General features: G+C 46.2%; 5 protein-coding genes across 8 annotated transcripts in view; 4 read left to right on the top strand and 1 right to left on the bottom strand.

The window, feature by feature from the left end:
- Positions 1-8,771, top strand: part of PIRT (phosphoinositide interacting regulator of transient receptor potential channels) — an 8,910-nt gene extending 139 nt beyond the window's left edge. The window contains exons 1-2 of the mRNA XM_061391094.1: positions 1-17; positions 8,187-8,771. The exon at positions 1-17 is cut by the window's left edge and continues 139 nt beyond it. Coding sequence (XP_061247078.1) covers positions 8,302-8,709 — 408 coding nt within the window. The 5' untranslated portion in view covers positions 1-17; positions 8,187-8,301 and the 3' untranslated portion in view covers positions 8,710-8,771. The remainder of the gene's footprint in view (positions 18-8,186) is intronic.
- Positions 8,772-25,031: 16,260 nt separating this feature from the next.
- Positions 25,032-31,400, top strand: TMEM238L (transmembrane protein 238 like). Its single transcript, XM_061391093.1, has 2 exons — positions 25,032-25,516; positions 30,433-31,400. Exon 1 carries the CDS (start codon positions 25,089-25,091, stop codon positions 25,431-25,433), a length of 345 nt encoding a protein of 114 aa, XP_061247077.1. The 5' UTR covers positions 25,032-25,088; the 3' UTR covers positions 25,434-25,516; positions 30,433-31,400.
- Positions 31,401-88,831: 57,431 nt separating this feature from the next.
- TMEM220 (transmembrane protein 220) lies at positions 88,832-104,577 on the top strand. 4 transcript variants are annotated; one of them, XM_061391092.1, is made up of 6 exons: positions 88,908-89,014; positions 89,700-89,729; positions 94,030-94,090; positions 96,159-96,282; positions 98,134-98,193; positions 104,377-104,577. In XM_061391092.1, exons 1-6 carry the CDS (start codon positions 88,922-88,924, stop codon positions 104,510-104,512), a joined length of 504 nt encoding a protein of 167 aa, XP_061247076.1. In that variant the 5' UTR covers positions 88,908-88,921; the 3' UTR covers positions 104,513-104,577. The 4 variants fall into 4 exon arrangements, with proteins under 4 accessions (XP_061247073.1, XP_061247074.1, XP_061247075.1 ...); XM_061391089.1 differs by lacking the exon at positions 89,700-89,729 and having other exon boundaries at positions 88,832-89,014; XM_061391090.1 differs by lacking the exon at positions 98,134-98,193 and having other exon boundaries at positions 88,832-89,014.
- On the bottom strand, positions 101,086-114,457 carry ADPRM (ADP-ribose/CDP-alcohol diphosphatase, manganese dependent). The gene is made up of 4 exons (XM_061391088.1): positions 114,361-114,457; positions 111,718-112,335; positions 110,743-110,859; positions 101,086-107,750 (listed from the first exon to the last, which is right to left on the bottom strand). Exons 2-4 carry the CDS (start codon positions 112,316-112,318, stop codon positions 107,455-107,457), a joined length of 1,014 nt encoding a protein of 337 aa, XP_061247072.1. The 5' UTR covers positions 112,319-112,335; positions 114,361-114,457; the 3' UTR covers positions 101,086-107,454.
- A 14-nt stretch (positions 114,458-114,471) lies between these two features.
- LOC133232098 (protein SCO1 homolog, mitochondrial) lies at positions 114,472-134,722 on the top strand. The gene is made up of 6 exons (XM_061391086.1): positions 114,472-114,806; positions 116,269-116,359; positions 118,994-119,191; positions 119,869-119,961; positions 124,614-124,729; positions 131,726-134,722. The coding sequence occupies exons 1-6, from the start codon at positions 114,522-114,524 to the stop codon at positions 131,858-131,860; spliced, it is 918 nt and encodes a 305-aa protein (XP_061247070.1). The 5' UTR covers positions 114,472-114,521; the 3' UTR covers positions 131,861-134,722.
- The last annotated feature ends 8,579 nt before the right edge of the window (positions 134,723-143,301 follow it).

The following is a 143,301-nucleotide window of genomic DNA, read 5'->3' as shown; positions in this document are numbered from 1 at the left end:
GGGGGACGTTGAGCACAGTAAGTAAGGAGGCCACTGGCCCTCTGCCCCTCCTTCCACTTCCCTGGAGGAAGGAGCCAGTTTTAACTTCGCTTTAGAGCGCCTTGAGTCTGTGAGCCGGAGGTGGGAGGTAGATGCGCACAGCCGGCTAAGGGGAGGAGGGCTGGCTGGGCTGAGGAGAGAGGTGATGGGGTGGGCTGCCCCGCCCCGCGCTGCACCTGGAGAAGGAGATGCTGGGTGCAGGCGGCTGCCTCTGCCCTGTAGTAGGGCAACCAGCCTTCACCCTCCACAGCTGTGGGCGGGGACCACCCTCCCGAGCTGACACAGACGAGCCAAACAGCCTGACTTTGAAGTGCTAGGCACCCTCGGGTCCCGGAGGCCACAGAGGGACCTCAGAACTAGACCTAGGCATCCCCATCAGACCTCAGTGTCTGCCAGTCCATCCTCCCAGCTGCAGGTGTGGCAGGCGCCCAGGGCAGGTGCGGGCAGGGGCTGGGCACGCTCCGTGTCGGGAAGGGGAAAGCAGGCTGGCCCATATAAACACGGACAAAACGTGCAAGGGAGACGTGCGCCTTGGGGACCACACACCCAGGGAAAAGCAGACGTTACCACCTGAGCTGTTTTTCCACCTTGTTACTGGGCAGGACCTGGGCTCCGGCTGCGTGAAGAGTGAGGTGAGTGGCCCTGTCTAGATGGAGCTGAAGAACTTCCCTTCCTAGAAGCCCTGGGAGCAGGTGACAGACGGGTGGCCCTGCCCCGGGGACAGCAGCAGCGGATTCAGAAACCTTATCAGTTCAAGCACGAGGGCACCACTCACCTCATCGGGGACAGGGTCGCCAATGGAATGTCTGGTTGGGGGGTGGCCAGCGGCCGGCAGTGACAGCTGGGTGGGGGTGCTGTCGGGACCCTGGGGGGAGAGGCTAGACCCTCCACGTCTCGGGAATTCCAAACAGAAACTCACGCTTGCGTCTTTCTCAGGAATCCTCTTATCTCTGTCACTTGTGTTTTGCAACCTGCCCTCCCCTCTTGTCCCACAAGAGGACCCTTCCCTCTGGGCCACCTCCTGGCTGGGAGACATGAGCCGTGTCTCCCCTGCTGTCAGTCCCTGCAATTCCCAGAATAGTCCAGCTCCTGTCAGGGATGAGAAGCTTGAAAAAGGACTGATAACTCCAGCCCCAAGCACAATGGGGCCTCCTATCATATCAGGGTTGCAGATATATTAACAAGGATGCCAGCTACTTTTGAATTTCTCACAAACAACAAATGCATTTCGGTGTAAGGATGTCCCAGGTCACCTTTGGAACATTCTTATAAGTAAAAGCATCCGTCGCTTATCTGAAATGCAAATTTAACTGGGCATTTTGACATTTTATTGGCCAAATCAGGCAATCTATTAATATTGACAGTGTTAAGTGAAGGGGAAAGGCAGGCTTCTTCCTTGAGCAAACACAGTCAAGTATAAGGACCATGACTTGGGTTTAAGCAGCTCTGAGCCTCGGTTTCCTTATCTGTAAAATGGGAATAATAATAACAGTACCACCATCATAGAGCTGGGGCTTCCCTGGCGACTCAGTGGTAAAGAACCCACGTGCCAATGCAGGAGACTTGGGTTCAGTCCCTGGGTCGGGAAGATCCTCTGGAGAAGGAAATGGCAACCCACTCCAGTATTCTTGCCTGGAGAGTTCCACGAACAGAGGAGCTTGTTGGGCTACAGTCCATGGGGTCGCAAAGAGTCAGACAAGACTGAGTGACTACACGTTCACTTTCACTTTCGCTTGGGAAATTCCATGGACAGGGGAGCCTGGTATGCTGCAGTCCATGGGGTCACAAAAGAGTCGGGCCTGACTTAGCGACTAAACAACAACAGTAACCTCGTGGAGCTATTAAGAGATGCTGCAGGTGAAGAAAGTGGCAGGTTCCAGGCGTTTTGTGCTCTACTGGGATGATGGCAGTGGCGGGGAGTGGGGTGCTTTGTGGCCGCTGTCACAGGCCTCTTGCTGCTCTGCTACTGGCAGCTCAAGGCCCCACGCTCCAGCCTGCACATCCTCAGCAGTCTCACCCAGCAATGTCAGCCTGATGCCTCACCTGAAGCAGCCACCCTGCAATTCTGTTCATGGCCCAGGCCCCCATTGCGCTCCTCACTCACCACTCCCCTCGTTTAAAAAGAAAACCAAAAGCTCAAAACCTTCCCAACAGGGAGCAGGATAGACTCGAACCCAGGCTCTGCAGCCAAACAGGTTCCACGACTCCCATTTCTAGCCTGGTTCTCTATGCATCTGCTGAGTAACTTTGGGCAAATCACCTAACCTCTCTGGTCCTCAGTTTCCTCACCTGCAAAATGGGATAATAATTGTCCCAATCTCAGTGACTTGTAAGGAGAGGGAAATGACGCATTGCCGAAAAGGCACTCAGCCGGGTCCTCAGCCCCTAGTGAGAGTTGGAGAAATGAGTTATTGTTATCGTATGAAGTGTCGACCCTCCCCTGATGCACCAGGTGCCGCTTCTGTTTGGAGAAGCCACTGGGGCACCCTGCAGACTTCAGGAAGGCCAGCCAGCAGAAAGCACCCAGCCTTGATGAGAGGTCTGTCCATCAGAGACCAGGGAGGGAGGGGGGCAGTCAGAGGGTCCCCCTGCTCCTCACAGCTGCCTCTCCTGCCCCCAAGTTAGCCAGTCCCATCCTTCCACCCCCTGTAAGAGCAAAGGGGACAGGTGATGGATGGGGAGGAACGGCAATGGAGACTTGACCCTGCGATGCTCAATCTTCCCGTCGCAGTTCTGCTGCTTAGTGAGTCATTTAACACAGGACTGGTGATCCCCAAGCCCCAGCCAGGTGCTGAGCTACCTGCTGGAGGGCACAGGAGGCCGAGGAAGCCCCAGGCCCAGCCCTACAAGGACTCGGGGAGCAACTGGAGAACGTCCAGCCCTGTAAGAACAGACATGCCTCTGGTCACCTCCAGGGCAGTGACCCGCTTATTTCACTTTCAACTGCCATCCGTTAAGTGGCGCATTTCTGACACCCAAGAATCTACCGGAGGGAAAACTATATGGTCCTTACTGTCCTAGACACTCCGTGTTGCTCACCAGCTTTCACGATCCATGCCACCCACCCAACTGCCCTTGGCGAATGAACCTATGAGTGTGTGAGAAAGAGCCAGAAAGTTCCTGCTTCTCTCCCCTCTCATTTGAGACATCACTTTACCTCGTTCATCAGAGATGCTGCTGAGCCAGGAAATGTGGACGCCCAGAGCTCCTCTTCAGAGAGGGACATGTGTCTGTGGCTCCACGTCTAGAGTTTGGTGTGGTGTCAGGGAGCACTATGGAGCAACCTGGGGAACACAAGGTCAAAGGGCAAACATTGAAGGATATTCGTAGGCAGGGTCTCCAAATACCTGGCCCATTATAAATATGCCACAGATAAGGAGACGTGCTCTAACAAGATTAGAGACAGTCCCTTCTGGACACTAGTTCTGCCAACCAAACCCTGTCTTTGCTCTGTCCAGGGCCTCCTGGCTCTGTGAAAGAGTTTTCCTTCAAGAAAGAAAGTGAAAGTGAAGTTGCTCAGTCGTGTCCGACTCTTTGCGGCCCCGTGGACTGTAGCTCGCCAGGCTCCTCCGTCCACGGGATTTTCCAGGCAAGAATACTGGAGTGGGTTGCCACTTCCTTCTCCAGAGGATCTTCCCTTCCCAGGGACCGAACTCGGGTCTCCTGCATTACAGGCAGACGCTTTACCGTCTGAACATATCTTTCCAGAGATGAGGCGAAAACAGTAAAATTCTTGTTCTCTCTCTCCCTCTATCTCTCAACTCCACCTCTGCCTCCATCATCCTCTCTCATCTCTGCCTCCATCTCTGTCATCTCCATCTCTTATCTCCACCTCCATCTCCACTCCCATCTCCATCTCCACCTCCATCTTCTGTCCCCAAATCCCAGTCTCTCAAAGATGTACCTTCTCTTTCTCTCAGGATCTCCTCTTTCTCAGAATCAGCACAGAGGGTTCCTGTAACAGGTGACATTCTCACCTCATAGATTTCCTTCTCTGTCCTATTCTGGGGTCACTTTGCCCCTGCCCGCACCCCCACTTTCCTTTTCTGGGGTAACGTGCTTCCTGCCCACACCTCTACTCTGGATCCCGTCTTCCATCATAGGACTTCAACCATTATCAACACTCCGATGTTCTTGGTTTAACTACACTTTCACCTGCTCCCCAGACTGACCCACTCGATTATTCTTACTACGACTTTAACAGTTCTTTTTCACCGGGTATAATTTATACACATTGCAATGCACAAATCTTAGTGTACCACATTGACAAATGGATCCTTTATGTAACCTACACTGACATAAAGAGATGGAACATTTCCATTGGCCCCAGAAAGTCCCAGTTATTTCCTCCCCACCCCTACAAACACTGTTTTGAGATCTGTCACCTTAGATTAGTCATTAGAAAGTTCTAGAAGATCATATAAGTGGAAACATATACTATATGTGTTCATTCATATCTGATTTCTTTCACACCACATCTATGAGACTCATCCAAGTTGTGTGTGTATCCAAAGTTGGTTCTTTTTTATTGTTGAATAGTATTTTGTGTATTTGTGAACATATAACGTGTATTCATCTTTTCTCCTGTTTGTGGATATTGGGGTTGTTTTCTGGATTAGAGCTACTATGGACAAAGCTGCGATGAATATTCTTAAACAAGCCTTGATGCACATCAGATCAGATCAGATCAGTCTCTCAGTCATATCCAACTCTTTGCAACCCCATGAATCGCAGCACGCCAGGCCTCCCTGTCCATCACCAACTCCCGGAGTTCACTGAGACTCACGTCCATCGAGTCAGTGATGCCATCCAGCCATTTCATCCTCTGTTGTCCCCTTCTCCTCCTGCCCCCAATCCCTCCCAGCATCAGAGTCTTTTCCAATGAGTCAACTCTTCACATGAGGTGGCCAAAGTACTGGAGTTTCAGCTTTAGCATCATTCCTTCCAAAGAAATCCCGGGGCTGATCTCCTTCAGAATGGACTGGTTGGATCTCCTTGCAGTCCAAGGGACTCTCAAGAGTCTTCTCCAACACCACAGTTCAAAAGCATCAATTCTTCGGCGCTCAGCTTTCTTCACAGTCCAGCTCTCACATCCATACATGACCACAGGAAAAACCATAGCCTTGACTAGATGAACCTTTGTTGGCAAAGTAATGTCTCTGCTTTTGAATATGCTATCTAGGTTGGTCATAACTTGGTGCACATAGGTTTCCATTTATCTTGGAGTGGAATTGCTGGCTCAAAGGGAAGGTGGATGCTTCACTTTGCAAGAAACTATTCGACCTGGTTCCAAAGTGGCTGTGCCATTTTACATTCCCACCAGCAGCGCATAAGAGTTCTGTTTGTTCCCCACGCTCACCAGCATTTGTGTGGTGAGATGTTTAAAGTTTAGCCATTCTAGTGAGAGAATGTATCTCCTTGTGGTTTTAATTTGCATTTCATCTTTCATTTAATTTGCATGTCAATCTCGAGGGTTTTTTTTTTCACGGGTTTCTTCATCTGTCTTCCTCTGTAATGGATCTGTTCAAATCTTTTGCCCATTTTTCAAATTGTGCTGTTTGTGTTGATATTAATCCCATGTGGTAGTTCTTTACATATTCCAGATGCAAATCTTTTGACAATACATATTTTGCTAAAATTTTCTCCCAGTCCATAGCTTGCTATTCATTTTCTTCTGGTAGCTTTCAATGAGCAGGAGTTTTAAAAATTATGATGAAATCTAATCTATTGATTTTTTTTTTCTTCCTTGGTTATTGCCATCTCTGTCCTAAGAAATTTGCCAACTTCCAGGTCACAAAGATATCCTCCTATTTTTTTCTCCTAAGAGCTTTCTGGTTTTCACTTTTATGTTCAGGTTTTGCCCATGATCCATCGCAAATTCATTTTTTGTTGATGGTATGAGGTGGGGACAAGTTTCATTTTTTTCCATATGAATATTCAGTTATTCCAGTACCACTGGTTGCGATGACTTCCCTTTCCCCCGTGGAATAGTTTTGGTGTATTTGTCAAAAGTAGTTGTCTGCAGTTACTGGTAGGCTTGTGGGGCTGGTTACTAGGAATAGTGGTGTGACTTCCTGAAAGTCTGACTTCCAGAGAGAGGGTTGGCTTCCTGGGCTGGTGGTTTCTCAGGCTGGTTTCTCAGGCTGGTTGCTGCAAGTTGTGGGTCAGAGTTCTGCTTTGATACATGTCTGGCTGTTGTCTGTTTGTATTCTCAGTGTCTCATCTATTACAGACATTTGCAAACATGTTTCTAGTAGGATAAACAACTTAGGTAAGATAGTAAGATAATCAACTTCCATACATCCATCCTCCATAAAAAGATTTTATAACCTTTAACAGTTTGTCGTATCTGATCTGGAGGTTCATGTTTTCATGTATATCATGCCATCGAGACATTTCATCCCCGTATGTGTTTTCAAGATATAACTCTATACTCATTAAGACGCTTTCTTCTGTGTCCACAGTATAGTCATTATAGTGAATACAAAAATTTTTTTTAAATACACCGCAGGGCTTGTGGGATCTTAGTTCCCCAACCAGGGATCGAACCCAGGCCCACAGCAGTGAGAGTCCTATCCACTGAAGTGACAGGGAAGCCCCCAAATACACATTTTAAATCCTCAGTGGCATTTAACATCCAAACCAAAGCCAAACTTCCCTAAAACTATCCTAAAATGTACCGGTTGGTCTCATCTAGTCAGAATCCCAAAAAGGAATATATTGTATGTAGTTATATTTTTTTATTTTCCTTACTGAAATATTTTACTGATCTTTTCTTTTTTTATTTATCCCTCTCCCCCTTTTCCCTTTGGTAACCATAAGTTTGTTTTCTATGTCTATGGGTCAGTGTCTGTTTTGTATTTAAGTTCATTTCTATCATTTTTTTAGATTCCACAAATAAACAATATGACATTTTCTCTCTCTGTCTAGCTTACTTCACTTGGTATGATCCTCTCTAGGTCCATGCCATTTTACTGATCTTTATCACACACACATGAGAGTAGTCATGTCACAGTAAACAGCCCATGTAACCGGCTATGGCCAGATAGAGAGTTGGACCATGATGGCACTCCAGAAGTTTCCATCTAGTCCCCTTTCCGGTCACCACCCCAACTGAAGGTAACCACTATGCGGCACTGATCGTCTTACACGTTTTTGAATCTTATGTAAATGGAAGATAGCATCTGGCTTCTCTTGCTCAAGTTTGGGGTCCTGGATGGACAGGTGTGGTGTTCATTCTCTCCTCCTCATGCTCTGGAGCCCCAGGCCGGTGTTCCCTCCTGGCGCCAGCCTGCAGCCTGACCTTCCCTAGTTCTGTGCAACAGATATTGATACATCTCCACGCACTACACCTGCCTCCTGACACCCAGAAGTGGCCTCCAAGGGAAAAGGACCTCCATCTACCTTCTCAAATTGCTCCCCCTGGGGCTGAGCCAACATGCAAACCCATGGATAGTCCGAGAAGCCCACACCCCAGGCCTTTCTTCCACTGACTCCTCCCAGCCCAGCCCCTCAGGGCCTTCAGTCCTCATCCAACACAGCCCACCTTCCCAGTAAATTTACTGCTGTGTACCGAAATCTCTCCCATACTGTTCACAAAAAGGGATATTAGTAAATGCGGTTTGAGAGGGGGCCTGAGGTGCCCCAACAGGAAATACAAAGGGAGAGGAAGACTGTGAGGCACCAGGAGGGGGACTGGGAGGGACGCCGAGGACCAGGGCCGTAACGCACTCTAGATCACACAGCTGGAAAGCGGCTGCGTCTGAAAATAAGATGCCATTTCGTAAATTATAGCTTTTGTTTGTTCTTTTAAAGGACATCATTGTTCCCTGATTAAATAATAAGAAGACTTGGTTAAAGTCTTAGTTGCTCAGTCGTGTCTGAGTCTTTGCAACCCCATGGACTGTAGCCCACCAGGCTCCTCTGTCCATGGAATTCTCCAGGCAGGAATACTGGAGTGGGTTGCCATTTCCTTCTCCAGGGGATCTTCCCGACCCAGGGATTGAATCCAGGTCTCCTGCATTGCAGAGAGATTCTTTACCATCTGAGCCACCAGGGAATTATCTCTCACATGGGGGAAAAAAAAAAACCAGCTTGAGAGGCTTCTTATTTTTGTAGATCTCATCTGCTTTTCCTTTTGACTTCAGCACTGAGAGCCAGGCTGGAGACGGATGCTGAGAACAGGAAGGGTGTGTGAAGAGTCTTTGCCCTTGCTTCTAACCGTTGCCGGTACCAGGAGCCCAGGCTCTAGAAGCGGTGACCATGGAGGCCCTCCCCAAGGCCCTGGAGGTTGAAGAGAAGTCTCCAGAGTCCAAGGACCTTCTGCCCAGCCAGACAGCCAGCTCCCTGTGCATCAGCTCCAGAAGTGAGTCCGTCTGGACCGCCACTCCCCGGAGTAACTGGGAAATCTACCGCAAACCCGTCATTATCATGTCTGTGGGTGGTGCCATCCTCCTCTTCGGTGTGGTCATCACCTGCTTGGCCTACACCCTGAACCTGGGCGATATGAGCCTCAAGGTCCTGAAGATGGTGGGGCCTGCCTTCCTGTCTCTGGGACTCATGATGCTGGTATGTGGGCTGGTCTGGGTGCCCATCATTAAGAAGAAACAGAAGCAGAAACAAAAGTCAGTGTTCTTCCAGAACCTCAAGTCCTTCTTCCTGAACCGCTGATGACAACCTTGCCCTCTGTCCGCCCTACCACCCCAACACCTTGTCCAGGAGAAAGTGTGATGGCCATAGTCCAACACCTCTGGTCCCTTGGGTGGTGGAGTCTGCCATAAAACTGATGCAGGCAAACCCTCTTCTGGGCCCCATGGGAAAAAGCAAGCTCAGGGCTGCGCCCTCCGTGTGGCTGGGAGGCACCGGGATGATCTCATTTAGTCTCTGTTGTGTCCTATGCTCCCCTGCCCAGATCCTGGCCGCGGCCATCGCCTTCCATGGCTTCACCTCGGCCTGTGCATCCGGGTGTCACTCATCTAATGAATGTGCTCTGCCAAGCGCTATGCATGTTGGGAAATTCCTTGAGATGGACTATCCCTCCTGCTTACACTTCTGAGTGCCTGAACTGGATTCTGCATTTGCTCCCTTCCAGAACCCAGAATGACCAGCAGAGGCCCTTTGCAGAGAGGAGGGAAGTCCTGACCATTGGGCTTACCCACCCCAGCTCTCTCTGTGGGCGAGTTGCTAGCTTGCATTTCAAGAGATCAGATAAGTCACAAGCACCAAACATTCCAAAGAGAACTGAAGTGTGACTGGGAAGAAACACTTTCCAAGAAGGCACATTCTCCCCTAGAAATGGCTCTGGGAGTTAGTCAGAGAAGCAATTTAACCTTCAGTTACACGGTATTTACACCAGAGGTGGTGGCATGCACTGGGAGGTATCACAGTCTCCCCTTGACCTTCTAACTCGTCTGTGACTACTCTTCCATCTGAACTGGACACTTGGCCAAGAACAAGCGCATGTTGCCCTAACTTTCTTCTCCCTCGACCCCAGATTCTGGAACAGCTGGGTGGAGAGCCGCTGCGGAGGGCTTCTGTAAGCTTTTGCTCTGCTTCATCCCCATCGAGAATCACAACCCAGAGATTCCACTCCACAGCTGAGTGTCTGGAGGTTTCCAGAGACCGCTCTTACTTCAGAAAGTCCCGACTTCTGCTCTCCCAGCCCCCACCCACCCACCCACATTCAGCGAGGGCTCAGCTCGGGGCCAGGCCCTGAGACAGAGCAAGCTAGACAGCCAGTCCCTGCATTCATCTTCCACATGAAGAGAAAGACACAGCCAGGCCAACAGGCGGTCAGACACCGGGTGCTGAGTCCTTTCTGGGGCTGTGAGGGTGGGGGCAGGAACATGGCGGCGGGAGGGGGAGCAGCAGTCTGGTCTAGCTGGAGGCTGTGTAGCCAACAGAAACAACACAACCGGAGGAAAGAGGAGAACTGGCAGGCAGGAAGGGAAAGCATTTGGCGGGAACAGTGTGTGCAGAGCTGGGGGAGGGGAGCAGGATATGATTAGAAAACCGTGGAGCAAGTTCCCTGATCTGGAATGGTCACCTGAGCCCCTCCCTTGGCCTGCTCCTCGCCCCGCCACCTGCTTCCCCAAGTGCCTTACTGCAGCTTCTCCTCGAAGCCCTCCTGGGTCTGAGGCAGAGACTGGGTGGGGGTTCCCCAGGGATAACCACACAGAAATCCCCCATGAGGTAAGTGCTCCCCAAAACAGAGGCTTTCTGCAGCATACAGAGGTGGCCAGACCAGGAGGGTACCTGTGAGGAAGCCAGGCTCCCATAGGCCTGTGGCCCATTGGACAGCATCTGATCACCAGGGGAGTGTCACCTCAGCCTTCTGTCCCCGCCTCCGCCCCTGCCCTGGACTGCATCACTCTGGCAACCTCTCTCTCTCTAATAGGCCTCCAGGTGTCTCCATCTTTATCAAGGTGGTTCCATATGCAGAGTCAGGACACCACCTTGTTCGCTCTGCATCATGGGAAATTCTGTGGAGGCAGGTACCTGTGACATGGGGACACCCCCTGCCCCGCCCACCCAAGGAGCCAGAGTTCAGGGAGTTTCAGCCAGAATGACCATGTTTCTCATTCAAACAGCACGGTCACCTGGCCCCTGCACACAGGCAGTCAGGGCCCGTCATGGGGTGTCGTCAGTCACTATGTCACTCACTATGGTTCCAGCGCCTCATGTGGCTTATGGATGGTTTCTGACATGAAAGCAGATTCCATAACAGCCCGACCCTATCATTCTCAGAGTCCTCTATGCTTTCCCACCTGGGAGCAAGCAAGGAGGACTCCTGGCTGGTTCGATGGTCATCTACATGTCCCAAGTCTCATTTCCTCCCCCCACAAGCTTGTCGTCTGGGCATTGCCGTGGAACGGGGGCCAGGTGATGCTGCTACCACATGTTGTCTTGGCGGAGGGCAGTTTAAGGACCACAAGACTCTAGAAGGCATCCAAGGTCTGGACTGACCTTGAAGGCTTCCACAGTCTCTCCCACATCCCCTGCTCCTTAAGCTAGTTTCTCAGCAAGAAGAATGAGGAGATTCCAAGCAGTTCACCAACCCCCTCCGCTGGGCTTCTCCATATGACTGTGGACCAAGAAGTATGCCTGGGTCAGGCTGAGGGGCTTTAGCCAAAGACCGTTGCCACACGGAAGTCTAAGGAATGCATGTGCCTGGTCAGATGCCATGTTTCTGGCAAAAAAAAAAAAAAAAAACCACCATGCCTCCCTCCATGCCATGGAGGCATCCATGTGTCTGGTTACTGGATTATATTATCTCACCCATGGCTGTTCTGTCTGGGAGAATTCCATTTAATCTAAGTGCTGAAAGAACTGATGGGATGTTAAATTGTATCCTGTTTGACAGTGTCCACTGTGTTTTCATTCTGTTCCATCAGGAATTGCAGACTCGTCCACTAATTCATTCCTCTAAAATGCCCCCCACCCTACCCCATCACCACACGCCCTTCCCAGCAATGTGCTATCTGGGAGAAACGGGACTGTGTGGGTTTCACGCCTGGTTTCTCGGGGGCCCCGTGGGAGTGGATGACCCTACTCTGAGATGCTGACAGAGCAGAAAGAACAGAAGCTCCTGCTTTCCTCCCCACAAGCCTGGTCTTGAGAGATGGAAAAAGAGCCTTCCTGAATGAATCAATGGTCCAGGGGAAGAGACTGGACTGCCTGGCACCATGTCTTATAGGAAATACAAATAACATCTCATTTAAGCCACTGTTTTTGGGGTCCATTACTTGCAGCCAAATAAAATTCCTATTCACACACAGGTGACAAGTCTGGGGACAGAGTTCTTTTCTTCCTCTAAGCCTCTGCATTCTTTTCTTCCACTACTTGATGAGACCTGGAACTGATGTATTTAGAACAAGGACTTTCACAAATAAGCTCCAAATCAGTGCAGTGTATCTTTCCTCCAAATCCTTCCAGGATTCACTACGTCTCTAAGGAGAGAGACATGGGAGGGGAAAGCCAGAGCAGGAAGACCACGACAGGGCCAGACTTCCTGTCCCCCTGTCTCTGGGGAACAGGGACCTCCCTCAGCCTGGGCATGGAAGAGTGGGGTTCACACAGGGCACTTGGCAGCCTCTGTGACCAGTTGGGCTGCCCCACCTACTCTAAGAGCTGAGGCAGGGGTGGGTGGGAGAGGGTGGTCGGTTTATAGAGGGTTCTATAACCTAGAATCATTAATGGGAGGAGACCTAGACACTCAGTTCTCTTTCTCCCAGTTTTCAACCTCCGCATTTGTCAAAATTAAAGTGACCCAAGTTTACAAACATAGAGGATTCTGTATTGGTCAGGAGCACAGATTCTAGAGACAGCCCACCTGGGCACATGTCCCATCTGGTCTTGCCAGGTCTTTGACCCTGGACAGCTTACTTCATTTCTGCAAACCTCCATTTTAGCGTGTGTGTGTGTGTATGTGTGAGCTCTTTTTTTTTTTTTTTTTTAATTTTAATTTTTCTGTTGAGGTAATATTTATTTAGGAGCTTCCCAGGTGGCTCAGCAGTAAAGAATCTGCCTGCCAATGCAGGAGACACAGGAGATGTGGGTTCAGTCCATGGGTCAAGAAGATCCTCTGGAGGAGGAAATGACAACCCACTCCAGTATTCTTGCCTGGAGAATCCCATGGACAGAGGAGCCTGGCAGGTACAGTCCATGGGATTGCAAAGAGTCGGACACGACTTAGTAACTGCACAACAACAAGTATTCCATTGTACATATACCACATTTTCTTTATCCATTCATCCACTGATCAGCACTCAGGCTGTCTCCGTATCTTGGCTATTGTAAAGAATGTCAGGGTGAATATGGAGGTGTAGATATCTTTTGGGATTCATGTTTATTTTCATCCATACCCCCATCTTCACAACTGCAAATGGGATTAATAAAAGTGCCTGCATCTTCCTAAAAATTAATTGAGATAATCTACGTAAGGCTTTTATGTATTAAACCCTAAATATCAGTCATTATTAATGTTAATGGACTACACCAGGCAGTATATGCTCCTGAATGGTTTTACGTAAGGAAAGAATGCAGGTTTATACGACTAAGTATGAGCTGATTGGAAAAAGAGAATTGGGAGATTGAGGAGTTCACCGCGCACTGTGCTATCTGGTGAATGGGGGCCTGATGCCACCAGCCAACAGTTTCATTCCGACCTTTTTGACTCCTGCCTCCCCTCTGCTTCAATCCATCCCAATCAACCGTGCATTCATGCTAAGTCACTTCAGTTAGGGGCGACTCTTTGTGACCCCATGGACAGTAGCCCACCAGACTCCTCTGTCCATGGGGATTCTCCAGACAAGAATACTGGAGTGGGTTGCTATGCCCTCCTCCAGGGGATCTTCCCAACTCAGGGATCTGGCCCATGTCCCTTAAGTCTTCTGCACTGGCAGATGGTTCTTTACCACTAGAGCCACTTCAGTTCAGTCACTCAGTCGTATCCGACTTTTGCAACCCTATGGACTGCAGGCTTCCCTGTCCGTCAACAATTCCCAGAGCTTGCTTAAATTCACGTCCAGCAAGTCAGTGATACCATCCAACCATCTCATCCTCTGTCATCCCCTTCTCCTCCCACCTTCAATCTTTCCCAGCATCAGGGTCTTTTCAAATGAGTCAGTTATTTGCATCAGGTGGCCAAAGGATTGGAATTTCAGCTTCAACATCAGTCCTTCCAATGAATATTCAGGACTGATTTCCTTTCGGATGGACTGGTTGGATCTCCTTGCAGTCCAAGGGACTCTCAAGAGTCTTCTCCAACACCACAATTCAAAAGCATCAATTCTTCAGTGCTCAGCTCTCTTTATGGTCCAACTCTCACATCCACACATGACTACTGAAAAAACCATAGCTTTGATGGGATGGACCTTTGTTGACAAAGTAATGTCTCTGCTTTTCAATATGCTATCTAGGTTGGTCATAGCTTTTCTTCCAAGGAGAAAGCATCTTTTAATTTCATGGCTCAAGTCACCATCTGCAGTGATTTTGGAGCCCAAGAAAATAGTCACTGTTTCTATTATTTCCCCATCTATTTGCCATGAAGTGATGGGACTGGATGCCATGACATCACCTTAGCACCACTTAGGAAGCCCTAATCAAAGCCTACAATTTCTGTCTCTCAAGGATGGCCATTTGTTTAAGGCCTAGGCAGCTCACTCACTGTCCATAAAAATCCATGTTTCCCCCTCAGAGTGAGGGGTGAAGCAGCTGGCCCATCAGGTCCACACATCCGGGGACCCTTGAGGTCTGGGTGTGACCACAGGATAGGCTCACGGGAGCAGAATCGGCATTGACTCTGCTGGGCCGGACCTAATAGGAAGTGAGCCTATTCTCCCAGCTCTGCAGGGAGGAGCCACTATATGCCAGGAGCCGGGATCCAAGTAACCAAGGGAAATGGTACAGACTGCGTCTTTGTGTCTCTCTGAAATGTATATGTTGAGGTCCTGGCCCTCCAGGGGATGGTATATTGAGGTAGGGCTTTTGGCAGGTAATGGGGTTCTGATGAGGTTGTGAGGGTGACGCCCTCAGGATGGATGAATGACATCATAAAAACAGGAAGAAACAGGACAGCTCTCTCTCTACACCCACACGCCCAGGAAAGGCCACATGAACACATGGTAGGAAGGTGATCATCTGCAAACCAGGAACTCATCTGCCCTGGATCTTGCACTTCTCAGCCTCCACAACCATAAGAAACACACATCTTTTTAATAAACCACCCAGTCAATGATATTTTGTAAGAAAGGCCTGAGCTGGTTATGACCTTAAGGAAAGTGCCATGAAGATCAGAAACACCACATTGAAACTCCCTGCAGGCAGTCGCTACATTTTCCTTGCTCACTTCTAGCTGATTTTGCGTGGAAAGGAGCCTCAACAACTCCAGAGAGCTGAGCTCAGCCCCAGCTTAGCCCATGGTGGAGAGGCTGCTAGACATGGAGCCTGTGGATAGAGGCACCCAAGCAGAGGCCAGGGGCTTGGCTTTGGGCCTGACTGGGAGAGGAAGAGGGTCACAGACATCTGAGCCGTGTGCAGCTTCACCCTGGCACTTGCAAACAGGCTTTGCAGGTAACTGCTCCTGAGGCAGGCGAGAAAAATGGTGACAGAAGATTCTAGCACCAAACCCAGCGGATATCCTGGAGTGATGCCTTCAGATTTGCTGAAATCCAAAATGTCATACTGTGGTGCTGGAGAAGACTCTTCAGAGTCCCTTGGACTGTAAGGAGATCAAACCAGTCAATCCTAAAGGAGGAAACCTTGAATATTCATTGGAAGGAATGATGCTGAAGCTGAAGCTCCAATATTTTGGCCACCTGATTCGAAGAGCCAACTTTTTGGAAAAGACCCTGACTCTGGGAAAGATTGAAGGCAGGAAGAGAAGGGAACGACAGAGGATGAGATGGCTGGATGACATTACCGACTCAATGGACATGAGTTTGAACAAACTCTGGGAGAGAGTTAAAGAGAAGGAAGCCTGGCATGCTGCAGTTCATTGGGTCGCAAAGGATCAGACATGACTGAGTAACTGAGCAAAAAATGTCATGAGGCCTTAGGCAACGACCTTTCTTAAGCATGGCTGGTGTGGCCTGAACTCCAGAGGGCTCTCCTTAAAGGGTGTACTCTGCAGAAAGCTGCTGGGGACTTTGCAAGCCCTGATGACAACAGAGTCTAGTATTTACTGATACTGGATTTTCTATCAGCTTTGCAAGATCAAAGTTGTACTTAATATTCAAGGTTGGTTTAATTTGATTTTAAACATTAAGCAATGTGACATTTTTCTGTAGACTTGGGTTTGTGAAAGCGCTTTCATGTCCACTAAAATTTATTCCTTTTTTTTTTTTTTTTTGGACCAACACCATAGTTTATAGTGTAAGCATAATATACTTCCTAGAGAAGGAAATGGCAACCCACTCCAGTACTCTTGCCTGGAGAATCCCATGGACAGAGGAGCATGGAGGGCTACAGTCCATGGGTGGCAAAGAGACAGACATGACTGAAGTGACTGAGCAAGCATAATATACTTACTAGATGGAAAACCTAAAGGGCATGGAAAAGAAAAACTAGCAGCCCAGTAGACCATTTCTGCCGTGTGATAAAACTTTAGGGTGTCCTCTGGAAGTGTTTTGCTTCCGAAGGAGCTGTGGGAGCACTAATTCCTCAGAAACAGGGATGAAGCAGGAGATGAAAGCTGCAGAGGGACAATGAAGGGATCTGTGCAGAGCTGGGGGAACTCTGGTGAGTCACTCTCAGCTTTCCCAGTAGCTGGGGGCGCCCAGGGGTTACAAAATGAATCTAGTCATAAACAGTGAGTGCTGGGTTACAAGAAGGCAGAGCTGCTCCCCAACTGAAAGGGATGCCCAGCCTACCGGGAGAGATGGAAAACTCAACAAATTACCTCCATAAATGTACCAGGTGCTATAAAAGTAACCATCCAGTTAAACAGGCATCTGTTTCTTATCCACTAGGATTGCTGTAATCAAAAGAACAGAAAGCAGCAAGTGTGGGTGAAGACGTGGAGAGACTGGAACCCTCATGAATTGCTGGTGGGAATGGAAAACAGTGCTGTTTCTATTGAAAGCGGAAAGGAAGTGTCTCAAAAGAAAAAGTGACGCCTCTATGATCCACCAACTTCACCTTTAGGTATACACTGAAAAGAATTGAAAGCAGGGACTCATACAGATATGTGTGCATCCTTGTTCAAACAGTGTTATTCACAATAGCTGGAGGGCGAAAGCAACGCGAGTGTCCATCAACAGATGAGCAGATAAACCAAATGTGGTCCATAATACAGTGGAGTATCATTCTGCCTTAAAAAGGAAGAAGACCCTGACGCATGCCACACTGTGGGGGAAACTTGAAGCCATTATACTAAGTGAAATACATCACTTACTTAAAGATACGTATAATGTGATCCCTCTCATGTGAGTTTCCTAGAGCAGTCAGATCCACAGAGACAGAAAGCAGAGCAGTAGCTGTCAGGGTCTGGGGAGAGCGGAATGAGGAGTTATTGTTTCACGGGGACAGAGTTTGATTTGAAAAAGGGGAAAAGGTTCTGGAGAGGGATGGCAGTGATGGTTGCACAACAATGCCACCAAACTGTGCAGGTACCAATAGTTAAAATGATAACTTCATGTTGTGCATATTTCACTACCATTAAACAACTTCAAAAATAATTTTTTAGGGACTTCCCTGGTGGCCCAGTGGTTCAGCCTTCACCTTCCCATGCAGGGGGTATGGGTTCTATCACCAGTTGGGGAAATAAAGATCCCACACACCTGGAGGTCAAAAAACCAGAACATAAAACAGAAGCAATACTGTATCAAATTCAATAAAGACTTTTAAAAAATGGTCCATGTCACACTACACATTTAAAATAATTTTTAATTAAATGGGATTAAGAAAGGAACTAGTCTTCCCTGGTGGCCCAGACAGTGAAGAATCTGCCTTCAGTGCAGTAAACTCAGGTTCGATACCTGGGTTGAGAAGATCCCCTGGAGAAGAAAATGGCAACCCACTCTAGTATTCTTGCCTGAAGAATTCCACGGACAGAGGAGACTGGCGGGCTATATTCCATGGGGTTGCAAAGAGTCAGACATGACTGAGCACACACACACACACACACACAAACATAAGAGTAGGTGCCCAATATGCTATTGGACAAGAGCAGAAACGGAGCCAAAGTGAAAACAAACCCAGTTGTGGATGTGACAGGTGATGTAATATTGCATAGGAACTGGAATGTTAGGTCCATGAATCAAGGAAAATTGGAAGTGGTCAAACAGGAGATGGCAAGAGTGAACATCGACATTTTAGGAATCAGTGAACTAAAATAGACTGGAATGGGTGAATTTAACTCAGATAACCATTATATCATATCTACTTGTGTGGGGAAGGATCCCTTAAAAGAAATGGAGTAGCCCTCATAGTCAACAAAAGAGTCCAAAATGCAGTACTTGGATGCAATCTCAAAAATGACAGAATGATCTCTGTTCATTTCCAAGGCAAACCACTGAGTTCAGTTCAGTTCAGTCACTCAGTTGTGACCGACTCTTTGTAATTCCATGGACTGCAGCACACCAGGCCTCCCTGTGTCCATCACCAACTCCCGGAGTTTACTCAAACTCATGTCATCACATCGGTGATGCCATCCAACCATCTCATCCTCTGTCATCCCCTTCTCTTCCAGCCTTCAATCTTTCCCAGCATCAGGGTCTTTTCCAGGGAGTCAGTTCATCGCATCAGGTGGCCAAAGTATTAGAGCTTCAGCTTCAGCATCAGTTCTTCCAAAGAATATTCAGGACTGATTTCCTTTAGGATGGTCTGGTTGGATCTCCTTGCAGTCCAAGGGACTCTCAAGAGCCTTCTCCAACACCACAGTTCAAAAGCATCAATTCTTTGAAAAAAAAAAAAAAAAGCATCAATTCTTTGGCACTCAGCTTTCTTTATAGTCCAACTCTCATCCATACATGACTACTGGAAAACCCATAGCTTTGACTAGACAGATCTTTGTTGGCAAAGTAATGTTTCTGCTTTTTAATATACTGTCTAGGTTGGTATAACTTTTCTTCGAAGGAGTAAGCATCTTTTAATTTCATGACTGCAGTCACCATGTAAAGTGATTTTTGAGCCCCCCAAAATAAAGTCTGTCACAGTTTCCACTGTTTCCCCATCTATTTCCCATGAAGTGACAGGACCAGATGCCATTATCTTAGTTTTCTGAATGTTGAGCTATAAGAAAACTTTTTCACTCTCTTCTTTCACTTTCTTCAAGAGGTTTTTTAGTTCCTCTTCACTTTCTGCCATAAGGGTGGTGTCATCTGCATATCTAAGGTTATTGATATTTTTTCCAGCAATCTTGATTCCAGCTTGTGCTTCATCCAGCCTGTCATTTCACATGATGTACTCTGCATATAAGTTAAATAAGCAGGGTGACAATATACCATCTTGATGTATTCCTTTCCCAGTTTGGAACCATGTCCAGTCTGTTGTTCCATGTCCAGTTCTAACTGTTGCTTCTTAACCTGCATACAGATTTCTCAGGAGGCAGGTCAGGTGGTCTGGTATTCCCATCTCTTTCAGAATTTTCCACAGTTTGTTGTGATCCACACAGTCAAAGGCTTTGGCATAGTCAATAAAGCAGAAATAGATGTTTTTCTGGAGCTCTCTTGCTTTTTCAATGATCCAACAGATGTTGGCAATTTGATCTCTGGTTCCTCTGCCTTTTCTAAATCCAGCTTGAACATCTGGAAGTTCACGGTTCACATACTGTTGAACAATTCAATATCGTAATCCAAGTCTATGCCCCAATCAGTAACGCTGAAGAAGCTGAAGTTGAACGGTTCTATGAAGACCTACAAGACCTTCTAGAACTAACACCCCAAAAAAAGATGTCCTCTTCATTATAGGGGACTGGAATGCAAAAGTAGGAAGTCAAGAGCTACCTGGAGTAACAGGCAAATTTGGCCTTTGAGTACAGAATGAAGCAGGGCAAAGATGAATAGAGTTTTGCCAAGAGAACACACTGGTCATAGCAAACACTCTCTTCCAAAAACACAAGAGAAGACTCTACACATGGACATTACTGGATGGTCAATACTGAAATCAGATTGATTATATTCCTTGCAGTCAAAGATGGAGAAGCTCTATACAGTCAGACCAGGAGCTGACTGCAGCTCAGATGATGAACTCCATATTACCAAATTCAGACTTAAATTGCAGAAAGTAGGGAAAACCAGTAGACCATTCAGGTATGACCTAAATCAAATTCCTTATGATTATACAGTGGAAGTGACAAATAGATTCGAGGGATTAGATCTGATAGAGTATCTGAAGAACTATGGACGGAGGTTTGTGACATTGTACAGGAGGCAGTGATCAAGACCATCCCCAAGAAATAGAAATGCAAAAAGGCAAAATGGTTGTCTGACAAGGCCTTACAAATAGCTGAGAAAAGAAGAGAGGTAAAGGCAAAAGAGAAAGGGAAAGATATATCCATTTGAATGCAGAGTTCCAAAGAATAGCAAGGAGAGATAAGAAAGCCTTCCTCAGCGATCAATGTAAAGAAATAGAGGAAAACAACAGAATGGGAAAGGCTAGAGATCTCTTCAAGAAAATTAGAGATACCAAGAGAACATTTCATGCAAAGATGAACACAATAAAGGACAGAAATGATATGGACCTAATAGAAGCAGAAGATATTAAGAAGAAGTGGCAGGAATACACAGAAGAACTATACAAAAAGATCTTCATGACCAGATAACCACAGTGGTGTTATCACTCACCTAGAGCCAGACATCCTGGAATGTGAAGTCAAGTGTGCCTTAGGAAGTATCACTACAAACAAAGCTAGTGGACGTGATGGAATTCCAGTTGAGCTATTTCAAATCCTAAAAGATGATGCTATGAAATTGCTGCACTTAATAGGCCAGAAAATCTGGAAAACTGGAAAGGTCATAGGACTGGAAAGGTCAGTTTTCATTCCAATCCTAAACAAAGGCAATGCCAAAGAATGTTCAAACTACCACACAATTGCACTCATCTCACATGCTAGCAAAGTCATGCTCAAAATTCTCCAAGCCAGGCTTCAATAGTATGTGAACTGTGAACTTCCAGATGTTCAAGCTGGATTTAGAAAAGGCAGAGGAACCAGAGATCAAATTGCCAACATCCGCTGGATCATTGAAAAAGCAAGAGAGCTCCAGAAAAACATCTATTTCTGCTTTATTGACTATGCCAAAGCCTTTGACTGTGTGGATCACAACAAACTGTGGAAAATTCTGAAAGAAATGCGAATACCAGACCACCTGACCTGCCTCCTGAGAAATCTGTATGCAGGTTAAGAAGCAACAGTTAGAACTGGACATGGAACAACAGACTGGTTCCAAACTGGGAAAGGAATACATCAAGACGGTATATTGTCACCCTGCATATTTAACTTATATGCAGAGTACATCATGTGAAATGACAGGCTGGATGAAGCACAAGCTGGAATCAAGATTGCTGGAAGAAATATCAATAACCTTAGATATGCAGATTATACCACCTTTATGGCAGAACTGAAGAGCCTCTTGATGAAAATGAAAGAGGAGAGTGAAAAAGCTGGCTTAAAACTCAACATTCACAAAAGTAAGATCATGGCATCTGGTCCCATTACTTCATGGCAAATAGATGGGGAAACAATGGCAACAGTGAGAGACTTTTTGAGGGGCTCCAAAATCACTGCAGATGGTGACTGCAGCCATGAAATTAAAAGACACTTGTTCCTTGGAAGAAAAGCTATGACCAACCTAGAGAGCATATTAAAAAGCAGACACACTACTCTGCCAACAAAGGTCTGTCTAGTCAAAGCTATGGTTTTTCCAGTAGTCACATATGGATGTGAGAGTTGGACTATAAAGAAAGCTGAGTGTGAAAGAATTGATGCTTTTGAACTGTGGTGTTGGAGAAGACTCTTGAGAGTCCCTTGGGCTGCAAGGAGATCCAACCAGTCCATCCTAAAGGAAATCAGTTCTGAATATTCACTGGAAGGACTGATGTTGAAGCTGAAATTCCAATACTTTGGCCACCTGCTGTGAAGAACGGACTCACTGGGAAAGACCCTGATGCTGGGAAAGAGTGAAGGCGGGAGGAGAAGGGGATGACAGAGGATGAGATGTTTGCATGGCACCACCAACTCGATGGACATTAGTTTGAGTAGGCTCTGGGAATTGGTGATGGACAGGGAAGCCCACGTGCTGCAGTCCATGAGTTCGCAAAGAGCTGGACATGACTGAGCGACTGAACTGAACTGAAGAGTAGGGCAAGTGGAGAGATTTGAGACTGATGATGATAAAGAGCAGCTGCAGTAGAGATGAGAGACTCGGGACTGGGAAAGCATTTCACGAGGCCAATAGCTTCATCAAGGATGAATCTGTAGCTATCACAAATGGAGGCAGGGTATTCCCTGGTGGTCCCGTGGCTAAAAATTTGCCTGCCAACACAGGGGACACAGGTTCAATCCCTGGTCCGGGAAGATTCCACGTGCCCCAGGGCAACTCGGCCCATGCACCACAACTACTGAGCCTGAGAACCCTAGAGCCTGTGCTCAGCAACAAGAGAAGGCACCGCAATGAGGAGCCGTTGCTCCACAGCTAGAGAGTAGCCCCTGCTCGCTGCAACTAGACAGCAACAAAGACCCAGAACAACCATAAGTAAGTAAATAATAATAAAAAGGATGGAGGGAGGGCTCAGCATGGACCTAGTGGGGTGGGGTGTGGGGGCAGGGGGACAGGGAGCTGCCCCAGGTGAAGCCAAGACTGATAAAGGGGAGAGGATGATGGTGCAAGAGAGTCGGTGGCAGGTCCCTCCCAACCTGTGGTTTTCCCTATAGAAGCACTGTGGCAGAAAGGATGTAATAAAACACACCAGTGACAAGCATACGGTAACACTTGTCTGTGTCCCAGCATGCAGCTTCCAAGCACTTTACACCTATGAACTCACTTAATCGTCACAGTAATCCTGTGAAATAAGGGATTATCTTACAACGAGGAAATCGAGGCCCAGAGAAGGCACTTCTGAAGTGACTTCTCCAAGGTCACACAGCTGAGGAGTGGCACAGGCTTGTGTGGCCAGACCTGCTCAGCATCCGAGCCCTGCCACTCAGGCGGTGACTGAGCCTTTGTCATTCAAAGAGTCAGCCCTGGAACTGTGGCTCTGGGTCAGCTCAGCACCTGGCTGGCCTGTCCCTGTCTCTGTCTCTGCCTGACCTGTAGGATCCAGGTCATGAAGAGGTGTGACGTCACAGGCATGACAGACCGTGGTGACTCTGCCAAGGGAGTGACCAGGTCCCCATTGCCAAGAGGAGGCAGGACTGTGTGGTGACAGCAGAAACAGAGATCTCTCTGAGCTGTCGGGCGGCTGCAGCTCCAAGGATTCCCAGAAGTGGAGGGGTGGGAGAGCGCCCTAAGGGACCAGCCCTCAGAATCACTAGCTGGGGTTCGGGCATCTAGCTGCACCCTACACACCATGCTCATGGTTCAGAAAGCATAACAGATGCCTGCTGTCTTTCATTTCCCCATTTTTGTAGTTTTTGCCACCATATTTTATCACTCAAACAAAGAATTGATGCTTTCGAACAGTGGTTGCTGGAGAAGACTCTTGAGAGTTCCTTGGACAGCAAGGAGATCAAACCAGTCAATCCTAAAGGAAATCAAGTCTAAATATTCACTGGACAGAGGAGCCTGGTGGGTTTCAGTCCCTGGAGTCGAAGAGTCAGACACAACTGAGCAACTAACACTGAACACCAGTGTGCTTCGGTTAACCCAAGCTCCGAATTTACTCTTCCTCAACCCCCAACCCCACCCTCCCCATACCAGCTTCCCTTTGACCCCACATGTCAGACAGAAGAATGGTGACTAACCATTCGGGCGGCCCGGGGCTCAGAGACCTCCTGGCATCCAGAAATTTTCACACTAAAGTTGTTGTTCACACACACGTACACCAGATGCTGCTCAGGAGCCTGGAGACCTGTGGACAGGCAGGCGGGGACACACCAGCCTGGTGCTGCCCACCCCCACCCTAGAGGCCCTGCTCCTGCCCCTAAAAAGGGCAGGGTTGTCCCTCAACTATTCTTCCTAAGAGACTCTCTCTAGTCAAAGCTGGCGACAACAGACGGGAAGAGCCGAGGCTTCTCCTGCCCTGGGAGGTGTTCTTGTGTACCTAGTCCCTTCTGAGGACAGGCTGGGGAGACAATGTGGATACGGGGTGGGGGCTTGGCTTTGGCGATTTCTCGAGATGCTGATGCTCCGGACTGGCTCCCTGGCTTTGGACAAGTCTTGTGTTTCAGATCCTAAAATCTATAACTTAAAAAACACTCTCTCCCTCGGCGATGCTTTTCACCTGAAAGTTTCTCCCTCATCCTGCTTAGTCTACTCCTAGGAAACTAAATTTGAACCCCCTGTGTTTATTTTCATTCACGTGTGTGCGTGCACTCAGTCACTTCAGTCGTGTCCGACTCTTTGTGACCCCATGGACTGTAGCCCGCCAGGTTCCTCTGTCCGTGGGATTCTCTAGGCAGGAACATTGGAGGGGATCGCCATGCCCTCCTCAAGGGGATCTTCCCAGCCCAGAGATCGAACCCATGTCTCTTGAATCTCCTGCATTGCAGGCAGATTCTTTATCTTCCCAGAGCCACCTGCTAAGCCATTTTCATCCACAGGAGAAGGCCAAAGAAAAAGTAGAGACAATTTCAGTACAGCGTGTTTCTCAGCTGACATTCACTTCTCCACCACACCCTGGGAGGGGCTGGGTGATAAGACACCCCTGTTTCACACATAACCCCTCAGGATCAACTGCAGCGGCCCTGACACAGAAAGCAAACGGGGAGTCAGTCAGTCTGGAAAGTCACACTGCCAGAGAACCAGGTAAACATTTCTTGACTTTGGCCTGGAGTTGCCTTCTGGTCCACACCCAGCCCACCCAGACTGACGCCACGCATCCCCTCCCTCCTTGGTGTCCCTGCCCCGTCCTCCCCATCTTTTCCATTGCCACCGCTCCCCAGGATCTGCCTTCAGGCCAGAGGGCACAGCCCACCTCCAGGCAGCTCGGGCCTGGGGGCTTCAGAGTGGAGAATCTACAAGACACACAGGCTTTTCCTGCTGCTGACATAGACTGCTTCTTACAGCACTATTTCAAGATCTGTTTACATGGACAAACCCTCTTCTCTAAATTTTACACAAAGCCTCCCGTCCCCACCCAGAAGAGTAGGGCAGAAGGTGGGACAGGGGTGGGAAGAAGTCCCTAGCACATCTCAGGAGCCCTGGAGGACCCACCCAGGACCAGAGAGGCCAGCGGCCAGGACAGCCCCTCCTCCAGACCCCTCCCCTGCCACGCCATTTGTTTGGCCCCCAGGGGACGACAATGTCAGGCTGCTTGCATCAGGGTCATACCTGAGCTATGAAACAGTTAAGAAATATCTTGCCCCACTGGCTGCGCGCTCATAAAGGGACATCCACCTGTACTTCCGTGTGGCTCCAGAAAGGGCGGCTCTCTCTCTCTCTTGCTTGCTCATGCCCGGCGGGGAGAGAAGGGAGCGGCTGGCAGCACCACCCCCTGCCCGTGCAGGCCGGCCTGGGGAGCGCAGCCCGGCCCCTCCTGCCTCTGCCTTCCAGGCGATGCTCCCGGGGAAGCTGTGGGGAACGTGCCGCCTCGGACGCTGTGCTCTCTTCTTCGGCCTGGCCCTCCTGCTCGACGTCGTGGGCCTGGTCCTTCTGCTCGTGGGCATCTTTGCCTCCCTTGACTTCTGGGACTTCTTGATCTACACGGGGTCCCTGATCCTGGCTTTCAGCCTGCTCTTCTGGATCGCCTGGTACACCCTCAACATGGAGGTGCCTCTTGAGAAACTGGACTTGTAGTCTGGCCCTGGGCAGAGGACGAGGGACGTGGGCTTCCTGGCAGGTGGAGGAGCGCAGGGCTATGCTGCCCAGCCAGGGACCAGGTGAGTGCCCCTGATCGGCCTGCAGGGCTGGCGGGAGGCTGGACCAAACAGGGGGGAGACTGAAGGGGCAGATGGCCCGAGGACCACTCCCCAGCTAGGGACTCTGTCCACCTAGGTTCCAGCGGCAGGTGCTTCCCTACCTGGGGACCCCTTTTCCCATGGAAACTGGAAAGGGGGTCTCCACAGACACTATTGCTTCAGATCTACCATAAGGGTCCTGCCGTGAGGAACAGGAAGTTATCCCTTCAGCTTAGAAAGTGGAGCGAGGAGCCCACCCGGGCTCTCTGTTCAGGAGAATGCTCTCTGGGGAGAACTTTGAGCGCTGCAAGAGGATGGAAAGTTCCCTGGTGGCCATTTATGCCCTCACCTTGTGGGCTGCCTGCTGCAGGAGGAAGCGGAGCAGAACCTTCCAGAATGGCCCTTCTCATTTCCTTCCTCCTGCATCTGCCCAGATGGGACATGCAGAAGGGGTCAGGACCTGCCTCCATGTCCCCTCTCAGCACACCTGCCTCCTCTCTCAGTGGTGCCCCTACCCACCACTCCCAGGCAGCCCGCACCCCACCTGCCCACCCCCAGCCAGCCTGAGAGACCAGGGAGCCGGGGGACCATGACTGACCATTTCATCCCAGCTGGGCCAGCTCTGGGTTGACCGTGTGTAACCAGGGAGGCGGATAATTGTAAGCTGTTTCACATGAACATGGAATGCAAAAGACAGAGCTGGTCTGGCCCCCACAACCCTGAACTAGAAGTGGGACTGAAGCTGGGGTCCTGGTCAGTTTGGTCATCATCCCCTCCTCCAGGTGGGCTGGACCCTACCCCCAGGCACAGCTTGGCACTCCCTTTTGATAGCTGCATGGGAAAGCAAAAGTCATCTTCGGGTTGGAAGGAAGCAATAATAACTGTGTCTTTTCTGGGGGGTTCCACCTGACCCTTGGAAGGGGGAGAGGGAAGAGCAGTTTGGAGAGGTTTCAGAAGGGGAGGATGAACTGTCCCCAGCAGGTGAAAGGACAGAGATGAGAAGTCAGAGCACCTGGGCCCTGCTCGCAGCAGTACCACTTGTTTGCTCAGGAGGCATCACGCCTCAGTATTCCCTATTTACAATTCCATCTATAAACGGGATAATGACCTGCCCCTGTTGCAACACAAGGATGCGTCAGGCACTGTGAATGCCTGTGCTGGGATGCTGTGAAGAGTAAAACACACGAGCTCTTTATTCTCAGGGAATTCTCATCAGGTGAGAGAGAGACATGAGTCAGCCTCACCAACGAGGCATCAACACAATAATAGTCTGGTGAAGATTAGGAAGAAAAGGGATATTGCTCCTTGGGAATGTTCAGTAGAGAAACTGACCCAGAAGGTGGAGTCTTACAGAGGGAGGAGGTGGCTTGAGCAAAGATCCTGGGGTAGCAGGAAAGAGAAGACAGCAGAGTAATTGAAGGACAGGCGGCAAGTGCAAGGGAGGTTCAGGGCCCCGTGGCAGGGGAAGGCCAGACCAGGCAGGGCCTAAAATCCTTTTAGTCGTGATTTCAAGAACAAGAAGGAGTCATTAAAGAGATGTAGGAAGGGGTAGGCGCTTGACATAATTTGATATGTTTCCAAAAGACCACCTTGGCCAAAGGCCCAGATGACAATGATGGTGACCCATGGAAGCCCATCTGGGGAGTTTAGTCGCTTGCCTAAACAAGGGGTCCCCAGTTCAGTCTCCTTGTCCTGCACATCCTCCCTTCATTGAATTGAAAGTAGTTCAATAACCCGGTGATGAAGACCACGGGTCAAGACTCAGACTGTCTAGTTTGAATCCAGTCTTGTTTCTCACTAGCTACAAGACCTGGGGCAAGTTACAGACTAATTATAAACTAGTTATGACTCCATCTGGAAAATGGAGAGGGTGCTAATAATAGCCTCTATTTCAGAGATGATGCTAATGATATCCCCACCCTCATAAGGGTGCTGTAGAGATTAAGTTCACATGTGTAGAGCACCATACAAGTGACAGTTGATGAAACAAGGGGCCTTCAAATAAACCTGTGTGCTGATGTGGGTAGCCAGCCCATTACAGTGGGGTAGGACCTTCCTCGGAGACAGATATCCCTGAAGCCTTCCCGACCAGTTCCTCATGCGGCAGCATATGGTGTTAAGATTCCCCAGTGGATATGAGTGAAGGTTGCCCCAGAACTCCAGACTTCTGTCTGGGCTCAAAGGGACGTCAAAAGTTGTGGGTCCACTTACTGATCACAGTCAAGCAAATATCTCCTTCACTGGTTCAGTCCCCACACTCCGAGTTCTACAGGACCCAAGAGTCAGCTGGCCCTTCCACACAGCTCAGCTTGGACCGTGCATCCCTGATGGTATCTGGGGCCGCCCAGAGTGACAGGTTACAGCCGGGACCCACCGTGCAGGGGCCCCTCACCACCCCCAGGCGACCTCGGGCAAGTCATGCGACGTCCCTCTTGGAGTAGAAGGTTTGGTCCCCAGGAGAGGTTTCAGATTGTTTTCTGCAGAGGCCTCTGGGGGCTGGGGCAGCAGCGGGCAGGCAAAATGCCCACAGCCCATTGTCCCACCACACACACACCAGAGCCGCGGGGTTTCCAGTATGAAGGTTTATACCAAACTTTCACATAAGACTTCATGAATTAGAACCCAAGTTTTGATGCTAAAAGATATTTCTGAAACGCCTTGACCCACCCACTTCCTTTCTGTGACCTGTGTCCCTGAAGTTCTCTCCGACCATATTCACGATTTATGGGCAGTTTATAACTGGCCCAGCCAGTTCCGCAGTCCTTGGAGTGGAGCAAAGGGAAGAGTGAATGCCCCAGAGGCTTGGTGGGGTGATTGCTAGGACACCCCCACCCCACCCACCCGGAGACCAGCAAGCAGGTCGCCCCCCAGGCAGCAGTCAGGACAGGGCAGGGCCACCAGGTCTCTAAAACCTCTAAGACATTCCAGGAATTTTGGGATGAGTGGCTCATTTTTAATCCCTCAACTATGTACCAAGCGGTTTTATAATTCAGTCGCTCTATTTTCCAAAGCTTTGCTTGCTCCATGCTCTCCTGGTTGGGCATCTTTTGTAGATAAAGTTCCTGCAAAGGCAGGGGAGGACACATCCTTTCACAAGAAGGGGTGAGTTTACACTCCCTCCAAAATGTACACACACACCCCACACACATGTACTCACATCCCCATCCTCTGCACACTTTCCCAATATACACCCGCCCTGAGTCCCCTCATAAACATACCCACAGGCACACACACTCTACGGGCACACCAACCTCTCCCATCACACACACCCAACTCGCACACAATCCATCCCCGATACACTCTCCCCACACACCCACACACACCCACATTCCTCACCTACACCTCCATACACATCAACACCCCATGCACGCACACGTGTCACATGTCCCTCACCTGCTGCACACACACACATTCACACACACATAAAAACCTCACAATCACAAGGCTTCCACATCCCATCTGCCCTGTTCACACACAAACAGGCCCTCACACCTGCCGCGCACATGCCAGAAAGACACCCCTACAGCAAGCACTTCCACCCCCAGCAACCAACGCAGAAAAGTGTGGAAAGGCACCCAGCCCTGAGCCCTGGGAAGATCGCTTCTTCCCACTCACAGGCTCTCCTCTCTGCCTCGGAGGGGCCTGTGAGGCTGCCAGGTTGGCTCGGAGCACAGCCGGCTGGAAAGGCCTGCCTACCTGCGTGGTGCGCGCTCTGGAGCTGCAGGAAGAGCTAAATTTTCTCCAAGTCCTGGAGAAACTGTTAATCTAGGAGAGAGCAAGCAAGTACACAGGGCCTCAAAAATGTACACGGAAGAAGCACAGTCTCACAGGGGCCTGAAAGCTCAAATGAGGAAGAGGGCTGGGGGAGAAGGGGGGTGACGTGTGGCCTCAGCTTCTGGGTCTCGAACAACAGATAAGAGCGTGCCGGGCAGAGCCGGCACCTGGGAAGGCCCAGAGGGAAAGGAAGGGAAGAATGAGATGGTGGCCCAGAAAGCGTACGCAGATGCTGGGGACTGGGGTTCGGGGTCCTCACTGCTGAACTTGGAGGACGTTGAAAGCCAGATGAGGAACCTGGCACTTGGAAAGCAAGAAGGGACTGTCGATGACTCCGTGGTCTAGAGGGTGACTTGGCTAGGCTCTGATTGAGAAAGAAGTACCTGGCGTCACTTGCAGCAGGGGCTGGGGAGGAGAGTCATGGAGACTGCAGGGGTGGGGTTGGGGGGGCATTTGAAAGCAGGGGCAATAACAAGAAACTGAACCAAAGTGATGGCTTCAGGGAGGAGGGGAGAGGGACAGAGATCATGTGGGTGCACAACAGACGCCCAGGAGACATCCCAGTCTCCTTCAAGGGGGAGGGGGAGTGGTCGTGTCACAGGCTTCAGAAAACACTTCCACTGTGGAATCAGGAGAGGTCAGGGGAAGGCACGGGCTTGCTCAAAATTGGGTGTTTTCCTCTGCATATGCAGAGCTGGGGGTGCAGGGGATACTGATCAGCAGAACTGCCCAACAGGCCTAGAATGTGCAGAATTTACACTCAGAAAGGGGCTCATACATGGAGTTGGAGGCAGGGGCTGAAGACAGGACTGTGGACGGGATTGAAGCAGGTGGGATGGTGGAGGAAAGAAGGTGGGTCAGTATTCACTGGGCTCGTCACTTACTTTCAAGACTTCATTTGATGCTTACAACTCTGTGGGTTTGGGGTTCAGGTCCCCATTTTACAGCTGAGGAAACTGAGTCTCAAGGTAGTTTCAGGACTAGCTCTGAAACTGTCAAAGGCCAGCATTAGAATTCACACCCGAGTCCAGCAGACTCTGAGAACCACGCTTGTTTCACCCTGTCCAGGCTTGAGTTGACAGGTTCAAGTCTCAGACTGATCTATTTCATCTTCATTTATTCAGCCCAGGTGCCATCTGATGGAGAAGTAGCAAACAGACGTCCTGTCTCTGCAGCACCTCCTGTAACAGAACCCACAGGAGCCAGGGGCTTTCAAAACACCCGCCAGGATGTCCAGGGATGGTTATGAGGGCCAGGCTCCATCAAGACACCCGAACCCCTGCCCCTGGCCACTGGCTGACTGCTGCTGGCGCCCCAACTGTCTGTGAGGGTCTGGAGAGCCCCTAACATTCACACAGTGGGGTTTTATGGCAATAACTCCCCTGTGGGCTTGGGCAGTCAATGAGAAGTCCCGTCCTCCAAGGCTCCTCTCATTAATGTCCCTTAAAAAAAAATTATTGGAACCAACTATAGAAGTCCAAATGAGATTTCTTCGAGCATGCATCACGTGGAATTACTGCTCCTTCAGCTCTTCAGACAGACTGTGTGAGCCCCTGGATGGTCTACCTCACTCATCCTTCCATGTCGTCCAGTCAGCACATGGTGCATATTTCAACTTGCCAGCTGACAAGGCAGATGCAGAGCCAGTGTTGAGGGCAAGGGCCCCCTTCCTTGGTTCTGGACACCGGGAACCACCAATGCTGCCCCCGACTTGCACAGCTGGACCATGGTGGGGTGGGGAGCTCACGTCAAGCTTTTGGTCAAATGAAAGCCTCTGGGGTTTTTCTGACAAGCAAGCTGGGCTCCGCTGCACTGTCCTTGAGTCACTCATTTCTTGATCCTAAGAGCAGTATTCTATTTTTATCTTGATTCAACTGCATCTAATTCAGTGCAACCCAACTAGAGTACTTGGATCGGGGCGGGGTCGGGGGCAGGGGGGGTCAACCTTCACAAGCTCGTCATCACTAATTTATATTTTCCATGGTCTAATTTTGTACTTGTTATTTATTTGTCACCCAAACCGTGTATGTGTTTCTTAGAAGCTGCCTCAGATCTTTTTCCGTGTGAGGTAGTTACCTAAATAAAAGAGTCAACTGGCCTCTTGTTTTAACTCGACATTAACTGTTTCTGGAGCTTTCCGGGTGGCTCTAGTGGTAAAGAACCTGCCTGCCAATACAGGCAACATAAGAGACATGGGTTTGATCTCTGGGTAGGGAAGATGCCCTGGAGGAGGCCATGGCAACCCACTCCAAAATTCTTGCCTGGAGAATCCCTCGGACAGGGGAGCCTAAATGGCTACAGTCTATAGGATCGCAGAGTCAGACATGACTGAAGCAACTTAGCATGCACACATACACACACAACCTGTTTCTGAGTCTATGTGGTTCCATAACAATACCCAAACTCCCAGCTTTAGGGCAACTTCTCATTTGTTTCACCTGCCTCTGTGCAAATCCTGGAATCATATGTTCAGCTCAGCAGCTCTTGGGAAGAAATGCACAGAACCAGGTGGATGGAGACAGTACATGCGTTATTCTAACACCATGGAAGCTTCTGGAAGCTCTGTGCTTGGCCACCAGCCTGGCTTCTCAGAATTAGGCTGGACTCGGGAACCTGAGGGCTTCCCCTCAGATGGTGGCCCAGAAGGTAAACAATCTGCCTGCAATGGTAAGAGAACCCAGATTCGATCCCTGGGTCAGGAAGATCCCTTGGAGAAAGGCATGGCAATCCACTCCAGTATTCTTCCCTGGGAGATCCCATGGACAGAGGAGCCTGACGGGCTACAGTCCATAAAGTCACAGAGAGTCGGACACAACCGAAGCGACTTAGCAAGCATACACGCACCTGGGGACCCAGGTTAAGAGCCAGAAGTGAGAAGGCACTCTTAGGCAATGTGTGTGCAATGTCGGGGCGTTCCCACAGGGGCAAGGCTTGGTCTGCAGCTGAGCATCTGCCAGGGCAGGACCGTATCTCAGGGATCCCTGATGGCACAGAAGTAGAGGCCACAAGCGCCACACTCCATCTCAGAGATGATGGGAGCAGCACCCTGCCAACGGGATGCGGACCCCCCAGGAGTCTCACTGAAAGAAGACTCCAATTCAGGGAGGGCTTCCATTTCTTACAGGCGCCAGGAAGTATTACTGCTGCATTTGGTGTCCTTAAGACACTGTCCATTTAGAGAAGGGGACTCTGAAGCCTCAGGTGACCTGAGTTTACCAAGTTCAAGCAGCTCAAGAGCAGCAGGGCCAGGACTGGGGCCCAGGTCTGCAGGCTGCCTGTCGAGCCCTCTCTGACCACCCTCCCCACCCCACCTTAAGCTGCTAACAGACTCTCCCGAGCCCTGCGGAGCACCAGGCAGCTGGAGCAAGCTGGGCAGCAGCCAGGGCAGGTGAGCACCTCATGCTGCAGGTGAGTCATGAACCAGCATGTCTCGCGCTTCACCCTGGCTGTGCTGCGCACCAGGAATGTGACCCTGACCAGGCTTCCATGCTGCTCTGTGTCACTGTAGATGACAGGGCCATGAGCCCATGAGCACCTACCACCCAGGGCAAGCAGGGCAAGAGCAAGGAGGACAAAGAGGGGCTGCGTTTCCACCAGACAGGGCCACACAGAGCTGGGTCAGGTCTGATCGGGGCTCATCCTCCCAGTCGGCTGGGCATGGGACACCTCCTACTGCCCTCATGGCCCCTCTTCCTATCTCTTCCCTTAAGAGACAACTGGTCTTTTTCAGTGACCTGACTCAGTCCACTCTGCCACTTACAAGCTGAGTGACCTTACAGGTGATCCCGGCCTGTTAGGGGGTAATATTATAACAATAATGACATCACAGTCACAGGATCATGTGTCATTCAGTGCTGGCTTTCTAAGACTCACAGCCTTCTGAATGTAAACATGTCACAGAGTATCGTTTCCCCTTTTGTAGAAGTCAAAACAGAGCTATGAAGTTTAGGTCACCTTCTCAGATGCCTAATGACTCCAGGACTGCAGGACTGGTCACCTGTAAAGTTTTTACAGTCAAGACTGCCACTAACAATCAAGTCTACACTTCACACAACCTTGTTTCCACGCTTTACTGCAGACAGGATCCACAGGGACCCACAAAGCCAGGGCAGATGGCAGATGACTAGGGGGCAGGGTTGGTCCACCTCAGCTCGGCAGCCCACCCCCAATCAATAGCCTTAAAGCCCCTCTGAGTCAACTCATCTCTCAGTAAAATTACAGTGTCGTGGAGGAGGTAGATCAGAAGCTGAGCCCCTCAGTGTAGAGGCCGGTTCCAAAATGTATTTAGGTGAAGGACCAAAGAACTTTCTGAGTAAAGACCTGATGGCTCAGACGGTAAAGAATCTGCCTGTAAGGCAGGAGACCCAGGTTCGATCACTGGGTTGGAAAGATCCCTGAAGGAGGAAATGGCACCCCACTGCAGTATTCTTGCCTGGAGAATCCCATGGACAGAGGAACCCGGTGGGCTACAGTCCATGGGGTCACAAAGAGATAAGACTGAGCAATTAACACTAATACTAAGTAAGGGAAAAGAGAGTCAGGCAGACAAGTGTGCTTCAGCAACTACTTCACACAGGCATGCCCAGTGTCCTGCATTTCCCCACACCCCTGCTTGTTCTCAGGGCAGAAGGGCTGTAAGAAGGATTAGGCAAAGCTTGGGGTAAAGACCTGTATAAGATACCAAGGCCCATACATTGTCACTTGGGCACATCCAGCACAGACCTGGGTTGTGTTGGTTCCTGGTAAACACAATGATATCTGGCAGAAAAGTGACACACAGAGGTGCTAATGTTGTTTATTGTTCAGTCGTTCAGTTGTGTCTGACTCTTTGTGACTCCATGGACTACAACATGCCAGGCCTCCCTGTCCTCCACCATCTCCCAGAGTTTGCTCAGATTCACGTCCATTGAGTTGGTGATGCTATCCAACCATCTCATCCTCAGTCGCCCCCTTCTCCTTTTGCCCTTCTGTAGAGTCCAGGCTACTGCAGCCATTCTAGCCTCTGCTGTCGCCTGGAGCAATGAAGGGTGACTCTCAAGGTGCGGTTCTGGGACAGCAAGTCAGCCTCACTGGGAATTTCTAAGAAGGGTGAGGGCTCCAGCCCTGGTTGGGTGACCAGCTCATCCCAGTTTTCCTGCACTGGGGATTCCATCCCAGACCTGAACTGAGAGGCCTCGGGGACAGGGCACTGCAGCCAGACTTTCCAAGCCCTGGGGATTCCAGTGCACACTCAAGTCCTGGATCCTCTATGGGGAAGGAGCTCTGAAGCCCAGCTTGTGCTTGGAGGCTGCCCCCCAGCTGACCCCATCTCCTCCACTGCTGCCTCGTCCACTGTTGCATGGAGTCCTGGCCAGGCTGGACCAGCCCCGGGTGGCTCTGTCAGGTCTGAGGGACCTCACATCCTGGCCAGCCCATGCTGTCCTGAGTCAGCTGCCACTCATGTCCCTTGCCAGCCAGGGGGTGGTTTTGCTTTCTTCTTGCTTCTTCTGCATTTCAGTTTTTAAGACAATTAAGTTTCCTGTTGTTTCAGAAGAAAGTCAAGAGGGGGAAGCTGCTGGAGTAGAGGGACAAAAAAGGAGGGAAGAGGCAGGAGAAAAGTCCAGAGGGAAAGGGTAGAAGGCACTTAGGGAGTGTGAGCAAGTGGGAAATAAGAGTGCTTCTCACGTGTGTTTCCTGGACCGGCAGCAGCAGCCTGGCCTGGGACCATATCCTACATGGAAATTCTTGATCCCGCCCCAGACCTTTGCAACCAGGAACTCTGGGAGTTGGGCCCACTTGTCTGTTTTTAAAAGTCTTCCCACCCTTTGCTGTCCACCTGAAACTATCACAGCATCGTCAATTGGCTATATGTGCTCAGTCATGTCCGACTCTTTGCCACCCCATGGACTGTAGCCCGCCAGGCTCCTCTGTCCATGAGATTTTTCCAGGCAAGAACACTGGAGTGGGTTGCCATTTCCTCCTCCAGGGGATCTTCCCAACCCAGAGATAAAACCTGAGTTTCCTGAGTCTTCCTCCATTGCAGGTAGATTCTTTACCACTGAGCCACCAGGGAAGCCCTAATCAGCTATACTCCAATATAAAATTTTTTTTAAACTTTTTTATAAAAGGAAGAGAAGGAAAAATAAAAAGTCTTCCTAGTAACTGTGATGCACATTACAGCTTGAGAACCACTGGGCTGAATAGCTCTACTGGGTTGGTCAAACAGTTCATTCAGGTTTTCCATAAGATGGTAGAGTAAAATCTGAACAAACTTTCTGGCCAACCTAGTACATAAGCAGGCAGACTTCACCTTGATCTTGAGTTTCAGTGTTTTTTTTTTTTTAAATTTCTGCTTGGGGTATGGTGACTCAGTCCTGACATGCTTCTCATACATACCACCTCTTGGCCTAATAACCTCCTGATTTTGCAGAGTTGGAAAGAAATGGCTGTAACATGCCTTACTCTTCCCTCACTCCCCCAGACCACTGGTACCACCAGCCTTGGGCAGTTCTAGACCATGCAGCCTTTTTCTAGAAGGGTTTTGAGCCTGGAAAGAACCCTAAAGAGCCTCTGATCCTATGTTACTTTCTGACCAATTCAATACTGAGACCCTGCTTTATTATTTTTCTCCCATTTCTCCCATATTGTCTGGATAAGGGCTGTTTGCTGAAGAGACTAATCATTAAGGAATAATTAATTCATTTCCCCATTATTTATTAATCAAATGCATCCATAACTGGGTCTGCAAAAAGCAGAAAACAGATGTATTATGGTTTCCATTAGAGTTTTTGAAACATTTAAAACAATCCATTACAACCACCATGAACCCCTAGGGACCTGGGAAAGAAGAGATGAAATGAGAGATCCCAGACCTCGGCTGCCGGAGTGAACAGAGGCAGGAGGAGGAAACAGTGAGGCAATCAGCAACAGTCTGCAGGCTCCTGCTTCAGTCACTCAGGACTTTGCCCGCCCCAGGAGCTTCCCCCCACCCCACCCCTGTTTCTGGGTTTCTCCAAAGGGCATCTCACAGATTCATGAACAAGCCAGCCCTAATCCAGGGAGGCTTTTGGCCAGTGGCTATTGTCTCTGCTCCCTCCTGCCCCACCCCCCATAGCAGACCCCAGACCCTCCTCCTCCTGCAAACGATGGAGTCATCTTCAGTCTCCACCGTTAAACACACTGGAGCCCCTACAAGACACCAGGCTAAGGGGACAGCTGTGGCCGAGTTGTGGAATAACCCCCTATTCCCCTCGGTCAGGTGATCTTTGAGCCCAGTTGCATTTCTAGGTGGTAAAGAAATGACTTCTCCCATTTCTGCCTATAGAGCCCCTGTTCAGACATGAATTCATGGGAGCCTGGAGATGAAGGCAGGTGATGGATCCCTCTTCCCCATTGATGACTAAGGTTGTCCTACTGCCTCGGGCTGGATGGGCCTGTCTCTCATTGTCTGGGACACTGGTCAACTGAAGCATCTCAGGGCAGAGGTGAACACGCTGAGGTCCAGAATGCTAAGTGACTCGGCCAAGGCCATGCCACCAGCAACTGACAGAGCCTGGACCCACAAACCACTTTGAAAACTCACATAAGCCATGCATTAGGCAGAGTACTCAGAAGGCTTTTGCCTCAGTAGTGGAGCACATTATTTCTAGACTAAATGCTACTCTGATCTTGCATAACAAATTCACAAGCAAAACTCAATATGATCAAATTACTTTACCTGCTTGTAAAATACATGACAAAAATTGTATAAAGGCCAGGAGGAGACAAATTAAAGTATAATCATACTATACATGAAGTGGTAGGTACTACTTAAAAATAGATTTTTATAACAGACTTTATAGCTAATAGCTGGAAAAGACACTGATGCTGGGAAATATTGAGGGCAGGAGGAGAAGGGGATGACAGAGGATGAGACGGTTAGATGGCATCACTGACTGGAATCATGGACAGGAGTTTGAGCAGGCTCTGGGAGTTGGTGATAGACAAGGAAGCCTGGCGTGCTGCAGTCCATGGGGTCGCAAAGAGTCAGACATGACTGAGCGACTGAACTAACTATAGCTAATAAACCATCAAAGAAAAGGTAAGTGGATAATAAAGTTATTCAATTTTCTGAAAAGAAGACAGAAAAAATAAAGCTGAAGAAGACAAATAGCAGATGGGTCAAACAGAAAACAAATCATAAGATGATAAACTTTACCATATCAACAATTAAATGAAACATAAGTGGTTGAAACACCCCCAAGGCAGAGATTGTCAGATTTGATTAAAAAAAAAAAAAAGACCAAAATATGCCACCTAAAAGAAATGTACTTTAAATATAAGGACACAAATTGTTAAGAGCAAAAAGGTTGGAAAAGATATTCCATGTTAACACTATTCAAAAGAAGATTGAAGTGGCTACAGTATGTCAGACAGAATAGACTTTAGAGCAAAGAATATGGCCAGAGATAAAGAAGGTCATTTCATAGTGATAAATGGATGGATTCATCACATATCAATCCTAAACACATAGGTACCTGATAACAAAGTTTCAACATGTAGCAGACAAACACTAATAGAACTGCAATGAGAAATAGACAACTCCATAGTGATAGTTGCAAATCTCAACACCCATAATAGTTGATTAAAAAAAGGTAGAGAGAAAAAATCAGCAGGGAGATACAATACTGGAACATTACCAACCAGCTTGACCAACTGGCATTTATAAAACAATCCACCTAACAATAGTACGTTCACCAAGACAAACCATATTCTGGGCCGTAAAACAAGTTTCAATAAATTTTAAATGACTGAAATTATACAAAGCATATTATCTCACCACAATAGTATTAAATTAGAAACCATTTACATAAAGATATCTAGAAAATCTTCCAAATATTTGGAAACTAAGTAACACACTTATAGAGAGTCCATAACTCAAAGGGAAAATCCGAACATTTTTGAATCGAATAAAAAGCACATACAACTTAAAATTTGTAAGATACAGCTCAAGCAGAGCTCAGAGGGAATTTATAGTTTTAAATTCTTGTATTAGAAAAGAAAGTCTCGGATTAGTAACCTAAACTTTGTTTTTAAAATATTGATTTAAATATCCCTACGCACATATTCAGAGAACTAGAATTTAAAAGACTGACCTCACCAATCATTGGCCAGGATATAGAGTGACTGCAAGTCTCGTGCATTGCTGACAGGAATATGAAATGGTACAACCACTTTGGAAAACAGTTTGCTGCTTCTTCAGTAAAACAACCCCCTATCATGTAATCCAGTCATTGTAGTCCTAGATATTTACTCAAGGGAAAAGAAAATCTGCATCTGTAAAAGGCGTGTACACAGATGACTATAGCAGCTTTATTTGTAATAGCCAAAACTGGAATAGTCATCAATCTCTCAACAGGTCAACAGAGATACAAATTGTTGCATATCGTACAACGGAATAGTACTACTCAGCAATAATGAATTACTGATACAGCCAGCAATGAGGATGAATCTCCAGATTATAATAGGGAGTGAAAGAAACCTGATGAACTTATAAAAGAGCACATTTTGTATGATTTCCTCTGTATAAAACTCAAGAAAACTAAGCCACGGGAACAGAAAACAGATCACTGGAGGCAGGGCAGGAGGGACGGGAGTTAGGGAGAGAGGGATTTCAAATTTTTAGCACAGGGATTAAGAGAGTAATTACCTCCTTTATTCCCCATTCCAGAGCGCACAGCAGATATTGTCAATTGATCACAATGCTTTCCTGCAATTTACAGATATGTACAACACCCACTACCTTCATCCCAAGTCCTTCTCCTTGGTCCACCATCAGATCACTGATCACTTGGGTTTGTCTGTGCTTTTGACACTAGTTTCTTCATCCTCTCTGCCCAAAGTGTCAGTCCATCCCAAGTCCAGCTTGGGGTGTTCTGAGAAATATACCACTTCCCCATCTTGCCCACCTCCCCTTGCTATAGATACCATGGTATCCATGGTATAGATGGTATAGATGCTATGGTGCCGGCCTCCTGGAACAAGGAGGCTGCAATGGGGATGTGCTGGCAACAACTGACTACAGGAGTAACAAAATTGATGGGGGGGTTGGTGCAAGGCAGATTGTGGGGGCTCTTTCTGGGGAGGTGCAATACAATTCCTTTGGTAAGCACCCTGATAGCAGGGATCTTTGTCTCTTTGACTCTTTGATATATTCCAAACACCTAGAACAATATTTGGCATACAGTAGATACTCAGTCTGGAGAAGGCAATGGCACCCCACTCCAGTACTCTTGCCTGGAAAATCCCATGGATGGAGGAGCCTGGTAGGCTGCAGTCCATGGGGTCGTGAAGAGTCGGACACGATTGAGCGACTTCACTTTCACTCTTCACCTTCGTGCATTGGAGAAGGAAATGGCAACCCACTCCAGTGGTCTTGCCTGGAGAATCCCAGGGACGGGGGAGCCTGGTGGGCTGCCGTCTATGGGGTTGCACAGAGTCGGACACGACTGAAATGACTTAGCAGCAGCAGCAGGAGCAGCAGATACTCAGTAGACCCCAGTTTGATTCCTGGGTAAGCGAGTTCCCCTGGAGAAGGGATAGGCTACCCACTCCAGCAATCTTGGGCTTCCCTGGTGGCTCAAACAGAAGAATCCGCCTGCAATGTGGGAGACCTAGGTTCAATCCCACGTCAGGAAGATCCCCTGGAGGAGGGCATGGCAACCCACTCTAGTATTCTTGCCTGGAGAATCCCCAAGGATAGAGAAGCCTGGAGGGCTACAGTCCATGGGTTAACAAAGAGTCAGGCACACCACAGCACAGCACAGATACTCAGCAAGTACTCATGGATGGAATGAATGATAAACATTCTAAATAATTCTTCTTTCTCTTTTTTCCCATCAAAAGACCATTTGTTTTTCCATTGTTTATTAGCTGTTTTTCCACTGAGAGCAGAGTCAATCTATGTCATGTGTTCACAGCCTACTATTGTATTGCAAATGATTTCAAATCAGGTAAACTGGAAGCCACTGGAGGTATCTTACCTACAACATTAGGTCATGGCAGTATGGAGTCTAGGGGAGACAGGAGGGGTTTAAACAGAAAGGACCAGACCTCTGGGTCCCAGGCAGGTCCAGGGACCCTGTGCACTGGCTTTTGGGGAGAAAGGTCTGTAGAGTAGTGTGTTTTTGTGATTATGAGTATGTCATGAAAATTAAACTGTATTAATATTGTTTATAGATTTTGGAGAACAAAGGCAGGGAGAAAAAATTATGAAAATTCAGTTTAGCTGAATGGTGTTAATTACCTTCTTACATGAGCTACTTACCGTTAATGCGGGATTACTCAGCACATGAGAAACTGCACATGCATTGCACTTGTGTCAGCTGGATCCTGAGGCTTTATTTGATTACCACGCACTGTGAAGGATTTGGTCTCCTAAATGGCTTAAACATTTGCCCATGACTTTAAGAGGCTTTGCTGCATGCATTTCAAATCTCAGCTGACATTAAAATCGCTTGGGGAGGATTTTTTTTTTTTTAAGCCAGCGAAAAATAACATGATATTGGGGATTTGTTTAAAATGATCCAACACAAAAAATGGGGTAGGGGCAGAAAAGATGAAACAAGATGGATGAAATGCTGATAATTACCAGAACTGGGTTATCTCTATTTTGTGTATGTTTGAAAATGATGCTGACAGAAAGCTATGTGGGGAATTTCTTTGCACAGCCATGAGAGGACAAAATACTCTGAAGCAGACGTGGGGGATACAGACATTTCGGTTACTGGGTGCTTTTATCTCCGTTTGCATGTTTGCATTCTCTGCCACCAAAATAATTCTTACTTGAACAATTCTTGGTGATTTTATCTACCTACCTATCTACCTATCACCTCCTAGACCAATTGAATCAACCTCTGATGGGGGGTAGGGGAGAGGGCGGCATGTTCACACATATTCTAAAGTATCCAGACGACTCTAATGTGTAGCCAGCGTTGAGAACTACCAGGAAGGGAAAGCTTCTGAGGGTAAACCTCAGGTGAGTTGTTTTTTAAAAAATAAAGCCAGCTGCTTTGACATGTCTCTGAAGGCCCAGACTACACAGAGGGAGGCCTGGGTGACATGAGCATAGATGCAAATATCCTCAATAAAATGTAAGCAAATTGATTTCAGCAATACAGAAGAACAACATACCACAACTAAGTGGTGTTTATCCCAGGAATGTGAGGCCGGTTAGGCAAAAAAAAAATCCTTAGACATGGCACCAAAACAATGATCTATTCTTAAAAATTGATAAATTGGACCTCATCAAAATTATAATCCTTTCTTCTGCCTAAGACACCATTAAACAAATGAAAAGAGAAGCTAGAGACTGGGAACAAAAGATTCTCAAATCACATATCCAACAAAACATTTGCATCCAGAATATATAAAGAATTCTCAAAATTCAGTAATAAGAAAACAACCTGTCAACTTAAAAAAAAAATTCACAACTTGAGCGTCGCAAGTTAAGTTTTATTTGGGGTAAAATGAGGGCTAGGAGACAGCATTTCATACAGCTCTGAGAAACTGCTCCAGAGAGGCAGGGGGGAAGGTCAGTATACAGGTGATTTGGGGGAAGGGAGAGTGCATGCAATCAAGCACGTATTTCTTGCATAAGGTTGCTGTGAGTCATGAGGAGCAGTTGTCACCATGAAGGCTTTTTAATGCTTTTCAAGATATGAGGAGATACAAGAATTGAGCTCACAAAATAGGCTCCTGAAAACATCTATCTGAAGACCTGTTTTGCCAGTCTTTCCCCCAGCACATTTTTGCTCTTCACCCTGAACTCCTGTCAGGAGCTGCAGCAGCATCTGATTTAATCCTTGTGGAGGCAGATGGCAAGCACCATGGCACTTGTACTTGACAAACCCAATTTGAAAATGGGCAAGGAGTTAGCAGACACTTCACCAAAGCTCGCCATATGATAGTAAACATGTTCAACATCAATAGGCCTAAGGAAAGTGTAAATTAAATCCACTTCAAGACATTACTACACACTTATTATTATGTGCTTAGTCAGTCGTATCTGACTCTTTGCAACCAGGTGGACTGTAGCCCACCAGGCTCCTCTGTCCATGGGATTTTTCAGACCAAAAAAAAAAAAAAAAACTGGAGTGGTTGCCATTTCCTTCTCAGGGGATCTTCTTGACCCAGGGATCAAACCCACATCTCCCTCATCTCCTGCACTGCAGGTGAATTCTCTACTGTTGAGCCACCGGGGAAATCCATTTTATATATAGTAGTGTCTATATGTTAATCCTATAATCCTAATTTATCCTCCCCACTCCGTTTCCCCTTTGGTAATCATAAGTTGTTTTCCACATTTGACAACCTCTTATAAAATTAAACACACACTTTCCAGATGACCTGTGAAACCTACTCCTGAATATTTACCCTACAAAAATGGAAAGTTATGTTCACACAAAACCACAAATATTTATAACAGCTCTACTCATAATCGTCCCAAACTGGTAACCACTCAAATGTCCTTTAAGGAGTGATTCAATAAGCAAACTATAGGACAGCCATACAGTGAAATACTACTCAGTAAAAAAAGAAACATGTTATAGATACAACCTGGCTAAATCTTAGAGGCACTGTGATGAGTGAAAAAGGCCAGTCTCAAAGGTTACAGGCTGTGTGATTGTAGATAAGCATGAAAAGACAAACCCACTGCGATGGAGAAGAGATAGGTACTTATCAGGGTTAGGGTTGAGATGAGGGTGTGATTTCATAGGAATTTCAAGGGAGGGTTTCAGTGATAGAACTGCTCTGTATCCTGATTGTCGTTGTTGCTGCTTGCGTGCTCAGTTGTGTTGGATTCTTCTTGACCTCACAGACTACCAGGCTCCTCTGTCCATGGGATTATCCAGGCAAGAATACTGAAGTGATTTGTCATTTCCTCCTCCAGGGGATCTTCTCAACCCAGGGACTGAACCCATGTCTCCTGCATCTACTGCATTGGCAGGCAGATTCTTTACCACTGAAGGGAAGGGAAAGTGTTAGTCGCTCTGCTGCTGCTGCTAAGTCGCTTCAGTCGTGTCCGACTCTGTGCGACCCCATAGACGGCAGCCCACCAGGCTCCCCCGTCCCTGGGATTCTCCAGGCAAGAACACTAGAGTGGGTTGCCATTTCCTTCTCCAATGCATGAAAGTGAAAAGTGAAAGTGAAGTCGCTCGGTCGTGTCTGACTCTTAGCGACCCCATGGACTGCAGCCTACCAGGCTCTTCCGTCCATGGGATTTCCTCAGTCGTGTCCCATTCTTTGCAACCCCAAATTTTCCAGGCAAGAATACTGGAGTGGGTTGCCATTCCCTTCTCTGGGCGATCTTCCCAAACCAGGGGTTGAACCTGAGTTTCCTGCATTGCAGGCAGATTCTTTACCATCTGAGTCACTAGGGAAGCCCCTTTATCACTGAGCCAGTTGGAAACCCCCCTGATTGTGGTGGTGGCTAACAAACCTATTCATGGGTTAAAAGTCATAGAACTGTACTCCAAAACTCCCTCTGCAGGTGCCAAGGGGGAGCAGGGGAAGTGAGCTTCCCCTCAGTCTTCAGCATTGGCAGTAGACATGTCCAATGTCAAGTACAGTTTCATTTTCCCCATTTCCAATCATTCTGGAACCCCTAAGCTCTTCCCATATGGAAATAATGGAGCAGGCTATTACCCCCATGGTCTTCCCTGGTGGCTCAGTGGTAAAGAATCCACCTACCTGTGCAGGAGATGTGGGTTCAATCCCTGGACCAGGAAGATCCCCTGGAGAAGGAAATGGCAACCTGCTTCAATATTCTTGCCTGGGAAATCCCATGGACAGAGGAATCTGGTGAGCTAAAGTCCATGGGATTGCAAGAGTCATACGTGACTTAGTGACTAAACAACAACAAACTGCCCTCAGACCTCCCTTCCCTCCCTTTGTTTCCCAATCGGCCTTACAAAATGCAAAAGAAACCTTCTAGTAAGGGAGGACCTGCAATGTGGGTAAAGTGGGGAGAAAACGGGCTAGGCTGGCATCGTCCTGGGGTGATCAGCAGAAGGTAAAGTTTGGAAACCCACTTTAAAGTAACCATGAATGTGAAAGTGAAAGGCTTAGTCGTTCGGCCATGTCTGACTCTTTTCAATCCCATGGACTGTAGCCCACCAGGCTCCTTCGTCCATGGAATTCTTCAGGCTTGAATACTGGAATGGGTTGCCATTTCCTCCTCCAGGGGGTCCTCCTGATCCAGGGAATTGAACCCAGCTCTCCTGCCTTGCAGGCAGATTCTTTACCCTCTGAGCCTCCAAGGAAGCCCCATACATACATCCAAATACATTATTTGAAACGGCCAAGTTGGGAAGCTCTAGACTTGATATTATCATGCCACCGCCATGGTCCAAAACATTTCCAGAATTTTTTTTAATAGCCTCCAAGCCAGTATGGGCTGCACAAGGACTCCAACACTAACAATGAAGATTTGAGCCCTTTCTATGTGTTAATGTATAATTTAATCCTCATAACAACTCTGTGAGGTAGGATCCCATTTTACAGATGAGAAAAAGTAAGGCACAAAGTTTAAGCAACCTGATCAAGTTTGCGGGGCTAGCAGTAGCTGTGGCAGAGGCTGGCTTTGAACCCAAATGATAAAGATCACAACCCATGTTCTTAACCATGAAGCTAGGGCATCTACTGGTACTTTCAATTTCTTTCTTTTGTACAAATTATTAGATTATTTTTTAACCTCAAGTTGTATTGATCCATTTTATTCCAATTGGATTTTAGTGATTCCTAAAAAAAGTAAGCTCTCCTCCAAAGAAAATCACCAACACAGAATAAACTCAGAAGAACTTGCTGCAGACTCTGGAAGTAACTCCCAAGAAAGTTACCCAATCGCTTGGGTAACAGCAGTCTTCTGGGATGCCGTGTTCTACCCGAGGCCCCAGAGATTGGAGCTGGTATGTTGATTAGCAATCGCCTACCTCACTCCTTTGGAGTCACACCTCAAAGCAAACAGACACCTGGGTGGCAGGTGACGGGTGCAGCTTCCAGAATCCTGCATCCCCTTCCTTCTCAAGGATGCTCAGTGAGCGTGAGAGGGCAAGTCAAATCCCTGACTCAGACACAGAAGATTAACAACTTCTCCCCTGCCCATTTACCCCAAACAAGGAATATTTCTGCCCGATGTGTTTGGCGAGCTCCAGGATTTGGAGTGGGAGTAAGAAAGTGAGTGAAGAACAGCTCGGCTATCAGCACTCTCCTCACACTCCTAGTCTCCAGCTGTGCTCACCTGGAAGCCTTGCCCACTCCCAGCCCCACCCCCATCACTTGTTTCCAGGCAAAAGAAATGCCTTTCAGATCCAAGGCAACCCTAAAGAGACCCTCCCCCAGGACAGGGAACATTCAGGGTAGCTGGGATGAGGTGGGAAATGGCAACAGAGGCAAGGTGGGGAAACAGCCAGGAAACCTGGGACTCCAGACAGAAAAACGTGAGTCCCCTGGGGAGCTGTGAAATTACACAGACGCCCAGATCCCACCTTGGACGTTATGGAATCCAAGCACTAAAACGTATGAAAAGTCTCCAAGGTGATTTTAACGTGCAGTCAGGGCTAAGAAGCTTCTCTAGGTCAGGGGTCAGCAAGCTTTTTCCATAAAAGGCCAGATATGAAACATTTTAGGCTTTGCAGGCTATATAGAATCTCATTTCCCCCTCCCCACTAACCCCTTCCTCCCCTCCGTCTCCTCCTCCTATTTCTCTTATTCTCCTCCTCCTCTGACAACCCTCTAAAGGTGTAGAAACTACCCCAGCCATGCGCAGCACAAAAGCAGGCAGCTGGCTGGATTTAGCCCACTGGCTGCGGTTGGCTGACACTATTCTAGGTCAACGATTCTCAAACATTAGTCCTTGGACCGGAGAGGAGGAAGGTCAGTGACGTGCTGGTAAGCCGGCTCTCATAAACCAAAACCCTCACTGGCAGCCTTTGCCAATTCCACGGTGTAAATGCTCACACCACGTCCAGTCTCAGACCACCAACATGATGTCACTGAGCCAGAGTCCTGAGGAAATGTGCTCACCAGAGTCAGCGCTCACCAGGCGGGACCAGGCGGCTCCAGCCCATCACTTGATGGGCATTATCTGGGGAGCTACTAAGCAAAGCACCCCTGGAAATTCTGGTGCCGCCAAGTGTGGGGAACGCTGTCCTTGGGTCTCTGAGGAAATGACCTACTGACCCATTCATTCAACAAGGTTTAAACAAGGCCCTGAGCTAGACTTTGGGAAAGTCCCCCCCTCAAGAAGGCCAGAGTCTAGAGGAGCCTTCCCAAGCCGGTTTTACGATATGACAGTGGCCTGTGATAAGTGGGTCCAGGCGCTGGGACAACACACGGAGGGGCAGCTGACCTGGACTGGTGCAGCAGGGACTTACGTGTTTGGGGAAATTATCCATGACTTGGAATTTAAAGCAATGCTGGTACGTGTTAGTCGCACAGTTGTGTCTGACTCTTTGCGACCCCATGGATTGTACCCCCGACCAGGCTCCTCTGTCCATGGGATTTCCCAGGCAAGAATACTGGAGTGGGTCACCATTTCCTTCTCCCAGGGATCTTCCCAACCCACGGATTGAACCCACACCTCCAGCATTGCAGGCAGATTGTTTAGCATTGGAGCATTCTCCAAAAAGTCTGCTGGAGAGTCATCTGACCCTCTAAGAGAATGTGTTTTTGACAAATTCTTGATTAGAACTCATGCATAAAATTAGAAGTTACCTTTTATAAAACAGAGACACAAATTTTTTTTTTTTTTTTTTTTTTTTATTCTTCCAATTTTATTTTATTTTTAAACTTTACATAATTGTATTAGTTTTGCCAAATATCAAAATGAATCCTCCACAGGTATACATGTGTTCCCCATCCCGAACCCTCCTCCCTCCTCCCTCCCCATACCATCCCTCTGGGCCGTCCCAGTGCACCAGCCCCAAGCATGCAGCATCATGCATCGAACCTGGACTGGCAACTCGTTTCCTACATGATATTTTACATGTTTCATTGCCATTCTCCCACATCTTCCCACCCTCTCCCTCTCCCACAGAGTCCATAAGACTGTTCTATACATCAGTGTCTCTTTTGCTGTCTCGAACACCGGGTTATTGTTACCATCTTTCTAAATTCCATATATATGCGTTAGTATACTGTATTTATGTTTTTCCTTCTGGCTTACTTCACTCTGTATAATAGGCTCCAGTTTCATCCACCTCATTAGAACTGATTCAAATGTATTCTTTTTAATGGCTGAGTAATACTCCATTGTGTATATGTACCACAGCTTTCTTATCCATTCATCTGCTGATGGACATCTAGGTTGCTTCCACGTCTTGGCTATTATAAACAGTGCTGCGATGAACATTGGGGTACACGTGTCTCTTTCCCTTCTGGTTTCCTCAGTGTGTATGCCCAGCAGTGGGGTTGCTGGATCATAAGGCAGTTCTATTTCCAGTTTTTTAAGGAATCTCCACACTGTTCTCCATAGTGGCTGTACTAGTTTGCATTCCCACCAACAGTGTAAGAGGGTTCCCTTTTCTCCACACCCTCTCCAGCATTTATTATTTGTAGACTTTTGGATCGCAGCCATTCTGACTGGTGTGAAATGGTACCTCATAGTGGTTTTGATTTGCATTTCTCTGATAATGAGTGATGTTGAGCATCTTTTCATGTGTTTGTTAGCCATCTGTATGTCTTTTTTGGAGAAATGTCTATTTAGTTCTTTGGCCCATTTTTTGATTGGGTCGTTTATTTTTCTGGAATTGAGCTGTAGGAGTTGCTTGTATATTTTTGAGATTAGTTGTTTGTCAGTTGCTTCATTTGCTATTATTTTCTCCCATTCTGAAGGCTGTCTTTTCACCTTGCTAATAGTTTCCTTTGATGTGCAGAAGCTTTTAAGGTTAATTAGGTCCCATTTGTTTATTTTTGCTTTTATTTCCAATATTCTGGGAGGTGGGTCATAGAGGATCCTGCTGTGATGTATGTCGGAGAGTGTTTTGCCAAGTAAAACTCTCACTATTTGCAGATGACATGATCCTCTACATAGAAAACCCTAAAGACTCCACCAGAAAATTACTAGAAATAATCAATGACTACAGTAAAGTTGCAGGATATAAAATCAACACACAGAAATCCCTTGCATTCCTATACACTAATAGTGAGAAAACAGAAAGAGAAATTAAGGAAACAATTCCATTCACCATTGCAACGGAAAGAATAAAATACTTAGGAATATATCTACCTAAAGAAACTAAAGACTTATATATAGAAAACTATAAAACACTGGTGAAAGAAATCAAAGAGGACACTAATAGATGGAGAAATATACCATGTTCATGGATTGGAAGAATCAATATAGTGAAAATGAGTATACTACCCAAAGCAATTTATAGATTCAACGCAATCCCTATCAAGCTACCAACAGTATTCTTCACAGAGCTAGAACAAATAATTTCACAATTTGTATGGAAATACAAAAAACCTCGAATAGCCAAAGCGATCCTGAGAAAGAAGAATGGAACTGGAGGAATCAACTTACCTGACTTCAGGCTCTACTACAAAGCCACAGTTATCAAGACAGTATGGTACTGGCACAAAGACAGAAATATTGATCAATGGAATAAAATAGAAAGCCCAGAGATAAATCCACGCACATATGGACACCTTATCTTCGACAAAGGAGGCAAGAATATACAATGGATTAAAGACAATCTCTTTAACAAGTGGTGCTGGGAAATCTGGTCAACCACTTGTAAAAGAATGAAACTGGACCACTTTCTAACACCATACACAAAAATAAACTCAAAATGGATTAAAGATCTAAACGTAAGACCAGAAACTATAAAACTCCTAGAGGAGAACATAGGCAAAATTTTTTTTTTTTGTCCAGTAAATATGTGCTGGGCTTAGTCACTCAGTCATGCCCAACTCTTTGTAACCCCATGGACTGTAGCCAGGTTCCTCTGGATTAGGGATTCTCCAGGCAAGAATACTGGAGAGGGTTGCCATTTCCTTCTCCAAGGGATCCTCCCAACCCAGGGATTCAACCAAGGTCTCCATCACTGCAGGCGGAGTATTTACCATCTGAGCCACCAGGGAAGTCACAAGTGTGGAAATAAAAATCACTTATACTTTCTAATTCCAATGTAATCAAGCTCTTTATATACCACAGCTAGGAAGAAAATGAAAAGAACAGGGTCACCTTGCCTACCTCTGGTTGCCTATACTGTAAAACCTTGTCTATTTCCCATAGACCTGCAACACCTCCCTAACAATTTCCATTTACCCTTGATTTTTTTGCTATCCTGATATCTTATGCCCTGACCTCTGGGATTATGATAATGATCAGAGAAAGCTGATGTTTTTCATCATGAAAAGGCTAATTTAAACTTGATAACCTTGGTGATTTTACAGAGGTTTTTTTTTTTCCTTTAAGGGCTCATTATGTTTGATATTTGGCAAGTCAGCCCTTCTGAAGTCTCTCTCCCTGACATCTTTGATGGTAAACTTTTTCTTTCATTTCCTAAACACTATCATCTCTAGTCTCTGATGGAAGATAATGGGTGATGTTTTTATTGCCTGGTTGAATATTAACCAGTTTTACACTGAATTGCAAAAAGTGAATTGGTACTTTTCTTTTAGCAGTTTTTTCCCCACTGACTGTATAAATCCCAATTTCTCGTATCTTTTAGTGAACCAGCTATTTTTCTTTCTGTTAATCCCCTCATGTATCAGGTAGCTTCAACTGTGCAACAAAACTCCAAATTGAATGCTTCAAACAAGAGCCGTTTATTTCACTCATCATTCTGCATGTTGGCTGGGCAGTTCCTCTGATCTGGGATGGATGAGTGGTCTCTGCTGCTGCTGCTAAGTCGCTTCAGTCGTGTCCAACTCTGTGTGACCCCATAGACGGCGGCCCGCCAGGCTCCCCCATCCCTGGGATTCTCCAGGCAAGAACACTGGAGTGGGTTGCCATTTCCTTCTCCAATGCATGAAAGTGAAAAGTGAAAATGAAGTCATTCAGTTGTGTCCAACTCCTAGCAACCCCATGGACTGCAGCCTACCAGGCTCCTCCATGGGATTTTCCAGGCAAGAGTACTGGAGTAGGGTGCCATCACCTTCTCCCGAGTGGTCTCTACTGGATGTGATTACGTGCTTGCAGTTAGCTGGCAGAACACCCTACAGTGTTCTGAGTATGAGGCAGACGTGATAACCACTACACTACGGAAATGGGACCCGGCCCCTGAGTGATCTAAAATGTCCTGGCTTCCCTGACAGGTGATTGGCCGGCTGCTGACCGGAGCAAGAGGGACAACCATAACTGTGTCTCCAATCACCCAGCAGACTAACCCCAGCTTTTCATACAGTAGTTGCTGGACTCCAAGAGCAGCAAGTGAGGGCAAGCACTGCTAGGCACATATTTTTCCAGTCTCTGCTAGTATTTCCGTGTCATTGGTATGTGGCAGGGTGGGAAGTACAGATACGGGGAGGTGTGGATGAACTGGAGACCTTGTTGGAATGACTTACCACACCTCATTCATGAGTTGAATGAAAGTTTGGCACAGGCTAAGAAATAACGCTGTCAGAGTATGATGCTTCTATGGGATGAAGACATGCCAGGATACCCAAAGGGATCCCTGTAAAAAGACAGGGGTCAGAAAAGTGAAGAGGAAGTGAAGGGAAGTGTGCTTCAGGCAGAGGGGAAAGTGCATGCCAAGTCCTGGAGTTGCAGCTGCAGAGCCTGCTGCAGAGAGATGCCCGCTGTGGCTAGAACAAAAGGCAAAGTAGTGAACCTTGACTCTTTTGTTGTTCCATCACCAAGTTGTGTCCAACTCTTGGTGACCCCCATGGACTTCAGCACACTGGGCTGCCTTCTATTTTATTCATATGTGCTGCTGCTAAGTCGCTTCAGTCATGTCTGACTCTGTGCGACCCGACTGATGGCAGCCCACCGGGCTCCCCCATCCCTGGGATCCTCCAGGCAAGAACACTGGAGTGGGTTGCCATTTCCTTCTCCAGTGCATGAAACTGAAAGGTGAAAGTGAAGTCGCTGAGTCATGTCCAACTCTTCACGACCCCATGGACTGCAGCCTACCAGGCTCCTCCATCCATGGGATTTTCCAGGCAAGAGTACTAGAGTGGGGTGCCATTGCCTTCTCTGTATTCATATGTACTTCTGTTTAAATACATTAAGTACTTCTGTTAAGTACATGGGAAAAGACCCTGATGCTGGCAAAGGTTGAAGGCAAAAGGAGAAGAGGGCCGCAGAGGATGAGATGGTTGGATGGATTCATCGACTCAATGGGATATGAACTTGGACAAACTCTGAGAGATAGTGAAGGAGAGGGAGGCCTGGGGTGCTGCAGTCCACGGGGTCTCCAAGAGTTGGACACGACTTAGCGACTGAACAATGGCACTTCGTATTTAAACACGAAGAGGTTTCAATCACCAGTTTATCAATGGCCAGATCACTGTAAGATGAAACTTTAATGCTTTTTTGCTTTGGCTCCTTATCTCTGCCTTCTGAGAAGACCTACAGTCCAGAGACCGGATCTTTCCTTGACTAAGGATCAGGTCTGATGGGCCATTGCAGTCTACAGTGAAAAGACTTGCCTTTTTGGAGACTTTGAAGGATTCCTCACAGACTTTGAAGGAGGTTTGAGGAAGAAGGGAAGAGAGGCAGATGTAAAGAGGGGATTGGCAGGAAGCTGGGTGAGATCCTGGGGAATTTGACCAAGACAGAGACTGCATGCACTTGGGAAGAGCTGGGGGCAGGGAGAGAACCTGGCAAAGACTGTTGTGAAAGGTTTCGTGGAGTCCAGAGGTTGCACAGGCTCCCTGCCTCCACCCGGGCTGTTCCTCTCACAGGTGCCAGTGAGGAATTCACTTTGACCACACCCAGCAGTTTCCCAGTGACCTCTCACCTCGGTCCCTATCTGAGTTTCTCATCTGGAAAAAACACGCTCTGTGCCTCCAAGCTCCCATAAGCCTAAGAGAAGGGTGTCAGGGGACCTGGGCTGGGAGTGAGACAGTAGACTAAGGGGCATTCTCTTCCTTCTGTTTCTATTTTTTTAGGGTCTGAAGGAGTGAAGTAAGACTGCACTGAATCAGCCAAAGAACCCCCAAGCCTCCCTGTCATGGGAGATTTCACGAGAGACCACAGACTAGCTTGAACACATAGTCCCCTCCCCAGAGGCAGTCACTGTGAAAGTGCAAAGTGAAAGTGTTAGTTGCTCAGTTGTGTCCGGCTCTTTGTGACCCCATGGACTCCTCTGGCTCCTGGAGCCAGGCTCCTCTGTCCAAGGGATTTTCCAGTCAAGAGTACTGGAGTGGGTAGCCATTCCTTTCTCCAGGGGATCTTCCTGACCCAGAGATTGAACGCGGGTCTCCCAATTCTTTACTGTCTGAGCCACGAGGGAAGCCTCAAGTGTGCTGTTCCAAAACTTTTGTGTGTTTTTACCCATGCCGAGCTATGTGTAACATCCACAAATGTGGATTTCAGATGTGTTTTCAAACTGTTAAAGAAAGAGTTGGGGGGAGCCCAAACAACCTAGGTTCCTATAAGAAAGCGAGATAGAAGTCACTGGGTTGGCTGTCTGAAAGAACTGAGTGATTTTATGCAAAGTAACTGGTACCCAGAGGTCAGGCTTAAAGACAGCAGGGAGAATGAGAGATGTAGCTTCATTTCCAAAGCCATTCTTCCTTAACTTCAGGAAGAAGTGTCAGTCAGCTTCTACAATTACCGACTTGATACCTCCATCCTGCTCTCCTGATCACAGAGAGGAAAGGAAGCTAAAGCAACTTGCAAGGAACGGGCCCCTGGGAGAAGAAATGAGATTCTGCCCCCTTGAATGCCAGCGGGGAGGGAGGAGCAGAGAAGGCCAGATTGACAGGGGAGCAGCTCAAGAGCTAATTAAGTCTGTACAGGAGCCAAGAGGGCCTCTCCCTGGGACGCTGCCAGCAAGCGAAGATTTTTGATGTAGCTCTGAAGTCTGGGCGGGCAGGCAGAGCCAACTCCAGCTGGAATGAGGGCTGGTGTTGCAGCTGCCAGAAGTTTCAGGAGAGGAGGAAACGAAGAGGTGCCTCTGGGCAGACTGAAGACCACCACCTGATTGTACAATGACAGTGTGAGAAGGGCATTCAAGCCCTTCTCCTGGTATGATTATGTCAGTAAATGTTGTAATCAAAGGGGGCAAAACCCAGCCCCAAATGACACCCTCCCGGTTCACGGCATGGATCAGGCACCACCTAGTGTCAGCTCCTGGAATTACAAGCACAGATGTTAACAGGATTTGACTACTTGCAAGGCTTCCCGTGTGTGTGTGTGTGTGTGTGTGTGTGTGTGTGTTAGCAGGTCAGTTGTGTCTGACTCTTTGAGACACGGCCCGCCCCTCCATTTAACTGTAGCCTGCCAGACTCCTCTGTCCATGGAATTCTCCAGGCAAGAATACTGGAGTGGATTGTCATTCCCTTCTCCAGGGCATCTTCCTGACCCAGGGATCAAACCTAAGTCTCCTTCATTGCAGGCGGATTCTTTACCATCTGAGACACCAGGGAGCCAAATCCAAGCCTCAATGGTGAAGCATCCGCCTGCCAGTGCAGAAGTCTCAGATACAATCCCTGGCTTAGGAAGATCCCCTGGAGAAGAAAATGGCAACCCCTCCAGTATTCTTGCCTGGGAAATCCCGAGGACAGAGGAGCCTGGTGGGCTATAGTCCATGGGGCTGCAAAAGAGTCAGACATGACTTAGCAACTAAACAACAACGGCAAAGCTAAATCACAGAGCAACCAGGGTGCGTGCCCACAGCTTCCCTTTCACTACGATCTCACTGTAATTGCCCACCCACCTCTGGCCTCACTCTTCGGTCTCTACAAAGGGCTAACACAAATAATGCTAACAATGTTTCCTTGTATTTGGGTGACCTTTCAGAACCTCAAAGCCCGTTCACATAAATGACCTCAAACCACAGAGAGGAGGCAGGCAGGAAGCTGTAATGATCCCTGTCTTACCACGAAGGAAAAACTAAGGACCAAAAAGACAAAATAGCCTTGATGGTTCCATGAGGAACCAGCTCTGAAAGGCACCGCCCCCCTCCCCGTCCCGGCTCCAAGTTCAAAGCTGTGTCCCCCTGTCTCACTGAAGCCTCCTGACACACAGCTCCCCTGCTTTCCTAGCAGGGGAGCCCAGGCCTGGCTGCAACTGGAGTGACCTGCAGAGTTTCAGGCACACAGCAGGGCCTAGGTCCTGAGTCCGGAAAGTCTGATTTAACCAGTGTGATACCCAGGGAATCGGTATTTTATACAGCTCTCCAGGTGAGGTGAGGTAATGTGCAGCCGGGATTGAGAACCACAGTGTTAGAGAAATGACACAGCAGGAGAGAAAGCCATGAGGCTTCAGTCTCAGAGAGTTTATGGCCACTAGAACACCAGACACACCAAAGACCTCTGAACATCACAGAGGCCAGAGTCGGCCCTCTGAGGCCCTTCTCCTCAGCACATACAGGTACTTGCAGACAGACACACACTCAGGGATTCAGAGAGACATACGCCCAGACACACACAGGCACGGACCACACGTATGACGACTTGACACGATATAAGGGATGTATTCTTGGGCAAACTCCAGGAGATTGTGAAGGACAGGGAAGCCTAGCGTGCTGCAGTCCACGGGGCTGCAAAGAGTCAGACATGACTTGGCGATTGAACAACAAAGGGACACATTAGTACCTGCCCTCTTTTCCAACTAACTCATACCCAAACCTAAACAGGAGATTTCCAGCCCCTTCAGGATTATGGAACTCCTCTGCATTTACTGAAATCATTGCAAAATCAGAACTCAGGAAACCCCCCAGACCCCAGCCCACTTCCTGCTCTCTGCTCAGAGAACTGTGGCATCCAGAAAGGTCTCGGGTCAAGCCATTCACAGCACAAGGGAAGAGGTTGCCCCAGAGGCGTCCATACAGAAAGCTGAAACAACTGGATTTCTTGAACTTCAAGTGTCACCTGGTAAGTCACACAACATTTTCTGTGCTTGGTGGAGACTGGGTAAGAGTCAAGTCTACAGTCGGATACCGCCCATCTCCCTCACCTGTCTGGCATCTTGCACACCTGTGTTGAAGCCAGTGATGTTGGGACTGGGGTAGCTGTCCATTCAAACTCAGCCTCTACTCCCCTACCCAGGGTTAGGAGACAGCACCCTACAATGGGATTCCTGCAGAAAAGGAGGCTGGTACCACCTGGGCATGTAGCTTTCTCCCTGGCCTTCTCTAGGTTCAGCCAGGAGAGCTCCTGCCTCACTCATCCCTGCCATGGCCAGGCCTGCACCACGCCCAAGGCACAGCCCGCCCAGACGCAGCATCCCTGGGCAAGGAAACCTCTGTCCTGGAAGGTCACCCTGGCAGTCCTGCAGCTGAGCCAGGGGGAGCGGAGGAAGCTAACAGGATTGGGTTAGTGAGGTCGTGGCCAGGGTGTCCTGCCTGTGTCTTAGATGGTTGCATTTTCCAGCTGGTGATTAAGAGGCAGGCTCTGCAGGATTCAGGCTCATTACCATGTAATTGAATCTCCTCCCAGACGCCAGCTGAGGCATGGAGCATTTAAGTACATTTTCCGAGACCGCGAAGCCAGGCAGGCCGCCATCAGAGCTCCGCGGGGACATTCCGGGGTGCTGGGAAGCGTCAGGCTCTCTGGGGACAGCGCTTGAACAGAGGACTCTTTCTGTCAACTGGTGGCAGCCCGGGCACCTGCTCTGAGCAAGCACTTTGGATGAAACGCCACCCCCTTCTTCTTAGCAACCACCCCATACTCAGCACTGCCCCCGGGCCTCAGGCTAAAAGCTCAGGGCTCCAGAGGAGTCATGGGAAGAACCCTGGAGGTGGGGTAGCTGGACTGGGGTCCTTCAGCCCAGCAACTGCGGGGTGGGGGCTGCGAGGGGTGGGGAGGCAGTGTGACTAAGTGATTATGTGGTCTTGTCTAGTCACTAAGTCTTGTCCGACTCTTTTGCAACCCCAAGGACTGTAGCCCACCAGGCTCCTTTGTCGATGGGATTTCCTAGGCAAGAATACTAGAGTGGGTTGCCATTCCCTTCTCCAGGGGATCTTTCCAACCCAGGGATGGATCCCGCATCTCCTGCATTGGCAAGCAGATTCTTTACCATTGATTATGGGCAAGCAGAGTTGACTCATTGGAAAAGACTCTGATGCTGGGAGGGATTGGGGGCAAGAGGAGAAGGGGACGACAGAGGATGAGATGGCTGGATGGCATCACTGACTCGATGGACATGAGTCTGAGTGAACTCCGGGAGTTGGTGATGGACAGGGAGGCCTGGCGTGCTGCGATTCATGGGGTTACAAAGAGTCGGACATGACTGAGCAACTGATCTGATCTGATCTGATCTGATAAAAACCCAACTCCACCATTCACTAGTTCATTGACCAGTTCAGTTTCTCAGTGGTGTCTGACTCTTTGCAACCCCGTGGACTGCAGCATGCCAGGCTTCCCCGTCCATCAACTCCCGGAGCTTGCTCAAACTCATGTCCATGGAGTCGGTAATACCATCCAACCATCTCATTCTCTGTCATCCCCTTCTCCTCCCACCTTCAATCTTTCCCAGCATCAGGGTCTTTTCCAATGAGTCAGTTCTTTGCATCAGGTGGCCAAAGTATTGGAGTTTCAGCTTCAGGATCAGTCCTTCCAATGAATATTCAGGACTGATTTCCTTTAGGATTGACTGGTTGGATCTCCTTGCAGTCCAAAGGACTCTCAAGAGTCTTCTCCAACACCACAGTTCAAAAGCATCAATTCTTCAGCACTCAGCTTTCTTTATAGTCCAACTCTCACATCCACACATGACTACTGGAAAAACCATAGCTCTGACTAGACAGACATTTGTCGGCAAAGTAATGTCTCTGCTTTTTAATATGCTGTCTAGGTTGGTCATAGCTTTTCTTCCAAGGAGCAAGTGTCTTTTAATTTCATGGCTGCAGTCACCATCTGCAGTGATTTTTGAACCCAAGAAAATAAAGTCTGTAACTGTTTCCATTGTTTCCCCATCTAAGGACTCAGTGACCTTAGCCAGGGTACTAACCTCTGTGTGCCTCGGTTTCCTTATCTGGAAAAGGGTAATAATGAAATGACATGTCTCATAGTTTACAGCAAAGATGTAAAAAATAACACTCCGTGCAAGTGCTTGTAACTTGTCCCCTTTGGCTTCTGGGCTCCCAGGGGCTGTGCCAGAGCACCAGCCTACAGGCTTCTTTTCTTGCCTTTCTCAGAACCAAGCACAAAGAGATCAGCAGCATTAGTTGCCCATGGCTGGGACTCCATGGGGAGGTATAATAGGCATTCACTATATTCCAGATGGGGCTTCCCTGGAGGCTCAATGGTAAAGAATCCGCCTGCCAATGCAGGAGATGTGGATTTGGTACCTGGGTCAGGAAGTTTCCCTGGAGAAGGAAATGGCAACCCACTCCAGTATTCTTGCCTGGGAAGTCCCATGGACAGAGGGGCCTGGCGGGCCCACAGTCTGTGGGGTCACAAGAGTCAGATATGACTTAACGACTAAATACATGCATACACATATTCTAGATACTGAGCCAGGTGTCTACTTATGAAGTTGAAAGCACACTTCATGGCATCCCAGGTTATGTTTTATGAAAACAGGCTCAGAGGCTCAGTGAAAAAAGGATCTTGCCCACCCACGGCCAGCAAGTGAGGGGGTTGGGGTTTTGAACCCAGGTCTTCATGAAGAGCATCTACACAAAGGTGAAGAATGCATCTTTAACTGATGGAGGCTGTGAGTTCCTAGAGAGAACCAACAGGAGGGTAGTTGAAGAGGCTCTGTTCCTCCTTGTCAGGGGAACACAGGGGTCTCAAGACAGGAAAACCAACACTACACACTGCTGATGTGTTACTCGTGACTGCATTGCTTTTTTTTCTCCTTTTCTCAGTGTTGACCGAGACATCTACATCCTTCATAGCACTGTCTACATCACTCTTCTGTAGGTAGAGAGTAAATCTACAGAGGCATTCCAGAGGGATCTTCACAGAGACCGTAAGGCAGGTTGTTGCTAACAAATAACACTGCTTTGCAATGGAGTAAGTACAAAAAGCAAAAGCAAAATAATTCTGCTGTTATTTAACATGAGGTTTTCCAGCCTCAGCACTATTGACATTTCTGGGCCAGTAATTTTTTTGTTGTGGGGGAATGTCCTGTGCACTGTAGTAAGCTTGACAGCATCCCTGGTTACCAGTTATTAGATGCCGGTAGCACACACTTTCCTCCCCACCACAAGTTGTGACAACCAAAAATGTCTCTACACGTGGCCAAGTGTCCCCTGAGGAGGTAACACTGCTCAAGGTTGAGAACCACCACACCAAGTCATAATTCTGCAGCTACAATATATATAATGCAATGCAATTTATATAGTAGAAGTCTAGGAAGTCCTAGTCATTGCAATAAGATAAGAAAATTAACAGTGAGTTAGTTACAGAAGGAAGTTAGTTCACTTCCTTATATAATGTAACAAATTAAATTTCAAACAGACTAAAGAATTCAGATTTTTTAAAAGTCAAAGAATTAAAACATATAGAAGAATGTTTATCTGATCCTATGGTCTAAAAATTAACACCTTTAAATTTAAAAAACAGCATAAATAAAAGGTAAAATTCAATGTGACATATTATATATGTATATTAATATATTAAGAGTCTACAGTCTATGTGACATATGAAGGTTAATATATTCCTACATTACAAATAGATGTTATAAATAGAAAATAAAAGACCACTGCCTCAGTAGAGGAAAAATAAAAGGCAAAGAATATGAGCTGGATATGCACAAAAGAAGGAAAATAAGTTAGTTAACAAACTTTAAAATGTCTGATATTTTCCGTAACTCAAAAAATGTAAATTAAAACAACTGCAATGTACTTTTGCATATACAATTGACAGAAATTGGCTTTAAGCAGTAACATCTAGTTGTGGGGAGAATGTGCAGAACCTGGTTTTGCATATGGGAACTTATGTGGTTTTATCTTCCCAAGGGAGTTTTGGTATCAAAATTGGCATATTTTTGACCCAAACATTTCACTTTCAGAAATGTATCCAGGAAAAAAAAAATCATGATTGTGTATAAAATGCATCATCAAGATTGCTTTTCACAGTAGGAGGCAGCTGGTTGCATCAATGATGCTATATCCATAAAAGTGAATCCCTTGAAGTCTGTTAAAAGAATATGCGGACTGTGTTTTCCAAACTGGTCTTTCCCAATTCCAAGGTTCCTTGGGCTGTTTCAGCAGTTGCCTCTGGTTGGCGGGGGTTGTGTTGGGGGGACTATCAGCCAGGAAGGGGCAAGGGGACAGGAACAGGTAAGACTGAGAGCTTCCCACTCCTATTCAGTATCAGATCAGATCGGTCGCTCAGTCGTTTCTGACTCTTTGCGACCCCATGAATCGCAGCACGCCAGGCCTCCCTGTCCATCACCAACTCCCAGAGTTCACTCAGACTCACGTCCATCCAGTCAGTGATGCCATCCATCCATCTCATCCTCTGTCGTCCCCTTCTCCTCTTGCCCCCAATCCCTCCCAGCATCAGAGTCTTTTCCAATGAGTCAACTCTTCACATGAGGTGGCCAAAGTATGGAGTTTCAGCTTTAGCATCATTCCTTCCAAAGAAATCCCAGGGCTGATCTCCTTCAGAATGGACTGGTTGGATCTCCTTGCAGTCCAAGGAACTCTCAAGAGTCTTCTCCAACACCACAATTCAAAAGCATCAATTCTTTGGCGCTCAGCCTTCTTCACAGTCCAACTCTCACATCCATACATGACCACAGGAAAAACCATAGCCTTGACTAGACGGACCTTTGTTGGCAAAGTAATGTCTCTGCTTTTGAATATGCTATCTAGTTTGGTCATAACTTTCCTTCCAAGGAGTAAGCGTCTTTTAATTTCATGGCTGCAGTCACCATCTGCAGTGATTTTGGAGCCCAGAAAAATAAAGTATGACACTATTTCCACTGTTTCCCCATCTATTTCCCATGAAGTGATGGGACCAGATGCCATGATCTTCGTTTTCTGAATGTTGAGCTTTAAGCCAACTTTTCCACTCTCCACTTTCACTTTCATCAAGAGGCTTTTGAGTTCCTCTTCACTTTCTGCCATAAGGGTGGTGTCATCTGCATATCTGAGGTTATTGATATTTCTCCCAGCAATCTTGATTCCAGCTTGTGTTTCTTCCAGTCCAGTGTTTCTCATGATGTACTCTGCATAGAAGTTAAATAAACAGGGTGACAATATACAGCCTTGATGAACTCCTTTTCCTATTTGGAACCAGTCTGTTGTTCCATGTCCAGTTCTAACTGTTGCTTTCTTGTTTTACATATTAGGCTTACAGAAGAAGTCCTTTAAAGAATGCATTGCAGGGTTAAAGAAGTTTGCATAACATTGTTGTAGAATAGCATAACGGCAGAAATGACATGAGTTTGGGAATCAAACAGATCTAGTTATAGTCCTTGTTCTGCCACTAAACTAGTCTTATGACCTTGGCCAAGATGCTGGATCCTTCTGTGCTTTGGTTTCCTCATCTGTAAATGCTGGAGAGGGTGTGGAGAAAAGGGAACCCTCTTACACTGTTGGTGGGAATGCAAACTAGTACAGCCACTATGGAGAACAGTGTGGAGATTCCTTAAAAAACTGGAAATAGAACGGCCTTATGATCCAGCAATCCCACTGCTGGGCATAAACACTGAGAAAACCAGAAGGGAAAGAGACACGTGTACCCCAATGTTCATCGCAGCACTGTTTATAATAGCCAGGACATGGAAGCAACCTAGATGTCCATCAGCAGATGAATGGATAAGAAAGCTATGGTATATATACACAATGGAGTATTACTCAGCCATTAAAAATAATACATTTGAATCAGTTCTAATGAGGTGGATGAAACTGGAGCCTATTATACAGAGTGAAGTAAGCCAGAAGGAAAAACACCAATACAGTATACTAACGCATATATATGGAATTTAGAAAGATGATAACAATAACCCTGTGTATGAGACAGCAAAAGAGACACTGATGTATAGAACAGTCTTATGGACTCTGTGGGAGGGGGAGAGGGTGGGAAGATTTGGGAGAATGGCATTGAAACATGTAAAATATCATGTATGAAACGAGATGCCAGTCCAGGTTCGATGCATGATACTGGATGCTTGGGGCTGGTGCACTGGGACGACCCAGAGGGATGGTATGGGGAGGGAGGAGGGAGGAGGGTTCAGGATGGGGAACACATGTATACCTGTGGTGGATTCATTTTGATATTTGGCAAAACTAATACAATTATGTAAGGTTTAAAAATAAAATAAAATTAAAAAAAAAAAAGAAAAGTAAAAACAATAATGATGCCTAACTTACAATCACTATTGTGAAAACTGATAATACATGACTGATAATACATGTCAAGTGCACAGACCTCAGCACATAACAAGCAGCAATCAAGGGTAGCTACCACTATACTATATGTTATATATCTAATAAGATGCAAAAATGTCCACAAGTACACTTAACAAAGATTGTCCACAGCAAAATAATACATGTCAATATATAATGGATCACGTGAGAGAAAATGTATATATAACACCAGTGCTAATGTTTGCTGGGAGGTAGAATTCCAGGTGGTTTAGAGTTATACCTTTTTGCTTCCTCTCCCAGAAAGTGCTTTTGTAGACTCCCAAGACCCTGTATCTCTTTATGTGTAGGAGGGTCATGTGATATGATTCACATTCCTTTTCACAATGTCCTGACAGTCCAGACAGAGTTAGACTTCACCTTTAGCCTGTTTGATAGGTAGGATTTGTGTCATCTTCAGCATTCATCTTGTCTGCTAAATCTGGGCCTTTAGGAGATGAAACATTGGTGTCAATATGTGGAGAACATTAAATCCAACTGAGAATTGTCTCATGGGAGCTGGTGGAAGGATGCTGTAGATCACAGCAAGCCAGCATCTCATAAGCTCTGAGGACAAGTATCTGTGAAATGGGGCAGCGTTGAGAGCCAGCCATTTCTCCTGCCTCTTTTTATATAAATGCTGCTGCTTATTATGGGATATCCTGGGTACTGCAATAAGAGGGCAGAACAGAAAAGGGATTTTAGAATGTGAGAAAGGGCATGGCCTACATCAAACTATCTCAAATTTATCTCTTATTTGAGTTGTAAAGTTGAACAGTTCTATGAAGACCTACAAGACCTTCTAGAACTAACATTCAAAAAAAGATGTCCTTTTCATTATAGGGGGCTGGAATGCAAAAGTAAGAAGTCAAGAAACACCTGGCTGCTTCTTCTGCTAAGTCGTTTCAGTCGTGTCTGACTCCGTGTGACCCCATACACAGAAGCCCACCAGGCTCCCCCGTCCCTGGGATTCTCCAGGCAAGAACACTGGAGTGGGTTGCCATTTCCTTCTCCAATGTATGAAAGTGAAAAGTGAAAGTGAAGCCGCTCAGTTGTGTCTAACTCTTCGAAACCCCATGGACTGCAGCCTACCAGGCTCCTCCGTCCATGGGATTTTCCAGGCAAGAGTACTGGAGTGGGGTGCCATTGCCTTCTCCAGAAACACCTGGAGTAACCGGCAAATTTGGCCTTGGAGTACAGAATGAAGCAGGGCAAAGGGTAATAGAGTTCTGCCAAGAGAATGCAGTGGTCAGAGCAAACACCCTCTTCCAACAACACAAGAGAAGACTCTACACATGGACATGACCAGATGGTAGACATTGAAATCAGACTGATTATATTCTTTGCAGCCAAAGATGGAGAAGCTCTATACAATCAGCAAAAACAAGACCAGGAGCTGACTGTGGCTCGCATCATGAACTCCTTATTGCCAAATTCAGACTGAAATTGAAGAAAGTGGAGAAAACCACTAGACCATTCAGGTATGACCTAAATCAAATCCCTTATGCTATACAGTGGAAGTGAGAAATAGATTTAAGGGACTAGATCTGATAGACAGAGTGCCTGATGAATTATGGATGGAGATTTGTGACACTGTACAGGAGACAGGAATCAAGACCATCCCCAAGAAAAAGAAATGCAAAATAGCAAAAGGGCTGTCTGGGAGGCCTTACAAATAGCTGTGAAAAGAAGGGAAGCCAAAAGCAAAGGAGAAAAGGAAAGATATAAACATCTGAATGCAGAGTTCCAAAGAATAGCAAGGAGAGATAAGAAAGACTTCCTCAGCGATCAGTGCAAAGAAATAGAGGAAAACAATAGACTGGGAAAGACTAGAGATCTCTTCAAGAAAACTAGAGATACCAAGGGAACATTTCATGCAAAGATGGGCACAATAAAGGACAGAAATGGTAGGGACCTAACAGAAGCAGAAGATATTAAGAAGAGGTGGCAAGAATACACAGAAGAACTGTACAAAAAAGATCTTCACGACCCAGATAATCACGATGGTGTGATCACTCACCTAGAGCCAGATATCCTGGAATGTGAAGTCAAGTGGGCCTGAGGAAGCATCACTATGAACAAAGCTAGTGGAGGTGATGGAATACCAGTTGAACTATTTCAAATCCTGAAATATGATGCTGTGAAAGTGCTACACTCAATATGCCAGCAAATTTGGGAAACTCAGCAGTGGCCACAGGACTGAAAAAGGTCAGTTTTCATTCCAATCCCAAAGAAAGGCAATGCTAAAGAATGCTCAAACTACTGCACAATTGCACTCATCTCACACGCTAGTCAAGTAATGCTTAAAATTCTCCAAGCCAGGCTTCAGCAATATGTGAACCGTGAACTTCCAGACGTTCAAGCTGGTTTTAGAAAAGGCAGAGGAACCAGAGATCAAATTGCCAACATCCGCTGGATCATGGAAAAAGCAAGAGAATTCCAGAAAAACATCTATTTCTGCTTTACTGACTATGCCAAAGCCTTTGACTGTGTGGATCACAATAAGCTGTGGAAAATTCTCAAAGAGTTGGGAATACCAGACCACCTGACCGGCCTCTTGAGAAACCTATATGAAGCTCAGGAAGCAACAGTTAGAACTGGACATGGAACAACAGACTGGTTCCAACTAGGAAAAGGAGTACATCAAGGCTGTATATTGTCACCTGCTTATTTAACTTATATGCAGAGTACATCATGAGAAACGCTGGGCTGGAGGAAGCACAAGCTGGAATCAAGATTGCTGGGAGAAATATCAATAACCTCAGATATGCAGATGACACCACCCTTATGGCAGAAAGTGAAGAAGAACTAAAGAGCCTCTTGATGAAAGTGAAAGAGGAGAGTGAAAAAGTTGGCTTACAGCTCAACATTCAGAAAACGAAGATCATGGCATCTGGTCCCATCACTTCATGGGAAATAGATGGGGAAACAGTGGCTGACTTTTATTTTTCTGGGCTCCAAAATCACTGCAGATGGTCACTGCAGCCATGAAATTAAAAGACGCTTACTCCTTGGAAGGAAAGTTATGACCAACCTAGATAGCATATTCAAAAACAGAGACATTACTTTGCCAACAAAGGTCCGTCTAGTCAAGGCTATGGTTTTTCCTGTGGTCATGTACGGATGTGAGAGTTGGACTATAAAGAAAGCTGAGTGATGAAGAATTGATGCTTTTGAACTGTGGTGTTGGAGAAGACTCTTGAGAATCCCTTGGACTGCAAGGAGATCCAACCAGTCCATCCTAAAGGAGATCAGTCCTGGGTGTTCATTGGAAGGAATGATGTTGAAGCTGAAACGCCAGTATTTTGGCCACCTGATGTGAAGAGCTGATTTGAAAAGAGTCTGATGCTGGAAAAGATTGAGGGCAGGAGAAGGGGATGACAAAGGATGAGATGGTTGGACGGCATCACCGACTCAATGGACATGGGTTTGGGTGAACTCCAGGAGTTGGTGATGGACAGGGAGGCCTGCTGTGCTGCAGTTCATGGGGTTGCAAAGAGTCGGACACGACTCAGTGACTGAACTGAACTGAGGCCACATTATTGACAGCCATCAAAAGGGCAATGAAATGGCCTAAATTTTTTCAAATCAGTGTGACCCCTGTCATGTCCATCCCAGGAATACATAGCTACTGAAAGGAGTGTGTGTATGTGTGTTGCAAGGGATTAGGGGGTTGAAAGGGTCCAGGTCACAGTGTCCAGGACTTAGCTGAGCTCTCCAGCCAAACTTTCTGAGAGGATGCATGTGTTTCCCATCTGTGCTGTCCAATGTGGTAGCTACTGGCCACATGAGGGTAGTTAGTCTTTGAAATGTGGTTCATGGGACTTTGTGAATTTTTCATGTTATTTAAGTTTAACTAATTTGCATTTAAACAGCCATGTGTAGCTACTGGCCACCTTACTGGACACCTCAATGTGGTGGTGAAGAACACAAAAGCCTGTTCAGATGGGCTGGGTTTGAGTTGCAGCTACTCCCACTCTGACTTTGGCTAAATTACTTAGCCTCATTCTACTTATCTGTAAAATGGTGTGACCCTAGAATTTCCGAGAATTTCACGAGTTGCATACAGTCAACACGAATTGCTGTGTATACTGTGTGCTCATAATGCTCATAGGAAGTGACATGGAAGCTCCTGTGCTGGATTTCCTCCGTCGGCCCCTCCTGATCCACTCTCCACTCTTTCTGCCCCACTCTGTCCTCCAGGAGTTTAGCCTTCATGGACCACATCAATGGCTCCCTTGTCCTCCGGCTTCCAGTTGGCTTCAATCAATGAGAAGTGCTGACACGGAGCCGGAGGGTGGGAGCAGAGAGAGGACAGGGTGTTTGGTGATCCACCTCCGTCCTGTGTGGCCACCAAGCTGAGTCCCTCCACATAAGGGCATGGCCCCTGTAGGCCTCTTGCACAATGCCCCTCTCCCACAATGCCCCTCTCCATCAATGCCCCTCTCCCACAATGCCCCTCTCCAGTTTCTTGGGCCCGGGGGTGGTAGGGATTTGCTCCTGGGGGCATCACTGACTCTCCCCACTGACTTCTGTTAACGCTGCCCACGCCTTGGGAACTAGTCCCTGTAACAAGCCCCGCAGGTGACGTAATCATTTCCGGTCAGACCTGCAGGTACCGTCTTGTTACTCCCATGGTCATCATTGTCTCACTGTCCCCCCACCACTACCTTGGGAAGTCTTTCTCGACTGTTGGGCTCTCTCTCTCTGTTGGACCCCTAAGCTTTATTCACTGCTCTCAGCTGGTTGGGTTGTGATCTCTGCAAGTGGGAAGATGATCATCAGTGAGGAGAAAATGTGTTTTCTCTGCAAGAATCCCTGCCCCCAGAGGATAATCAGATCCACTCCGCTCACAAGCCAGAGCCAGAGAACACTCTAATTGCTGCTTTTCTGTGCTTTGCATGGGAATCTGAAAGCCTGAATCCATTATCCCCGTTCCAGGGGGAGGAGCACTCTCCCCACACCACCAGCCTGCCAGCTTGTCACACCCTTAACCACAGCCATCACTGAGGACAGGCTGGGATGAACCCTGTCTCCCCAAGAAAGACACACAAGCTCTGTCTCTGCCGACCTCAGGGCTCATTGGCTGGAAAGATGGCCAAGGTCAAGGGTTGGTCACTGAGTGCTCAGGGTGAGGACCAAGTATGGCCTTGAAAGAGACGAGGATGAAAGCTGGCATTGATCAGCAAATGTTTACTATTTGAGAGGCACTGGTGCATCTGTGAGGGTTTGTACACACAAGTGGCAAAAGAAGTCAATTCTGGTTGATTTAAGGAGAAAAGTAATTATTGAGGGGACATTGAGTGAAATGGCCATGAGCCCTGGAAGCCAGGTTCTGGGAATGGGCAGCTCAGAGGGAGGCTGAGCCAAAATCATGCCAAAGAGCAAGTCACATGACTTCTGTCCCCAGAAGCCCAGGATCCCCAGCTCGCTCTGCTTCGCCACTGCCTCTACAGGTGCCACCACCCAAATGCATCCCCCACTCCAGCCCCCATCCCTGCTTCTTCGGGTCACCAGCTTCTGATTCAAATTACCAGGAGAGTGAGACTGCTTGGCTGAGTCCGCATGCCCATGTCCCTGTGCCAGGGGGCTGGGAGGGCAGGACTTGGATCTTTCAGCTTCTGTGGGGAAGTGGGCTTTGTCTTCTATCAGGACAAGATGGCCAGGAATCCTCCAAACATAGGGAGGGGGAGGTGCTGGACGGCCATTTCCACAGGGTGTACGTGAGTGAGCCGCAGAACCAGCAGCCTGGAGGGACTGATGGTCCCCAGACCAGAAAGTGTTGTCAAACATTAATGCCAATATGCATAAGAATCAACCCAGGTAATTAAGAAACAGTGCAGACAGGCCACACTGCTCTGATCCAAACAGCCTATGATGGGGAACACGCGTGATGCTGAGCCAGGTGGTTCCCATGCGGGCGCCATGACCCTGTACTCTGCAGGCACAGAGGAGGTTCTGACTTAACAAACCACACAGGGATGAGCTGAGGCTTGAAGGGCCAAGGGTAGGTGACGATGGGGAGGATGACGATACAGGCAGAGGGGATAGGGTGAGAAAAAGCACCAGAGTGAGGCCTAGCATGGGATTTGTGCTATGCTAAGTCACTTCAGTCATGTCCGACTCTGTGCGACCCCATAAACAGCAGCCCACCAGGCTCCCCGTCCCTGGGATTCTCTAGGCAAGAACACTGGAGTGGGTTGCCATTTCCTTCTCCAGTGCATGAAAGTGAAAAGTGAAAGTGAAGTCTCTCAGTCATAAAGGAAGTCAAAGAAATGGAGACCAGAGACTGATGAGAACCTGCAACAGGAGTGGGGAGAGGTGAGGCCGGGGAGCTGGGCAGGACCTGGGTCACTGCGGAGCCTTCTGGGCCATTCCCAGGGAGCTCCGCTTGTTTCTTCCAGCCAGTGAATTTCGAACAGATCACGACTCACTGGTGGATGGTGAAACCAGTTCAGTGGGTCTTGGCCAGAAGTTTTAAGAGTGATATAGGGTGGCAACTCGGGTAGGTAATGACTCTTGAAAATGTTGCCTCAGTTATACAAATAAGTGCATTGTAAAATCAGTTGCAATGTAAAATAAATTTCTTCTTGTAGGTCAAGGTCATAGAACTTTGAAAGCTGTGCTTGTGGGCAGAAAGGCACTATTTGAAGCTTTATGAAGGAGAGAGTCTTCCCTGGTGGCTCATCAGTAAAGAATCCACCTGCAATACAGGAGATGAGGGTTTGATCCCTGAGTCAGAAAGATTCTCTGGAGGAGGGAATGGCAACCCACTCCAGTATTCTTGCTTGGAAAATCCCATGGTGACCAACAGTGAGACACGACTGAAACGACGGAGCACAGCACGGCAAGGACAGGGGTGATGAGAGCAGATCTGCAATATACAAAGACCCTCTGCTGCTGGCTGCACGTGGGAAAGACCTGAGGGCCGAGCCTTCGGGAGAAGGAAAGACGCCGCAGGCCTGAACTTCAGCAGTGCTCGCAGGAATGGACAGGAGGGTCATGGGCAAACGAGGTGAAGTCGCCACCACGCTGGAGGCCTGGAGGAGAAGAGGAAGGGCTCCCCACTCCCCGTGTGAGCAGCCAGGAGGACAGAGGTACCAATACCTGGAGTGGGGAAAGGACAGGGGAGGATGCAGACCTGGCACACTGTTTGGGGAAGCAGAGCAGGTGGAGAGAATGAGCCGAGGGCTGGACACTGTGAGTCAGCCATGCCTGTGGGCCTCATGGGGCCCTTTGTCCAGCACATGGCCTGAGACGCGGGGCACCTGCCCTCACTCAGCCCATCAGACACCATCCCTGGAGTTGGAGCCTTGAGTAGAGGACACAGGGCCATTCAATCTATAGGGCTGCCCTGGAGAGAGCCCTGCTTCTGCTCTGAAGGGTCCTTCTAGAGAGCTGGTCCTTCAGTTTTCCACTAAGTCAGTGAGCTCCCCTATCCTGTCCTTTCTGAGTAAATGAGCTGAAGCCCTTTTCTACTACTTGAAGGTGAAATGAAAGCAGCTCAGTCATGTCTGACTCTATGTGACCCCATGGACTGTAGCCTACCAGGGTCCTCTGTACACACAATTCTCCAGGCAAGCATACTGGAGTGGGTTTCCATTTCCTACTCCAGGGGATCTTCCCAGCCCAGGGATAGAACCCAGGTCTCCTGCATTGCAGGCAGATTCTTTATCATCTAAGCCACCAGGAAAGGCCTTGCATTGCTTACCACTGAAGAATTCTGAGAAATAACACCCACTCTACTGACCTCACAACATCTGGGGGATTAAAAAGGTAAGGTTTCAAAGTGCTCTGCAAACTGTAAGGTGCCAGACGGCTGTAAAGAACAAGACCTGGACAACACCCGCTTCCGCAGGTCCTTCACATCCATCGTGTTAGGAGCCCACTCATTCCTTCACTTCTGAGACTTGCTGAGAACCTCAGGGGAGGCACGGTGCAGGTGAGCCTGTGAGAGGCCAGAGATGAACGCTGCATGGTCCTGAAACTGCCCCCACATAAAACAGTCAACCAAAACTACTCCCAACCCATACTACCGACACCCTTTACAGGTGAGGAAGCGTTTGTGATGGGCTTGGGAAAGCTGACCTAGACTGAGATGGGCCAAGAGAAAGGGAAGGAGGATCAGCCAGCAGGGGGCCTGGCATAGGTGACATCACAGAACCTGCAACCCTGCACCTACCCGACTCAGTCACTGCAAGCAGCCTCGTGGTTTGGGCAATGGAAACAGGGGGAAGGCTGTGGGATGTTACCAAACCAAACTCGGGCCCACTTGCTGGAAACGCGGCAAAACCAATGTACTGATACTGGGTTGCAATGAAGGAAAATGCAGCATTTATTGCAAGGTGCCGAGCAGGGAGTACAGGCAGTTTGTGCTCAAAGATGGAACTACCCTGAGGGTTTTCAGGAAAGGGTTTCTCAAGGCAAGGTGAAGAAGAGGGTTGAGGGTGCTTGATCACCTTCTGGACATTCTCCTAACTGACTGGTGGTGAGGTCACCACAGTGTATTTCAGGAGTCAACATGACCAACCTGGTTCCAACCATCCTGGGGTCAACATGCCGGTGGTCAGCATGCAGTTAACTTCTTCTACCTGGTGTGTGTTTTAGTAGCTACAAAATAATTCAAGGATATTAAGGTCCTTGGTTTTGTGTTTCAGATAAACTATATGGTTTGGTTTTGTTTGACTGTTTCCTTTGTTTCTGCATTTTCTCACTTCTCTGATTAAATTTGCTCTTTGGAACTTGGGGAAGGCCTAAGAGGCTAAAACTTTTCTACAAGAGGTGGGGGACACAGAGGGTGGTCTGTCTCGAGGAAGGCCTGACAGGTTCCTGATCAGTTTCAGGAGCAGAGGACTTGGCTCATGGAGATATGAAGATCAAAGCATAGATTTGATGCCAGAGCATTTAGGGATGGATCTAAAGGTTTAAAGCACTTTTGTTAAAAGGAGGGGAACAGAGTAGATTCATAGTTTATGAACAGGGCTTAGTGTCTTTTATCTGACCCACCCCAGGACAGGTTAAGTGCCTCTTCCAGGTTCAAATCACCCCTATGCTTCCCCAGGGTGATCACTCCTTCCTTGACAGTCACCCCAAAACTTGTCAGACTCAAGAGGGGAAGACAGTACCTTTACTGTGTCCTTTACATAGGGCCAAGCACCCAGCAGGCACTCCACAAGTAAAGAATGCATGAATGAATGAGTGGGTGAATGAATGGATGAGGGGCCCTTCCTCCTGCCAAGTAGCTACAATGCCTCCGTTTCTACTGAAGTATCAGAACTGAATGCTGTGTACACATGGCACTGTGTGACTTGTCAACCCCAGAACTGGCGCTCTCAGCTCCTTCTTTAGGGGATGTGTGCAGGGCTCTTGTTTACCCAGGTAGATAAGCAGAGGCCATGGCTGGTCAAAAAGAGCTGAACACAGCTGGGTCATGAAAGAGGCAGCAGTGGAAAATAGCCAGCCCACCCAACCTGGATGCCCCACTGGGGGTGGGAACTCAGATCTCATGCTCCTTGTGCAGCAACATCCTGACGGTGCTGGATGGCAGGCAGTCCTCACCCAGGAGCCCCTCTTTGCTCCCACTCTTCCTCTTTAATATGTGGTGATGGTGTGGAGGGCACAGGTCTGGGTCAGGCACAGGACAGTCCTTCATCACTGGCTCTGAAGAGAGGTTGGCAAAGCTTTTCTGTAAAGGTGTGCTAAGTTGCTTCAGTCATGTCTGACTCTTTGTGATCCTATGGACCATAGCCTGCCAGGCTCTTCCATCCATGGACCAGATAGTAAATATTTAGACATTGCAATCCGGACAGTCTCTGGAAAAGGAAACGGCTCCAGTATTCTTGCCTGGGAAATCCCGTGAACAGAGGAGCCTGGCGATCCCATAGGGTCGCAAAAGAGCTGGACATGACCTACAGCAAAACAACAACAATCCGTCTTCTCCACAACCTCCCAAGCCTTGTTGCCTTTCCTCCTCTGATAACAGCCATACTGACAGGTGTGAGGTTCTGACTGGCATTTCTCTGATGATCAGTGAAAGAAATAGAGGAAAACAATAGAATGGGAAAGACTAGAGACCTCTTCAAGAAAATTAGAGATCCTAAGGGAACATTTCATGCAAAGATGGGCACAGAAAGGACACAAGTGGTATGAACCTAACAGAAGCAGAAGATATTAAGAAGAGGTGGCAAGAATACACAGAAGAACTATACAAAAAAGACCTTAATGACCCAGATAACCATGATGGTGTGATCATTCACCTAGAGCCAGACATCCTGGAACGCGAAGTCAGGTGGGCCTTAAGCAGCATCACTACGAACAAAGCTAGTGGACGTGATGGAATTCCAGTTGAGCTATTTCAAAACTTAAAAGGTGATGCTGTGAAAGTGCTGCACTCAATATGCCAGCAAACTTGGAAAACTCAGCAGTGGCCACAGGACTGAAAAAGGTCAGTTTTCATTCCAATCTTAAAGAAAGGCAATGCCAAAGAATGTTCAAACTACCACACAATTGCACTCATCTCATATGCTAGCAAAGTCATGTTCAAAATTCTCCAAGCCAGGCTTCAACAGTACATGAACTGTGAAATTCCAGATGTTTAAGCTGGATTTAGAAAAGGCAGAGGAACTAGAGATCAAATTGCCAACATCTGTTGGATCATCGAAAAAGCAAGAGAGTTCCAGAAAAACATCTATTTCTGCTTTACTGACTACGCCCAAGCCTTTGACTGTGTGGATCACAACAAACTGGAAAATTCTGAAAGAGATGGGAGTACTAGACCACCTGACCTGCCTCCTGAGAAATCTGTATGCAGGTCAGGAAGCAACAGTTAGAACTGGACATGGAACAACAGACTGGTTCCAAATAGGAAAAGGAGTACGTCAAGGCTGTATATTGTCACCCTGCTTATTTAACTAATATGCAGAGTACATCATGAGAATTGCTGGGCTGGATGAAGCACAAGCTAGAATCAAGATTGCCAGGAGAAATATCAGTAACCTCAGATACGCAGATGACACCACCCTTATGGCAGAAAGCAAAGAAGAACTAAAAAGCCTCTTGATGAACGTGAAAGAGGAGAGTAAAAAAGCTGGCTTAAAACTTAACATTCAGAAAAGTAAGATCATGACATCCTGTCCCATCACTTCATGGCAAATAGATGGGGAAACAATGAAACAGTGGGAGACTTTATTTTGGGGGGCTCCAAAATCACTGCACATGGTGACTGCAGCCATGAAATTAAAAGATACTTGCTCCTTGGAAGAAAAGTTATGACCAATCTAGAGAGCATATTAAGAAGCAGAGATATTACTTTGCCAACAAAGGTCCATCCAATCAAAGCTATAGTTTTTCCAGTAGTCATGTATAGATTTGAGAGTTGGACTATAAAGAAAGCTGAGTGCCAAAGAATTGATGCTTTTGAACTGTGGTGTTGGAGAAGACTCTTGAGAGTCCCTTGGACTGCAAGGAGGTCCAACCAGTCCATCCTAAAGGAAATAAGTCCTAAATATTGATTGGAAGGACTGATGCTGAAGCTGAAACTCCAATATTTTGGCTACCTGATGCAAAGAACTGACTCATTGGAAAAGACCCTGATGCTGGAAAATATTGAAGGCAGGAGGAGAAGGGGACGACAGAGGATGAGATGGTTGGATGGCATCACTGACTTGATGGACATGAGTTTGAGCAAGCTCTGGGAGTTGGTGATGGACAGGGAAGCCTGGCGTGCCGCAGTCCATGGGGTTACAAAGAGTTGGACACGACTGAGCGACTGAACTGAACTGATGATCAGTGAAGCTGAGCACCTTTTCATGTACCTGCTGGCCATCTGTGTGTCTTCTTTGGAGAAATGTCTATTCAGGTCCTTGGTCCATTTTAAAATCATGTTGTTTGCTGTCTCTGCTGTTGAATTGTATGAGTTCCTTGTCTATTGTGGATATCAACCCCTTAGCAATGCTGGAAAGCTAATGTATAACATTGTGACTATAGTTAACAAACCTGCACTGTATGCTGGAAACCTGAGAAGAGGGTGCATGCATGTGCAGTCGCTTCAGTACTGTCCGACTCTTTGGGGCCACATGGACCTTACCTGCCAGGCTCCTGTGTCCCTGAGATTTGCAAGGATACTGGAGCGGATTGCCATTTCTTTCTCCAGGGGGTCTTCCCAACCCAGGGATCGAACCTATGTCTCCATTGTCTCCTGCAGTGCAGGCGAATTCTTTACCCACCGAAGCTACCTGGGAAGCCCAATAAGAGGGCAGACCTTAAGTTTATTTTCACTACCAAAAGAACAAAGAACAGGATGTGACTGTGTGAGGTGATGGGTAAATTTATTAGCTTGACTGTGTTGACTGAGGGTAATTTCACATGTATACGTATACCGAATCAGTAAATCGTACACCTTTAAATGTACACAACTTTTAATTGTCAGTTATACCCCAGTAGAGCCCGTGGGGGAAACAACGGCAGACAGCTTTCCAGGTGATTCTGACACACACGAAAATCTGAGAACCACTTGGGGAAAGAGATCAAGAGAGGCTGGAGGAAAGGGAGGTGAGGAAGGGCAGGGTGGGCAGAGCTGGGAGCAGGGACATGCCAGGCTCTGTGCCGGGAGGGGTCTCAATGCGATGAGACAGAGGTCACATGACCCACAGAGGCAAGGATCAAGACGGGAACCCATGGAGGTGGGGGTGGCGGCACTAAGGATGCCAGTCCCAGAAGGAGGTGTGAGAGACAGGAACATAGAGAAATCAACACTTCGAGCCAAGGGTGGAGCAAGGTGTAACCGAAGGGCATGGACAGATGAGGGAGGGAAGCAGAGTTCAGCCATTCCCAGAAGCTGCTAGAGGAGGAGCAGAGCCCCTGATGGAAGAAGAGGATGAAGGGGAAGGGGGACATCGTGGACAGTCTTATTGCCTTCTCACAGCAACTCTGAAAGGTACAGCTGATTATCGGCTCTGTTTAGTGGATGAGGCTCAGTAAGGTTCAGTAACTTACTCAAGGTCACACAGCAGGGACATGGCAAAGTTGAGACTCCACGTCCTCAGGAAGGAGCCCATGCCCTCAGAGCACAGAAGTGACTGGAAATCAGGAGGGGACTCGGAGACTGGCTCTCTCCACAGGGCTCTGCAGGGGAAGAGCTGACAGCCACCTATTTATCGCAGCAATAGTAAGATCTCCAGCACCCCGCTCCATTCAGGGCTTCCCCACCCACTCCCCATCTTAATTCCTATAATTTCTCCTTGAGAGGAGGATCAGCCAACTGAGACAAACAGCTATTCCAAGTTTCAAATAAACATAACCCTGGGAGGTGAGAATTCTTTTCTAGGCCATTTTTTGGTGAGAGGCTTGGCTGGGGCCGCAAAGATAACCACTCCTGTGCTTCTCCCCCACCCGCCCCTGCTGATGTTCTCAACTACAAAACACTCCCCTCCTGGGATATTCTCCTTCCATAAAGTTCTTCCAGCATATTTTCTGATGGATTTCAAGAGTGAACCAGAGATTTTTATCTTTGTGATTTAATTAAAATGTGTTTGCTTGATGGTGAGGAAAGACAAGCTTCACCACTGTGGACACCTCTTCGAAAATGCCCTTTTCCAGCCCTTTGGTGGCTTCCCCGATGCTTGGGGCTGCCCCACCCAAGAGGGTAAGGGATGTGGGCTCTTTCAAAAAGGTACCCACCAGGGCTCACCCCCCCACAGCCTGATTATGCATGCCCACCTTCCCTCTGGGGCAGCCTACGTGAATCAGAAGGGAGAAAGCGCTGGGCGTGTTAGACGAGCAAACCAGGCAAATGCCATTTGCCCTTTGGGTGTTAGGAAATTGGCTGAGCAGCAATGGCCTCCTTAATTGTTGACTTTGAGCTCACGGGAGATGAAATGAGTGGGAAGAGTGAGCAGCCACTGCCTCCAGGGTCAGCCTCAAGGGAGACAAGCGCAAACTCCTAGAAACAGGAGTTGGAGATGAGGGAGACGGGCAGTCGCTGAAACAGAATCAGAAAGCTTACCAGGCAGTGTCCAAAGCAGATAGCTCCTGGATTAATCTCTTTGTCCAGGGTGACTCACACGTCCTCACTGAGCCCCACCCAGCCCCACCCAGCCACAGACCAGCTGGTCCCAGAGGTGGGGAGATACAGTGCAGCAACTGGCCTGAACGGTCGTGGCCCAGCAAGTCCCAAGTCCTGGCTTCAGACATGACACTCAGGAGAGCACATTGTCTACAGAAGCCGAGGAGGGAATTCAAGGAGGTGCTGAGACCAGCAACTCAGACATCAGTCTGAGAGCACTTCAAGGCAGCCAACTGGGCTGTGATAGTAAAAGAGGACCAGTTCTCAACCCATCAAAGCCCTCTTTGCCTTTAGCAGTAGAGGTACTCTTGGACACCTTCTTCGGTTTCCTGAGCCCCACTTTGAACATCTGAGCTCTTCACTGGACTGACCTGTGCTCAGGGTCTCCCACTCAGAAGCTCACAACAGTAAGGGTCTCCATACCCTACCCCCTCCATCACTCAGGAGCTCACAATAAAGGTCCCCATACCCCACCCCTACATCACTGACTGCCTGGCAACTCCTCCTGCCTGCTTCTATTTTATGGGATATTTATATTGTTCTATAGCTTTCCTGGGAGTGTATGGTTTTTCCAAGCACATAGAAAATCTCCTGGAGATCAAGGTCCATATCTTAAACTCCACACTGTTGCACAACATATTAGACCCATGTCTCAACCAACTTGATACTTTCAGAGACATACACAGATTAGTGGCTCAACTGATATACATAGTAGAGGCCAAAAAAAAAAAAAAAAAACAACCACGTATTGAGTGAGTGAATGAATTTAGCTTCCATGCAGCTCTTCCTAAGAAGGCCCAGGACATCTCCTCCCCAATTCCTTTCTCAGAGCCTTCATGGCTCAGAACTCTGATTAATGGTCCTGCTGAGGAGGGCAGAGGCCAGTCTTCTGTTCCCCAGCAAGCAGAGCCCACGGGTGGCCAGGAGCTCCCAGAGCAGATACTTACACAATGCCCCACAACCCCACAATGAGCACACAAGACCCTTTGTGTCCTGTGCTCTGTGTCCACACCCTGTGCTCCCCTGGGCTGCCAGGCCTGTGCCGTTTCTAGGCAACCACCTCACTGAGCTTCCAGGTGATGGAGGACCTGCAGGTCGTTGGGGTGAGAAGCCCCTGCCTACTCCCAGGTCCAGACACTTGTGATGGGAGCAGATTGTCCTCATCTGGACCATCACCTGTGCAGAGGGCTTCCTCCAGGGCCTGTCAAGGTATGGATCAGGTCCTCCTGGAAAGACAGCAGTTGATGGGCCCTCCCCTGTGAGGAGAGCAGGCAGCCACCACTCTGTCCTGTCTAGCAAGGAAAGATAACGGTGGAGGGGTGAGGATGAGACCACATCCTGGGGATGCTGGGAGGTGTTGGGTGGTGTCTGTTCCTTGGAATGAAATCCCCAAGAGAGGCAGAGAAATATTTTGCTTTTCCCTCTCTCCTTTCAGAATCATGGAAATCAGTGGACCCCAACCCAGAATAATTTTGTCTCTCTGCCCCCTGTAGGGACATTTGGCCAAGTCTGGAGATATTTAGACTGTGAAGACTGTGGTTTCTGTGAGCTCCTGTTCATTCTTCAGATCTCTCCTCCCCAGCAAGTTTTTCTGACCCCACTGCCCTGTTCAGGTTATCTCCCACCTCATCCTCTTTTACCCTCTCAAAGCACCTTGTGCTCACGCATCATAAAAACACTCTTGTAGCTAAAGCAGTCGATGTGCAGTTGCTGATTCAAGGTCCCTCTCATTAGAATATAAGCTCCTGACAGCAGAACCGGAGCTTTCTCATCCACAGTGCATCCCCCAACACCAGGATCAGGATGGAAAACGGAACCAGGAGTACTTTTGCTACTGTACTGTGCTCTTCTCCAACTTGTTCATTTCTCAGCACAGCTGAACTCACCTTAGACAAGTGCCTAATGACTCAAAGGCACTTAGTGAGATTTAATAAACATCGTTCCCTCCCCCACCTTGTTCCCACCCCCTCCCCTTCTCAACCTTCAGCCCCCAATCCGAAGTCAAGCACAAGAGGGAAGAGTCAACAACCAGTCTGCTGATTGACTGATGCCTGCCGGCACCTGAAACCCCAAATTCACCTTCCAGGCAGAGGGGTGAAAGATTCTCATGCTTCCACAGAGACTGAGGGCAGGAGCAGGGACAGCTCTGAACTGGGCCCCCAGGCAGCAGGGAGGGAATTAGCTCAAATCACATTAACATGCTTCTCAGGAAACACTGCTGAATTAGAGGTTACAGTCACAGCCACTGCCTCTTTTTAATAGGATGCTAATGCTCATTCTGAGCAATTACTCTATTTGCAATGGTTTCTTAATGTTCAGCTTCTGGAGCTCTGGGAGGAAAGGGCCTTGTGTTTCCAGTAACCCCGCCCCCCCTCCACTGGCAAAGCAGAAGGATGAGCTGCGGAAATGCACCTCATGGCCGGACCAGGGACCTGCTCCAGTGAGCCTGGGGAAGGGGCTGGCAGCTGGCTCCCTCGACTGGGAACCAGGCCAAGGGTGAGCCCCTACAGGCTGAGGCAGAATGGTCTCCCTGAACCTCCTTCTCAGTTCCTTGAACAGCTGTGCAGCTGCTGAGCACTCTTAAAGCATCCTGTCCTTGTCCCAGCATAACACTTACCATGCTTATTTTGACTTTAACATTTCCCCCTTTTGGTTATTAGAACAATGGAGGTTCATTGCAAAAATAAAGCAAACTGTAAGAGAAGAAAACAGATCACACTGCATGGTGCCCAGAGATCAGAGCATGCTACCAGATTTTATTCTATATACAGGCACACATAAAAATCTGTAAATACCTTAAAAAAAAAATGGGCCCATTGTACTCTCTACCCTGCTTTTTAACAATAGGACGAACATACTTCATTGTCATCGCTTATGCAATTGTCTGTCTTTCCCAGTGAGTTTTCCCCACAGTGTGGGCGGCTCCCAACTTCACTAGGTTCACTGTACCTGCTGGGCACAGACCCTAGCGCATGGCAGTCATCCCTTAAATGTTAACTAGAGATGACATGTCAGTCAGGATTCTTTGGGGCCACAAGTTGCCCAGTTAAGTACCCAATTAAAGCTAGCTAAAGCAAAACAGGAGTGTTTTGGCTAAAAAAATCTGGGATGTTCAGAAATAGTTCTAGCTTCAAATGAGACTTGATCAGTAATTCAAACCATGCCATCCAGGACCTAATCAATCTCTGCTCAACATCTCTGTCTTGTCTCTGTCTCTCTCATCTCGTGTGGTGTTAGTGTCATCGTTAGGCTCCTCCTGGTGGCCCAGATCCCCCAGATCATGTCCTCACACCACAAGGTCCAGGAGAAGAGAGCAGGTCACTTTCGATAATGGCAGCATATGTTCTAGGGGTGATGGTGGGGTGGAAAGGAGGGGTCACTCTCTCTTTAGCCTAAATTGGGACACAGACCTTTCTCTGAACCCATCCCTGTGGCCAAGGGGATGCTAGAGCTGGGGGTGGGGTCAACCCCAGCCAAGTCCCAAGCATGAGGATAGAAGAGTAGATGGAGTCACAGAGGAAGACAACAAGTGCCCGCTAGAAATGAACGATCACAGAGGCAGGTGGGAGAATGAGTCAAGTATTGAGGAAGGTGGGCAAATTGTTCTCTGCCAAGATAGTTTAGAATCTAAGAAAGGAAAATACAAGGAAGGAAGGAGCATGGCTCACTCTGCCTCGAGTTCCCAGCTCACCAACAAGGTGCAGAAGCAAAATGCAGTGACACCCACATCAGTCACGAGCCCTTGGGACTGTGCTCATCCAGTGTGAAGGGTTTCTTTCTCCTTCTCTCTCGCCTCTCTCCCTCCTCCCTCCCTTTCTCTGTCTGCATGCAGGTGTGTTTTTCCCCACTCCTTCTCTCTGTTTTGCTGCTATCAGGTATTTGAACTTGATCAAACACAGTTACTATATTATCAACCAAGTAGGTGCTCAATATTTGTAGTATGATTCTGGAACTTCAAATCTCCTTTCTGATAAGTGAATCCTGTTTATTTCCATAGACTATGAAGCCTTAAAACACACTTAGAATGTAATTTGATTTTTAAAAGCCATAACATGGGTCTCCTCACAGAGCTCAAAAGGCCCCACTTCCTGCAGGTGGTACAATGGGCCATACCTGTGTGTTGGCAGAGATAAGAAGGGCAGTGTCCAAGCTGAACTAATTTCAGGGCACACCTGGCAGACTTCTGGTCAGTCTTTTAACCAGCTCTGCTGAAATGTCCAACAGCACTGCCTTGCAGCGACTGGAAAGCTCTGGGCTCTGAGTGGTGGTATGTTAGGGTCATTTCAAAGAAATGCTTCCCACGTAGAATCAGGCAATCAAATGAAGAAAGGGCTTTAGGCAGGAGGGCAGACTACTGACCAGGAAGTGGCGGCAGCCATTTCTGGATTATGTGACATTCTAGCTTCCAGTTCACCAAAGCAACATCTGATCCACACCCATAATAAACCTGACCAAGGGACTAAGGATTTTTCCCACTCAGCTCCCAACTTTGGGACCACAGTTGAGACCTCCCCCACAAATTTTGTCCTTTTTCTCCATAAAGGACCATCATTATGGTAATGAAAAAATCATTCTGTGGGTGCACTTTCCAGGCCAGTGCTGAGCTGGGCAACTCTTCATCTCTTCATTCATCCTATAGTTCTTCATTGGCCAACTACTGAGTGCCAGGATGTTTTGGGTGTTGGGGTGACAGTGAGGGATAAAATATATGAAGCCTGGGTTCTCAGTGGGAAGAGACAGGTCATTTAAAATGAGTATATAAACACAGAATATCGAGCAATGAGAGGTGCTCAGAAGAAACACAAAGCTGAGTAAAGGGATAGAACGTGAAGAGGAATGTCATTTCTGACAGAGTAGTACAGTCTTTAGGATGGGGTGCCATTTGAGAGAACCCTAAAGGAAATGAGAGATCAAGCCACAGGAGAGGGAAGGATGGTCTGAGTGGAGGAAATTGTGTCTGGAAAGGTGACAGCCTGCTTGGTTTGCTGGAGGAAGAGCTGGGAAGTCAGCAGGGACAGTGCAGAGAGAGCAAGGGGGAGACAGTAAGATGGGGGACCAGGGAGGTCATGGGCCATGTGGGAAGGATCCAGATTTGGGACTTTATTCCAGTGCCATTGGAGAGTTGTGAGATGGGGAGAATCTTGTTTTGTTTTGTTTTGCTTTAAGAACGGTTCTGGCTTCTGAGGGGAAAGGAGGGTCTGGGACAAGAGCGGAAGTGGAGGCACAGTGAGGCAGCAAATGCATTCTTCGAGGTGAGAGATTTTAGGGCGGGGAGGAGGGGCTGCTGTGGATGGATTTTAGAAGCAGAAGTAACAGGTTTTGTCACTGAATTAAGTACAGAGGAGAAGCATACATGGAGGATCACTGCAAGGATTTTAGCTTGAATACCTGGGAGAACCGGTAGTGCCATTGACACACTGAAGACTCAAGGGTGGAGCCCATGAGGGGGTGGGGGCGGATCCAGGATTTGACTTCAGATGGGTTATCTCTGTTGGGGCTGGGCAGAGGGAGACCAAAAGGCTGAGGAATCAACCCCAGGGGAATCCACCTTGTGACGGGGAAAGTGAGGATGGGGCAAAGGAGGCTGAGAAAGAGTGGCAGGGAGGCTGGGAGGGACCCAGGAGGGACCCTTGACCCCTGCCTGAGGGCAGCAAGTATTCCACGGAGAACCGGATCAGCCGTGTCAAAAGTTGCTGGTAAACGGAGCAACGGAAAACCAGGGATTGACCTTGGAACTGAGCAGACAGGCCAGGGAGGCTCAGTGGTGCCCCCGAGGCCACGTCAGCAGTGAGAGGGTTGCAGTGTGGATGTATCTGTGCCCCCATCAAGGTCATCACACCCCAGCCACCCAGGCTCCTCACTCCTGTGGCCTCTGAGAAGACAGACCTGACTTTACTGCTAAGGGGTTGGTGTCAGCAGGCAGTCCTTTTAGAAAGCAGCTTGACACGGTTCAAAACACCAGCCTGACATTTCGTTTTCACTGTTTTGACTCCTAAAACTTACTAGGTTTTCTCTCAGCCTAGCTTTGAGGTGATATCTTAAAAACGTTATTATTTGTAACTGGACAATTTTTGGTGAGCTAGTTTTGAGGGCTAACTCTGCCCACGTGATGATTAGCGGAGCAGGTGGCCGCTGTCTCCCTTCTCTGTGCCTATCAACCCCTTGAAACTAACGCGAAATGACAATAAGTGATTTTCTTTTCCTGCATCTTTGGACTGTCTTATGGATTACAGCAAACATTAGCTACCTTTGAAATACAATTTTTTCAGATTATGTTATTTTTATTAAACAGCTCGTTATGAAAATTTTCAAACACAAAGTTGAAAGTATTGTGCTGTGACTGCCTAGATACCGCCACCTAGCGTCTACATGTAACATTTTTTCCTACTTGCCTTATCCAATCTACCTATCTATTTACCCTGCTGTCTGTTATCAATTGATTTTATTTTTTGAGGCATTTTGAAGTAAGAGGCAGATGTTAGTACACTTCACCTCTGAACACTTTGGTGTGTATATCATTAACTAGAGTTCAATATTTGCTTAAGAGGTTTTTTTTGAGATAAATTTTGCAAAAACAGAGAAATCAACACCTATCATGCATACATATGCTGAACTTGGACAAACACATTCACACCTGGGTAACTGAAACCTCTGTCGAGATGCAGAGATTTCCTTATCACCCCGGAAACTTCCCTCACCCTCTTGTCCAGGGGGTTCCCACCTCCACCCCAGAGGCAACTGCTGATCTGATGTTTTTCACTGTAGATGACTTTGCCTTTCCCAGGGTTTTGCATAAATAGAATCCCAGAGTGTGTACTCCCTGTGTCTGCCTTGTTTAGCTCAGCATAATGTTTCCGCAGTTGGCGGTTGCACTAGCGGGTTATGGGTAGTCCATTTCCCTTTCCTGCTACTCGTGTCCACTAATGACTGTATCGCAGGTGGTTCATCCATCCTGCTGCTGATCGCAGTGATTATCTTAATAAAGGAAATTACCCTTTGATGAATTTCTGGTTAAGATGCTTCTGCCTTTCTGTTAAGCATCTGCTCATCGTCTGAAGCAAACCGGACCTGAGTTGTGGCTGTGAATCTGAGCTGTGGCTGTGCATTGTCTGTGAAATCAGAAAGGTCTGGATTCCGAGTTCAGCTCCAGCAGTGATAACCAGGAGCCCTTGGGCCAGTTACAATCATGCATGTGCCCTGCTTCTGACACCTAAACACTGGAAGCAGAAGAGTCTAAAGGATGTGAGATGCGTACTAGGATCAGAGCCGTGTATTCGGTCCCGGGCTCACTCACGAACTACAGTTAACAAGTGTCTGCTATTCTAACTTCCCTAAGCGCTGGAGAAACAATAGGAAACAAAAGTGAGCCCAGACCTCATGGGCTTTTAGTCCAGTGGGCAACATGAACACCAAACAACCAACTGCACAATTAATTTATTGTCATTGTTCTTGGTGCTGCAAGGGGAGCTGTGACAGCTGCTGAGGGCATCCAACAGAGGCGCTCAAGGTGCTGAGAGTGTCGTATGAGCCAGAGTGAGACAGGCCCAGGGGAGCCTTCCAGGCGGGAGCCATCCGTTGGAGAAGCCGATGAACGCTGTGTACAGACGGTCCTGCACGTGCCCAGTGGTGGAGAAGGAGGGGGACGGGGCATACTTCGAGGCTGACAGGCCAGGATCCGTGGACAGTGTTCAAAATGTGGGGCTTTACCCGCAGAGCCATGCGCAGCCAGGGCAGCATCACACAAGACTGTCGTGTTTCATCCTTCCTGCTCAGAGCTGTGCCTGCATTGATTTCAGGAGGGGCGAGGGGGCGAGAGGCCAGCAAGCAGAGGTTTGAGATGCATATCTTTCATGGAGCCTTGGTGGGGGTCGGGGGGAAGCTCAGAGTCGCTGGGGCTGCTCGGGCTGCTGTGCCAAAACACCACAGGCTGGGGCTGGAGTGGCAGAAACCATCTTCTCAGGGCCCTGGAGATGGGAGCCCAAGACAGAGGTGCCACCAGGTCTCTCTTCCCAGCTCACAGACGGCCAGCCTTACTCTGGGTTCTCACAGCCTTTTCCCGGTGCGTGTGGACAGAGAGATCACTTGTGTCTCTTCCTCTTCTTAAAGGGACCCCAGTCCTCTCAGACTAGGGCCCCAGCCTTACAACCTCTTTTAACTTTAATTAGGGCTTCTCAGGTGGCTCCGTGGTAAAGAATCCACCTGCCAATGCAGGAGAAGCAGGTTCAACCCTGGGTAAGGAAGATCCCCTGGAGGTCTGGCAACCCACTCCAGTATTCTTGCGTGGAGAATCCCATGGACAGAGGAGCCTGGCAGGCTACAGTCCACAGGGTCGCAGAGAGTCAGACATGACTGAGTGATTAAACAGCAGTATCTCCTTAAAGGCCCTTTGCCCAGTGCAGTCACAGTGGGGGTTAGAGCTTCAATACATGAATGGGGGCAGCGGGAGCACAGTTCAGTCCACAGCAGGGTGGGCGTGTGCATTCCAGTCAGGATTAGGGCGGAAGTGCCGACAGCGTGGACTAGGTATCCGCAGTGATGGTGAAAGGACACTGGGCAGAAGAATCTACCGGAATCAGTGGAGGACATCACGAGGCGGGAGGGGAAGGGAGGTGTCAATTCCCAGGTTCGTTGTCAAGGGCAACTCCTAGGTTCCTAAAGTGCGGTGAGCTGAATGATGGCCCCCTGAAAAGGCATGTCCATGTCCCAACCTCTGGAATCTGTGAATGTGACCTTACTTAAAAAGAGGGTCCTGCAGATACAACTGAGATGACATGATCCCGTGTTACCCGGGTGGACCCACATTAAAGGACAAGCCTCCTTATAAAAGACAGAGGGGATAAGACACAGACACCCCAAAGGCGGAGACTGGCCTGGTGTGGCCACAAGGTCCCCAAAGCTGGAAGAGACAGAAAGGACATGCTCCCCGCTGACACCTTGAATTTGAGCTCCTGGTCTCCAGAACTCTGAGGGAGTACGTGTGCCTGTGGTGTGCAGCCACCGGTTTGGCGATCGATCCTTTGCTAAGGCAGCCCCAGGCAACCAACGCAAAGAGTGCCTAAACGGGAGGTTCGGTCCCGGAGGTTCGGTCCCGGAGGTGGGGGCGGGGGTCGCTAGGGGGCAGGTCCTGTGGGATGGGAGGAAGAATTTAGGTTTAGAAATGTAGAATTTGTGACTCTAAGATGTCAAGGAGCTGAAAGGATAGCAGCCGGGCTCACAGAAAATACTCAATAAATGATAGCTATTCTCCTTATTATTTAGTTTTGGAATGCTCCGATATTACAAGGAATGGCTCCTCTTAAGCATATTTGGTTTTGCTGGAATCTTGGGAGGGCAAACAGTTTGAAGCTCTGCCAGGACACAGGGCAAAGTGCAGCTCTGTGTTAGCAACACCCCAGCGGGGACCAGCACTTCCTGGTACAAAGTTCTGTTTGTCCCTCTTCACCTCAGGTTGATACCAACCTCGTACCCACCTGGAAAGGCTACAGCACAGCCACATAGGACAGGTAGCCCAGGGGAGCACCGCCAGCCCTCTCTGCCCTCCCTTCCCTCCTCCCGGCAGGGCTGTTGGTGGAAAAAGCTCGCCACCTTGTGGACACCCACAGTTCTCGGTCTGAAATCAGAATCAGGCTTGGAGAGAAGGAGGCTTGGAGAGAAGGGGCTGCAAAGACCTACCTAAGTAAGTAAGTACGTGAAGTCGCTCAGTCATGTCCAACTCTTTGCGACCCCATGGACTGTAGCCTACCAGGCTCCTCTGTCCATGGGATTTTCCAGGCAATAATACTGGAGTGGATTGCCATTTCCTTCTCCAGCAGATCTTCCCAACCCAGGGATCGAACCCAGGTCTCCCACATTGTAGACAGACGCTTTACCATCTGAGCCACCAGAGAAGTCCTACCTACTTACCTCCATATGTAGCCTCATTTAATCAGGCTCTGCAAGTCAAGGTCTGGGTGGAAAAATCTCTCTGATCTTGAAAATATCTAAGAAATAAGGAAGATGGCTCCAAGCAGGCCCTGAGGGACGGCCCCTCCTGCCTGTGTCTCAAGGTCTCCTCCCCAGGCTACGCGGCAGGAGCAGCTACTTCTCTCTCATGGGTGGGAGAGCCTTGGCCCCACCCAGACCACGGCTTCCACAAACCCAGAAGAAACCTCCCTACTGGCTTGGAGATACCCAGTTCTGACTCAAAGCACAGAGAGCTGGGGTCTTTCTCAACCAGTGTATTCAAAGGCTAGTCTATGCCTCGGTTTCTTCATCCATTCAATGGGGGTAATAGCAGTGTCTATGTAATTGATCTGTTGTGGACATGAAATGAGTTAACCTAAATAAAGTGCTCAGATGACTGCCTGAGCCAGCAGGCCCAATACCTGTTAACCAGTATGTGCCCCTCTCCCCACCCACCCCGAACCACCACCATCAAACCCAGCTTTCAGCAATATCCTTACATCTCAAGGCATCCCCACTCACTGTCAGATACCAGTGGTATCCAGGTATGCCAGATGTTGTGGGAGGGGAATAAAAATAGGTAAGTTATAGTCCTTTCCTCCAGCAGTTGCGGGACAGTCCAGGAGCAGGGATGACACGGGTACACACCAGTGCCCCGCCTGCTCTCAGACACTGCCACTGACCTGGTAGACTGGGGCAGTCCAGCGGCGTGAAGGCCCCTCCTGCCAGCCTTTCTGCAGAGGGAAGCCAGCACTGACAGGCCGCTGCTCCCTTCCAAACCTCGTCCTCCCTGCGGCAGGTAACACCGCAGATGAGAAGGGAAAAAATGGAGTGAGTTCTCAAGTAGAGCTCTCTGGGAAACTGGAGTCACTTAAACTTATTTCTCATGACTTCTCAGGCTAAGCTTTCTCTTCCCTGTGTTTGCAAAAGCTGGACAAACATATAGCAGGAGGATTTAGAGGATTTCAAGCATTGGCCTAACTGTCGAATTGTGATTTTAAAGTCATCATTCTGTGTTGTGAGTGGTAAAAAAAAAAAAAAAAAAAAAAACCCACCCACACAGGGTTATATAGAAGAAGGGACTGTGCTGACTCACAAAGCTGAAGGGTGGTGAGATGTTCCCAGTGGGGCTAGACCCAGAGCCTCACGTGATGTTACCAGGTACCTGCCTTCTTTATCTCTGAGCTCTGCTTCCCCCACCTGGACTCAACCTCAGAAAAGCTTTCTCCCGGCAGCTCTACTTTACACAGTACCAGCTCAACCCACTTCTGTTTAATGCTCCAGCTAGGGTTACTGGATTTAGCAAATATTTGGGACACACTTAAAATAAAAAAAATACTATTCCTTGTTGATCTGAAATTCAAATGCAACTAAACATCCTGTAGCTATCTGGCAATCCCCCCTCCAGCGCAGGTCCTAGGACTGCATCTGGGCAATCTGAATCACACACCACCTCAGACCCAGTTGTGTGTTCAGGAGGATGGGCTGTGCCAGCTGGCAGACAAGGGTCACCTGCCTGTCTCATGTCAGCCCTCCTAGTACACGTGCCCTGATGTTGGGAGACAGGGTCCCTCCCTAATAACTGGGATGCTGACCCTACAGGCAGGGGGTAAACCCTGCACCAGCAAAAACAACAGATGTCCACACAATGGCCATGAATGTCCTGGTCAACACTGAGAACAGAAAACTCTGGGTGGTTGTACAGCACACAACGGTTTAGAAGGCATTTGCCCACCACTCCTTCTTGCCTCCCATACCTCTGTTTGGCTGGCAGAGCGGGCACTGTGATCACTTTCTGTATTTCTTTGTAAGACCATCACAACAAAGGGCCACAGACTGGGGCGGTGAAACAGCAAACACCTATCATCTAACTATAATTCTGGAGGCTGGGAGGGCAAGATCAGGGTGTCAGCAGGCTTGTTTTCTCCCGAGGCCTCTCTCCTTGGTCTGCAGACGGCTGTCTTATCGCTATGTCCTCAGTATATGTCTATGTATATATCTCTTCCTGGATACTGGTCATACTGGATAAGGGTTCACCAATGTGACCTCATTTGACCGTAATTTTCTCTTTAAAGACCCAGTCTTCGAACCTTCCTGGAAGTGCGCACAGCAAGCCCCCTTTGTGGCCCCTACACCAAATAAGGGGGCCAGGCAGCCCGTGTTTCTGAACTAAGCATTCTTTGAAAGGAATGAAATAGAGAAAGAAAGAAAGAAAACACCCTAAAAGAGTTTTAGGAGATTTAGCAAAAAGGAGAGGAGCACAGGAGTACACGCTCATGATTTGAAGGGATTAAGACTTTTTAGAACAGCAAAAATGATGAGGCCTATGGATGTGTAAATGAGCCCCACGAAGAACTAATCAGAAAAAAAAAAAAAAAAGGCCCGTAAAACAAGCAAGGGGAGAACAGTGAATATTTCAAGTGTCTTTAGTTCATAAGAAATTCATGAGCAAAACGTGTGGAGATCTTGTTGGTTTTGGTGGTGGGAAAGAATTGTAAATATGTATAATATGTAAATACCTCTGATAATAAAAGCCCATGAAGATAAACGAAGCTGTCTTCAGAAAAGCTGTGAGCTGTATGAGATGCTAATATCACTGCCGTCACTCTAAGAAATTACCATAATGCTTACAGCGCTTTGAAAGTTTCCGAGCTTTGAAAAGACACGCATAAACACTAACCAGAAGGCGCGCACTCACACGCATACACACACACACCTTTTTTTCCCGTTCCTTCGTTCGTCTCTCCCTCCCTTCTAATGTCCTCTAATTTTTTTTTTTAAATATGAGGAAGACAGCCTTAGTGAAAACTGGTGTTGGAGTTGCACCTCTCTGGGTTCAAGTGCAAATTCCTGCCCCCACGGACCAGCTGTGAAATGCTGGGACAGCCACGCGGGCGCCCTCGGACTCACTCTCCGCGTCTGTGAAATGGGCAGACCCCCGCGCCTCCCCGCGTTTGGGGAGGAGCGAATGGGGACACTCAGGGAGGCCCGCTCGGCGCCTCTCCCGCCCCGGCGCGCGCCGGCCCGTGGCCCCGGACCTTCCGGCGAGCGCGCGGGCGGGGCGGGAGGAGGGGCCAGAGGTGGACCGCCCAGCCCGGTGGACGTGCGCCCCGCTGGGACCGGTTTGTCCCGGCCCGGTCCGGCCCAGCCCGGCCCGTCCGCCCGACCATGGCGCCGGCGGCGGGGCGCGGGGCGCGGGGCCTGTGGCGCGCCTGCAACTGGCTTATGGGCGCCTTCTTCGCGCTGGCGGCCTTTGTGCAGGTCAGCGCCCCGGGCCGGGCGGGGGCGGCGGGAGGGGAGCCCCGGGCTCCAACTCCAGGCCGGTTGCGGTGTAGACCGACCGACCGGCGGGGTCGCAGAAGCCGGCCCGGTACGGGCAGGGCGGGAATTAGGGTTGATGCTTAGGGCACCCCCACCCCATCTGGGCTGAGATACAGCTGCGGTCACATGACCCCGTTTGCTCGCTGGAAGGAGCTGGTTTGGTGCGTGTCTCTTTGCGGGGTACCTTTATAAAAAGGCAGCCCGGGGGCAAGGCTGTGCACAGCTCGGAGAGCAAGCAGAACAAAAACCCTCACAGCTAACTATCCTTTCAAGTAAGATCTGGGGTCCCCTCGCGATAGCTTTCCTCATTTCTTGAGGCTGGAGGGCCGTTTAAACACCCATTCTGGGCTTGGCCCACACTTCGCAGAGCCTCTGTGCACTTCTTTACAAAATAAGTGTGGCTGTGTGTTTAAACCAGGTGCTGGGGTCAGCCAGAAACACCCCCTACACACACACAGCCAGAAGCACCCGCTACACACATACACACACAACCCCGTCAACTAGACTGTCTTACTCCTGTCCTCCTGTTGGGCTTAGCAAATTGCTGACATGAATGAAGACCAGACCAAATACTGGAATAGAACTGTGACAGCCTGGGGCTAATGCTGCTGTTCTGGCATTCCAGGTGAACGATCCGGATGCAGAACTGTGGGTGGTGAGTATGGCCTGCTCTCCCATACCTAAAAGAATCAGGGAACTGCAGGAAATATGCAGTGTGTCTGTTTGCCTTCCTCCCTGCTTCGTGTACTTAAGAGCGTAGAAATCAAAAGTAAGAGCCTTTTCCTAAAATATTAGGAGGAAAAGTGAAAGTGTTTGTTACTCAAGCATATCTGATTCTTTGCCACCCTATAGACTGTAGGCCGCCAGTCTGGAGTGGGTAGCCAGTGCCTTCTCCAGGGGGATCTTCCTGACCCAGGGATCGAACCTGGGTCTCTTGCATTGTAGGCAGATTCTTTACCATCTGAGCCACCAGGGAAATGTGAAAACATTAGGAGGAGAAGGATCAAATTGAGAATTCAGAATTTTAGAGAGATACAGGGGCCTTTCAGCTGTATTCCCTTTGAATAAAACAGGCCAACTAAGAACACTTTTCTGAAGACAGAGTAGACCTCTCAAGGTCATGTGAACCAATCCTCATGAATTTCTACCCAGAAACCCCAACAAACGTTGGGCCAGAAAATGGCAGGCTTAAGGTTTGTGGTTCTGCTAATTCAGTGAGTTATATTCACAAAAAGTAATTAAAGCCCATAAAACCTACAGTATATACTGAACTGATGCTCTGACTAAACCATTTAGAGGAGGGGGGAATTTGTTCCACACATTTTCTGAAATATCTGGATTTTGTTTCTTTTAATAGAGGCATCTAAGACTATACAATATCACCGATGAGATGATCTTAAGCTTTGGAATAATGTTGACTTTGTACAAGTAGCAACAAGTAAAAGCATTTGGAATGACAGTACATATAATATCACATATAAATATAACCACATTCTGATATTCTTACTGTCCAGATTCTCATGCCCCTGCATCAAATCAAACTGCCTCTTCCTCAGGACTCTGGTCCATGTCCTTAATTCCAAATGTTATTTCTCCTGCAGTTCCAACTATCCAGCTTAATGGTGAATTTCCAAAAGACTCCTAGATCCATCCACCAGTACGTCACACTGACTCCTCTAATACGCACAAGGTCCTCTAATACGCACAAGGTCCTTTTCAGCATCTTTCCTTCCAAAACCCACTTTTCCTCCTGACTCACCATTTCTGTTATCAGCAGAGTCATTCTGAGTCATCCTTGCTCAAAACCTCAGCCATCTCTAATATCTCTGTTTTCTCACCACTGTCTTTGCTGCTGCTAAGTCACGTCAGTTGTGTCCGACCCTTAGCAACCCCACGGACTGCAGCCTACCAGGCTCCTCTGTCCATGGGATTTTCCGGCAAGAGTACCGGAGTGGGGTGCCATTGCCTTCTCCAACCACTGTCTTTGAGTTCCCCTCAAAAAAACAAAACGAAGAACAATCCACCAAAAAGCAGTGTAGGTCTAATTGCTTATCTGTACAGTATCTGTACATTTTACCCTTTACATCATGCTTGGATGATGAAATATAAGCATCAACACCAGACCCCCACAGACATCCTCACTCACCTGCAGTTTAACCCCCCATTACCTCCCATGTGGACCCTTATGGGTCCTTTCTAATTCTTTGAGCTGCCTCTAATCTCTTACATTCCTATAATTCTTCCCACATATTGCTTCCTGATTCAGAAACGTTTGTCACTCCCCAAGACGTCTAAGTTGGCCCTCCACAATATGGCCCTAACCTACCTTCCCAACTGGGTCTTGGAAGCCTAGTCCACCTGTAGTACTTCTGGCACTTGCCCTGAGAATTCCTGTGTCAGACTCTTATTCAGGTGTCCAGGTCTATCTCAAATGCCATCTCACCACAAAATCTCTCCACCTCTTTCCCATAAATCCCAAGCATCCTTCCTCTGAACCTTCACTATAGCAGTAACTCATTCTGCTTTGCATTGGAGTTGGCTCTGTATATGCCAGCTCCCAGGGGTCAGGGGCCAGTTCCCTCTTCTTGCTTGGCAACCTAGCATAGAGCTTTCCTATGGCAGTCCTTCCCAGACTGACTCTTAGAGTGGAAGAATGAACACACAGATGAACTGACACTCGGTTACTGGGTCCTGGGCGCTTGTACTGTACCTGACTGATGTTCATGTTCTCTACCACAAATTGTGCATGGAGTATACTTGTATCAGGATGCATACAGGAGCAAATAACAGAATATCTGACTAGCATCAGGTTATAAACATACAGACCATCTCATGAGAAGAAGTCTAGAGGCAGCTGCTTAATGGTCAACAGTGTCATCAAGGACCTGCACTTGCTTGCTTGTTTCTCTGCCAGTCCTCAATGGGTAGGCGACATATCCTCATGTTTACAAAATGGCTGCTACAGCTCCAGACATCTCATCCCTAGACAAAAGCATCGCAAGTAGGAAGAAACAAGGCAGGAGGTAAAACCAGTTTTCCTCTGTGCTTTTTCTTCCTTTCATCAAATAGCAAATGTTTCCCAAGAAGCTCCCCAGACAGGCTGCTGCCCAATTAGTACATATTACTACTAATAAGCCTTATGGTCTAGGATCCATCCTGCTGGGTCAGTACCCATGAATATTGAGTGTTAAGGGCTCTGCATATCAGCCTTGCCTCCAGAAGACTTTTCCGTACATTTCATTGCTGGAACATGATGGCCCCTCACTGCTAAAAAGGGTAAGAAAACAAATTGGCTTTTTTAGTTTTTATAGTGGCAGGGAGACGGGGGAGAGCATTGTTAGAAATGACTATTATGGGTCTCAGTGGCTATATGTTCAATTAAACTAAATATAGTAAATAAATATTACAGTACCCTTTAGTTTAAAAAATCCACCAACAAAAAGATAAAAGACCATTATATTTGGATTCTACTGAGTTCATTAATGAGTGTTTATACTATGCATTGTTTTTACTTGTGTACTAAAAACAATTACTTTCAGTCTCTCTGCATGTAAAAAAAGAAAATCCTTAATCTCATTCAAAACAGAGATAAGCATTTAAATAAGGATTAACATGGCACAGCTACCTTGGGAAACAATTACTTAAAGATTTGTCCTGGTCATGTGTTTCCAATACACTGAAATAAGATCTTAGACCCTTTAATCACAGATATCTGTTATACTTAAATGCACATTTAAAAGTCTCCGCCAAACACTTCTTATGGAGAGCACAGTTAAATACTGTATGATGTGTATGTGTTTAATTTCTGTCTGTCTGTCTGTCTCCGTCTCTCCCTCAGTTGCTAAGTCATGTAGGTTTTCACTGGGGGAACTAACTAACCCCTTACTGCTCTAAGTGTGGTCCTTGGAAAAGCAGCAGCAGTGTCCCCTGGGTGCTTATTAGAAAAGCAGAATCTTGGGCCCTACCCCAGACCTCTGGAATCAGATCTGCATTTTAATCAGACCTCCAGATAATTCATATGCACACTAACGTCTGGTCTAACCCTCAGCAGCATGGCTGTCCTTGCAAATGTCGGTACCTGCTGATACTCCAGTCATCACTGGGGACCCTTTGGGAGGGATGAACATGGTTTATAATACAGATACCATCTCTCCCCAGGGTCAAGACAGGTGTGTTTTCACAGTGACAGCAGATCACTTAAAATGTTGAGCCCTGACAACATCCAGATAAACTAATGGTTTCTAACTAGCCATCACGATTGATGTGGCTCATAGCTACATTCTGGGGAGGCCCCCATGCTTCTTATAAACCTCCCACCTCTGCTTGTCCTCTGCCCACAACATACAAGCAATAGGTTTTTCTTGAATTTGCCTGCTTGCTGTGAATGAGGCCTCTTCAGGGCCAGTCTTCGCAACTCCAAACCAAGTTATCAGTTTCAGAAATGAAGAACCTGATCTTATTGGGCACATGTGATCCATACACTGTTAGTAAACTTTCTGTGGTCTCACTTGCAGATGGAGTATGGGGCTGGATGGCCCATGGGTCTAGACTCAGCAGGGCCACGTAGCTAATTATGGCTGCTCAAGTCCTGCTTTTCATAGAGCAATTTTTGAAAAGTAGGGGAAGGCCATTTAGGCGTGGGTGTCGCTTGGGAGAGATTAGGAGGTCACTGTGTCTTGAGATCAAAGCTCTGCTCACTGCTAGAGCTTGAGAATGAAAAAGTCTTTCCTGGAAGAGCCTACGGTCTAGGAAGAAGGCAGGTAGAATGACACCCTGACACGGTAAGTGCTGTAAAAGCCGAGGTTACCACTTCCTTGGCTGTTACTAAAAGCTGGAGGTAAATCGTGGCACGTGGGACCACCACCGGTGTCATCTTTCTCTGCTCCCTAAACGTCTCGGAACATCTCCTGTATCGGGCATCCTTCTTACCCCTGTAATTTCCTTTCTGCTCACAGGTTATGTATACGATTCCTGCCACTCTGACCCTGCTTGTTGGACTTAACCCTCTTGTCACAGGTATGAACCTTGAATTCTCAATGGTGATACGGAACATCAGATTTCCTTTTAATAATGAGAGTCTGTCTGCCCAACTCCCAGTAAAAAACTGGAGCCCTCCATGTCTTTCTTCTTCCTTCTGATCCTAAGAGGAGGCGAATTCCAGTCTAGATCATCCCCTTCCATCTTCAGGAAAACTTGATGCGGACGTGCCATACTAAGACAGGCTTTATGCACTTGGATCCCAGCATCTCTGATGCTGATGTGGAACAGCCCGAGAGAGATGGGCTTCAGTCACTGCACTTATTTCTTAAGCCACTAAGCTAGTGGAAAATCAGCAACAATCAAACTGCTAACTTTGTTTCCATACTCAGTGGGGATCAATGTCTATTATTTATCTACTCTATACAAATCCTTCTCCCAGTACCACTCTGGTTCATCACTTTCTGATTTTCAATTCATTCAAAATGAATGAACTGCTATGTATCTGAATTGCTACTATTATATAGAAACTGTCTATAATGTCTGTAACACATCTCTGGATTTCTCATTAATACATATTGCCCTTTCTAGTCTCCCTGTGTACCTGCACAGTGAAAGTGAAAATGAAGTCGCTCAGTTGTGTCCAACTCTTTGTGACGCCATGGAATGTAGCCTGCCAGGCTCCTCCATCCATGGGATTTTCTAGGCAAGAATACTGGAGTGGGTTGCCATTTCCTTCTCCAGGGGATCTTCCCGACCCAGGGATCGAACCTGGGTCTTCTGCATTGCAGGTAGATTCTTTACCATCTGAGCTACCAGGGAATCCATCACAGTAACTCCAGCAATTTCCTGCACACTTTTATATATGTTTCCTCCATCTAGACTGTAGGCCCTTTAAAAGCAGGATCATGTCTAACTCATGTACCCAACGCTTGTTGAGTCAATGAATGGCTGTATAACACAGAGGCTTTATCGTGTATTTGTCTCATAACTTTCTCCTTGGACTCCTTACACATATATATCCCAGGTGAGAATACATATAAAACATTCACTTAAAATAGCTGGCTTGTATGGGCCACAGGTCACCAACCTCAGTCAGGGGCAAAACATAGCTGCTTCACCTTTTACGGCCCTAAAAATTCATTAAACCTAAATTGGACAGTTTTATTCTATAAGTGTCTTATAGCAGAAAAAATTTTTTCACTGTTTACTAATATTTTCTTATTAGTGGAGAATATCAGTCCTGCAGGTTATTCTTCACTTTCTTTAAATCAGCTTCTACTAATGGGGCTGGAAATTTCTCAGGGCCTTAGAATAAAGACGAATGATTCCTGCCTGGGTGGGGAAAACTCCCGTGGCCCAGATGTACAGGCTCCTTGTACAGCCCTCTAGAACTCTGTTTACATCTTTAAGGTGTATCCATTAGGGCTCTGTTAGTTGCAAGCAAGGAAAAAATACTCAACTCAAATGGCCTATAAGCTGAAGCGAGATGTACTGGGATCCTTTACTGAAAAGACTGAGGCAGTGCTGGCTTCAGGCACCGGTGGCGGCTCAGAACTTACACTTCTCTGCAGTCTTAGTTGCACATCAGCTGCACTTCAGCCCTGGGCTCCACGTGGTGGCCCTGCCGCTCAAAGGTCACAGCTTCACCATGCTAGGTCCAACAGAATCTAGAATCCACTTCCCTGATCGCTCCGCAAAAGCTCAGGATGGAGCTGGTGCTCCTGATTGGTTATCTGTTCATCCTGAGACAAATCACTGTCACCAAAGGGACGGAATACATTGCCCTTGTTAGTGTCCAGTCGTCTGGGACACTGGAACATGTGTGAGAGTGTGGGAAGGGTGGTTCCCCAGAGAAAAGACAGGTCGTCAGCATCCGAATGAGAGATTATGGACAACCAAAATAATAAATGTCCACTTAAGTTTATAAGTATTGTTTTCACTTCTGTTTTAACCTTTTGATTTGAGGACAAATCAAAACAACAGCCAAAAAACCCCCAGCCTTTTCTGTATGCTTTCCCTGAAGGCAGATGAAAAGCCAATACAAAGAAATCTTGTTTCTCTGGGGCGTGGTTCCATGATTAACAGCACCAGGATATGTTTTTAGGTAACTTTATTTGGAAGAGTGTGTCTGCAATACACATATTCCTTTGTGTCCTGTGGGCTATCAGCTTGGCATACAACCTCTTGCTTCATAAGAAACAGAACCTCTTGCATGAAGAGGAAGGCAGGTGAGTGAGTGGTGGTTTTCACAGTTTGGGGTGGATGGGGAAGAACTGGGAAATTTGTGTCTTCACAACACCTTATCTTGGTGATTTAACTCCCCCAATACTTTGAGGAGGGCTTCCCTGGTGGCTCAGAGGTTAAAGCGTCTGCCTGCAATGCGGGAGACCTGGGTTCGATCCCTGGGTCGGGAAGATCCCCTGGAGAAGGAAATGGCAACCCACTCCAGTAGTCTTGCCTGGAGAATCCCATGGACGGAGGAGCCTGGTGGTCTACAGTCCATGGGGTCGCAAAGAGTTGGACACAACTGAGCGACTTAACTTTACACTTCAAGGGGCAGGGAAGGTATCTCCTTTACAAGCTAAAGAAACTGAGGCAGTGACAGAGCTGGAGCCGGGATTTAAACCCAGCACTGCCTACCACACTCTGTGATAGTTGCTACGCATCACCTTATATTACCATCAGGCAGTTGGACCTTGGCCCCCCTTGTGATGCCATAATGTTCAGTCCAATCTAATGAGGTGAAAACTCCGTCAGCATCCGGGTTCAGTCCTGGTACAAGCCACCTCTTACACGGTTAACTGGCCTCCTCAGAGGGGGACCTCTGCCAGCCTTGCCCTTGTACATCTCCTGTCCTCTGCACCCTCTGTCACCATCACTGGCTCTTGTTTTGTCACCTCTTCCACTGCTTCCCCCCCTCCCCACCGGCTTTCATCATCTTTTCCTCTGCTTCCCCCCACCCTTGATTCCCTGGCCTCACAAAGAGCCCCCATTCCTTTCCTTTCTGTCCCACTGCTAACATCTGCCAACACCAAGATTGAGAGTCCTGTAGGTTAAGTCCCACTGGTTTTGTGCTGCTGTTACAGGCCCTAATCTTTGGAAACTAGATCAGGTTGGGGATGGGAATGCAGACCAGATGGTTTGAATCAATCCCCATCTACTTGAAGCCAACGAGAGTCAGTGAAATCAGAGGGGCTTCCAAGTGGTACTTGGCCAAATACAATTATTTTCTACTCTGTGTGGAAGATACAACCTTTAAACAAATATTTCTAGAGGCATATGCTGCTGCTGCCGCCAAGTCACTTCAGTCGTGTCCGACTCTGCAACCTCATAGACGGCAGTCCATCAGGCTCCACCATCCACGGGATTTTCCAGGCAAGAGTACTGGAGTGGGTTGCCATTTCCTTCTCCAACGCAAGAAAGTGAAAAGTGAAAGTGAAGTCACTCAGTTGTGTCCGACTCTTCTCGACCCCATGGACTGCAGCCTACCAGGCTCCTCCGTCCATGGGATTTTCCAGGCAAGAGTACTGGAGTGGGGTGCCATTGCCTTTTCTGCTAGAGGCATATACCCACCCCCAAATCATTAGACTGACTCATTCGACAAATCATCCCTGTCCTCTAAGACATGACCTGATCTCCTACAGTGTGTACTTGAACTACTGATTTGAGCTCAACCTGCCTAACACTGACCCCTCTAAGACAATATGAAGAGAGTGCCTGGTCAAATCTGGGATTATCTTCTTGACTGTAGTTGTTTCTCTGTTCATCTATAAATTGGGAAACAATCATGAAGTTCCTATCTGCCTCATAAGATGAAATTTATTTTCATATAGGGTTCTTTAAAGGGTCTGACAAAAGTAATTTATGAGTCATGGCCAGACTTGAAAGTATTTTGTAGATGCTTGTATCTTGGAGCAAGTCATCAGACAATCAGCAGAATCAAGTGTCATTGTAGATGCTCTGTATCTTGGAGGAAGTCATCAGACAATCAGCAGAATCAAGTGTCAGGGAGAAAATGGAATGATATGCATCTCACTTACAGCCTCTTCAAAAAAAATGAAATCTCTGCTATTTTGTAGGGAGCTGTTTGGTCTCGTGATCATCACAGCATGGCTGGGCCTGTGCCACAGCTCTTCAAAGTAAGTTTTCGACCCATCAGTTAAAATCAGATGTGCTCAAGTAGGTGAATGAGAATGTTGACACAAATGTAAACAGGAATCTTTTGAGAGAAATCTTCCCTTTCTGTAGGGGAAGCTAACAATAGTTGCCTCAGTGTTTCATGATCACTTATACTTTTGTGAATACCACAACCCCAGTTTTCTGTGTCATCGCAGGGAGCTGCCAGTCTAAGAGGGTGTCCTTCAGGGAGAAAGTGATCTCAAAAGGAAGCTCGGAGATAGAGGAAAAGAGAGTAGCAAATAAAATATAAAACTGGAGGTATATATACGTGAATATTAACTTTGTAAAACAGTAATAGAAAAAGAAAAATGCATGACAACTGAGCATGTAAGTTGGAAGGGAAAAAAATGGAGCTAAAGCAGTCTGGGGTCCTTGAATTATCTAGGAAGGGTAAAAGTACTAACTTATATCAGACTTTGATAAGTCAAGGATTCATGTGGTAATAATCTAAGAGAAAACCTTAGATTATTAGAAAAATAATTAAGAAAAATAATATTTAAAAAATCTTAGAAAAATAAGAGGTAACCACTAAGAGAAAAGGAGTATAGAAGGCAGGAAAGGAGAAGAGAAAAACACAGAACAGATGGGGAAACAGGAAGCAGATGTTAAGATAGAGAATTACATTCAAATATATGATAAATTACATTAAATGTAAATATTCCAATAAAGATTCAAAGATTTTCAAAATGGATAAAAAGGTTAAAAACCCAACCAAACACTGCTTACAAAAGAGAACTCTTAAGTACACAGAATCAGAAAGATTGAAAGTCAACAGGTGGAAAAATCACAGTATACAAACACCAACCACATGAAAGCCTGTATAGACATTTTAATTTTAAAAAGTAGACTTTAAAATCAGCATTAGAGTAGAGGACTGTTTCTGGTAATGAAAAAATTTTTGTTTTTTTATTTTGAAATATCTAAACATATTCAAAAGCAGAGAGACTAATATAATGAATCAGATGTACTCATCACCCATTTTCAACATTTATTATATATCCAATCTTGTATCATCTATCACTATCCTGATTATTTTGAAATAAATCTCAAACATCATATTGTTTTATGTATTTCAGTATGTATCTCTAAAAGGTAAGCACTTAAAAAATAACCACTCTACCACCATCACACACACAAAAATAAAACAGTAATTATTCAGTATTGAGTTGTGCAGCCAATGTTTACATTTCCACAACCGTATAAATGCTTGTTCCTCTGTGCTCCGTATTTCCTATCAACTGGTGGTGAGATCACAGGCTTAGGCACAGGCTGGTCATCGTTGTTGTCTTCTTCTTTTCTTCTTATCATCATCGTCACCATCACCACCACCACCACCATCACCACCACCACCAAGCAAGACCACTTCATGGGTGGTGGTATGTACTTCCATCACAATGTACATCACACCTAGATGTTTCTCTGTAACATTATTATAACATTTTGATGACCATTGCCTAAACCCACTAATTCATTTGAGTTGCAGAATGCTGATACTCTAATTATATCATTTCTTTTCCTGGAAAACTTCTAAAACTTCTACTTATCAATTATTTGACTACTCAGATACAAATCGTAAGAGGAAAAGGAGTTGATTCTCTTAATTTCCCATTTTTCAGAATAATGAGTTTTTCTTGCCGGGCATCTTCCAAAAGTGACCAGTGAGTTTTGTTTATTTAACAGTACCATTATGAAGTCATAGATCTCAACATACTTGATGTTTTTTCAATCCACGGCAGTTGCTTAAACTGTTCCATCTTTGATCAGTGGCACTTATTTACGTTGGCTCCAGAAGTTTAACATGATCCTAGTAAACTTTTAGTTTTTTGGGTCTTAGTAAATTTTGATTGCTTCCTTGCTTTCTGACAAAATGTTCCACGCTAAGATGTACATTTTATGCCACAGACCTGGAATCAACCATTTTCCCCAAAAGCCTTCATTACTTTTGGTAGCTAATAGTATTTAGAAGTCACATTCTGGGTATAAACGGTGCTCACTGCTACTGGGTTGAGTTCATTCTTTTTAGTGGTTAGAAGTAGGAAATTCACATGTATGTACATATGTATGTGTGTATACACACACGTGTATGTATTGTGTCATAAATGTATATGCATACATGAGTATATAAAATACATATAAAGTATCTATATGTATATATATTTTTACATAGATACCTCAACATAACTCATCTGACTTATCTGACAATACACAATCAGAATAACAATATAATTATGGAAAATAGGCACTTTGTGTTGTTGTTCTTAGGGAATATCTCTTTAAGGGATGCACATTCAAATTACGTGGAATAGTTACTCTGTATGCTAATCTCACCAAGTGAATACATAGTTTATTTCATTTTACTTTAAATTTCTAGGGATATTTTATTTAAAATATATTGTTTTATAATTATGTAAAATATCTATATGGTTCTACATACAGATCTACAGAACAGAGGACATTCAAAGGGCTCTAACTTCTCTATCCCCGAAACCTAACTCCCCCCTTTCCTCTACAGGTAAACCTTTTTTCTACTTTGTGGTTTATCCTTCCATGCTTTCTTAATGGAGCAAATACATGCATTCACTGTTAGATAAAGTGGAAGCACATTATACACAATTGTATTCTTCATTTTACCCTTACACATCCTGGAGATCATTCTGTGGTATATGAAGACCTTCCTTATGTTGATATGTCCACGGTATATGCATCCAGCCCTCTACTGTTCAGACTGTATCCAATCGCTTGATAGTAAAAACGGTACCAACAGAGTGTATTGTCAAATTTTTGAAGTCTTACTAATTGGTTAGTTGAGAAACGGGTAGTAGCTTTCACTTGCATTTTTCTTACGGTGAGCATAAGGTGAGCATAAGGTGAGCATATTTTCGTGTGATGAAGAGCCATCTGCATTTCTTTTTCTAGACACCTTAGTTCATCTCTGAGAGATGTAGGTTTAACCAGTTTCTAAGGCAGTTGGTCTTCTGTACTTTTAGAAGCTCTTTAGGGCTATTAACCCTCTGTCTGTGATATAAGATGAACATTCTTTTTTGCTTTTATTGTCCTTTTACTCTACTCATGCAAAGTATGCTTTGCCATGAAAAAAAACTTTAATGTATCCAAACTGATCAATCCATTCCCTTACTGCTTCTGGATCTGGAGTCACAGGTAGGAAAACTTTCCCTCCTCTCAGGTTTTAAGTAACTTACTTAAGTTTTCTCCTAATACATGTATGGTTTCATTTTTACATTTAAATCTTTGACCTGTTTAGAATTTATCCTAGTATAATGGCAAAAAGAATGGATGCAATATTATCTTTTTCCCCTTTGGCTCTCTGGTGATCTCAACACCACTTATTAATAAAAGGCATATATAATTAACATAGCCTCAAAATAGATAAAATAAATACTGACAAGCCAAAAAAGAAAAACTGAAAAATTAACAATCATTTTGGGAGACTTTAATACACTTTTTCCAGTTACTAACAGAACAAGAAGATTTTAAAAATCAATAAAGATATAGAAGACTAGCTACACAATAAAAAAATTGACCTAATGGACATGTATAGAACACTAGCACCAAGAAGGACAGAATTCACATTCTTTTCAAGTAAACATTGAATATTTACAAAAAGACTTCATGTTGAGCATGAAATAAGTCCCAACAAATTTCAAAGAACTGTAATATGGAGCATGTTCTCTGACCACAGTACAATTAAGCTAGAAATCATTAACAAAAATAATAATTATATAACCACTGTATGTTTGGAAATCAGGAAATACACTTCCAAAGAACATCTGGAAAAAATCACAATGAAAATTAGAAAATATTTTGAACTAAGTGATAAAGAGAACACTACATATTAAAATTTGTGGGATGGTGGCTAAAAAGCATGCTTATGGGGTCATTTATAGCCTTAAATACATATATTAGAAAAAAAAAAAAGGCTGAAAAATCAATGAGTTAAGCTTCCAAGAAGTTAAGAATTTTCCAAAGAAGTAAGGAAAATAACAGCAAAATAAGCCCAAAGAAATAATGAGAAAATAAACACAAAAGCAGAAACCAATGAAATTTAAAAAAAATCAACATTTCATTCTCTGAAATGATTAATAATATTGATAAACCCTGGCAAGACTAAAAAGGTAAAAATAATTAGAGCAAGGAAAGGAAGGCACAAAACACCAATAATCAGGACTGATAAAGAAAGTTATTACCCATGCAACAGACACTGCAAAAATCATAAGAGGAGATTATTAACAACTTTTTCCCAATAAATATGAAAATGTAGATGAAATGCACAAATTCACTGAAATACAATTTGTCAGAACTGACAAAGTAAGAAATACTCAGAATGGTCTCATCACTGTTAAAGAAATTGAGTAGGTAACTTTTCCTAAAAGAAAACTCTAAATGGCCTAACTGCAGAATTCTACCTAATATTTAAAGAAGAAATAATACAAACTTAAACAAACTTCTTTCAGAGAACAGAAAAAGAAGGAATATTTTCCAGTCTATTTGTTGAGGGCAGAATAATCTGGATACCAAAACTTGACAAGAATGTTACTCCTACCACCCAAAAAAAGGAAAGAAAAAAAGACATTATACAGCAGTCTCATTCATGACCACAGACGGAAAAACCCTAAACAAATTAGCAAATCAAGTCCTGCAATTCATGACACAACCACCAAGTTGGTTTTTTCCTAGGAATAGTTAGTTTAACATTTGAAAACCAAGCAATGTTTTTCATCAGATTAATGGAAAGAAAAAAATATCTATGCAAAAAGAACATTTGATAAAATCCAATAACCACTTATAATAAAAACTCATAGAAACAGACTTACCCTGATAAAGGGTGGTGGTTGTTCAGTCGCTAAGTCGTGTCTGACACTTTATGAATCCACGGACTGTAGTCTACCAGACTCCCCTGTCCATGGAACTTCCCAGGCAAGAATATTGGAGTGGGTTGCCATTTCCTTCTCCAGGGGATCTTCTGGACCCAGGGATCAAACTCGTGTCTCCTGCATTGCAGGGAGATTGTTTAACACTGAGCTGCCTGATAAAGGGTAGCTATACCAAAGATCAACCCTTAATGGTGAGCCGCTGAATACTTCCTCTGAGATCAGGAGTGAGAAGTGGCCACTGCTGCCACTTCTCACCACTGTTCTAGCTCTTGTCCTTGCCAGTACAATAAGGCAAGAAAAAGAAAGAAAAGGCCCAAGGATTGGAAGGGAAAAATTAAATTTTCCTTATTCACAGATAACATTAATTACATATGTAGAAAATTTTTTAAAAATCTAAAAGTTTCTTCAAATAGGTGACTTTGGCATGATTGCTGGATACTATGTCAATTTACTAAAATCTTATTTTTAATCAGCAATAACAGAAAATGATAAAAATAAAAAGTTACCATTTATAATATCAAAATATCAGCACCCCAGGACTAAATATAGCAGAGATATGCAAAATCCCTACCAAGCAAAACTATAAAAACTATAAAACATTATGGGAGAAATTAAAGATCTCAATATTAAAGAACACCTAAGTGATTCTTTGTGAGTATACGATAAATCCATACTGGCAAAAGGATAAATGAATGAAACAAGAGTCTAGAACAGTTCCATGTACATATAGAACCTTGATTTAGGACAATGGTAGCACTCTGGGGTAATCTTTACAATAAATAGTGATGGACCAATTGAGTATCAATACAGAAAAAAGAGAAACAACCCCTACAACTTTCATAAAAATCGATTCTAGGTGGATTATAGATCTAATGTAAAAATCAAAACGATGAAACTTTTAGAAAAGATAATTTAGTATCTTCAAAATCTTGAGGAGAAAAAGTTTTCCTCAACAGGACACTAAAATCATTAGGTGAGGATCCATTTTAACACTGCTTAATCAATGATCTCAGTTCCTCACAAGACATTAAGTGAGCAGGAAAAGCTATATAGAATACACATTAAAAAAAAAAAAAAAAAGGATTTGCAGTAGGAACATATAAAGAACTACAAGAATTATATTCCAATTAAAAAAATTAAAAACTGTATAAAAATGCAGTGATGTATTAAATTCAGTCTTCATATTTGTTACCAAACCAAATCATTATTTTTATTGGATTTTTGTTTCTAATCATTTTTGTGTGTCTGTAGGGCTCCAGGTGGTGGAAGAATTCAGCTGGCCATTGCTACCACAGTTGCTTTTCTCCCGTTTATCTCCTGGGTCTACATATATATAAACAAGGAGATGCGCTCCTCCTGGCCAGATCATTGCAAGACGGTGATTTAAATGAAGAATCCTGTTCTTAAAATGAGAGTTCTTGATTTTTTATAAACATGGTTGTAACAAGCTGACTTCCTAGGAATTTATTTCAGTTACTACTAGAGATGAATTTTTTTTTTTTTTTAATCCTAAGAACCAACACAGGACTGGATGGGACTAGTAAGAGAAGGATCTGACATTGTTTTATCATACTGTAGTAGGAAAGTTAAGAAAGATGAATTCCAACTCTGCTTCATCACTATCCATGTGACTTGGACAAATATATAAATCTACTTTAATTCTTTGTAATTAAAGAATTCCAAAGATAATTGAAATTATCTTTTGGATAATTCTTTATCTGTAAATACCAGCCTGCCTACTTATTTATATAATTGTGAAGATTAAAGTAGATAAAATGAGAGCATTCCAAACATAAAGTCCTCTGCACAGGGTAACAGAGGGAAGCAGGGTTTGGATGATAGATAGGAGTTTAGGAGAGAGCTATGCCCTTGAACTAACATCGTTAGACTGGACTGGTACCATGAATTAAATGAGGTGCCGTGAATTAAATGAGGACTTTGTGTGAACAAAGTGAACAACTATGTCTTGGAAAAAAAGGAAAGTTAGTTAGAATAAAGGAATTTGGGACCAAAAAGAAGCAGATAGGGAATATTAATTACCATGTAATTGAAAAGTCAGACCAAAATCTATACACACATCCTTAACAAATGTCAGAAGTAGCTCTGGAGAGATCACTTCAGAGCTGCACCATCTGGCGACCACAAGCCACATGGTGTATTGAGCACCTGAAATGTACTTACTGAAGAAGTTTTAATTTTTTGTTTTAATTTACAAACATCAATTATGAGGAAACTGATACATGTATTTGGAACACTTGGTTTAAGCTTGTTTGGAACAACTGAATTATGTGAATCCACTTCTTCAACTTTAAATTTTGTACCTAAATACAGACCCAAGTTTTTCCAATGAAAAGTTATTGTCCAAATGGATGGATTATAAGCATAAAACACACACTACATTTGAAACTTAGTATAAAAAGAATGTAAAATATTTTTATATTGATTACATGTTGAAATAACATGAGATGTATTGGAATACACAATTATATTATGAAAATTACTTTTATGTTTCTGTGTACTTCTTAAAATGTGCCTGCTGAAATATTTCAGATTACCAAGGTGGCTCACATGTTGTTTCTGTGGGTCAGCGCTGTTTTAAAGCACCCCGATACAACCCTTTTAGTTGATGGCATCAAATTCCGTAGTTTGATGGTACGCAGGCATCAAACTCCATAGTAAAGAGAGTTTCCTGAGATTTAGGAAATATTTGACCCAAACAGTATTAGCACCAACTGTATGTCAGGAGAGTGAAGAGTCTGGTAGTTTGTCCCCTTATATAAAGGATTTCAGCGTTCTAGCGTACACTTATGGTGTGTATTTATGGTTTTGTATATATAACTATTAGTCAAGAAATGAAGAAACAGACTTATTTTCAAATTCCAAATTCCTACCCAGCCTCCAAGCAGTGCTTGACACTGTGCAGAGAGCACATTATCGCCAAGTCTGTAAAGTGAATAGAGGGCCTCAGACGTAACCGGATCCCAATTCTTATGAATGTTACACCACAGTATGCACTTCCCAGGTGTGATTAAGGATCTTGAGATGGGGACTGTCTGGGTGAGCGCTCAATGCCCTCACTGTTACAAGAGGGAGGCAAGGGGAGACCTGACCACACAGACAGAAGAGGAGAAAGGCACGTTGACAATAAAGCAGCAAGAGGCTGGAGAAAGCCGTGAGGCTGTCTCTGCAGAGGGCGGGGCCGTGAGCCAAGGACAGCAAGCCACGCAGTTCTGGAAACTGGAAATGGCCAGGAAGCAGTCTCCCCCAGAGTCCCTGGCCCTGACGACATGGTGCTCTCAGCCCAGTGAAGATGTTTTCAGACTTATGACCTCTGGAACTGTCAGAGAACACACACACAGCTTATGCCACCGAGTTTGGGGAAGTTTGTCACAGCAGCCAGGGGAAACGCATATGCTGTACCCCACAGTGCCTTGGTACTCAGCAGGCACACTACGCTGACTAGCACTGGCTGTTGTCGTCCCCTTCCTTAGGCCCTGAAGCACACTTTCTGTACACTCGAACAGTCCTCATCTGCCACTGAGTAAATGTTTTTGCAAACAAGCCTCAGAATATATGACAACTCAGTTAAAAACACCCCACTTGTCTATGAAAGGAGTCAGGGGTAAATTCATTTACCTACTACAGTCTCACACAGCACCGGCTGGGGGCCCAGACAGGCAGGATGGCAGGCACAGTCACACTGGCGCTCGGTCCTGCTTTGGCTGAAATCACAGGAGGTGTGCAAGGAGACCACACATCTACCTGTGTGAACGGAGGTGCCATTTGTTCACCTGTGAGGCAACTGGTGATCTTTTTGGCTTACAAAATAGCATAAACCCATAAAAATACAAATATGATGGGTTCTATAAGCAAAAAGTGTCCACAGCTCATTCACACAGCTGGGTAAACGGAAAAAGTTTACCTGGGCTTATTTTACTTTTTTATTGTGAATTTTAAGTTACATGGCTAACACAGTGAATGAATACATTCTCCTCGTAAAAAGTAAAAAACATCTCAGGTAAGGCTAAATAGTGTCTGTTTTGAGGATTATATCCACCTTCCCACCTCAGTCTCCTCCCTGCTTTACTCAGGCTACTTTCATTCATCTTCTTTCCAATTTTCAGCATGGGATATATTACCCAAAAATAACGCTTCAGAGTATCTTACGAGCTAACACACATTGAAGCCATTTATGGCTATCTGTTATGCAAATAGAATCCTAAATAACGAGACTGAGTCTTGGGGAATGGGGGGCAAACAAAACCACAAAGCCAAGTCAGTCTCTGTCTATAAAAGTAAACAAAATCAGACCAAAAATGGAAGGAAGGCTTATTCCTTCCTGTAATTCATAATTCTGTGTGGAACTCTGCCCCTCCCTTCCAACATCATTTTGTCAGGATAGACGTGAACGGTGCCAAAGGCCTGGCTGTCCGGAGCTGTTTCGATAACCCCTTCTATGTTGACGTGGTGCACACCGTAAGGGTCCTCAGAGTAGCCGCCATCGTGAGTGTGGCCGGCGAAGAAGCACACCACGCACTTGTGAGACCAAATGACCGCCAGGGCGTCTCTGTAATTCCAGGCCAGGCACACACTGTCAGAGGCCTCGGGGTAAATGGGAAGATGGCCTGTTTAAGAGAAGAAGAGTTATGAACCAATCAAGAAATACCTCTTTCACAAAAAACAGGCTAACAACGAGTACTCAGGAAAAAGAAAATGTGTACTGCTACTCATCCTGGACTGAGAACAGAGAGAATCAACATCCGCAAAAAACTAGATACTCTACAGCCACGTCTCTGGAGCATAAAGAAGGGGGAGACGGTTCATACCCAAGGGGACAGCAGCCGCTGTACAGGCAGAAATCCGAGATCTACGGCCTAGGGTCTCAAGATGTACTAACACCAGGGGAGACGGAGGGCGACCTGGGCAGGGCGGTCAGCAAAGGCAGCCACCGGTCAGGCAGATGCCATGCTGGAATCCAGTCTTGCCAACTTTCCTACATGTATATGAGTGTCACACACACAGAACGAGCTGCTCAGAAGTAACAGAACAGTCTAGGGAGGCGCCCATGGATTATATGTCATTTGTATACTCGATGTTTTATAAAGAACTGACTTGTGCCACTTTAAACACTTCCAGGTCAAGATGGTCACAGCCATTGTACACGAGAAAACTAAGTTAGAGCAGGGAACATTCACACTAGCTTCCCCAGGAGACAGAGGCAGAACTTCAGATTCTCGATGCCAAGACACGTGTGAGGCCACATCACATGGCAGGTGCGGGTTCATGCCCAAGGATGGGCACTATAGCTCACTGGTCTTTACTTCTTCCCAGTAAATCACTTTCTTTCTCTGCTACCATTTATTTTTATTCTGAATATTTTTATTCTGCTTAAAAACTATTAGTTTATTAAAAAAAAAAAAAGGGAGGCGGTAACAGAGGGTTGGCACACAGACAGAGAGACACACACACCCCATCACCACCACCACTCTCGAGCTGTGATAAGGGCTGAGAGTCCAAGGAGGCCACGTGACTTTCTAGACCCACCGTTATGCTGGACACATCTATCAAGTCCCAGTGGTGTCTGACACAGTCACTTGTCCCCTTCTCCTTGAAATACTTGGCTCCAGAACACCACCACGCCCCTACTCTTCTCCCAACCTTGACTGCTCCTGATACTCACCCTCCTTTACTGCAGTCTCACTTCTCTGGGTCCTACCCGGGCTGCCCGAATGCTTGCTCCTCGGGATACACTACACTATCTACCCCTAATAGCATAGTGACCTCTTAGTAATTTACGATTTTAAACATCAGGTCTATTCAACTTCCGCATTTAGATATCCAACCCAAACTTCGACTCCAAGTTTCTGACAAGTATGTCCACAATGCTTACTCAGTCTCTCTCCTGATGTCTAAGAGGCATCTGACGCTTGGAAAATATTTTCAAACATGAACTCCTGAATTCTTCACCCGAAACCCCTCCTACTGCCGTGGTTCCATATCTCAACTAATAGCAATTCCGTCCTTCCAACTGAATGGCCAAAACTTGAGTAGGCCAAATACCACTGAGTAGCCAAAATGAAAGTGAAGAAACAAAATAAAATGTCTATTAGCCATTTTAAACTTTGCTAAAGAAAACCCAAGGCACTCAGTTATTACAGGTTTGTTTACCTGGCCTCTGAGCTGAGAGCGAAATGGAAGAAACCTATCAGAAGCTAATGCAGACATGTGCACGGAGAGAAGCACAAAGAAACGGGAACACAGAGGGAGAGATGACAAAGGGGCTCGACTCAGGAGCCGCGCGCCGTGAGCTACGTGGTTCAATATCTTTGGGTTCAAAGACATCAGAGTATTAAGTACAGGTACATTTCGTACACTCAGTACAGGTAAAATTAACAGGTACACTTTGGCAGCAAAAACTAAGAAGCAGAGACAAGAAGTATCCCATTCTGGAGACCACTTATTACAGAACCAAAGAGTGTCACATCAGGGCTATCACCCCTGAGGGCACCTTATTTAATTTTCCAAGCCTTGAATGACATTTGATATTTTAGAAACACTTTATTCTGAATAAAATTTAAGAATAAAACACCATCTCGTGCACCATCTTATCACATCAGTGAAAGACAGAGAAGTAAAAACTGATTTACAGAAATATAATTTATTTTTTGGCTGCCCCACGTGGCGTGCAGGATTTTGGTTCCCCCACCAGTGGTCATAGAATCCAGGCCTCAGTAGTGAAAAGCGCGAAGTCCTAACCACTGGACAACCTGGGAATTCCTTGGATATAATTTTATATTACCAACTATCTGAAAAGCTTGTCACTTTCAAAAGGACTTCATGTTCACAGTTTCATTTGATACAACATAAGAAAACTGCAGTGTGTACACTGAACATTTGTCCAGTCACATGGATCACAGAAACAACAGCCAGAAGGGCATGCCATCCCCATGCCCCTCAGTCCAATCTTCAGGCAATGTCAATTTTAAACAGGAGAACTAATCTCAGCCCCCACACCACGTACACCAGACATACCGCAACCCAAATTCAGTTCATGTGTGTGCGTGAGAATGTGCATAAACACCCGCACACATCTACATCTGAGTGTACTTTAAGCACCTCCAGGTTCCTATGATCTCTGGTGGCAGTATGCCGCAAAAAATAACTCTAAGTGAAAACAACACACTTATTTCCTTGCAACCACATGGAGGATTCACAGTCCTGCCAGGCAGTCCTCTCACACTTGTCTCCTGGGACCCCAGCTTTGCTCTCAGTGGGCAGCAGAGGCCACTGCACCCACCAGCAGGACCCCTGAGGCTGAGACGTGGGCCGGGGCCGGACTGGAATTTTTTACTTACACACATCGCTACACAAATTGATCCTATTTGGGGAAATTCTACTTTGAAACCTAAAAGGCCAAATCACAATCTCTAATACATGTTTTTCTCCTTTTTATTTTACAATTCCTAAACATTAATTTTATATTCAGATTGTTTCTCAACAAAGAGTTTTAAACTAAGCTTTTATTTTATAAAAAAGAGACATCTCAATATTGTTAGTATGCTTTAATTAAACCCATTCTCTAAAATGCCAGAGTAACAGAATCATGTAAATACTTACTCACAATCACCACCTTTTCTTGGTTTCTGTCCGAGAATGTAAGAACTGCATTCAGCCAGTTCAGCTGTTCTGGGCTAAATCCACCATTAAACTGGACAAACTGGGGCTCACGAAGTCCTGAAACAAATCCAGTCATTTACACCCATCAAACATCAACACTACTCTCACTCGGGCATCCAAACTTAGCTACCAGGGGGGAGACTTGTGCTTTTTTCTTCAGGAATACTCGGCAGCAGTTGACTTAAAATAGGGAACTAAAAGAATTTAGAGCAATGTAAATCACGCTGTGTCTTACTCCTGATCTCAATACTCCTCTGCTTACTTCCCTTACTCCTCGTTACACTGAATACAAAATAGACTGTTTTCACGTCCACTGAGTCACTATAAAGTCACTTTCACCCCCAGACCCTTGTGCGTGCTTCACTAACAAGGTCTTACTCTGCTTTGCATCTCTGCGTTTGTTTTTGTCTTGAACACTATGCTCCACCCACTCTTCCAAAGGATGATGACTCCTTCTCACTCAGGTTTCAGCTGAAATGCTTTTCTCCTTAGAGAAGCTATTTCTGGCCAACTAACTACAATGGTACCTCTAGTCCTTTTCTGTAATATTATACTGTATTTTCTTGGTGGCGTTTATCACTTCTCTTTCGTTTATTATCTGTCCTGCACACTTTCTTCTCTTGCTTCCTCCACTCGGTCCACAAAAAAGCGGTGCTGTCAGTACTGCCTATAACTCTGAAGAGGTGCCCTAGTGAAAGTGCCCGGCCAGAATATTAGGCCCTCAGACATCTGCTACATAAATGAATCTTGAACCAACTGCCACCACTCCATGTGCCTTGAGGCGAGTGAGAAATCCTGACCCTGAACAACAGGACAGTATACTTTTACCTTATCATCCATCTTCCTGCTGAATAAAAGGTAGCTGAAGAATTTAAAGACAATGTATAAGATTCTCAGCTCAAAGGAATAATTCACCTTGAGGACTATTCAGTTCCGTATTTGGGTTGTGCTCCCTCAGTATCTTCAGACACTGCTGGTATTTTGGAGAAGACTGATCCACGCCCAAGACACTCATGTCATAAGCATCGAGTAAAATGAAGCGGAATTTAGGGAATGGTACAAAATGATACGCGTAATAATCCTCCGAGGGCACAGTCTCAGGATGGTGGGCAATCTGGTCTTCCAGAAACTTTGTGTTAAGTTTGGAGTTTGTTAAATAGTCTCTGCTGAAATTATAGAATTCGTGGTTTCCCCACGTGTGATGAACAGGGACTCTCAGCATTTGGAATGTGTTCATGACGCGCTCCAGTGACTTTTCTGATGCTTTGTACTGCGCATTGTATCCATCGATGATGTCTCCAAGCTGAAGCACACAACGGGGCGGGCTGCGTTCTTGATTCCAGTGTTCGATAGCACCCTGTAAGTGAAGAAGACTGTGTCTGTAGTACCTCCTTCTGTTTCCCTGGAAATTATAGCCATCTTCCAAATCAGCATATTGAATATCTGCTATCACTCCAAAGGAGAAGAGACGTTCTGAGCTCTCACTGAGGAGTTCAGGTTCGGGCTTATAATCCATAACCTCCAAATAGCTTTCTAAATAAAGAAAATGAAAAAGGTAACTATGTTATAAATGTCTTAATTTCCTACTGGACTAAAGAAAATGGTTAGATGAATATTAAACTTAATAGTCAATCCACTAGGTAGCCAGGTAGAGAAAAGTGCATGGGCTTTAAAGTCTGATGGTTTAAGTCCAAATTATCAAGTCCTCAACCTGTAAAATAGATAATCTCTATTCTGCAGAAGAGCAGCAATTAACAAAAGAGTATTAACATATTAATGAACAGGCATTCTAGTTCCTGTGAAGTCAAATTCAAGTCTGTAATTTTTAATAAATATACACTAATTTTAAACACACACACGTGCCCTTCTTCCCCAGACACCAAATAATTCTATCAAAAGCTCAGGACACCTACTTTCAGTCAGGAACTGTTTTAGAAGTTACTATTTTATTTAACATTGTAAATTTAATATGAAGAAGTTGTATAAAAATACTTCAGTAAACAAACACAGGAACAAGTTTTAGAAGACTCACTCTGGCAAATAAGAGTTAACAGATCAGCTGAAAAAACATTGAATTCAATTTTAATGTATCTGACGGCTGTCTGATCAGTTAACCTACAACTGAACAAAGAGGTGAACAACTTTTATATGCTCACTGCCTGAAAGAGCAAGGAACTTTTGTGTCTTTTTGTTGATTTGAAGAATAACTTCTCCCTGGGGAAACAGAGACATGGGGCGGTGGTGGGGGGGGGGGGGGACGGGACCTTAACCACAGGCAAGTTCAAGACAGAAAAATTTGTTCAATTAAAAACGATCTGACGTGCTAAGTAAATATTTACTTCCAGCAGATATTCTAGAGAATTCCAGCATAATTCAGGAATCAAGAAACATGGGTAATAGCAGACCACCAACTTCCTGGTTAGCGAGCAGAGGAGCACCCTAGCTAAAGATGCCAGTTCATAGAAAATATCATGTCCCAGGGTCACCATCGCCAGATGCTTCTGCTCAGAAGAAACCTTGGGGGGAAAAAAATCCCCCGCAGGAGTGGGATCCAAAGTTAAGGAAGTTAGAAGACTGGTTTCTCCTGTTTTTTTTTTTTTTTCCTTTTCCCCTATATTTTGCAAATCCGCCTCAGAGATGGAGAAGGGTAAGATTAAGACAGCAGATGTTGAAGCAAAGGCAAGACAGAATGAACGCGAGTTAAATTTTCGCAAGGAATTAAAAATAAACCTTTTGAGTGCTCTCCCCCTCATTAGTGTCAGTCGCTCAGTCATGTCTGATTCTGTGTGACCCCATGGACTGTAGCCCACCAGGCTCCTCTGTCCACGGGATTCTCCAGGCAAGAGTACTGGAGATGTCCACAGGATCTTCCCGACACAGGGATCCAACCCCAGTCTCCTGCATAGCTGGCAGATTCTTTACCGTCTGAGCTACCAAGGAAGACACCCCTCGTTTAGCAGAGAGCTTAAATAAACGTAGACTTGTATCAATTACAGAGCCCAGGAGGACCAAGTCCAGGGCTGGGATATAGCACAGAACAAACGCTACTCCGTACAGTGCCGTTATTTGTAGTTCGGTCCCTTATAACTTGGGAATATAAGTTCCAGGGAGTTCGGTCATACTTGACTAGTCCTTGTCACCCTGCACTACTCAAATATCCTAATCAATTTTTTTTTCTTTTTCAAGTCAAACAGTATTTCAAGTGCAATGGGTGCAAAGCGGTCAACGACCGGCCTCCTGGCTGGGCTGGCCGAGGGAGCCCAAAAGGGTGGGGACGGGGGCTGCCCGGTCCCGCCCGTCTCCCGGCGCCGTTTTCTCTTTTCCAAGGCGGGGGGCGCCGGGGGAGGAGCAGCTGCTGCGGGCGCCGAAGCCTGGGGTCCCTGAGCTGTACTCAGGCCTCTCGGCCCAGGACCCGCCGCGGAGCCCAGCCCCGGAGGCTGCCCCCTCCTCAGGCACTTGCCCCATCCCGCGAGCCCGGCCGTCTACCCGGTCGGACCGGCCCGCGAAACCCCCGCCCAGCCCGGTCCGCCCCGCCTCCGGCCGCGAGGAACCACCTACCGCGCGCCAGCTCCTCGGCGAAATGCTCCCTGGCTACCGGATGGGCTACCGCGTCACCATCGAGCGCAGCGGAAAGAGCGGCCCTCCCTCACTTCCGGAGGAGGTGGAAACGGCGCCGGAAATCGAGGGGCGGGTCAAAGGAGGCGCGGTCTCTCGAGCTCATGGCGGGGCTGTTGCTCGCGCCCGGCCGGATAATGCGGCTTCCGGGCAGCCAACTTTGGCGTCTCTTTCCTCGCGGATTCGGGGTTTGGGGCCCAGGGAAGGAGACCGCTAGCGTCTTGCTAGGGCGGCTCTGCGCGAGGCCAGAGGAGGCATGGCGGGCCTCGGGGCTCGCTGCCTGCTGCCTGGGGAGCCGCCCCCTCAGCACTGCGATGCCGCCCCCGCCCGGGTCGTCAGGACCGGAGTGGAAGGGCAGCGGAGACCCCATGCGCCCCTCGAAGCCCGGGGTGAGTACATACCAGAGCCTTGCCTTTGCTAGTCTCGGCTGTCGGCCAGCCCTGCGCCCTTCCCATACCACTTGGTCATGACCTCAGAAACCAGCCTGCTCACCTGAGTCACAGAATCTCATCCCGCGTTCCCCTCCGTTTTGCACGTACCCCCGTCATTAAAGGGGCTTCCCTTGTGGCTCAGCTGGTAAAGAATCCGCCTGCAATGCTGGAGACCTGGGTTCGATCCTGGGTTGGAAAGATCCCCTGGAGAAGGGAAAGGCTACCCACTCCAGTATTCTGGCCTGCAGAATTCCATGGACTGTATAGTCTATGGGGTCGCAAAGCGTCGGACACGACTGACCGACTTTCACTTCCAGCGTTAAAGAAGGATACGGACTTGGATTTTAGTTAGCTATTGCGCGAAGAAAATAAGTTTCAGGTTTTTTCAGAGGGTCTCAACCGTAAGTTTGCCATAATTAAAGAGTTAACGTTTTTATAATTTGTCACTCGACTCTCCCTTCAGAGGCTTTGTGTGTTGTATGCTAGTTCTGAGCAAATGTGCGTCATGGTTGCAATGCTGGGTATGCTTTTTTCCCTTTGGTTTTTCCTGGATTCTAGGACCGCAAAAGAACTTAGGAGCCGCTGCTGCTGCTGCTAAGTTGCGTCAGTCGTGTCCGACTCTGTGCGACCCCATAGACGGCAGCCCACCAGGCTCCCCCGTCCCTGGGATTCTCCAGGCAAGAACACCGGAGTGGGTTGCCATTTCCTTCTCCAATGCCTGAAAGTGAAAGTGAAGTCGCTCAGTCGTGCCCGACTCTTAGCGACCCCATGGACTGCAGCCTACCAGGCTCCTCCGTCCATGGGATTTTCCAGGCAAGAGTTCTGGAGTGGGTCGCCAGTGCCTTCTCCGTAGGAGCCACTAGGCTGTAGTGATAAGTAAGAGAAGCGGTTATTGGAGCTGGGGGAAGATTAATGAGTTATTTTACTTATCGCGGGACTTGGAAGAAAGTACAAAGAAATAATGATGCCATTTGCAAGAAGTTCCACTTCTAAGTCTCTTCTACTTTGGCTTTGTTACTTCTGAAAACTGATTTAGGTTCACTTCCCAGATTTATTTGGTTTATTTCTCAGTATCTGCACAAGCAGGTGATTAACTGATTTTTAAATCAGCAGTTGGGATCTCAAGTCACACGGGGTAACACTCATGGTGCTTGCGTCTTGGGTGCTGTTTTCAGGTGAACAGAAATTGATTTAGGGAACGTTCCCTTGGAAAGAAGTGCCTAGTAATTGTGTTAGGAGCTCAGATGCAACTGTGTTTTTTCATCCCAAAGTACTGTGAAACATACTGTCTGTTTAACAAGATGTCTGTTTAACAAGATTGAGGCTTCTGTGTATGTATTTTAGAAACTGCTGTAATAAATTTAGTGTAATTAAATGCAGTTTACTAATACTTTTAATTTTGAAATCTCTGCCCCAGTAGCCTGTTTCCTGGAAGTCTTTAGCCATCACGTTTGCTATTGGAGGAGCTTTATTGGCTGGAATGAAGTACTTCAAGAAAGAAAAGACGGAGAGTATGTAGATGCCATCCAGTGAGCTCTTAATATAACCCTTCCTGGCTATGGACTAGCATCTTGGTGGTGTTGGTGTTAAGCTTTGTATCTTGAAATAATTTTATGTTTATGGTAGAATTGTAAAAATGACAGAGTTCCCACATATCTTCCATGTATCTTCACCTAATGTTACCATCTTGTATAACCATGACTATTCACTATACTACAGGCTTTATTGGGGTTTCATCTGTTTTCCCACTGTCCTGTCTGTTCAGGGCACACTGTCCAACTGTGTGAAAAGACTTGCTGTGGACAGATTAGAATGCAGATGGTAAGAAGTCCAGAGGGTACAAAGATGACTAGGGTGCAGTCCGGCCATCGAGGCGCGCATTGAGTGAAGCAGACACAGAAGCAAAGGACTTCACTCGATGAGGTTCTGCCCGGTCAGGGGAGGTTATGAGAACCTGGGGTGGGAACGCCAGGAGCTGCTCTGAATTAACACTTGGAGTTTAGAAATTGTTTACAAGAACTTTATATTTTAGTGAGTATTTCAGGACTTTTAAGGTTTGTTTTAGAAGTTTCTAGTAAATCCCTAAAGTATCACTTACTCTGTTTTGATTCTTTAGAGAGTCTCTTTTGATGCCATTATACAAAGGATAATGTTTATATCTGGGAGTGAGAATTGTAGGCTTTAGAACCTTAGGAATATAAGCACCATATTGATACACACATATATTTCTTTCCTGTAGCAAGCAGTGTTTTACTAATTACGATTTTCATATTTTAATATGCACTTAAGTTGCTTCAGTTTCAAAATGAAACAAACTTGACAAACTAGGAAAATAATAGTAGAGACAGTTCTAGAAAACCCAAGCTTCTTTTGACTTTAGTTTGGAATTTTCACCTTCTGTTACTAATCTTGTTTTGTAAAAACTTGTATTATGAAACAGTATTAAAAGTGAGAGTACTTGCTGACATACTGCCTTATCATCTCCAAATACTTTATTGTGTATTTTCTACAAACAAGGACATTCTTAAACATGACCACAATACAATCAACAAAATCAGAAAATTACTACTGTTCAATCTCAGATCTTGTTCAAGTTTTGCAAATGATACCCTCCTTTTATTTTTTAAACATTTTTTGGCCGTTCCTCATGGGATCTTTGTTTCCCTACTGCGGATTGAACCCTCACTCCCTGCAGTGGAAGCGCACAGAGTCTTAACCTCTGGACTGCCAGGGAAGTCCCAACTGTTGCCCTCCTTTTACAGCAGAAGGATCCAGTGTAGAACCACACTTCATAGCTAGTTCTTTCTGTTCTCCTTCAGTCTGTAACAGTTTTGCAGCCTTTACCTGACTGTCATGACCTTGACAGCTTGGAAGATTATAGTCCAGTGATTTTGTAGACTGTCCCTTAGTTTGGGTTTTTCTGGTGTTTTCTCCTGATTAGATTGAGGATGCTGTGTTCTTGTTGTATTTAATCAGGTGTCACGTGATTTCATTCAATTTGTCCCGTTACTGATAAAGTTCAGTCTGATCACTTGATTAAGGTGGTGTCTGTCACGCTTCTCTACTGAAGATGTAATTGTGTGTTTCGTGATGTCCATTTATGTATGTAAATATTCTGTATTTATGCATGTAAATATTCTGTTCCCCATGAAATTCAGTTCATGTATTTATGTCAGTGTGGGCTTATGATTTTCTTGCAAGCCAGTGAGTTGTAGTCCACTATTCTCTTTAGTTTGACACTCCCATTGTCCCAGATTGGTCAATGGGCGTTCCTTCTAACAAACTGTTGTTTCCTTTCAACAGTCCTCCAATATTCTTTTGAGGTCATCCTTAATTCTAGTGCGGTAGAATGTTCTGAGATCATGTACTTTCTCTGCCCTAATCCTGGTACCAGCCATTTCTCTAAAGAGCCTCATTTCCTTTTAGTGGAAGATGATGATATTTGGAAGTCAGGATATGAGCTCATTGCTGTTGGGGTGTGTCCACTCCTGCGTCCTTTTAGTGAACAGAGCTAGGAAAGAGATATACATGTTTATAGCTATATTTATTTCTGTATCTATATGTATTGAAACCATAAGTTCATACACTACCTCCCATCTCTTTCCAGTACCTCAAGGTTTGTTCTACTGTCTCTTTCCATTGTCCTAACTCCTTTTCCATTTGTTTTAACACTTACGTTTAATATTACTTGTTTGATCAGGCTCCTGTATGTAATAACTAAGGTCACATTTCTTCTGTCCTCTCCCCATGCAGCTGCCCTCCTGTACACTCAGGCTCCAACATCACTGCCAGGCCACCTACCTCTCCCACTTGGTCTCAGACATTCTCTTCTGCTGTGACCCTCCTCCACCCCTTCATGGCCACACCTAATGGCTAAGGATTGAATTGCTCTGGAAGAGGAAGGAAATTTTTTTTACTGCTTTTTTTTTATAGTCCTTATTATGTACAATAGCATTTCATTTCATTTTACTTTATGCTTATTTCTCTTAAAGTATATTTTTTTAAGCTTCTTGGAAACAGGCTATTTCTTCCACATGTTGTGCCCGTAGTCATTAATATAGTGTGAACCATAGATGAGGCATTTGAGTACCTGTGGTTAGATTGACTTTTTTTTCCTCTCCTTCTGTGTGTGTTTTTTTTTTAAGAACTGGAGAAGGAACGGCATCGGAGCATTGGAAAGCCTTTACTTGGGGGCCCATTTTCCCTCACAACTCATACTGGCGAGCCCAAAACTGATAAGGACTACCTGGGTCAATGGGTATTGATTTATTTTGGTTTTACTCATTGTCCAGATATCTGTCCAGAAGAACTAGAAAAAATGATTCAAGTCGTGGATGAAATAGGTAAGAAAACTGTCTCATTCTGTAAAAAGTACATGCTTACTTGATGCCCTTAAGGTTACTATGCTTTTCTATTCTTACGTTACCGGTAGGTGGAGGGCTGTAATTATTCAGTTATCTCAGTGTTAGACTTGTTAGTTGCTGTGATTCCTGTGACCTTATTCCCCACCAGAGAGGAAGTTTGTTTTGATGCTAAACGTTAGATTGCTTAAAAATGTCCGTGTGGTCTGGGTCTCCCTTAACTGTGCTTTGTGTCCCTTGCTTTTTGTAGCCTTTCATCACAGACCATGCCATTGCCTTTCCCCCGGTGACTGCTGGTTAGACTAGGAAATGAATTGTTCCAGGATATTCAGACCTTATTAACAGTTTCCTGGCACTTGAGAAATGGTTGTGGGGGGAGGCGGGGCCGGGAACCCTACAAACACTGGATTGGATTAGAAGACAGGATGTCCACAGGATGTGATTCTGAGTAACAGCATGTCCGCACTGGTGCAGGTGTTTGCTAGGATATGTATCTGACTGCACCATACACGTACATACAGACATGTTTGTACCTGCACTTCCTGAGGCTCCCCTCCCCCCCGCCCCCAATTGGTGTTAGCTGTCCCTCTGTGTTGCCTGACTGCCTTGCTGTGCTGCACACAGAATGTAAATAATAACTAACAAGAACTTTCTTTCAGACAGTATTCCAACTCTGCCAAATTTAACTCCACTTTTCATCACTATTGACCCAGAGAGGGACACAGAAGAAGCCATCGCCAATTATGTAAAAGGTATTTTTTATTTCCAACACTTTATGTCTGTTTAGTGCTTAGCGTTTTTGGAAGATCGGCTCACTCGCACCTTGCAGTGCCTTGTGAGATACAGGGACAGGTGGCACCATCACTTGTTGCACAGGTGGGTAGAAAGCGGCTCAGAACTCTGACTCTGGCTGGTAAGTAAATTATTTTGTCACAGGGGAAGGATTGAACTTGGTCTTCATATATCAAAAAGGAAAGAGAGAGCCTTGAGTTGAGAGGCTGTAATTGCTTCTGAGCAATTCATCAGGAGCCTCTTGATAAAATGAAAGAGGAGAATGAAAAAGTTGGCTTAAAATTCAGCATTCAGAAAACTAAGATTATGGCATCCGGTCCCATCACTTCATGGCAAATAGATGGGAAAACAATGGAAACAGTGTCAGACTTTATTTTCTTGGGCTCCAAAATCACTGCAGATGGTGACTGCAGCCATGAAACTAAAAGATACTTGCTCCTTGGAAGAAAAGCTGTGACCAGCCTAGACTGCATATTAACAAGCCAAAACATTACTTTGGCAACAAATGTCCATCTAGTCAAAGCTATGGTTTTTCCAGTAGTCACATATGGATGTGAGAGGTGGACCATAAAGAAAACTGAGTGCCGAAGAATTGATGCTTTTGAACTGTGGTGTTAGAGAAGACTCTTCAGAGTCCCTTGGACAGCAAGGAGATCTAACCAGTCAATCCTAAAGCAAATCAGTCCTGAATATTCATTGGAAGGACTGATGCTGAAGCTGAAACTCCAATACTTTGGCCACCAGATGCGAAGAACTGACTCATTGGAAAAGACCCTGATGCTAGGAAAGATTGAAGGCAGGAAGAGAACAGGACAACAGAGGATGAGATGGTTGGAAGGCGTCACCGACTCGGTCGACATAAGTTTGAGTAAACTCTGGGAGTTGGTGATGGGCAGGAAAGCCTGGTGTGCTGTAGTCCATAGGGTCTCCAAGAGTCGGACATGACTGAGCTATTGAACTGAACTGAAGTTCAGTTGCTTCTGATTCCAGCTCAGAACCTCATTCTCCCTTTCGTAAAATTAGGGCAAACATGCATTCTGGGAGTATGTTCATTGGGAGATTAAAGAAAAATAACTAAATATAAACACATTTTTGAACTCAATGCATATTTTATAAATCTAAAGTATAAATGATAAACACATAGCTGTTTTAAGGAAGAATTTCAGTTCAATCATCTCAACATGTACTTAAAGCCTATTAGAAGGTACTTTTAAAGGCTAGAAATTATGACAGAATTAAGGGTGAAAATTTAGGTTCTTATGAGTTTGGGTAATTTCTCTGAATTCAAGTTTTTTCAGCTAAAAAAGGTGATGAGAATACAGTATTGTGAATCAGCTGTAATTCAATTAAATATAATTCAATTAAGAAAATATGTAAAAGGAAAGAAAAGAATGACTTGTTAAAATTCGTGTGATTAAACACTGGAAGCAAAAAAAATAATAATAATGAGTAAAAATCTGATCAGACAGGTTTTGTAGTTATACTAATGCCTGGAACGTGGGTGCTTAAAAATCAGGAATTTCGATTTTAATTATGGTGAAATTGATTTAAGCTACTGGTCAGAAGGACTAATGAATTGTTTTCTAATTATTTTTATTATACGACACCTAATACATACCCTCGAGAACTTTGAGTTATTTTCAAATGTGTTTTATGACAGACCTGCTGTATGTTTTATTATTTAACATATGTAATGAGAGATGGTTGATATATAAAAAGAGTACTTAAAGTACAGCATAGTGTGTTCCTTTTGACACATGTAAGAACTCGGGACACCATCACCACAGTCCGAGTGAACGTATCCATCACCCCCATCAGCTTCCACGTGCCCCTGCTATTCGTGTCTCTCGCCTGCACCTACCTTCTATCTCCAGGCAACCACTTACCTGCTTTCTGTCGATACAGATTAGTTTGCAAATTTATAAGTTTATGTAAATGGGATTATACAGTATATGCTGTTTTTTTTAATGACTTCCTTCAGTATAATTATGTTGAGATTTCATCCATGTTGGTTCAGACAGTAAAGAGCCAGCCTGCAGTGCAGGAGACCTGGGTTCGATCCCTGAATCAGGAAGATCCCCTGAAGAAGGAAATGGCAACCCCCTCCAGTATTCTTGCCTGGAAAATCCCATGGATGGAGGAGCCTGGTGGGCTACACTCCATGGGGTCACAAAGAGTCAGACATTACTGAGTGACTAACACATATACACAGACACACACCTTCAGTGTAATTATGTTGAGATTCATCCATGTTATGGTGTGTATCAATAGTTTATTCATTGTTTTTGTTCAGTAGTATCCCATTGATGGACATTGGAATTATTTCCAGTCTCTGATCCTTACAAATAAAGCTGTTGAGAGCACTCGTGTGCACGTCTTTGTGTGGACACATGCTTTCATTGCCCTTGAGTAAGTACCTCGGAGTGGAGTGGCTAGGTCCTGTAATAGGTGAGTGCTTAACTTCTTAAGAAGCTGACAGACTTTTTCCCAAAGTGGTTGTGCATTTTTACACTCCCACTGGCACCACATGAGAGCTCCAGCTCCTCCACATCCTTGCCACACTTGGTAGGGTCAGTCTTTTTAATTTTAGCTGCTTCAGTAGGTGTTCTAGTGGTGTTTCATTGTGGTTTTAATAATGCATTTCCCTTAATAACTTTTAATATTAAGCATCTTTTCATGCCGTTACTTGCCATCTGTATGTCTTTGGTAAAGTGTCTCCACATCTCTCATTTTTATGAGCTGTTTGTTTCATTTTACTTAAGTATTTGTTTATTATTTATATTTCTGATAAAAGTCTTTTATCAGGTGTATGATTTGCTGATATTTCCTTTTAGCCTATGGCTTGTCATGTCAGCCATGTATTTTGAAGAGCAGTTTCCATTTTGGAGGGCTTCCCTTGTGGGTCAGCTGGTAAAGAATCCGCCTGCAATGCGAGAGACCTGGGTTTGGTCCTTGGGTTGGGAAGATCCCCTGGAGAAGGGAAAGGCTACCCACTCTAGGATTCTGACCTGGAGGGTTCTATGGACTGTATATTCACAAACACAACTGAGTGACTTTAACTTTTCACTTCACACTTCCATTTTGGAGAAGTTCCATTTATTAGTTTGTTCTTTTATATTAATGGATAATCTTTTTGGTGTCATCTGTGAGAAATACTTGCCTAACCCAAGATTACAAAGGATTATTTTCTCATTGAAGTTTTAGAATTTTTATTATATGTAAGCAGAATTTATATCCACAGCTTACAGGTGTGTCAGAAATTGGAGCAATAGCATTGTTATTTTTTAAAAGCAGGTGTAACTCATTGGGTAATAAATGATCTCAAATTTAAATATGTGTCATACTGACTTTTACTTATCATCACATATTAACCAAACTTAGGTATCCCCAAATGAGTAAATGTTTGAGTTGCTGTACCTAATGGAAATACCAAGACCCTATGGTAATATTCTTCATAGTAAGTACAGTGGTTGATGATGATACCATTTCTAGTTGCATTTGGGGAGAATTTTAAGTATTTAAGTTGGTATTTAGAAAATTACTGGAGTTTCAGCAATTGTTTTAAAAGGTTTGGATGTGCAACTAGTTCAGGCTTCACTTAGCTTCTCTTCATTTACTCAGAGAATGGGGAAGTAAGACAAACCACCTTGCTTTTTTAGTTTCTGAGCAGTTTTTCAATTTAGAATGAGTTAGACCAGAGAATGATAATGGGTTTCCTCTCCCTTTGAAAGAAAGTGCTGCTGTTAAATGCTGGACTCAGCTCAGGGGTCTGGTGAATCCAAGTTTTGTAAGTGACTTCCCCAGCTTACTTACACAAATTCCAAAAACTTAATAGCAAATGCATGCTGTGAGATTATGTGCTGGAAAATGAGGCACAGGTATTTTGACCTGGCATGAACTAATCATCAGCCAGGTTTTTTCTCATATGATGCAATGGAAAACTGTCGTGCTTAATTCATAAGAATATCTTTAAACTTCAGCATATCTCAGAACTATACCTAAATGTTTAAAAACAACTAAGTTAACAAAAGTTAAGACAAATAATTAGAATACATTGCTTCCAGCTTTATTAGATAATCATGAAACAATTTGACATACATTATCAAGAACTTTTGATTTCATTGCTGTTCTCTATTAATACCCTGTTTTAAGTTTCACTGATTTCTGCTCTAATTCTCTTCTGCATACTTTGGATTTAATTTTCTCTTTTTCTAGATCCTAAGGTAGAAACTCATACGTTTTATGTCTTCTTTTCTACTATATGCATTCAATAAGTTGTATTTCCATTTTGATTTTTAGTTTCTTTTGAGATTTCTTCTTTGGCCCTTGTGTTATTTAGAAGTGTGTTTAATTTCCATGTGTTTTGGGGATTTTCCAGATATCTTTCTGCTATTGATTTCTGGTTTAATTCCAGTGTGGTCTGTCTTGGTGAATGTGACACATATCACAGAGGGAATTTTTCATTTGTTTTAGATTAATTTCTTCTTTGAAACATGAAAAACTTAAGGGACTCACAGGAAGAAAGTAGCAGTAGCTTTATAACTGTTTTTTGAAGTAGGGATGGTTGTTTTTTGCCTCTTCTTTTTCACTGTCTTTCTCATTTTTTATTTAGAATTTTCTCCCAAACTGATTGGCTTGACTGGCACAAAAGAAGAGATCGATCAAGTGGCCAGAGCATTCAGAGTGTATTACAGCCCTGGCCCCAAGGACGAAGATGAGGACTACATAGTAAGTAAATGTTCAGTTTCAACACCTGGGCGGGCGCCCGGGTCTCAGACATTTATAAGCTTTCCATGGCAACTGGCTTTAAAAGCAAAATGAAAATGGTAAATAATCTGAGATAATAGCAGATTCCTTAATAATTAGGGAGGCTTGAGAGCCAAAGATGGAGAAGCCCTAAAGAGTCAGCAAAAACAAGACCAGGAGCTGACTGTGGCTCAGACCATGAACTCCTTATTGCCAAATTCAGACTTAAATTGAAGAAAGTAGGGAAAACCACTAGACCATTCAGGTATGACCTAAATCAAATCCCTTATGATTATACAGTGGAAGTGAGAAATAGATTTAAGGGCCTAGATCTGATAGATAGAGTGCCTGATGAACTAATGAGGTTCATAACATTGTACAGGAGACAGGGATCAAGACCATTCCCATAGAAAAGAAATGCAAAAAACCAAAATGGCTGTCTGGGGAGGCCTTACAAATAGCTGTGAAAAGAAGAGAAGCAAAAAGCAAAGGAGAAAAGGAAAGATATAAACATCTGAATGCAGAGTTCCAAAGAATAGCAAGAAGAGATAAGAAAGCCTTCTTCAGCGATCAGTGCAAAGAAATAGAGGAAAACAACAGAATGGGAAAGACTAGGGATCTCTTCAAGAAAATCAGAGATACCAAAGGAACATTTCATGCAAAGATGAGCTCGATAAAGGACAGAAATGGTATGGACCTAACAGAAGCAGAAGATATTAAGAAGAGATGGCAAGAATACACAGAAGAACTGTACAAAAAAGATCTTCACGACCCAGATAATCACGATGGTGTGATCACTGACCTAGAACCAGACATCCTGGAATGTGAAGTCAAGTGGGCCTTAGAAAGCATCCCTATGAACAAAGCTAGTGGAGGTGATGGAATTCCAGTTGAGTTATTCCAAATCCTGAAAGACGATGCCGTGAAAGTGCTGCATTCAATATGCCAGCAAATTTGGAAAACTCAGCAGTGGCCACAGGACTGGAAAAGGTCAGTTTTCATTCCAATCCCAAAGAAAGGCAATGCCAAAGAATGCTCAAACTACCGCACAATTGCACTCATCTCACACACTAGTAAAGTAATGCTCAAAATTCTCCAGGCCAGGCTTCAGCAATATGTGAACCGTGAACTTCCAGATATTCAAGCTGGTTTTAGAAAAGGCAGAGGAACCAGAGATCAAATTGCCAACATCCGCTGGATCATAGAAAAAGCAAGAGTTCCAGAAAAACATCGATTTCTGCTTTATTGACTATGCCAAAGCCTTTGACTGTGCGGATCACAATAAACTGTGGAAAATTCTTCAAGAGATGGGAATACCAGACCACCTGATCTGCCTCTTGAGAAATTTGTATGCAGGTCAGGAAGCAACAGTTAGAACTGGACATGGAACAACAGACTGGTTCCAAATAGGAAAAGGAGTTCACCAAGGCTGTATATTGTCACCCTGTTTATTTAACTTATATGCAGAGTACATCATGAGAAACGCTGGACTGGAAGAAACACAAGCTGGAATCAAGATTGCCAGGAGAAACATCAATAACCTCAGATATGCAGATGACACCACCCTTATGGCAGAAAGTGAAGAGGAACTCAAAAGCCTCTTCATGAAAGTGAAAGTGGAGAGTGAAAAAGTTGACTTAAAGCTCAACATTCAGAAAACAAAGATCATGGCATCCGGTCCCACCACTTCATGGGAAATAGATGGGAAAACAGTGGAAACAGCGTCTGACTTTATTTTTTGGGGCTCCAAAATCACTCCAGATGGTGACTGCAGCCATGAAATTAAAAGACGCTTACTCCTTGGAAGGAAAGTTATGACCAACCTAGATAGCATATTCAAAAGCAGAGACGTTATTTTGCCAACAAAGGTTCGTCTAGTCAAGGCTATGGTTTTTCCTGTGGTCATGTATGGATGTGAGAGTTGGACTGTGAAGAAGGCTGAGCGCCGAAGAATTGATGCTTTTGAACTGTGGTGTTGGAGAAGACTCTTGAGAGTCCCTTGCACTGCAAGGAGATCCAACCAGTCCATTGTGAAGGAGATCAGCCCTGGGATTTCTTTGGAAGGAATGATGCTAAAGCTGAAACTCCATACTTTGGCCACCTCATGTGAAGAGTTGACTCATTGGAAAAGACTCTGATGCTGGGAGGGATTGGGGGCAGGAGGAGAAGGGGACGACAGACGATGAGATGGCTGGATGGCATCACTAACTCGATGGACGTGAGTCTGAGTGAACTCCAGGAGCTGGTGATGGACAGGGAGGCCTGGCGTGCTGCGATTCAGGGGGTCGCAAAGAGTCGGACACGACTGAGTGAGTGATCTGATCTGATCTGAGAGGATAGAAAAGTATATGTAGTTTTTGAAGGATGATTAAATTTTTTGTTCTAATAGTTTAATTGCCCACTTTTCTCATGCCATATAAAATTGTAGAGCAGTATATTAAAATCTGGGCTATCTTAAATTCACTAGAGATAAAATAATCATTTTGGGCAAAGCTCATTTTTAGTTTATAAACACTATTGGTTCTCTCTGCCCCCTAATGAAGAGGTTTAAGAAATATGCTTCTTTTGAGAAGCAGTATTAGGCCTTAGGGACCTGCATTTTCGGGTTGAGTGAGTAAGAATTCTGAAAACCAGGAGAAAAGAAAGCCATAGGCAGTTACTTTTTATAAGATTTCTTTTCATACCAACTTTATACATTTACATAATTTTGTGTTTAGTTGCATTTGCAACTGTTAGGCTCTGCATAATTAGGTGTTCAATATGCTTTTTTAAAATGAAGAACAAATTCTATTAGGTGGTTCTTCTGCAGCCCTTACGTTAGAGAGCTGTCTTCACATACATCAGCAGTACCCAGGATCTCAGTCACCTTGTTCCTCTTCTTGTCAGTGGTTTCTCAGTGAAGCATAAGCACCACCCCTACCCACCCAGTTTCCTTCCCAACATGGACATACTTCCCTATCACATGAAGCGCTTACATTGTATTTTAATGTTATTTCAAGATTTTTCCTCGGTTGCCATGCTCTATTTTCTCTGAAATATTGTTGTGACAAAGTGATGAATCATAAGAGACTTTCCAGCTGCAGAGCTGGTTTTGTAGAAAGGCAGTCAGGACCCTGAAACACTGGTGTGCCAGCAGGACCATGGCCAGCTTCCAGGAGGATGTGCAGAGGGAGCGTCTCACTGCAGGGCTACCTCTACAGCCCACTGTGATTTCCCCACCACCTCTGAACCTGGAGCATGTGGGTGCCCCATAGCCTTTGGCCTAAATTAAAGGTGTGTTTCTGGTCCCTTTGCCTTAAACCCACATAGTAATCTTATTTTTAGTTCTGGTGCCTCATAGACTTAGGGAAACTTGAGTTCATGAGAGAAAAAGAGAAAAATCAGCGTTTTTTCTTAAACTCTAAGTTTAAGCAAAGTAGAAGGACCTACTGTGGTTTCCTCTTGTCACACTAACAGCATGAGAAGAAGCCAAGGAGAAAGAGCTTTTTAGACTTCTTTATCTTTCTGTAAAAGAGAGTTGTACTGACTGGTTTTGAACTTAACTTTGATAATAGTGGGAGCATTTGAGCTAGTCAGTCAGACTTCCAGGGTTGAACAGCTTTATTAAATTAAACATACACACAATTGTCAACTAGTTAACACTTCTTAGTCTTGTGCTTATAGCTCATAATTCTAAAGTTAAATTTTACAGATTAGACCAAACAACCTAAAATACTCAGTTAAAACATTCAGCTAATGTTAAGAGATACTTTGCTGAACCCAGAGCACTGCTTAGCACAGGAAAGTGATTTGGGTCACACTGCTGTCAGACACCCACCTCTATTGGCAACTGACTCTCATCATTTTTTATTTAAAATACCTTGAGGGAATTCCTTGGTGGTCCAGTGGTTAGTACTCCACAGTTTCATTGCAAGGGCCAGAGTTCAGTCCCTGGTTGGGGAACTGAGATCCCACAGGTTGAGCAGTGCAGTAGACAGGTAGATAGGCAGACAGACAGATAAAAATACTTTGAAACCTTTGAGCTGGTTGGTCTTCACTTAGTAAGAGTTCATCTTTTCTTGTCTGACCATAACTAGCAGTGAAAGGCAAGGTGCCAGTGAGCTCATAAACATAAACCAAACACAGGTGCTGACATGTGTACCCTAAGATAGGCGTGCAGGTAATCCAGAATATGGGTATTAATCTTAATCTTTAAAATGTGAATATTTAAATCTTGTGGAGATCTCTTAAACCCTCTAGAACCCATCTGAGACCCCATTTTGAGAAATAAATACTGATCTACCATAGAATGCAATGTTTTGATAAGAATCAGTGCGTTCACTGCTATACACTTGCAAAATCAACCAGTAGGAGGAGACATTCTCCAGCTTCTTGGTTTTTTTCAACTAGTGTGGTTTTGTTTCTTGAGGAGATGGTAAGGGAACTTAAGATTTAAGGACATGCAGGAAGTGAGGGAGTGCTTTTAAGATGGAGAGGTAAAGGAAGGAGATTTTTTAATCTCAGTAGCGACAGAGATGAGCTTCTGGCTTTGAATGCTCATGGCGTCCTCAGACCCATAGCGTGCATAACCTGAACGTGCTACACATTCCTGACAGCTACGTGTGCAAGCCATCGTGTGATATGTGTAATGTATTATTTTCTAAGTGTTAGTTAGAAAACACTTGTGGAAAAGAATACACGTGGCTTTCAAACCTGAGATGTTCAGTCTTAATAAAAGAAGTGTGAGTTGTATTATGTGATGTCATCTTTCACCTGTTGGATCAGAAAGGCCAAATATATTGTCATGATCTTATTTACGGAAAGAGAAAACACTACAGTGAGTGAAATTGGACCCACTGGCACTTCCATGCCTTGTTGATGGGATTCAACTGATACACACTCTTCAGAAGGCCATTTGTATTATCAGCATTTAAAGCATTTAAATACTTTTTAGGTTAGAGACCCTATGTTTTGGAATCTGCCCTACAGATAAAACCTACAGCATTGTTTGTAAATGGACTGAAAACCAAGCAACCATTTTTTAAAAGGCTTCTATACATGTACTGATACAGAACAACATCCAGTATATTGCCACGTGGGGAAAAAAGTATAGTGTGGTGGTGGTTACTCACTTGTGTCTGACTTTGCAACCCCAAGGACTATAGCCCGCCCGGCTCCTCTGTCCACAGGCTTTCCCAGTCAGGAACACTGGAGTAGGTTGCCGTTTCCTTCTCCAGGGGCTCTTCCCAACCCATTGATTAAACCGCGTCTCCTGCAGTAGCAGGTGGGTTCTTTACCACTGAGCCACCAGGGAAGCCCCATAATGTGTTGTCACTTTTGCATAAAAAGAAATGGGTGGGTATTGACACACTGATAAATGCAAAAGGATTGTCTGGAAGAATCCAGCGGGACCTGGTGGCAGAGGCGCCCCCTGAGGAGAACCTAGAGAGTCTGAAGGAGTATGTATGTATGTGTACAAACTGCATGTTAGACACACTGCGTGGTTGCGCCCCAGCATTCCTGCAGAGACGGAGGTGGGACAGTCCAAAGACTATGGACTTTGGAATGGGGTAGATCTAGGTTCTAAGCTTGTTCTGCCACTTACTAATTATGTCACTTGCCCCCCTGGAGCCTGTTTGTCACTTGCAGAGGAGATAATACCTGTCTCCTGGGTTAAGATGGCACATGGAGGTGCTTGTCAGCAGATGGTAGTATCCTTTCTCTGCACTAGAAACTACTCGAAGTTTACAGTGGAAGCATGATGATTTGCTCTGCCCATGACCCCAGTGAACACTGAGACATGGCCACTGACCAGTCTGACAGTTTGGGTGGGACAGTATTTTTACTATGTGTTAGAATGTAATTTATATGAGGGATACTCATAAAATTAAGCCAAACACACACTGAAATTCTGGTTTTTTAAGGAGGAGAGAGAACAGAATAGAAAGAGTAAGAGTAAGGAAGAAATGGGGTGAAAAAAGAAGAGGTGTGAGCTATGGAGTAGGGCTTCAGGAGATGCCTGGAGGCCTCGTTCTGACTGTCAGCTGTTTGGAGAAATGCAGGCCCCTGCCCTCCCGAGGTGAGTTATCCCCAGACCCCTGAGAGCAGCAGCTGTCTGAGCCCCTGGCTCTGCATTCTTTCCGATGTGAGTAGGCTAGTGACTCTTTCCATTTGCTCTCTCTTTACAAATGTGTGTGTGTAAAAGCATGACAACTTCACAGACATAGCATGTGTGTCCGGGTATATTTGGGGTGTCTCCAGTCTGGTATGTGTGATCACATTCCTGTCTTTGTCTTGCCAAATAGCAGTCAAGCCTGGAATAAATTCCAAAGATTCCAAGGGCCAAGTCTTCTGCTCATTTTCATGTTTCCTTTTGAACCACTAATATCCGAACTAAATACTGTGTTGGAATTTATATATATTATGTGTTTAGTGGTTAGTGGTCTGGGTTTTTTCTCATAAAACATGGTAAGTAGAATTTAGGATGTGATGAATGATAACTAGTTCTTCCAAAAACATAAAAGAACATACCCAAGAACTTAATAAAGAAAGTAATTTCTTACCAACACTTTTAATTCCATGGGATATCTCTTTATGATGTGGTTAAGGGGTCAGATAAAATGTTTTACTCGTAAACATGGACTGTTTCCAAGCAGGCATCAGTGATCCACAGCTTTGTGAAGGCCAGCAGCAGCCATTTCTTAGAAGTGTGTTCTTTCCTCAGAATTGTGTAGATGAGTGTGTTAAGGATTGAACTGAAAGAATTCCAAGTTCTCGCTTGATGTGTCAAGCAATAGTTAGGGCAAATTTCTGAAACAAAAGATTTTAGATAATTTGTGGTTGTGAATTGACTGTAATAGACGTAGGCCCATTCCCTAAATGATGGAAATAATAGATGCTGCAGAAGTTAGTGTCTTACCTGCAGGATTCATTCAGTACAGTAAGGAGCTTATTTTGGTGAACTTTTTGTCATCCTTCCCTTTCCCCTTTTCTCTGCAGGTTGATCATACAATCATAATGTACTTGATTGGACCAGATGGTGAATTTCTAGATTATTTTGGCCAGAACAAGAAGAATGCAGAAATAGCTGGTTCAATTGCTGCACACATGAGGACCCACAGGAAAAAGAGCTAATAGCTAACGCAGCCTAGCCATGCTCTATTCTCCTGCCAAAGAGGAAGGACTTCATCTCCCGTAGGAGCCAGTACATACATGTACATACATGCAGCCTACAGAAAGGACTTCACACCAGGAGAAAATCTGAATTTTGGACAGGGCATATTACACTTGGGTTCATCAAGGATGAATTTTTGGAACTGTATAGATTACAACCCAAAGTCTCCCAAATTGTGGCCTTGAGACCAGAGAACCCATTTGTCTTGAAACCAGTGGAATGGACCTCAGGGAAGGATACAGCTGGAAAAGACGCATCCTAGGCATCTCCCCACATGAGTGGGGCCCTCTGGTCACGTGGCTGCCTGTCTGGAGTCTTGAGGCCTTGCTCAGACAGGTTGTACTGAGTTTCCAAGAGGAGTGTCGCTTGCTTTCCTCTTTGAGGTGGCTGATGCAATCAGCTCAGGCTCTCTGACATTCATAATTAATCTTTACGCTTGAAAGCATTAGTATAGTCTTCCTTGTGAATGAGAATCATTGTCATTGTTTGCAGTGTGATTTTACTCAGAGGGAATCTGTTGTTTGGGACAAACTATTAGATCGGGTTCCCTAGGGATCTTTCTTGTGATTTTTAGCAGTATGATGTGTGGGGCTTCCAGGGACCTCCCGGAGGGTGTGAGGATATGGACCATGCACGTGTACAGAGTACCCGCCTGCCTGTGCTAGACTGCATTTGCCTGAGATAAAGGTGTGCTCAGCTTTGCAGCTTGGACAAGCATGGCCTTTCTCATGGGTGCAGACGTGACAGCTTATAGCTCTTGGGGCTGGTAGGTAGGTCTTGTTAAAGTGCAGGTGCCCGGGCCCAGGGCTGGGTTCACACTTGCCACCCAGGTTCCTCTGATGCAATGGCTGGGGACTGGGGCCTCAGAGGCTGTTTTGGGGGTCAGTGGGAGGAATGTGGGGAAGGCAGGTTTGGATCTGGGTGAGGACTCTGCTCATCTTTGGCATGTCCATCCACAAAGTGCTGGAGTCAGAGCCATTAAGGGAGACGCTGGCTTTTATTTCAGAATTTAACTTCCCTGAAGTCTGGACTTCACTGTCTTATCACCGTTCTCCACCTGAAGCTGCTGCAGAGCCTTTGCCAGCCTCCACACACCCTGACAGGTGTGGTGCCTCATCAGACGTGGACTTTGCCTTCACATCAGTTCTGTTGCTGTGACATGGCTCTATCTTTTGGGTTTTAAATCCTCTTCTCAATACTTAAGTTAAACCTACTACAGATATTTACGTGAAGGGGTGTGAAGAAAGTCAAACTCGAGCTGTTCTGGGCTAAGCTGTTCATACGTTCATTGAAGTTCTAACCCCAGTGCCTCAGAATGAGACTGTGAGAAGATAGGGTCTCAGATGTTAAAATGAGGCCTTTCAGGTGGGCCCTCATCCAGCATTCCTGTTCTTACAAGAAGAGATTGGGACACAGGCTGAGAGAAGACCACGTGAAGACACGGAGAGAGGCAAGAAACAAGCCCTGCCCTTCCCTGGATCAGGGGCTTCTGGGTGCCAGAGCTATGAGACGACGTCTGTTCAGGAGCTGGGGCAGTCATGCTTTGTGACAGCACCTAGAGGACTGCCACAGTACCATTCTCTCTTTGGCTTCTTCATACAAAACTACCCAGATTTAGTTTATATAAACCTAAACGCAGGCAGAAGTCATTGGTTTGGGATGACTTTCCTGGGAACCTTGTCAAGGAGGTGAGAAACTTAGAAGAACCTGGGTCTCCTGCATTGCAGGCAGATTCTTTACACTTTGAACCCCAGTGGAAGCCCCAGTAAAAGCCGAGTCTCACATAACAAACAAGATCTTAAGTATCTGAAATGCCAGACATGTAAAAAGATGGTCTGTTTTAAGCCACAGAACATTTGTGCAGATCACTTTGCAGCAGTTTATACCGGAGAAAATTCAATCTTCATTCTCAGCTGTTGCAGGTTAGAGCCTGTGTCATGATCCAGAAAAGGAACAGAAGCATTTGAAAAAGGCCGTTTATTTGCTCTTCACTCCAGTGTCAAGTTTAAAGGCTTAGAAGTTGGACAGAAGACCTCAGAGATGACGTCCAAATGTCTCTATGTAGGGGCGGACGCTCCCAGAGATGAAGTGCTGGCCTCACTCCTGAATCTGCATTAGAAGTTGGGTCCCAGTTTGTGGTCAGGTCCCTGCCTGTCCCAGGGCTGTAGGGTGCCTGTGAAAGTCGCTCAGTTGTGTCCAGCTCTTTGCAACCCTGTGGACTATACAGTCCATGGAATTCTCCAGGCCAGAATACTGGAGTGGGTAGCCTTTTCCTTGTCCAGGGGATCTTCCCAACCCAGGGATCGAACCCAGTTCTCCTGCATTGCAGGCAGATTCTTTACCAGCTGAGCCACAAGGGAAGCATGGGGTGTTCATGGGGGCCAGACAAAAGTTGATGCAGGGAGGGGGTACACTGTGGCCACGCGGCACCCGTTCGTTGTAAGCCTCCGGAAATTAAAGTCAAGGCTGCCTCTCAATAAAATACCACTTGGCAAACCTTGACCTGGATGGGTTGTGTTTTTGCTGGACTCTTAAGTGGAATTACTATTTTAAGAAGTGGCATTTGTTTGAAAATTATAAAAATCCTGTCCATGCAGCAGGCCTGAAAGTACTGTGTGCACCTGGCTATCGGTGAGATAGCTGATACTTCGGGTCTGAGAGCCGAGACTCGCTGAATACCAGTAAAAACCCTGTGTGGATTGACAGCTGATGTGAACCCAGTAAATGGTTTGAATTTGTGAATATCTGTATAAGAGATTGTAAAATATCTTATGTTGTTTTTAAATATAAGGTTAAAAGAAATTAAAATTTTCAGATCACCAGTACTGCTCTAAATAATGTCTTTTCTTTTTTTGCATATGGCACAGTTAAGTCGTATGAGTGTGTGTATGTTGCAAGAGCTACCCTTTCAAAGACCAGTCACGCAAGCATTCTTCATCCATTGAGCTCATACATTTTGCCTGTGGTTCTTAGTTACATTACTCTGTAGAGATATGGGTGGTTATTCCTATTAATGAGGTGCAATTAATAACCTCTTTAGCCATATGTTCCCCTTTAGAACCTACGGGTTGTTTTCTGTTCATTTTAAGACTGTATTTTAAAGGTGATTAATCTTTCCACAATTGTAACATAAACATTTGTAATATTCAGAAAAGTTGGAATGTTCAAGTCAGCATTGTTCGCCCACCAGGAAACTTTGGATGCATTTCCTTTGAATCTTCAACTTTAGTCTTTGAACTGGAAATCCACCAACGTGTCCCTTTAAAAAATTAAACGTTAACAGGTCAAGGTCGAGCTCAAGCCTCTAGACAGCACTTCGCCACCATCCTCACAGGCAGCTGCCGTTAAATGCTGGCTGGGTGTCATTCCGGAATACTAAGGACCCACTCGGGCTGTGTTCTCAAGCTCCAGTTATGAACACTTCAACTAGCACATGTGCCACTCAAGTTTTTTACATAGCTGTTATTTTTGTTATATTTTTTCTATAGTTAATTATTGAATTTGGTAAATATCGAAGGTAGCCCAAAATAGCCCCCTCATGCCAAAGTTACATAGTGGACTAACTGGAGAGCAAAAATGTTTTCAGGGCAAGCTTCGGTTGTTCCTCACCCCTCACCATTGCTGAATGATGCCATCATTTCAGGTATGTTGGAGAAACTTCATTCTCAGGACGACAACATGGAACTGGGAACCACAGGCCAGGGACCTTCAGAGCTGGCCAGACTGGCTTCCCCCATGCAGGTGCGGTTGCTGTGCAGTGCATGCACACAGCCTGGCTCTCCACCTCATATAGCTTCTCGTGTGCTGAAACCAGTCTGGTTTCAATCCTGATGGTGCTAAGGTAACTCGAAGCCTCCTTTTCTTACCTGTAACCTGGGAGCTTAAGAGCACTGGTGGGGCCGGGTCGGTGTGAGGGTAAGAGAAGCAGTGTAGAGCACCAGCACGTGCTCAGGGAGTGATGCTTCATGTTATTTTTGGTCCTGATGAGGGTGGTGGTTTGGGGCTTGCTTAACAGGTGGTGTCAACAGTGGGTTTGTGTGTGTGTTTACCCTCCCTCCACCCTTACCCAACTCGAGCCTGCCTGTATCCTAATGCCTGGAACCCCCACCTCTTGCTGTTTCCCCACCCCCATACACATAGCTGAACCTGAAGCTGTTTGGTTACCTCGCCTTACTGAACTGTTCACACCTGCTTTCTTAAGTGGTGTCCAGATTTAGAAGAGTTGTGGGAAAAGCCATCAAGTTGAAGCCAGGACCTTGGAGGCATTTGGTCCTGACAGGAACAGCAGGGCGTGAGCACATGGTCATGGTCAGAGCAGGTTCTGCTTCAGGAGTGGGTGGGCACTGGGGCCTTGTGAAGCTGTTGGACTTCCAGCAGCTCTGAGTCTGCTAAGGAGGAGGCAGTTCTCCCAAGTTCTAGAATGTGATGCTCAGGACAGCGGGTGGCTGGAGCACTCCTGGCTTCGCGAGGGCTTTGACCACGGGTGTAGCTGCTCTATCAGACCATGACCGTTTCTGTCAAGCGTTTGTGGTTTTAGCAGTGGTGTGTCACTCCCACTTTGACCTCAGGAGCCAGTCGCTGTGTGTCACTGCTCAGATTGTCCTGAGGCCTGGTTCCTCCCATTGCAGGCCAAGTTGGTTTGATTCTGTGCCATTTCTGCCTACACTTGGTTCACAAGGTGGTACCTTCTTGCCTTTGAGGGTCCATCAACAGGTCATGAGCGAGCATTTCTTCATGTCTGGCTCCAGGACACCCTTCTAGAGGTGCTCTGCTCAGCAGCCTGCGTGTCTGTCTCTTCGGTGTTGATTGTGCGTCTGCTCCCCATCTACCGAGTGCAGGCCTGAGCTCTGTGCTGGAGACAGAAGGGGGCTGAGTACCTCCCTGCTGAGTCCTGGCCTGTCCTCTGTGCTGGAGAGAGGAGGAGACTGAGTACCTCCCTGACCTCTGTGCTGGAGACAGAAGGGGGCTGAGTACCTCCCTGCCCCTGCCGAGTGCAGGCCTGAGCTCTGTGCTGGAGACAGGAGAGGGCTGAGCACCTCCCTGCTGAGTCCTGGCCTGTCCTCTGTGCTGGAGACAGGAGGGGGCTGAGCACCTCCCTGCTGAGTCCTGGCCTGTCCTCTGTGCTGGAGATGGGATGGGGTGCTGAGCACCTCCCTGCTGAGTCCTGGCCTGTCCTCTGTGCTGGAGACGGGAGGGGGCTGAGCACCTCCCTGCTGTGTCTTGGCCTGTCCTCTGTGCTGGAGACGGGCAGGGGCTAGGGTAGGGACCGAGCACCTTCCTGCTAGGGGAGCTCATCTTCAGTGTGGCAGACAGACTGTCAACAGTGAAATACATAGAGCAGGTCAGATAGTCAGAGGTGCTGGAAAGAAGAAAGAAGGTAAGGGCTGGAGAGCAACAAGGGTGGGTGACGGTGTGATTGGTCATGGAAGGACTCCTTTGGGAGGGGGCTGTTTGGAAACGGAATGAGCCGTATATCTGGGGAGACCTTCCAGCTTGAAGGCCCTGACCCCGGAGTGAGTGTGTGGCACTCAAGAGCAGGAGCCCAGTGTGACAGTGGCTGGTGAGTCTCAGGGACAGGAGGGCTGGAGAAGGAGCCGGGAGCCATATGTGTCAGGCCCCAGAATTCATGGCAGGGACCCTGTTCTGAGTGTTGAGGGGGCCCTGGAAGGGCTGAGAGCAGTGCTTGATCTGATCCACCCACCAGGGTGCCCACCGTGACTGTTGCTTTGACCACGCAGGAGTCTGTGGGTGCCAATGTCACCCCCTCAGGGGGTGTTAAAAGTCACTCACCCTGTATCATATTTCAGGAAAACATCTTTGTGAATGTTTAATTGAAAGAAAAGCTTTGAGTTTTCTTTTTATAGTGGGAAATTTTAAAGAGTGGCCTAGTTTAGTGAACTTGATATGCCCATCACCAAGCTTCTGTAATTCTCAACACGGCTGAGCTCATTTCTTCTACACCTCCACCCCCTCCTACCCAGTCCCGCATGTGTGCACATCTTGCTTAGTCTTTGAAAAATAACCACAGTCTCCTTATCACACCAAAAAAAGTTCATCTGTTTTTGTTTAATATCACTGAATATCCAGTCAGTGAAAAGTCAAGTTTATAATTGGGTCCTTTGCTTTCTAGGAGCCACAACACCTCATTGTGGAGGGGTGTCCTGTCCACATCACGAGTGTGACTCTGGATTTGGGTTTGCACCCAGTCAGGGAGGACACAAGCGGCTTAGAGTGAAATAGCCGGGCAGCACCCCTACCACGGTATTCAGGTCAGACTCCGATCAAACTTGGGCCCACTCAGTTCAGTTCATCCACTCAGTCATGTCCAACTCTTTGTGACCCCATGGACTGCGGCACGCCAGGGCTCGCTGTCCATCACCAACTCCCAGAGCTTAGTCAAACTCATGTCCATTGAGTCGGTGATGCCATCCAACCATCTCATCCTCTGCCAGCCTTTCTCCTCCCCCCTGAGTCTTTCCCAGCATCAGGGTCTTTTCCAATGAGTCAGTTCTGTGCATCAGGTGGCCAAAGTATTGGAGTTTCAGCATCAGTCCTTCCAATGAATATTCAGGACTGATTTCCTTTAGGATGGACTGGTTGGATCTCCTCGCAGTCCAAGGGACTCTCAAGAGTCTTCTCCAACACCACAGTTCAAAAGCATCAATTCTTTGGCGCTCAGCTTTCCTTATGGTCCAACTCTCACATCCATACATGACTACTGGAAAAACCATAGGTTTGACTAAATGGACCTTTGCTGACAGTAATGTCTCTGCTTTTTAATATGCTATCTAGATTGGCCATAACTTTTCTTCCAAGGAGTAAGCATCTTTTAATTTCATGGCTGCAATCACCATCAGCAGTGATTTTGGAGCTCCCCCAAATAAAGTCTGCCACTGTTTCCACATCTATTTGCCATGAAGTGATGGGACCAGATGCCATGATCTTAGTTTTCTGAATATTGAGCTTTAAGCCAACTTTTTCACTCTCCTCTTTCACTTCCATCAAGAGGCTCTTTAGTTCTTCACTTTCTTTCATAAGGGTGGTGTCATCTGTGTATCTGAGATTATTGATATTTCTCCCTGCAGTCTTGATTCCAGCTTGTGCTTCCTCCAGCCCAGAATTTCTCATGATGTATTCTGCATATAAGTTAAATAAGCAGGGTGACAATATAGAGCCTTGGCATAGTCCTTTTCCTATTTGGAACCAGTCTGTTGTTCCATGTCCAGTTTTAACTGTTGCTTCCTGACCTGCATGCAGATTTCTCAAGAGGCAGGTTAGATGGTCTGGTATTCCCATCTCTTTAAGAATTTTCCACAATTTGTTGTGATCCACACAGTCAAAGACTTTGGCATAGTCAATAAAGCAGAAAATACTCACCCACAGGCAGTAAAGCCGGTCTACTGACACCCCGTGGTGGTGAAGGGAAGTGCAGCATTTATCGCAGCACTGAACAGAGAGTCCAGGTAGCTCATGCTCTAAAGGCCTAAATTTCCCTGATAAATTCTGAGAAAGATTTTAAAAGACATGGCGAGGGAGAAGGTGTCGTGGGGTGTGTGATCCGCTGGAGGACATTGTTCTGATTGGTTGGTGGTGAGGTAATCAGGAGTCAACTCCATCAACCTGGCTTCGACTACTCTGGGGTCTGTGTGCTTGTGATCAACATGCAGTCAGTTTCTTCCACCTGTGGGGGTTTCAGTATCTGCAAAGCAAAGGAAATGGCTCAAAATATTATCTGTAGCCCTTTAGGAGCAACTGAAGGACAGAGGATGAGATGGCTGGATGGCATCACTGACTCGATGGACGTGAGTCTGAGTGAACTCTGGGAGTTGGTTATGGACGGGGAGGCCTGGCGTGCTGCGATTCATGGGGTCACAAAGAGTCGGACACGACTGAGCGACTGAACTGATCTGACCTGAAGGACCTTGACTTTCTTAATGGCTAAACTAAGTCTTGACTCTTTTCCTTTCTGTATTTTCTCGCTTCTTGGATTAATTTTACTCTTTGGAACTCGGGGAAGGCCAAGGAGGCAGAAGCTCTTCTGCAGACAGCAGGCGGACTGGGGATGTGGACAGGGGAAGGGTAATCTGTTCTGAGAAGGCCACAGAGTCCTCAGTTATAGGACCAGGTCAGAAAGACCAAGTCACTTGTCTTGGGTTTGTTATTTGCAGAACAGGAGAAACAGCGGACGAGTTGACACACCGAGAACAGGGAAAACTAATGGATGGTTGTGCTGAGAATCAGAGCTGTGCTCACCTGTGGCAGGAGGTGGGCGGGGCCAGAGGGCCCAGAGGCCTTCCAGGAGCGGTGGAGATGCTCGGAGCTGGAGCTGGCTGGTGACTCGTGTAGCTCAAGAGGTGTTAAGTATAAACTTGAGATGTATGCATTTGATTGTTTATAGCTCAAAAAAAAAAAAAAAATTGTAGAAGGGACAAAGAGCTCTCCTGAAGGCCAGGCTTGAGAGAGAACAGCATGAGGTAGAGAAGGCATCGGCCATCATGCACCCTCGCTACAACAGCCTAGACCGGGTCTCGAACTCCCAGCACCACCAGGTCACAGGTAAGAAGGGGCTGAACGGAGACCCTCCGAGAGCTCTGATGAAGCAGAGGTGGGTTGGGGCCGGAAAAACGGGGCTGGGAGGGGACACAGGCCATCAGACGAGGGCTCCTCAGCACCACTCAGAGTTGCAGGAGAGCAGACAGAGGTCGAGGCGAATGCTGGTCCCGCTCTGAGAGGCTTGGGGGTGCTTTCTGGCACCCGGGACACCAAGCGGGGACTAACCAGAGGACAGAGCTGGCAGGTTCCCTGCAGGTGCAGTGAGCGGCACTAGGTCACTGTCAGTCTTGCTGTGGGGCTGGTGGTCTGTGTGCTTGCTGAGTCCTGGGTGCTGTCCTTAGACACGAGCCGTGTGAAGTACTCCTGGTGGGGGCGGTCTGCAGCTGGGGGCCCCTATCCAGTCTCCTTTCAGGATGACTCAGAGGTATGAGGCCAAGTTGAACTTTGTAGTCGGGGCGCAAGCCCCCCAGTCTCAAGGCCCCTGGGCTCTGCGTCTGCTGGGCTCCCAGGTCTCTGTGGTGATTTGGAGGACGTGGTGTCATCACGTATCAGACGTGGTAGAGATCATCCCGCCTGCCCTTGCTGTGTAAGAAGGAAGGGCTGGGGGAACCCGTCTGCCAGTCTGTCTCCAACCTGGCTACCGAGACGTGGTCCTGTACCTGCAGCGTCACCTGGGAGCTGACCAGAAATGCAGAGTCAGCCTCCACGCAGGTGTCCCCAGTCAGAAGCTGTAGTTTAACGAGATCCCATGTGATTCTTGTGCACATTACTGTTTGAGAGCCACTGCTCTGCACGTCAGCTTTCCACCCCACACCACAGAGCCTTCCTACTTCCCCCCAACGGAGAAAAGTAAGGAATAATGAAGTAATTCATCTTACCCTGACCAGGAAGCTCTTTAATTAATTTTGCTTCCATGAAACACATAATTTGAAAGCATCTCTCAAGTAAGCAGATTCCATTTTCTGGTAACTGATCACTCCATTTAAAAAATTTAATCAAAGACATACATCATTCCCTGTCAGAACTTCTGTTCAGCCTTAGGATAGCAGGGGTTTCTGCACTGACTTGGCTGTAATTCCAGCAAAAAGCAGAGAAATGCTGTTTGGTTAGCCTGTGAGGCTTTGTAAGGTTAATTGCAGTGTTTCCATTTGAGCATTTTCAAATATTGAATTGAAACCAGATGAGGAGCATTTGACCGTCAGCCTGCCCTTGTGCAGTCAGGCTGATGAGAATGGCTGATGAGATTAAATGAAGCTGGGAGAGGCGAAATTGCTTGTCTCCTGGTCAGCTCAGACTCAGAAAGGCTCTGAGTTACAGAAGAGACTGGGGCTATGGAGCCCAGCAAGAATTAAGAATTGTCCCACCCTTGACAGGGACAAGCATGGAGTATGTAACTTGGTACACACACAATACACTTCTCAGTGAACTAAAACTTTGCAGCAGCGTTTTTTTAAGAGCTCAACAAAAAGATTCTGAAATTAATCTGGAAAAGTAAATGTGAAAAACAGTTCAAGATACAGGCAAATAAGGGAAGACAGTAAAAATAACAGCAAGGACAAAGGACTTGTCTATCGTTACTAAAATACATTACAAAGCCATGATGACTTAATACCGAGAATTCAACAGATGGGTCATATCACAGAAGTATGGAAACAGATACATGGTTTATCAAACTTGACTGTATAACGAAGGTGGTATATTGTGCTGGTGAAGATTATTAAAAATGATTACTGCAACTTAATGAACTTAACGAAATGAAAAAAGGAATTCCAGTGCTACATCCTCCTTTAAAATGAACACGCAGGAGGGCAGCAGCCCACATATGCGGGTCCCCTGGGGGGCAGTGCTGCCCACTGCACCACAGGGTCGCCCCCACCGCAGCCCGGAGCCGGCCCTGAAACTTGGACAGAGGAAGAAGGCCCTGCCAATCAGCAGTGGGAGCTGAAGAAAGGAGGCCAGAGCAGTCTCCACCAGCCATATGCAAACTGAAGCATGGGGTGCAAACCAGGCAGCAAAGGAAGCCTGTGGGCGGGGCAAGAAACCAGCAGGCAGAGATTGGGGGTGGGGAGGGCGGTCGCTGAAAGTCAAAAGCCTGACCTGCCTCCTCCAATATATGCACATTTACTGATTTATATATTATACGTGTGGGCTTCCCTGCTCAGTTGGTGGAGAATCTGCCTGCAATGCAGGAGACCTGGTTCGATTCCTGGGTTGGGAAGATCCGCTGGAGAAGGGATAGGCTACCCACTCCAGTATTCTTGGGCTTCCCTTATGGCTCAGTTGGTAAAGAATCCACCAGTAATGCGAGAGACCTGGGTTTGATCCCTGGGTTGGGAAGATTCCCTGGAGAAGGGAAAGGCTACCCACTCCAGTATTCTGGCCTGGAGAATTCCAGGGACTGTATAGTCCATGGGTCGCAAAGAGTTGGACACAACTGAGTGACTTTCACTTTCATTATACGTGTGCTATTGCACAGACGTATTTGGCAAGTTGGTTGTCAGGGGTAGCATATGGAAAAAAACAGAAATTTGAAAGGACAAGACAGCAAGTAAATGGTGCTGTTAGCCCAGGGGATGGATACCTGAGTATTATTCTATAAATTGAATGTATTTTTGTGCAGCTTATGTATGTTCTGTTTTCCTGTAAAAATCTTTATGTGCACATAAGTAGAAAGGCTGATATTTTCTTCCTAAACCCCCTGTTGCATGTGCTCCTGAGTCTGGGATGAGTGCTTTGGAGTCTGTGGCATCCCAGCTTTAGATCCCACCGACACCCATTCTTAAAGTGCCTGCCCTCCCCACTCCAGCCCCTTTCTCCAGAGTTTCTTCATGAGCTTCTGTTTTGCTTC

Source organism: Bos javanicus, chromosome 19 (assembly GCF_032452875.1).
Source record: "Bos javanicus breed banteng chromosome 19, ARS-OSU_banteng_1.0, whole genome shotgun sequence".
Classification (NCBI taxonomy): Eukaryota; Metazoa; Chordata; class Mammalia; order Artiodactyla; family Bovidae; genus Bos; species Bos javanicus.
Note: the sequence above shows the minus strand (reverse complement) of the source record. Positions and strands in the feature narration are given on the sequence as shown.

Bases quoted from the DNA above. Each gene is read 5' to 3' on its own strand.
- TMEM220 (XM_061391092.1), top strand. From the start codon at position 88,922: ATGGCGCCGGCGGCGGGGCGCGGGGCGCGGGGCCTGTGGCGCGCCTGC. The intron at 89,015-89,699 runs GTCAGCGCCCCG...CTGGCATTCCAG, and splicing joins CGCTGGCGGCCTTTGTGCAG to GTGAACGATCCGGATGCAGA. The intron at 96,283-98,133 runs GTGAGTGAGTGG...GCTATTTTGTAG, and splicing joins TTGCATGAAGAGGAAGGCAG to GGAGCTGTTTGGTCTCGTGA.
- TMEM238L (XM_061391093.1), top strand. From the start codon at position 25,089: ATGCCCGGCGGGGAGAGAAGGGAGCGGCTGGCAGCACCACCCCCTGCC.
- LOC133232098 (XM_061391086.1), top strand. From the start codon at position 114,522: ATGGCGGGGCTGTTGCTCGCGCCCGGCCGGATAATGCGGCTTCCGGGC. The intron at 119,192-119,868 runs GTAAGAAAACTG...ACTTTCTTTCAG, and splicing joins TCAAGTCGTGGATGAAATAG to ACAGTATTCCAACTCTGCCA. The intron at 124,730-131,725 runs GTAAGTAAATGT...TTTTCTCTGCAG, and splicing joins ACGAAGATGAGGACTACATA to GTTGATCATACAATCATAAT.
- ADPRM (XM_061391088.1), bottom strand. From the start codon at position 112,318: ATGGATTATAAGCCCGAACCTGAACTCCTCAGTGAGAGCTCAGAACGT. The intron at 110,860-111,717 runs GTGAATTATTCC...GATTTGTTTCAG, and splicing joins GGAACTGAATAGTCCTCAAG to GACTTCGTGAGCCCCAGTTT. The intron at 107,751-110,742 runs GTAAGTATTTAC...TCTCTTAAACAG, and splicing joins AGAAAAGGTGGTGATTGTGA to GCCATCTTCCCATTTACCCC.